The 144,179-nt window shown below is 31.8% G+C and overlaps 2 protein-coding genes across 2 annotated transcripts; both read left to right on the top strand.

Annotated features, from left to right (window-relative positions):
• Positions 1-45,341: 45,341 nt before the first annotated feature.
• Positions 45,342-93,124, top strand: Smp_142390 (putative innexin; the record flags this gene model as incomplete). The annotated part of the gene is made up of 2 exons (XM_018795404.1): positions 45,342-46,131; positions 92,481-93,124. The coding sequence occupies exons 1-2, from the start codon at positions 45,981-45,983 to the stop codon at positions 93,122-93,124; spliced, it is 795 nt and encodes a 264-aa protein (XP_018649720.1). The 5' UTR covers positions 45,342-45,980.
• A 21,961-nt stretch (positions 93,125-115,085) lies between these two features.
• Positions 115,086-115,403, top strand: Smp_037510 (putative innexin; the record flags this gene model as incomplete). Its single annotated transcript, XM_018795405.1, has 1 exon — positions 115,086-115,403. One exon carries the CDS (start codon positions 115,086-115,088, stop codon positions 115,401-115,403), a length of 318 nt encoding a protein of 105 aa, XP_018649721.1.
• Between the last annotated feature and the right edge of the window lie 28,776 nt (positions 115,404-144,179).

The raw sequence follows: 144,179 nt of genomic DNA on the forward strand, positions 1-144,179 counted from the left end.
GACTGACTATAGTTAAATAATACATTCATAAAGCTTTCATGATCATTTATGGTCACAATTCGATTGGTAAGTTTTATCTACTACATATTACACTATCTGACTCAAAGCATATTCAACACCACTGCCTAGAAGATGATAATGCTTTCTTCAACAAACAAAACACTCACATTTGCCTTTATCCATTCAAACAAGTGCACACAATCATTCAACATAATAATAACGTGAATAATGGTAATCATATTCTAATTGTTTCTGAATTATCGCATTTCTTTTTGTTACTTATACACATATATTTGTATATTTTATAATCATTATCGTCATCATTGTAGTTTATCAAATAGATAAAGATAACTATAGTAGGTCAAATCGTATTATAAACTAGACACTGATCATTGTTTCTTTCTCTTTGTGTGTATATCGTTTCTTTTCTCTTTGTTTCTTCACGTTTCACTTCATTTCAATTATAATATAATAGTAATGATAGTAATAATATTCCTACGATTATTAGTAATAAAGAATGTCCCTTTTTGATGTAGTGATAATGTATCAAACACAAATATAGGTATACATAATTTATATTGACAAGATATGAAAAGTAGTAAACAATACTTTCTTAAATTTCTGACGTGTATATATAACTTTTTGTTGAAACTTATGCCTCTATTTTGAGTGTGTGCATGGGAAAGAGAGAGACTACTTTCACTAGGTAATATGAACATCTTTAGGTCAAGCATAAAAAGGTTGTATCATTTTCATTCCAGTGGATACATACATACTACTGATACCAACAATCATTTTAATAGTAAAAGTGAAAGTAATAATAATAATAACAATAATAGTAATGATTATCATTATACATTAGAAAATATGTATTTAGTCCAAGTGTGTATATATTTATTTCGATGTGACCTGACGCGAACATTTCTTACAGTTTTTACACACTACTTGTCCTCAAACCCATTAGTAAATAGCATAAGTCGAGACGAACAAACAAATAAATAAGTAAACCAGAAAAGAAAGAATATCAATGTTAGATAAATAAAAAAAGTAGAAACTTTATCAAAAATGAAAGTGATTTCTTCATGACATTTATCCCTCTTTCCCCTTCATTTTCAATGTTGTCATTGTTGTTTGTTTATTTATTTTGTTCTCATTATTTTGTTTCTATTTTCATTTGTTTAGTTGTTTATTTTTTTCTGAAAAAAAAGTTGGTTTTCGGTGTTAATAGTGACCCGATGTTGAAGATTTCATGACAATGTTGTGGTATTTGTACTCACTAATGATTCCTTTGTACTTGATTGTGCACCTATCAAAAATTGTAAACGTAATACGCATCACGAGGCAACTGTTAATTTGGAATGCTGAAGGGAAACAGAAAAGAGGAAGACCAAAGAACACACTGCGTTGTGGATTGCATGCAGACATCAAAAGGGTGAGTAGCAACTGGAAAGGATTTCACAGGACAGAGTTCTATGGAGAATGCTGGTAGGTAGCCTATGCTCCTCGATGAGGGGTAACAGGCGTAAGCAAGTAAGTAACATGCCTATTATTTATTGAATCTCTAATAAATGCACTTGTCCAGAAGATACTAAACTAACAGCTAGAAGAGATTTGTGTGTTACATACAAACCATATTGTGAAGATTAAAATTTTACTGTATTATCTTCATATAGTCAGTTAATCTGTGCAATATGTGGCGGACCAAAAAGTATGTTAACCAAAAATAGGGGAAAAAATTATTACGTCTAAAAGTTAATGTAACGATAAACAGCTTATAAGTTATTATGGAAGGTTAATGATTCCAATATGGATGATATGACTCCAGTAAGTTTACCAAGCGTAGAATGTAATAAGAGCGTCACAATAGTTGATATTCAATTAATGATTCATTTAACACATTTGTAGAACGATGCAGGTGTGTGTTGGAGTGTATTTATTGAGGAGCAGTTACAACACCGTGATATGTTGTATTTGAAACGGAAAAAAGTCAGTTAACGTGTGTTCAAGGTCATAAACTTCAACAACTAGTACAACTGTTTAGTGCTAAATGTACAGAATATGAAAATACGCAAATTAAATGCAAAATCTATGAAAAATTGTTTACAAAATAGGTTTAATAGTGTTATCTCCACAAATATCTTTTAATTTTCGTGCGAAAATCCAAAGTCAATATCTCGATTAGTATTTCCTTAGCTCCACAATACATTGATACAGAGAGGAGTAGACAAAAACCTCCACAATTATGTGTTATTATTTCCTATTTGAATTGTAACTAGCTTCAAGATATCCCGACTTTAATAACATAACTTGTAAACATTTTGTTTATGTCTTAGATTAAAACTGGAATCTATGTTAGAAGATTTTCATTGATCACTCCACTACTAGACTTATAGCATATTCAACATCATTAATAAATTCACTCAGTATTGTTTGTTGAATCTTCCCATTGATGCAGGTACATCCAGCTGATGAGTCCCAAATAGGACGAAACGCGCGTCCTGGATTCCACTGCTAGCCACTATCGATCTTTGCTTACAATGCTTGTGAATTAAAGCTATATCGAGGCAATACGTAAAATATGCACATATGCCAATCACAGACTGACCAGTTGCAGTCCTAAAAATCAATGGGAAGATTTAAACAAACAATACTAAGTGAATTTAAAAAATGATTTACTTAATTGCTTACACATGTTACGCCTTGTGGATAATAGGCCACCGACCAGGATTCTCAAACCAACTGAGTCCTGGACACTCCTTCCCGGTTGTTTGCAAGTGCTATTTATTATTTCTATGCTAGCTTCCAATTTCTGACTCACATGTGTTCTTGGATTTTCTTCTTTCCTTTTATTTTCAGGACTTCAAGTTGGGGAGTTTTTCTTGATTCAGAATGTGCCTTAGCCTTCTCTGTTAATGTCCGAGTATTGTTAATTGCTATCTTCTTTCTTTTTCCCTCTCTGAATCCTGTACAGCGTTTCAAAATAGGTCCATTTTGCGACCGATTATTCTTGATCCATCCCCATTGCACAAGCAAGTGGCTATCAGGACTCAGTGTCTGAGTGAATAACGAGATGGTGTTTGAAGCGAAAGGTACTGGGTTCGAGTCCCAGAGTGAACATCAACTCTGATATGCAGGTATATTCAGCTGACAAGTCCCAAATAGGACGAAATGCGCATCAAACTCGATTCCACTGCTAGCCATTATCCATCGTTGTTTACAATCATTATTAAAATTCTTATTCACCATTATAATGTACAATGAATAGAAAAATATAGCTTCTCATTAAAAAACTGTATACACATAATTTATTGTTTAACAATATTTTTCAAATTGAAAAATGAACATAATGAGTCATTCTCTTTTAGCTTAAAATATTTATACAATAGTAGATTTTCCCTCATTTTGTTTTCGTTATTGTTGAATACCTCTTTTGTATTTTGTTGTGTTTTTCTTTTACAAAAATTATCAAGTGGCAATTATTTGTCTAATCCTCTCTGTTTCTCTTTTCCTCTTTCCCTATTTTTATTTCCCTTATCAACAGAACAAAGACAAAGATACTCAAACAATCATTTTTCTCCTTCATTGATGTAGTCTTATCATGGTTATTGTTATTTTGAATATGAGTTTTCTTATCTCATTATTAGGTTTATTAATTTCAAATCAATTAGGACTAACCATTGAAGAATAAACAGAATATAATAAATATGAGACATTGTCCAATAGGTTAATAAGCCCTATATTATTTCATTTAAATTGTTGCTGTTTTTCTTTTTAACCTTTTTCTTCTTGTTATAATGTGACCTCATTTCAATTTTTTTTTTAATCATGAGAAGTTATACTACTCAATTGAAAATGTGAAGAAGAATGATAATGAGTAATATGTTGTAATTGTTTTATTTTTTTCGTTCAAAATATTTTTTTATATTTTTCATTGTGAGATTTAAAAATAAAAAACACACAATAACTTGGTACAAACTATTAGATGAAAATTATTTTATCAACAGTAGAATATCAGTTATTATCAGAGAACAATATAAATAACATTTTAAAGGAAAAAAGGGACAATATGGTGTTAAAAAAGAGGTTGGTTACCATTTAATAACATAAAATAAACATATTTATATACAGAAGGGGTTTGGTGGAGAATTTAGTAATTCAGTAATTTCGGATCTCGCGAGTGCAGAATCGTGGATGCGCACTGCTGAGGAGTCCCACAATAGAACGAAACGGCCGTCCAGTGCTTCCAGGTTTTCGATGGTGGTCTAGCTTCAATCGATTCATGATCTCAACTCTATAGCATTTATATACAATTCAATATTTCAGTCTTATAAGAAGTTAATTGTGGCCTAAAGAGCCTAATTTCTGAGGCTGTGAAGCTGTGTAACAATGGTTCAACGTTATTGGAAGCATCACTTTGTTTAAGATTACAGATACGTTTTTTTGACAAGTCCTAACCAGTAAGAAGGTTAGGTTTGGAGTTTCCTACCAACTGATTTCTGTAGTGTGGTCTACTTATATCCATATAAGTAGTATATGATATTGGTCAAACATAGAATGTATTTTGGCAGAAGACCGATAAGGTAAGAACTGAAATGAAGCGCAATCGGTAGGAGAATGCATGAACAATGAAATTAAAGAAGATGAACTGATATTTACAGAAGGGACAGTGAAGATTGAGACGATTGGTTGTTATTTTGCAAATTAACTGTTTGCTGTATGATTATCAGAATTTAGTGAGATAGTCTTTAATTTGTGCGTAAAGACATTCGATTGTCCCCACTCGTGTTCTCATTAACTACAATTTCAACTACCTAACACATAATTATTTTAGTACTGTGTATGACAGTACAAGTTTAAGGTAATCTCTGTCGTATATTAATAAAGTATTATGGATGTATGACTAACTATATATAGTACAGACTGCTCAACAAGATATCATTTGAAGCAAAACAGAAAAAAAGCTATCAGTAAGTAAAAAATGTATCATCATTGTCACTTAAACAATGATAAAGCTTTTCTATAAACTGACTAAAGTAAAGAACAAAAGCTAATCAATGTGGAATTAATGATCTGAATACTTTTGTTCTAGTTACGAGAATTCAAGATTCAAGTTTTGAACTCACGAACTATATAGTGATGAAACACTCCATATAACGATAAAATGTTTTTTCGAAGCTTCCATAATTTGAGCGGAACATCTTAGATTGATAGGTGAAACCTAGCTTATGCTGATATGTGGCCGTTTGTGAGATATCCTTAACTTCGAAGAAACATTCATTCGGGGTTTCTCCGAACGTTTTCTCTAGAGGAATAATTTTATATATTTCGGTCAACTGCCGAACAATAACACGAATTCACTCAGAAAAGAAATGAACTATGGTTAACGCTGAAAACCTTGTCTTGCTTGTGACTCGTCAGCAAAAAACGCCTTACAAATTAAAATAAATTAATTCAGCTGTATATACTTGTATCAAATGTTGTAAACATACGAGAAATTCACAGATAATATGACATACCCTAATCAAAATAAAGGCGAAACCGCAGTATTTGGGAAATTCACATTTAACGATCGAGTAAAATTTGTTTTGACGGTAACTTGGATGAATAATATTCGTTTATGGTTGAAATGATTTGAGTTCATCTTGCTGTACAATTATGTAATTTATTCATATCTAATTAGAGTACTCTTCATTTCTCATTATCTATTTCAAGTATCAGACCAGTTATTCTACTTTTAATTCTGTATTTCTATTAAAGATTTGCCGAAGTTGTGGACTCGATAACATTTTTAAAGTTACATATTATTATAAATTCTTAAGTCTACAATCACAACATCATTCTATATGACTAATCGTCAACTACCTAATTCTGACATTGCTGAACTCCATCAGTCACAACTTATATGAATTTTATGAATTCATGCTGAAGTCAGTACCTGAACTAATCAAACCACAAGTGAATGAATTAAAGATATGAACTTCTGTCCATCATTCAGCGCAATATTTCAGTGTTCAATATTTACCATGATATGTTGCGTAAGAAAGATAAAGATTTCCCTATTAAAACCATAAAATAACCATAGATATGGTTATCCCTAACGTTCTCAATGTTTATTGATTGTGTTAGATCCATCGCTTTTTGCCATTTTCCGATCATTCCGTGGACGAGTTTTGTATGTTGCAATTATATTTTTATCAACAATTTCATTTCATATGTTTAAAGGTATTTTCTATAAACATGTCTGTATAGAGCTGTTGAACATCCTGGATAAAAAATATAAATATAATGAAAATCAAAAGTTGAAATAGAATCTCCTATGAAATGTACATCCCAATATGATGCAGTCACCCACTCAGTTAACAGAAAATTGACCTGAAGCACTGAGTAAAACGTACTTCTTAGACATTGAAAACGTGAAAAACCTTTGGCCACAACCACCAACTTCAATTATGAGCTACATAAATGATCCATTAATTATGTTGGTTTTTCAAATATTTATGTCATGCTGTATCAACAACTGTTAATCATATAGTAATATCACCTTATAAAAAGGTATTATTTATTCATGAAAGTTTGTAATATTCAGTTGTTGATAGAGTGGACTGAATTCTGAAAAATATCTGTCAACATACACCAAAACGTATAACATGTAGATAATATCAAGACATCCATTAAAGATACACGTTGATACGATTCGCACTTGAACGACTGAATGTCGCCCCTCTGACCAAATCCTAGTCTCCAAAAGTCTTAAAATCTAGAATCCTGAACAGAAAGCAAAAAGGTGAAAAGTGAAGCGAGACCTTTGCTTTGAAGATTAATTAATGTAGAAAAAACGAGGATAGTTTTAGGAATCTAGGTAACTTGGAGATCCTGAAAACTTCCGGAAGCATTTAAATCGGTAATCTCTTAACTGTCCAACCAGAATAACGAATATATATATATATATATATATATATATATATATATATATACATTCTATCTAGTTTGTTGTATCACTTATTCAGGTCAAAACCAACTGAAACACTTAAACCAATCAATCGGTCAATCAAAATTTATTGTCTCCCTTTTTTGGTTGATTAACTTATTTAGAAAATTAGCATAACCATAATACAGTTATGACAAGACTTTCAATCATTCTTTGTTTACAAATAAAATGTCTATCTATAATTACTAAAGAGAAGGTATGCCAAATTAAATTAAATGATATTGATCGGTTAATTAGTTGGATTTATAGACTGATATATTCCTTTCTATATCCATTTGTGTCGTCAACTACATGCTGATTAAGAAAAACGAGTTAATATTAAACAATGACCACGTCGATAAATAATTTATTGATATATTTCAGAAGAAGCCAACAATAATATAAATGCAGAGTTGATGACAAACATTCCAAACGTAAAAGGACAGTGAGAACACTAGAATTATACAATACTCAATTCGTACAGTGTGTAGTAGCAATAAATAGCACTATGCTGATAATAATATTGAGTTGTTACCATTTTCCAATATGATAAATACAGGTCAGTGATATAAAAAAAGAACAAAGTTTATTTTTTTAACTGAAAAATGTCCAGGAGAATTGATGGAAAAGTTTCATCATTATCAACCCCATTAGTACCATTATCTTTATTATCAGAAAGTTAATATTTAATTATACAAAGTCATTCATGTTTTTTTCTCATGTTCATATAAGGAAGTGATTTCATATTAATTTTTCAGTATGTGGGACAAAAGTTCATTCACTGATGTTATCTCTGTTTTTCTTTTCTATCATACATAATACTTATAATAAGTAGTATATATGAATGTATACATAGATACATTAAGTGGTAAACTAACACTTAAAAATATTCTATTGGCACCTTCAGGTAGTTTCAAAATGTTTTATCTTTAAAAGATGACACTCACCCTATTCAATAACATATGTTTGATTACAATCAACAATTCTCAGCACAAAATATGTCCAACATTGCAATAACACTTCCTGTTTGATAAACATTTAAACTGTGAATAATAGTGAGAAAAAATACATGTGTATACAATTTCTAAACAGTCGTTTTCTGTTAGTCATATTCACCTATGAATATTTGCAATCAGGCTTGCTTTTATAATCTTTCTATTGTAAATGCACTTAATTTACGAATTCATTATTAGTCACTTACTGTTGTTCAAAGTGATAGAGGAAGCTAGAACTATTCACACCATTTGGATATTACTTTTTAAGTTTCGTTACAATTCGATCAATGATATGCTGTAAAATATGGAGTAGGCATGTAGACATACACCCTTAGTGTATATATATATATATATATCCGTATGGAGCTTTTGTTGTCATTCTGTACAACATCTAATGAATTTATAAGCAAAGATGGATAGTGGCCAGTAGTGGAATTCAGGACGCGCGTTTCGTCCTATTTAGGACTTGTCAGCTGGATGTACCTGCATATCAGAGTTGATGTTCACTCTAGGACTCGAACCCAGTACCTTTCGCTTCAAACACCATCGCGTTATCCACTCAGACACTGAGTCCTGATAGTCACTTGCTTGCGCAATGGATTTAGTGCAATGAATGCAACGAATTCAGTTTATTGAGAAGTGATTTTTCAGTTAATCTACAAGTGTTTTATCAATTTGTGTTGATGGCCTTGTTTGTGACTAACTACTTGATTTAATCCTCGTTTAATAACTGAAAATCTCGCTTATATACGGCAGATGCTAAATCTATTGCCTAGAATGACTAGTGATTTGCAATAAAATCACCTAACTTCGAGAATACAATGCAATCAAAATCATCTGACTGACCTTCACCATAGCACCACTCTATTTAGTTATATATTTTGACATTATATCTTTTACAGATCTGCAAAACAGAATATTGTATCAATCTTAGTAAAAAATGTCATAAATAATTTATAAAAAAAATTGTACTCCGGGGAAATGATGTGTGTTTATCGGGCTTGGTTGTTGGCTAAAAACGTCTAGTTATAAATATAAAATTACCAGTGTAAGGTTTTAGCGATTGTTTAGCTTATATTGATATCATGGATGGAACGATATTAGACCACCATTGAAAACCTGGAAGAACTGGACGGCCGTTTAGTCCTGGTATGAGACTCCTCGTTAGCACGCATCCACGATCCCGTACACGGGAATTGAACCCAGGGCCTTTGGTAACTTTTGGTAGTCTATTTTTCTACCCTAATGCCCAGTTTGGTTATAATTGTATTTACAAATTGTTTATGTGTTGTGGTCATGTTAGTCATCTATTTATTCATGTATCTTTTTACACTAATCTGAATTGGAATCGGGAATAAATCGAGTAGTACTGCAGTTGACTCATCTTCTCTCTCTTTCTCTTGTCAACCTGTCAAATATTTTTCTCTCTCTGCTCAAAGTCGTTAGTCTCAAATAGTACTCACACATTTCTAGCCACAAGCTAAAACCAGTTAGCCTGTCGTATCAAGGCCTTAATATATCACAAGACAAGTTGTCTCCTGTATATTATTGGATAGACAGATCAAAGATGTAACATAACTGTTCTTCAATTCGGCAGCTTTCATTTGATTCACAGGTATAGCTCGTCAGAAATTGATCCTACCGGGGGTACCATTAAAAATAAGAGAGTAACGGACAGCTATTGAGTCTAGGTTTAAGACTCCTCAGCTGTGGGCATTTATGGGAACAACAGATATTGAATTTGTGATCTTTGAGCCTCTCATATATTTGAATATTAAAATATCTGAATGAGTTGAACTTATTAATAACTGTTACACCAATTCTTTTCTTTAACAAATTATAAAAAAGTGAGAAAAGGATATTATTGCATACATTTCACTGTGTTTTTTGCATGGCGCAGTTTACTTGAATCTGTTAATGGCTGGAATAAAATGTTATTTACTAAAAACGACGGTTGACTGGTACAATAAGGATAAGTTGATCGCAAATATAAAAAGGTATTTTCTGACATATAAGCCATTTTTTTATATCTACACTTATCAGTTAATAAGCCAAATTAGTTAATGAATTTCTGTGTTCATCGTAATCTAATATTTACAAACTAACTTTCTTCACTTTTGAATGGTGTTTGAATCAATATTTCGTACCAGAATATTATTATTACTAACTTTCTAATTATAGTTATTTTCCTTGTTTTATTTAAATTGTTTGTACACAATGGGCTAATATGTTCGATTGTGTATGTGTATGTGCTACTTATATCGAAAGATATAAGTAGAATGTAACACCAATCAGGAGTTGAATGCCTGTCAATAGAAGGTTGAGAAGATTGTACTGAAGTGAATAGGAAGGGTAATATGAAGAAATTGAGACATAGAAGAATAACGAAGGATGTGAAGGGCGATTGATGGACGGTTTTCAGTTGGAGTTTTGAATGTATGGTTTTCACCTGAGTACTCGATCACTACATTTAGTGTCGCTGCCGAGCAGGAGGCGAAGAGGGTCATGTTCCTCGGACGTCTTTGCTGAGCTTGGGAAGGAGACCTTATTTGGAGTGACCTGGTGCGGGAAAGTGATGTCAGATGGAGTGTCCTGATGGGGTAGGGTTGGCTACAGCAGTTGCTGTCGAATGAGAAGAGCAGTAGGACGTGTGGCCGTTGGTCAAACAATAGATTTAGATGGCCCGGTGGACCGACATTTCCACGGAGGTCAGTGTGTCGGCAGACTCGATATTTTGGCGTGTTGCATGGCACAGACTACGGCATGGGAGGAGGTGGCTCGGCAAGCAGAACAACCGCAAGAGCGGCCGTTTACGAGAAGGATGAGTGTGATGTATTTTACTGATGTCGACAGACATAAAGTTGTATTGGGAATAAATCATGTTGACTATCTTAAATAACCTATCATCCAGTCAGAGAACAGTGAATAATTATCGGGCAATTTATAGTTCATAAGTAAATATTTTCAATGGTTGAGCAATTTTAAAATGATTAATGAATTATTTGTTGTGGTAAATCAAAATAATGTTAGGAGTAAGGTTTAAATGTTGTAAAATGCTTTGTAACCATAATGATGAATACATAAGCTAATAATTTGACTTGCATTAGTTTGAATCATCTCTCTTTTGATATTTGGATTGATCAATTTTCACTCAAAATGTTAATAGCAGGATAACCCAGATCACCGAAGATCAAAATAAAATTGATACTCTCCGCACAAGTGAATGGTTATTTGAACTCAACAGCTAAGTGGATAATGAGTTGGCGTTATCAATTCTTAGTTCGACTCGTGTAGTGGACATCAACTCAGATAAAGATACCCCCAACAGACGAACAACAACCAGGACGAGCCTCACTAGTCACATCCTATCTATTCTATATAAACATAAGGTAATAGTTCCCTAGTTCCGAATATTAAAAATATTAAGGTACTTTGAGAAATTCATAAATTATGTTAAACTTTTATGTACATCTTAATTTTATCTAGTTTCTATTATTTCTTGATATAAAACTAATCACTTCTGTATTGACTTCTTAAGAAGTGCTCAAGTTTATTCACAATCTTAAGCCTCACCATGTATATCCATTGTAGGCATCATAGTTTCCAGATACCAGTAGGTTTCATTTAGTTCTAAGTTGGTTCTTAATAAATCAAAAGCTACCAGTCATCTAACTTTGCACAAAAACCCATGAGTAACTATTTGAAACCTAAGTTAGCAGTTTAGTTTACTTCTACCACAGTTGCTCTACGAGAAATCAACCCTTAAATTTATTGATCTACAAAGTAGAAGTCTATATTTCAGTGGTCTAAAGGTTAGGCGTTCGCGCGAGCCCGTTGGTCTTGAGTTTGAGTTGCGCTTGTTGAATTGTGGATGCGCGCTGCTGTGGTGTCCTATAATAGGACGAAACACCTGTCCGGTACTTCAACATTTTCAATGGTTGTTTAATATTAATTAGTTCATGTTCTCAACAATCTCCACAACTCTATATTGAAAATGTAAGTTTGTCAAGTCCCACGTCTAATGCTGTCTTATGATCTTCTTGTGACTCAATAAAACATAAAACGTTTGTGGGGACTGAAATCTTCTTTTTCATTGTTTCCAAAATTCTTTATATAATTATGTTCCTTTTACTGCATGAATTCACTTGGTCAATATTAACCATGGTGCAAGTGATGTATAATTTTAGGTTATTTTGATCTATAATTGATGAATTGTAATTGTAACTAGTAAAAAAGTTCCTAGGAAGTTATCTTCTGATATTCAATGAAAATTAGTTAAAGTTGAGATATTAGTTAAAGGGATAATCATACATTTGTTATGGTTAGTTCTTGTTACTTCTTATTTAGTTCATTATATTACCATTTTATTTGCACGTTTATTCCTACTTAGTGACAATGTATTTCAGTCATTAGACAAAAATTAATGTAGGCGAAAACAGATCTGTCATATTCATCTTTCAATTATAATGGAGTATATGTTCAAATTTCAGCTGAACTCATTCAGTAGAAAAATTAATGATATATGTGTACTTGAATATCTTTAGAAAGTTTTTATTTTGTACTTAAATTAGATGACAATAGAATATAGTTGACTTACCATTCGTAAACTATATGTTATGTGAAACTATTTACACAAAGTATCTCTAATTTATTATTAACTGTATACTCAAAAGTGATTAGCAATGAAAAGCTGAAGATGGATAATGATTCATCAACAACTTCAGCTTATAGTCCTTTAATGTATTGAAAATTGATTAAATTCTAAATTGTAAACCGTTGGATTCGAGGCTAATAGTATTGAAGTATTTTAGTCACAGACATTTTCACAGTATCCATATTTTTAATGCACACTTCTGATCACCCTAGTTACTTGGTTTCCAAGGTTAGTAAAAACATACTTTGCTGACGAACCAATCTAACTTTGTGTTGAAACAAGCGATGTCCAAAAATTGATTGTTAATCCACGGTGTTCTACACGCTAACTCCTCAAGGGACTTCGTGAGAGAGAACACAAGAGTGAGCGAGAAAGTGTATTGGGCTACAGAATAAAATGCACAAATTCTTATTTATATATACAATTCAATTCCCTAGGAAATTAATCCGTTTCATAGACAATTAAATGCACTTTTCCTTCAGGTCGACTCTGATTGCCATCGATTGAACTGCTCGTTAGGCTACTTCCGATTGTCTCACATTATTACTTAAGACAGCGGTTATTGGTCTTTTCGGTGGAATTTAAAGCATGACGAATAATAACTTTCATTTCAATAAACTTTAAATAAAACCCTATTAACATTTATTGAACATGAGCAAACTAAAGAACACGAGCAATGACTCACTAACTTTTGAAGGTTCTTTGAAATTTCTTGATAGCTCATATTAAATAGTTAACTGAATAAGTATTTATCCATGTGACCATAAAACATTCTTCCGCTTGATTACTAACCAGAACTCATAATTCCATGTTTTAATTTTAACTCTTAGCTTTAAATAACATGTAACCCAAAATATTATTCCAGCTTCAAGTTCCATTTTTAAACCATAGCCCTAAATCCATATATTAACTCCAAAATTTTATCTTTAACTGTTTTTGGGTTTTTAGATGATGAATTATTTGTCTGTATTGAGTGAGCCTTGATTGCTTACAAATAAGCTATATTTTCCCAGGGACACTAGAAGAGTTTCTGAAAATCTTGAGTAAAGTAAACTTTTAGCTCAATGGTTATCCAGCTGAATTCAGTCAAACAATATTATCTTCCAGTGCAACCAACAAACTTAATAATACTCTTTTTTATTTCAGTAATATACGCCTGTACAAAAGTAGCTAAAATGAGCTCAAAATATAGTATTAGCTTTTCTCTGTAAATTACTTTGTTTAACTTACTTACTTACTTACACCTGTTATCCATCATGGGGGAGCATAAGCGGTCTACTAGCATTCTCCATTCTACCCTGTCCTAGGAAATCCTTCTCAGTTCTTTCCAGTTGTCATTCATCCTTTTCATATTTGCTTTCAATCTTCAACGCAGTGTGTTCTTTGGTCTTGCTCTTTTTCGTTTTCCTTCAGGATTTCAAGTTAGCGCTTGCCTCGTGATACAATTTGATGATTTCCTCATTGTGTGTCCTATTTATCTCCAGTGTTTATTGTGTTCAAACATGTATGTATAAAATAATGCGTTTTCATGAACTAAGAATGTAAAATATTGAAGCATACAAAAGTATGTGTATTTATCTTTTCTAGTTAGTATATAATAGAATCTTTTAGAGATTTTCATTGATTATTTAATAGGAGAACTTAAACTTTGATTGTCCTTTCAAATAGATAGTAGGATATGAATTTCAATTCATTTGGTTAGTATAAAAAGGGTTTTCTTTTTTAGTGAGTTTATCATTGCAACAGACTTAGGGAAAGAGAGAAATAGAAATAGAGAGTTAGTTTGTCACATTACGTTTTTGAATAAAAAAAAACGTTATTCATGCATAAAATATGATTATTCATTTTGGAGAAAACTTTCATTCTGATGTTGTATTTGTTCTAAGAGATTCATTTAAAATTATGACAAATATCTAAAACCAGAGATTTTAATAATTACGCTAAAAGAAACGATGTTTAAGCGGTATTGATTCCATTGACATACATATATATGTTAAGTACAAACTTTTACATTTAAAAAATATGTATCTGTGGTTTTAAGCGGATAGGTGTTTTTTGTGACGTTCAAAACCTAATTTACTAGATGTTACTGTTATAACTTGTGTGCCTGAATGCCCTGTTTATATATGACGTGACGATGCTGCCAATTAGAGTATTGTGAATTATCGATCGGACCAGTAACACACAAAACCCGTACGAGCAGTCTAGAGTATTTGTCGATCTTGCTTCCTGCCTAGCTCAGCCAGTTAAGTCCAGAACACCAATAATAACCTCTGCAATATGAATCATTATTCTCAAACATCCTGGGTTTATATACCAAACAAACAGACTACATCGTACCATAAAATAAAAAATAATATTTGTACAAGATTCAGCTCAAAGTGGCTGTGAATGTGTGAGGCAGTAATCAATAGACTGGGGATAACTTAAGAATGGTAAATCGTATAGTAATAGTTCATAGGTCAAAACAAAGCTTATAACAAGAGGAACATGAATATGGGTAGTTTAGTTGTTTGACAGTTATACAATAAAAATAAATGCATCATATTGGTCTATAAAAAGTTCTCAAAAGTTACCATTCATAATTCTCTTCGGGATATAAGAGTTACAGTGAAGGATATCAAAAATGATTTATTTGACTTGGGAGTGATCTTTCATAAAACTGAGGATTATTTTCATCATCACTGTAGAGACATACATAATCTGAAGAGTCTCGGTTGCATCTAGTGACCAAATGTAGACCTTATTTCTCGTGAAACGATGAATATGATGAAATGTGCTTTTAAAGTAGAGAGAATTTCACAAAATAATCAGTAGTAGTCATTATTCAAATTTTCTTGTAAGTTCCTTATCAATTCAAGACTTTTCTTGATCACATTTAATTTTTCATTAGTGGAACGATTATTATAAGTTCATGTGGATAATGTTGAAGCAAGTAAAAATTAATTTATTGAACTAATTTACTGAGTGATATGATTGGTAGGTAAATCCAAGCCGTCAACATCAAACCCATGGAATCTAGGAGTCTGTGAGGTGTTATTTATGAAAACAAATACAATTTGGTTTTTAACTTATGTTTCTGAAACAAAATCATTATGATTAGTACAGAAATAACAAGTGTTTTTAGTTACTTAAAATACTTAAGTACATAAACAGAACAGTAATGAGATATAAGTTGATAACAATAACACCTACAGACTACAGTATTTGTCCGTTACTAAATAGACAAACATATGCTGTATCGCTATTAACTTGAGTTAGACTGACAGGCATTTGAAGCAAAATATGACTGGACAGTCGTTTTATCACAGGTGTAATTAAATGAAGCAAATTAATTTATTTGTCGATTCTATACACCACATATTTCGTTCTGTCGGGGTAAGTTCAAAGACTGATGAATGATAGATAGCTGCTTTGTAATAGTGTAGGAATCTTTAGAACTTTCCAAGCAAAATCTCACCTGGGATAAAACCCCTTGAGTTCAGATCATGCTAGGAACGTTCAAACGTTGGAGCCAGTTGGCCAACGTTTAATATTAATATCGTCCAACTATAATTGGACGATAATCAAATGTCCTGTGAGTCATGAATTTCATTTGTAACTCAACGCAGATCAATCTGTGACAAATAAAAGTTATAAATTGAACCAGTACTCTCTCAAAATAAGCCACAATTCGTTTAATTCTTATAAATCATAACATCTTTTGTACATTAAAGTTGATAATATTGAAGCATTTTATGTAATTAATAAAATGCATATTTATCGACTTCTACTTTGCCTATGTGCGTTTATACAATGCGAAGAAAGGAACTTATCTTAGGTAATTAGTAGTAAGCTTTTCAAAGTGTCTATTTATCACTGTCTCACAATAGACAGTTTTTTAAAAATTTTATACAAGTGAATGTCAAATATAAAATGAATTTCTTAATTTAAACAAGATATTGTATAAATGAACCTTTATTAAGTAAAGTTTTTATTACAAAAAAAGAAATTAAACTGGCTTATCTGATTTTGTGAAGGAGAACTTTAATGGATCCATGTAAGCTAGAAGTTGGATAGATAATTCATAGTTAAGTCTTATCTATCTAGGTCTATATGTATTGTCTCTAATGTTGTGATCGAGATGCAGTACATTAAATGCAAGTGATTGGTTCATCACAAAAGCCTTATAATTATCAGGTGACGGGTGATAGTTGTTAGAGAAACATTTTGACCCAGGTTAGTTGACTTTCAACAGCTTGCTGTGTCTATAAACTTGAGGGCTCTGATGCTAACTATGAAATTCGGAGCTGCGTCATTCAGTTTCACAATCTGAGATATTAAAACTAGCCTTATACGTCACAAGCTACCTCATGTGGAAGTGAAATATTTGCAATTAGCTCGATCAGCATTAAAAGACTAGACAAACAGGCTACTGGCCACCACTGAGTTATCTAGCAGTTATGTGTCTTTAGAATTTGGATAGTTTGTAAACCTATTAGAGTTGTTGCGCTCTCCCAGCTGGGTCAACTGGTTGTGAAGCTTTCATTTTCCTTCTGAACAACATTATCAGCATAGACTTCAAAAAGAAGTCAGCTATTGGGATTTTTCTACAAATGACTAACAGCTTGTTCGGTTGACCTGTGATTTGGTTGGTCACTACTCATAACTTTGTGATCATTTTTTGTGTGTTTGTTTTTGCTTGTTTTCTCTCCCTACCTGAACACTGATCATCCATTTGTTAGTTCTTTTTTTATTGGTTGATAGATTTGGTCTATTTCGATGTGCATAATGTGAATAATAACTGAAGCTTGACTGGAGAGCTAGGATCTTAGAAATCCTTTGGCTCTCTTTGTTTCCCTGTAAAATATTTCGATGTTTGCCCAATCGAACTCATGTCCATAGCTGCCTACGTGGATTGATACGAACGAATCTACTTTGTGTTGTTTGGTAGCTAACTGGTGTTCATTTGACGTAAATGAAGAGGCTGACCACTTTTTCCCCATGTAGTGTTTTGTTGCAATTATTAAAGTTTATCTTGTAGATGATATTTAGCTTGTCTTCATTTGTCGTTTTTTCCTTTGGTTGGCACAATATTGTTTGTAACGACTTTGCCAGCTTATGGGTTACACCTATCTGTGATATTCTCAATATTCATCTTGTGGTTTCAAAGATGTACTTCATGTAGAGTAAGACTGCACGTTCGCTAATTTTTACCGTTGATTTTGCATTTGATCGTCTGTTTGACAAGCATTTCTTGATGAAATTTTGTGGGTGGCCACTTTTTTGAAATAAACCCACTAGACATTTCGTCAGAATTTTCTGTGTAACAGTCGTGCTGCAACGTGTCATCACTCTTTTGGATGGTAACTATATGCAGCTTATCTTGTGATCCATAAGGTTGTCGTTGCGACTGGATATTTGATTGATATGCATTGATCACCAACACACTTGGGTCTCTAGTTTTCCCAAATCGATTCTGGTAAACAATATGTTCCGAAACGGTAGATAATTGTCTGATTCTGCTTCTAATGTGAAATTTATGTCGTTACAGAAAGTGTTGATCAAATTGAATGTATTTTCCAGCTGATTCCTCCTGATGATGACGATTGTGTCGTCTACACAGCGTATCAAAATTCATGGTTTGATTAATGGCAAGACTGCAGTTTTCAGCCTCTGTATAACTCTGTAAAGTTATTACTCATTTTGAAGAGAACAAGAACAAAGAATCGAGCAGAATAACATGAATTCATTTTATTTCATTAGGTTCCCATCGATTGTTTACAACCTAAAATACTTTAAAAATCAGAACTATCGTAATGTTTACATACTTGTGACAGTAAAATTGGATATGTATCATAATGGTCGAGCAATGAGATTGAAGATAATATAAATAGTGTTTTAAATAAATATAATATGTGAGGGAAGATTCTGGATCATCAGACATAGTAACAAGAGATCATAGAGATAAAAAATTAATTGCATACCAAAGTATTTGAACGTAATAGCAATTAAGAATTACATGAGTTAAGATCAGTCAGTTAAAAATAAAATAATGAATTTAAAAGGATTGGGATAATTTATAGAAGAGAAAGAGAGAGAGAATATAGCAAGAATGATGTAATAAACTGAAGATTAAGTCACAGATTGCATGTTGCCCATGACAAAGATTCCCAACTAGCTTAAAATCAAAATTGAAGAGAATTTCCTATCAACTTTTTCCAAGTATATAAAATCAAAGCATAGTACAGGAGATGTTGAGTGACTTAGAATTGAACTCGGCCATCAAAGAACTAGACAAATGTGATATTCGTCAATCCATTGTAAAACATCAATATCACTAAGGCAATATGTGGTTTGTTTGACATTTAAGCAACATATGACATTTTTGAAATTGTTATCCTATCTAGTTTCTGCTTGGAATTCACAGTCTTCATCGTGGCAATAGATAGTTATGAAAACATTTATGTAGCTCAAAATGAACTGCTATTTAGTTAATGATTTAATTTATGGTACTCCTCAGCAGTGCGCATCCACGATCCCGCACTCGTGAGATTCGAAACGGCCGTCCAGTGCTTCCAGGTTTTCGATGGTGGTCTAGCTTTGATCGACTCATGATTTCAACTAAATTCTCCACAAAACCCCCTCTGATTTAATTTATATCAAATAAATCTTGATTATAGATATTATGAATAATTAGACTTTAATTCTCACTTTATTGTTATCGTCATGGTGAAAAAAAATTAAATCTTCTTTTGAAAGCACAGCCATAAATCTTTATTGTCTATATACCTATTGACTTATTTAAGATACAGTTTACTCAAAGAGTCCATCATTCATTCATTCATTTGTTTAAGTTCTAGTATTTTATGTTTCTCTTAGATTAAATTTTCAAATCTTTTAAGAGATAAATTCAGAAAACTGTTTATTCAATTACAAGGATTTATATTCATTTAATCTTTATTTGATTCTGTTATAGAAAATACTAACTTTAGTTCATAACAGTATTATTTCGCTTGAATATGTGGCTTTTGTCTAACAGTAGAATTCGAAATGGGCGTTTATTTCTATTTGGGACTTATGAGATGGATATATATACGCTATATAACAATAATGATATTTATATTGAGACTTAAGTCAAATTCCTTCTGAATGAAACTCCGAGGTATTATACAATAAACTGCTGAGCCCAGACAGTCATTGGGTTGTTCAGTGGGTATATATTACTTCATCCTATTTGGAAACAAATAGGCACCCTGATTACGAATGCTAAGTATAATCCATATATTTAGAAATGTGTTGTAAAATGGCTCTTTTGAATTAATTTATGTACATATACCATCGAATGTTAAACAAATTTCAGTCCAGGATGACAACAGCCGGATAATATAAGCTCTTATTGTCAGCTAAAAACTGAGGAGTATATTGGTATACATATAATCATTTGCCATTGAACACTTAGAGTATTTTAAGCGCATTCATTTAAGAATGTCTCTAATTTTTAAAAAGTGGAGTTCAACCATATCAGGTGTGAGAAAGTTATCCACCTTAGGAAATGGAAGATAATCGCATAATACTGCGAATCAACTGAAGTTAGATATGTACATCACTGAATCTATACTCGGTGTTCCAGAGTTTAAGGGACCGCGTGTGTGATCCGAATTCTTCGGTTCTGTTCTTTTTGATAGAGTCGTGGATGTTCACTGTTGAGAAGTCCCATACTAGGACGAAACAACCGTATTGTTCTCTCGGGTTTTCAGTGGTAGTCTAGCTAAGATTTAATCGTCATTTAGACCAAGAGAATGAATATTACTTGATCGGTTTAAAGATGATCTCAGATTCAAGAATACACCTTTCAAAAATATACATTCATTGGAAAAATATACCTTTCGAACTTTTTGATTATTTTCGTAATTTAGTAAACTGCCTACAATTTATCTACCAGTAAAGTCAAATAAAACAATACCAATTGATTCATTGTTATTAGTTGAGTTTTTGGCGATTTAAAAGTGCGCATTCCTCATTTAATGACACCAGTTAAGTTTCATTTGAAAATTAAAGGAGCATTAGACAAGTTTTATCGTCCTAGTATGCTTGTGACCGACCGCATTAATTTTTCAACAAGGTAAACTGTTAATTGGAAAAATGAAGTTTGCCGAGGACACAGAAAGTCGGATTAAAGAAACTATTCAGACTGAAGAATGGGTGAATAATATAATATAGTTGATCTTATCATAGATTACGAATCACACTTTTGTGTTGTAGTGAATATAATATACAGAATGTTACTAAGTTCTATTCTGTGGACAGTAACAGCTCAGAATGCATTAGTCTTTAGAAGAAAAACTTATTATTGATAAGCTTTAAAAGTAAAAGTTCAGGTAACTAAGAATAAAACTAATATAATTACTACTGAGAGGGTATGACTAGTGCATGTCAAAGATAAGAGGAGTGAAGCATATGTAATCGATTTCAGTGGATGGTTATCACTCACGGTTATATGAAATCTTGACCGAATTTGTTAGCAGACATCATGGGATTTTAACCTAATAATCTGAAAGTTTCATGTCAGGAAGTTGTAGATTCAATTTCGTTTAGTGTTTATTGGAATCAACTTTAAGGTTGGTTGAAATAGACACACAGGCCTTTTCGGTTTTCATTGGTTCATCAAAGAATGTCCTTCTCTCAAGATGAAATTTTCGAAAGCAAATGAATGGTTCTGACAAAAAATATATTTTATTGGTAACCTCGAAGAAATGATAGTTTAGACGATGCTGATGTCATGCTTTATAAATGTTATGCAGAAAATTCATACAAATTAGAAAACGTTATTGGGTGAGAGGAACTAATTGCAGGCAGATGGAGAGTAATGTGAAGCTCTTAAGTTAGCTGTTTAAAGCATTAAAGAGGCTCCACTTTTTTCTGACTGTACCAGAGTATGACAAAATTGCTTGACCATCCACCTTCAGCTAGTAGTGCGCCTCAAAAAATATCAAGTTCAGTATTAATATGGAATGCTTATTAGGCCAATTAATTTGAAGAGGTCATTCGCCATTATAACCTCGAAAAGTAAATCCATAATTTGATTGTTAGAATCATATTGTACAAATACGTTTCAATTGTTTAGATCAACTGGTAAGCTCCATCACCACGGTAGCCTAAGTTTTCTCAGAACTGCAAGCAATATTGTCCATCCAATCGATAAAAAACAATATATGATTGATGCAGAACATATTGACATGAATTGGAGATTACGAGTCTCGACCGTATAAATACAGTTTAGTAGAATACTAATACGATTACTGTTATGTAATTACGTAATTATAGTGAAAGCCCAGATCGATATTTAAGTATGAGTGTCTCAGATGAAGTGTTGATTTATTGTCGAGAAATCCGATCTGAATAAAGTCATTTTGTGAGAGTATTTATTATTATTCAGAAATATCTTCGACTAGAAAAAAGTTTTATGTATGGATAACTGGTAGGTATACAAGCGTATTTTGGAATCATGGTTACATTCATGAAATAATAGACCTCATTTTATCGACTTTATACAAACCACGTTGGGCCATTTAAATAACTATTCATTAACCTATAAAGTCTACCATTTATATCATATAAGCGGGTGACTTGATTGAATCTTTTGAAACTTCATGATAGAAAAGTCAATGAATAACCTGTAGAATTTATTAGTCATGTATACATCAACTCTGAGGTGTAGTTACATCCAGCTGAAGAGCCCCGAATGAGACGAAATGCGTGTCATGTATTCCACTTTCAGCCACATTTTGCCTATACAACATTTTCTTGTTCCATCAAGACAATATGGGGGCAATCTTCATTGGAATCAAATGTGATATCGAAGATTGATTAGATTTCAGTTAAAACATCAACAACGGTATAATCCAAACTTTGTCAAATTCAAGTATATACTTTATAATTACCTTCTGTGTGTTCGAAATTAATACCAACTCAGTTTCTGGTTGGCTGAAAAAAGTCGCTTTAGGTCATTTCGGTGGTTGCTCAGGGTAATCGCTTCAATGTAATTAAACGATTCGACAAATCCGTCTTCATTGATATGGGGTTATTTGCTGATTTAAAATGGTTTTCTCATTATCTGTTAAATTAATTTACTCAATAAATTTCATTTATTGTTCGTTGGATTCAGTATACTAGTTATATAGAAAAAAACCCAATTAATGTTATCAACTCGTTTCCTGCTCATCTATCATTTCATTTTTTCAAACTTTCTTGCCTCGTATAATATTCAGATAAAGATTTCGGATATATTGATTTGACCCACATTCATGTTGATGACCCAACACTTTTGTAAGGGATGATAAAACAACTAAAAGTTAATTCTCTTCAGGTTCTACAATTATATATCCAAAATAATAATTTATCAACGAAAACTTTACTACAACACTTTTGAATGATGTCAGTAAATTATCAGTCCTTAAATGCAATTGATATGACGAGACAAGAATGGCAAAATTACATCCAATTACTCATTGTGGATTTTGTTAAACAATTACTTGCCTTTTTAATTCAATGTGATGATTATTCATTGTAGGAATTGTTTCTGTTTTTCAGTGTGATATTGTATTCGATATAACATACGATATTCTTGTATTCAATCAACATGGTCTCTGCTGAACATGATATGCAACATGTGATTTATTCATAACCCGAAGTATTTCTCACTGATGTGATTTCATTTTAATTATTAATCAAAATGGGTGTACAATCAATATATAAATGAGTGTATTTTCGACTAGGGTTGTCGTCACGTTTTGAGGTTAATAAATCTTTACTTGTGTCAGTCTTGGTGTTCTGACTTTGCCGAACGGGAATTTCAGTGGAATCTCGTTTTACAAGTATAAGTAATAAGTAATTTCAATATAACAATTAGCGACGACTAGTCATAACAAACTCATGACTAGATATAACAGTAAGAAATAGTTATGAAAATAATCATATGTATTTTAATTGGCTTTAGATAAGTCATTTAAACGATTTACATCCTTGTAATGCTACTGAAAACTTTCATCTAAAACCTGAAACAATTTAATCAAGACAGACTGAATCCATCAATTTTGTCATTATCAAATGAACGATAGGGTACAAATTTTAAAAGTTTTATAAGATAAGAGATTAATAACTTAAAATGATTTTATCTAATCATTGAAACAGTGTCACTAAAAAAAGATATTATTCAATGTGTACTTTAGTAACATATCTTTGTGTTAATATTCATAATGAAACTGTAAACTCAATAACTATCACTTCAAATCTCAACATGTTATCTACAAAGCTATTTCCTGATCATAGTCACTAAACATGTTCAATGAGAATGGTATTTATTATTATTTATTTGAGTTTCCATTATTCTGATATCTTTTTACAGGATTGAGTTGGATCACTCTTTTTATATTGTACATCTTAATCAATAAAACTTTCCAATTGACTATAGCTACAAAGTTTTTGTTGTTAGTATCTTACTTTAGAAATACAAAATGCATATTTCCAACTACCTTTAAAACAAAGTATCATTAACAAATAATCAACATTGATTTAACAAACGACTCCTTTCTATCCCATATTCTTATTTAATAATTCATAAACCAAATGAGTTGTGTTTTCCTTAAAACTTTGAATAAACATTTTTTTCAATTATTGATATAAGAGAAGAAACACTATTACAGTCTGGTTTAAGGGGAACAAAAATTTACATTTTAAACTAGACATATTACAATGTACTTATATATTCTTTAGTTTAAAGGAGATATTAAACTAATCAACTAACTAACTTACCTTCTTCTCATTTTTCTTTTACAACAAAAGTATATGAATAAAGTTATGAATAATTCGTCTGTTGTGTAATACACTTTTTTTCATGGTATAATTACTTCTATATTACCATTTCATTATTATTACTATTACATATACGTTTTCTAGAAATCAGTCAAATGGAACAACCTGTCACAAAAAGAGAATAAAAAAAAATAGGGAGAAACAAAGAGAGTGAGTGAGTAGATGAATTTGGTAAAGTGGAAAGAAGTTATTGATAGAAAGAGGGAGAAAGAAAGTTCGTTATGTAAGTTCTTTTTTTGACTGAGAATACAAATGACTTGAAAACAGGATTAATTTTGTGCATTCTTGAAAGAGTGTACATTTCAATTTCTGAATGATCTGATTGAAAATCTTTTTCTGGTGTTTACAAACTTAAATTTTTCTACATGGTTAATTGTGAATGTTTCCCGTTTTCCCTTTGTTGATACTCAGGATGTCTTTATTATCGAATAGGTTTCAAAAAATGAATGCCATGCATTAAAAACTTTACTATTACATACTTACGCCTGTTACTTTCCATGGAGCATAGGCCGCCGACCAGCATTCTCCAACCCAATCTATCCTGGGCCCTCCTTTCTACCTCTATCCAGTTGTTGTTCATTCTTCTCATGTCTGTCTCCATTTCTCGGTGTAATGTGTTCTTCGGTCTTCCTCTTTACCTTTGGCCTTCAGGATTCCATGTGAGGGCTTGCTTTGTGACGCAGTTGGTTGCTTTCCTCAATGTGTGTAGTACCCACTTCCAGCGCTTCTTCCTGATTTCTTCCTCCACTGAAACGTGGCTTGTTCTCTCTCACAGTAGAATGGTGCTGATAGTATCTGGCCAACGGCTGCGAAGTACATTACGTAGACAACTGTTAATAAACACCTGTATCTTCTGCATGATGGCTTTCGTGTTTCTCCACGTCTCCGTCCCATACAGTAGAACTGTCTTCACATTTGTATTGAAAATTCTGATGTTGGTGTCGGTTGACTATTGTTCTGAGTTCCAGATGTTCTTCAGTTGTAAATATGCTGCTCTTGCTTTGCCGATCTGCATCTTCACATCTGCATCAGATCCACCGTGTTCATTGATGGCGCCGCCCAGATAAGTAAAGGTTTTCACATCCTCCAAAGCTTCTTCGTCAAGTGTTATTTGATGGGTGCATGTTGTGTTGCATCTGAGAATCTTGAACAAAACGTAAGTCATGTAATGCTTCCCGCTAACTACCTCCAATCATCTAGCACCTCAATATAGTGTAGGTTAGTGACCATATCGCAACTCGGTCGATAGAATTGGATCAGTCTCAAGGAATACACGAGTATGCTATTGTTCGTTATTCAGTAATCAATTAGTTCGAATGATCATTTACTTTGAGTATGATATGATAATGTTCGAAGTGAAAAATACTGCGTTTAGGTCTCAGTGTCAGAGTCAACTTCTGGATATGGCAGGTACATTTAGTTCACGAATCTCAAATAGGAAAAATGAACGCCTTTAAATACACTGGTAGTGACTACTTGCAAATGCAATAGTCATACCGATTGTTGTGAATAAGTGTTTTCTATAGTGGTACTAAGTTAAACAGATTTTGTTCTTGGACGTTTTACTAATGATCATTAATTAGAACTATTTACAGTATTTGGCAAGTTGATATCACTCAGTCCTGTTACATTAAGAAAACTAAATCCGAACATTACACGGACTGCATCGTTTATGACAAACAAACATAAGTTGCTAATAGCTACAGTCTCGGAAATTTCCGTCTTACTGTTTTGTAAGATCATAAATGGCTTTAGAAACGATTTTTCGTAGTATTCTTAATGTACATGTGCAATCAAACTGAAAAGCTAAGGGGATAAACTTTATAAAACAATAGTTAATGAACTACTTATACATAAAAACCTGACCTTCATAAGCATTTGCGTGACACGAAAGTATCTCTTACTCAATGAATCATTAATTACGTGAGAGAATGTAAAACAGTTTAGAGGAAAACAGAATGAAATCTTATTGATCAAATATAGTTAGATGTTGAATTTGATCATGCCTTCACATGTTACTTCTGCTGCATTTTATCACAATAAGCCTTTAGTTATCAATTTTATTCCACTTATGGGCTGTATAAATTAGGTTTGTCATAAGTTGAGACCTAGCTGTTGGGGTGATCCGTCTTGTTTTTAAAGTTCCATTAAAGTGTCATATCCAGTATCTAGTGAATGAGTGCTGCATATTATTGTAATTTCTACTAAGGCTTTCATTTCAAGCTGAACTTGATATGTCATAGTATTTTCCATTGTATATATTAAGCTAGGCCCCACTGGCATTGATAGCATATAGTTACGAATAAACAAATCTACGCGATTGATATGAAATATTTTCCAAAACTCACATCATATTAAGCAGTATTTGCTCATTTGGTGAATGGGAAATGATAGAAAATATAAAAATCTTGGAATCATCAACTTGATACATATTGGTTTGCCGCGAAAAATTGGATGAATGTGATAAGTTTATTCATCAGCCTGAATTCATTTATCATTTTCCTATTTAATTTAGTCATTCTGTACATAAAACTGAATACTTTATTGCGCCTTAGATGCTGCTAATTGTGGAGTTTGTCATGTTTTTCTAAACTACCATAGTTCATTAGGCCATAAACTGACATTTTAGTATGTTTGAAACCGAACACAAACATGTATGCTTGTAAATATACCATTGGGATTGATGATAATAACTTAAAAGTTCAGTCTTAAAAAGTTATGACAATTGATTTTATAAATCAAGCAAACTGTTCCTTGTAATGCAATTAGTTATACATAAACGCTAGTAACTGACACCTGAAAGCAAATTACTATTAATCTTCCTTTGTTAGTAGGTTAATAACGTCATGGAACTGTTGATATAAAAGCTAATAAGTTCATTTTTATAATAATTTCATTGTGAATTTGACATCAGTGATTTGTTACATTGGTGAATACATTGAAAAGACCTATATTATTAGGATGTTGGGTGACAGAAACTAGTGTTTGCTCTAAAATATCATAATTTGAAAAAAAAGTGTGCCTAAAATTAATTTGTAATAAAAACTTATTGTGCATAAGATTATCTTCCAATAAGGGAGATATAAGACGAGAGGGTGAACATCAAAATGGTGCGGTTTAAAATGGATGAACATAAACTTTTCTAAATGTGTAAATTCAAGTTGTGTTCTATTCCGTTGAAAATAGTTCAGCATTATTCTGTTTCCATGATAGTCCACAACTATTTAAAAGCGTTCTGCTACCGACTTATATTTCACTTTGATATACAGCTGTTAGTTTGCTGCAATGGAATATTCAAATTCCAATCCATTCGAAATGTGTTCTCTTTTCAGAGCAACAATGAGTTCCCATATGCCTGAGTAAAGGATATCAATGGTTTACCTTAAGCCTTTAAACAACTTCTACGTCAACTTGTTTGGTTTAGGAACAGTATCCTGGACTATCCTTCCCAGTTATTTCCAATTAAAATCTTTTTTTTCTTTATCAAACCCTTGTTTCCCTTAAGAATTGCAAATTAAAGCTTGATTTGAGATACAGTCTGTTTTCCTTACAATGCTTCTTATCCACTCCTATCGTTTCTATACTGGTAACTGGTTTGTTTTTTGCCACGGTAGGTTATTCCTAATAGACTTTAACCAGTGGACCTGGGTATCTTGTGTAGGCGATTAATCATGAATACTTGTAATTTTTTAGTGATAGTGGTAGTAGCTATTGAATTATCAACCCCGTACAATAGAAATGTCTTGACATTCGCATTGAAAATTTTGGCTTTATCTTAGGTAGCGGTTCTTTGGACTTTCATATATTCTTCAATTATAGGTTCATTTTAATAAGACAGATAAAAGACTAGACCTGTAATGTAGTTTGTTGCCGTCAGCTATACTTTAATTATGATCATTCGTTGTCAATTTCAAAATTTATTTGGTAAACTAATTAATTGAATTTGTGTTTTAAATTTCCTTCATTCCACTTCATTTAGACAGACAAATGTCTGATTTCTTTCGACAAACCAGACTTGTAGAAAGTTTACCTACAGTTTAAGACTAAATTATGTTAATAAAGCAGTCAGATCTCAGTGTGCTGTTTCAAGGTTTCAGTCCATAGTTTAGAAAAATATGAATATCGATCATAAACTTTCTAATCTTGACGACAATGTAACAATAATTTTATTCCAATAGAAAGGATTGTTTCGAAAAATCATCTTTTGCAATTCTGTTGAAGACATAACTCCAATGAAATGTCGAATTAAGCATGGTCAGGTTATACTTTGATGTCATCTATGTTAATATAGAGAGATTTGTAAATATATGTGCATTCAACAAATTGGTTATAGGCGGCATAATATTCCCACACAAACGCATACACAAAGCTACATGGATCTCACTGGACCACATCACAGAGAACCAGATTTATCATATTTGTACCAATAAAAAGTTCCGAAGGACAATGGAAGATGTGAGAATCAGAAGCAGAACTGACATAGCTTCATATCACCACCTGCTTGTGGCCAAGATGGAACTGACGTTAAAAAAGTACTGGACAATTGGGGGAACAGCATTACACAGGTTCAATACAGCGTTCATTCGAGATACTTACAAGTTCAACGGATTAAAGATAACTCTCAACAACAGGTTCCAAGGTTTACAGGATCTACTGAAAGAAGAGGAGCTACGATGGAAAACAACTGGAAAGGGATCAAAGAAGCACTAACTTCAACGTGTCAGGAGGTTCTAGGTCGCAAGAATTATCTTAGTAAGGAATGGATCTCTATGAGAACCCTGGACGAGATTGAAGAAAGTAAGAACAAGAAAATAGCAATTAGCAACAGTCGAACACAAGCAGAGAAAGTCAAGGCAGAAGATAAATACACAGAAGCAAACAAGCAAGTGGAGAGGAGCATTAGGTCCGGCAAGCAGAAATATCTGAAAGAAATAGCAACGACAGCGAAAAAATCTGCAAGAGAAGGGAATATGAAACAACTATATAATACAATGAAGAAACTAGCAGGTAAATATAGTAAACTAGAGAGACCAGTCAAAGACGAAGTAGGGAACACAATCACGGAGATTCAAGGACAGAGGAAAAGATGTGCAAAATACTTCGAGGAACTGCTGAATAGACCAGTTCCATTGAGTCCACCGGAGATCGAAGCAGCACACACAGACCTTCCTATAGATGTCACTTCACCAACGATCGAAGAAATCAAGATGGCTATCAGACAAATCAAGAATAGGAAAGCGGCAGGACCTGACAATATACCAGCTAAAGCACTGAAGTCCGACACTTAAGTAACTGCAAACATGCTCCACCTCCTATTCAAGAAGATTTGGGGAGAGGAACAAGTGCCACCGACACTTTGGAAAGAAGGACATCTCATCAAGATACCAAGGAAAGGAGATCTGAGCAAATGTGAGAATTACAGGGGCATCAGTTTGTTGTCGGTACCAGGAAAAGTTTTCAACAGAGTGTTGCTGAACCGGATGAAAGACGAAGTAGACGCTCAACTTTGAGATCAACAGGCTGGATCCTGCAAGGGTCGGCTGTACACAGACCAAATTGCGACACTATGGATCATCGTGGAACAATTAGTTGAGTGCAATTCGTCTCTATACATCAACTTCATTGACTATGAGAAGGCGTTTGACAGCGTGGACAGGAGAACATTATGCAAACTTCTTCGACACTATGGAGTTCCTCAGAAGACCGTCAACATTATCCGGAACTCATACAACGGACTACAGTGCAAAGTCATGCATGGAGAACAGCTGACAGACACATTCCACGTGAGGACCAGTGTCAGACAAGACTGTCTACTCTCCTCCTTCCTCTTCCTTCTGGTGATTGATTGGATTATGAAGACCTTGACATCTGAGGGGAAGCATGGAATACAATGGACTTCTCAGAATCAATTAGACGATTTGAACTACGCAAATGAACTAACCCTCCTCTCTCACACACACGAACAAATACAGATGAAGACAACAAATGTAGCAGCAGCCTCTGCATCAATAGGCCTCAAGATACACAAAGAAAAAAGCAAGATTCTCAAATACAACACGGAGAACACCAACCAAATCACACATAATGGTGAAACTCTAGGAGAGGTGGAAACATTCACGTACCTGGGAATCATCACTGACAGACAAGGAGGATCGGATGCAGATATAAAGGCGAGGATTGGCAAAGCAAGGGCAGCATTTCTAAAATTGAAGAACATATGGGACTCAAAACAACTGTCAACTAATTTCAAAGTGAACGGAGCTGAAACGTGGAGAACTACAACATCCACCATCAAGAGGGTACAAGTATTTATGAATAGTTGTCTACGCAAAATGCTCAACATTCACTGGCCGGATACTATCAGCAACAGCGTTTTATGGGAGAGGACAAACAAGCTTCCAGCTGAACAGGAAATTAGGAAAAGACGTTGGAAGTGGATAGGACATACATTAAGGAAATCACCAATGTGCATCACAACTCAATCCCTAACTTGGAATCCGTAAGGGAAGCGGAAAAGAGGAAGGCCAAAGAACACACTACGCCGGGAAATAGAAGCAGATATGAAAAGGATGAATAGCAACTGGAAAGAACTGAAAAGGAAGGCTCAGGACAGGGTTGGATGGAGAATGCTGGTTGGTGGCCTATGCTCCTCGACGAGGGGTAACAAGCGTAAGTAAGTATGTTAATCTAAGAAATTTAAATGAGTTGAATTCCTCTTTACTCGTTATGCAGAGACTCTTAGAAAACTAGTGCTTTTATTAATGAAATAAATAGTGTAAACCATAGAATGCAGAACAGTTATCCATACTAATGTAAACGAATTCACAATAATGTAATCGTATTAATATTGCATGAACAATTGATCATTATCCATGTTGATAAAATACTCACTAAAAATACCTATATGGATATGTTCATCTGAAACATTTCGTCCCAATATGAAAAATATAATAGTCTTTAATTTGTCATTCAAGGAAAAACAGTCTATACGTTTAATTATGGTAATTTTTCCCGGTGCCTTCTATTAGATACTAATAATTTTCATTGCCTGCTTTTGGATTAGTACAAGATATATAAGCGATTAATATTGTTCCCCCCTTTTTTAACTAGATCTTCATCAGGCTTTATGTTAATACACACACACTTCTATCAGAACAGTTGTACTACTATTTCATTAATCTAAAATAATTTACCAATCTGCTCATTAAACAAATTCACTTTGACTGTTTACACAACACATTGATAATATCTTAGAAATAAATTTGTTAAATTGTTTAATTATGTGCAATATAAATCAATCATTTATAAGATACGTTTTTGTAATCATATTTAAGACTGTTATTACGTAATATTACTGATTGTTTACAATTACTTAACAAAATAAACAATGAAGTATACTTTTTATCATTAAAACATGAAGTGAAATATCATATCAGTATATCTTTTTGTATATTCATTATGTATATCGATGTGCCAAGAGAATATATATGTACATATATATACTCCCACTCTTTTTTAGTATTCAACAACAGCGGCGTTATTTAAGTATGTATGGATATATAAAGAAAACAGGTGCCTTTAACCCATAAATCACTTCTAATCGGTCGAATAAACAACTGTCTTGTTTTTTTGCTTTTATACATTGAAAAGAAAAAAATTGATTAGACTAACCTAGATCATTGTATTTTTATATATACAGAACAGAAATAAAGCTATTTAGTTTCATCAAACGATATTGAAATGGGGATATATAGAGTTAGTAGAATTTGGAGACGATTCCAACAATTACACACTGATATCAATCAGAAAGATCTATAAAATCTACGAAGGATTGAACACTTATTTCGTATAAGATTAGTATATCTTGTCAGTCTTTATCTACGTTCGTATAAAAATGGGGTCCTAAACACTTCAGTTTTCATAGAGAGCCTAATGTATTCAAACTAATCAAAGGGTTCATCATTTTCACAACTTATGATATTATTATTATACTACAGTCACTCAATGTAATCTGGGCTGATCCCTCCGTTGATAAAATCTATTTTAAAATCGTTTTCAGTGTGCATTTACATTCCTAATTCGCAATTGGTGCCAATTTTCTATGTTAGCTAACTTCGAACTGAGTAGTGATAATTACTAATAGTCTCGTTATACACTAGGGTCAATCCAGTCAGAACTGAGTGAATGTGTTCTATATTCTGTATGAAATTCATAAGTGAACGACTTTCATTTGACATCATTGTCAACACCATGTAAAAATACTTTTTTATAGTTCATAAAAAAATGTTATAAATGTTTTGATTGAGATCATGAACCGACCAATGTTGGACCATCATCAAAAACTGAAAGCACTGGGCAGCCGTTTCGTCCTAGTATGGGTCTTCTCAGCAGTGAGCATCCACGATCGCACATGCGTTATTCGAATGCAGTACAAATACCTAATATCTGTCATAGAATGAGAATGGCAATATGAAGCATGAAATGTTCTTGCTTTTTTTGTATAAGTTATATATTAAATGTAAATAAGTAGGTTTGTGTTTCCCTGTTATTATTTCATAGTATAGTTCTGAACAAATAAGTTTCAACAATTTACCGAATGATAGGATCCAATGATAGATCTCGATTTCTACACTTTACTGCCGTTTGTCATCAATTAGTTCTCGAAAAAGACTATTTATAGTCATCAAAATGTTTCAGGAATAAATCTGTTTTTGAAAAGCATATAAACTCAGTTACTTACTTACTTACTTACGCCTGTTACCCCTCGTCGAGGAGCATAGGCCACCAACCAGCATTCTCCATCCAACTCTGTCCTGAGCCTTCCTTTTCAGTTCTTTCCAGTTGCTATTCATCCTTTTCATATCTGCTTCTATTTCCCGGCGTAGTGTGTTCTTTGGCCTTCCTCTTTTCCGCTTCCCTTACGGATTCCAAGTTAGGGATTGAGTTGTGATGCACATTGGTGATTTCCTTAATGTATGTCCTATCCACTTCCAACGTCTTTTCCTAATTTCCTGTTCAGCTGGAAGCTTGTTTGTCCTCTCCCATAAAACGCTGTTGCTGATAGTATCCGGCCAGTGAATGTTGAGCATTTTGCGTAGACAACTATTTATAAATACTTGTACCTTCCTGATGATGGTCGTAGTAGTTCTCCACGTTTCAGTTCCGTACAGTAGGACTGTCTTGACGTTCATATTGTATATTGTATATTCTCACAGGTTTCATCAATTATCTTTTGAAATACTGATGAATCACAAGAGCTGTCACTTAATTCACTGGAAATTAGCTATGAAATTGACTGGCCATTGTTAACTTCATTGACTGTCAACTTTGTGGTTTAGTTACAATAGCTACTGACCAGAAAAATTGATTCCAATCAGTAGAAACATAACAGTAAAAAAGAACACAGAACGTCGAATCAGTAATCTAACTAGGGAAAGCTTTCGAAATAATTCATTAAATTTCAATTATTCATAACGATCGGCTAAAATGAACATCAATTATTCATCAATGATGGATCGCTGAATAAAATAAAGTATTTCAGTATCATCAGATTAGTTGAGGCACATTTACACATAATGTGCATTCTTCTAAAATTATTACTAGCTTTATCAGTGGAAATATAGAGCAAAATTCAGTCGAATGGTAATGTCATAGATCTGAAACGAAAATTATAAGATAACTTTATTTTATTTAAGTACATTAAAGTACCACGTTGTGTTTTCCATGTCATTTACTTTATATGAGGTGATATAAGGAAGTTGTCAGAAAGCCATACTTGACCTGGATTTCGTACCTAACAGAAACCATGAGTAGGGAGTACCTATAGTCTCTTCCACCCATCGAAGATTAAGAAATGCTGCATGGGATCGCAAATTATTTAGACTCAGCCGCTAGAATTCAATCATCTGTAGGGACTATACAGATATGATATAGTTAAATACTCAGTGATCAATTAATGCAAACATCTGTTCGATAATATCTTGTTACATCCATCGGTAATGTATAATATATTGTTTGAAGACCTCTGTTTATTCAATTTGCATCATGTTGCGCCACAATGACTGGTAGATTTCAAAATGAAGATTCGGACTCTATATAATTCAATCGTTTACGTTTCCGAATTCATTTGTTGTAGTTTCGTACATCTGAATGTTGATGTAATTTTACTTTAGAATGTTCAGTATAGTAACGTCCGGATGTAACTAAAATAATTTCGGTTATTGTCGAAGCAACCAAATCACAATACAATTAAGAACCTGTACCAAACACTTTTTTCATATCAGTTAAATTATAGTTGATTCAAAATAAAAACAATTTGTGCACTGAACACTAAATATCGGTTATCTAATCACAATCTAAATCCTTAAAAATATTTGGATCGGTTGAACTTTCTGTATCGAATCAGAACAGAAGAATAAAATCATCACAATAAATACCGAATTAGTAGAACACAAGTTGAGACAAACAGATGTATTTGAATACAAAATTACAGATTATCTTAGTAAAATCTGAGAACAATATAGTAAATACTTCATTCGCAGAATGTCAGTCAATCGTCTCAGACTTCATTTTCCCTTCGTTTCCACATCAATCGTTCTCTGTTCTCATTCTCCTCTGTTTTCTTGATCTTATGCCTCCAGGGATTTCATATTCTATTGATGATACATACTACTTTTATCTGTCGACATTAGTGGCACACACAAGAATAGTAGTAATATCAGTGATAGTGAAAAGTATAAGACGTGGAGATGATTTGATAATAAATTCGCAAAATAAATTGTATGAGATAAGTTCCAAACTCAAAATTTAAGGGGAGAAAAAGAGTGGGTGAATTTACAGCAATGCTACGCATTCTGAGCCAACAAAATTTTCACATAATTGTTCACAGTTATTGCGTGGACCGCAACGAAGCAGGCTGCATGTACTAGCATGGCTCAGAACAACAGTCAATAACTTCATGGACTGATGCCACGTTCTGTTTTTTTCCACATCTGCCTTTCTCTTAACTTAATCTAACACCAGAAACGGTTGATTGATTATAGGAAACATATGTCCCAATCACCTCAGTCGATAAAAACTCACTAACGCATCAACATCTCCCATCTTTACTGAATGCCTTTTATATTATCTAAACATTATATAGTCATAAATTCCTTCATACGTTAACAATACTACGAAGATACCTATGATCAAATAATGGTAACCTACAGATCTTCTTTATTTTCAAAAGCCATATTTCACAACCATAAAGAAGGATAGAGCAAACTACTGTGTATCATACTCTCACCTTGACATAAAATATATATTATTTACATTTTTATTAACATTAATCTTTCATCTTCTGTAATCATGTAATCAGTAGAATAACATTTCTGTTATCGTTTTCAATCATTATTCATGAGTTATCAGCTACAGTATGTTGGGATTTATGACTTATGATTTTTTTAAAATTATTATTGGCTTTTTTAATATTATATTTTTGATACAACATAGAATTATCGGTGCAAAGTATTTCAAAAAGTTTCCGTTTCTTATATCTTGATCAATCCTGAAGATAAATATTGAGTGATCGTCAATTAAATCTTAGAAGTTCAGTAATCAACATCTGAATAATGTACATTCATTTCGATGTATATTTACAGCTATCATGAAGTCGCTGATAGTACTTTTTTATAAGTTGTACAGTGAATGATTGCAAACTTTTTACGAACGTACCTGAATAGATTGTGTAATCAATTGAAATAATGATTTGTTGAAATAAACAAAAGACAGATAACTTTTTGAAATATCTAGGTGGTAGGAACAGGTAGCCCAGATATTCAAGGAGACCGCCTTTATTAAATATTAATCATTGTATGATTGTTATTTAAGTATAAATATGAAGGTAACAATAAATTAAAAACGAACATGTAAAGAAAATTCGTTCTATTTCAAATACATTTATGATCTACTTTAATGTACATAATTAATCAATTAATAATTTTATTTTAATAAAAAAAATTCACAATTCCTTACTAATAAAACTTCACATATTTTTTGATTAAAACAAAGATCGCATGAAATTTTTAAATAAACAAAGTTGATAATAATTTTTCATCTCGATTAATGGTTTTTTTAATATCAGAAGGGGTTTTGTGAATAATATAGTAATTTTATTAGTTGAGATCATGAAACAATTGAAGCTAGTCCACCATGGAAAACCTGGAACCACTGGATGGACGTTTCTTTCCATTGTGGGATTCCTCAGTAGTGCGCATCCATGGTCCCTCCTCGTGAGATTCGAATCCAGCACCCATCAGTCTCACGTGCGAGAGCTTAAACTCTAGACCACTGAGCCGGCATTCGAAAGTGTTAATGTCTATCTTCAACCAATCCACGAAATTAAGCAAACGCCTGCCAGTGTCTTCAGTGAGCTGCTATCTCAGTTTTTTAATCAGTTAATGATATGAATAATTTGTAAGTGAGGAAAACAAATCATTCTGTTATAGTCTTAACTATTTAACAAGTAGATTGAAACAAAATGAGTATCAAAATGTATTTATGTCCAAGAAGATAAGCATTCACGAATACACACAGAAGATAGATAACTATTATATTTTCAGTTTAGATATTGTATGACTAAAATAATCATTCATGGTAGAACTTTATTATTATCTATCGCGGTACATTGAACATTGAATCTATCCAAATATGAATCTATTAGCCATAAATAATATTTGTCATAGTAATAAATGGCATCATAAATACCAGAAAAACAAATATGAATAATGACTTTAGTTAAAATTCATCAGGTTATTTGCATGTTTCTATGAAACAAAAAGTTTTTTAGTATTACTAATATGACTCTGTAATAAATTGAATATTGGGCAGTCAAAATGACACTACAGAATTTTAGTGGTCAATTTTAATTTATTTACATAAAATGTTTTTTAGCTTTTATTATCATTACTATTGTGGTGTGTGCTACTGATGTCGATAGATATAAGTAGCATGTATCATCAATAGAAACTTAAATGCCTGGCGGTGGAAATAAAAGAGAATGAGAACAATGAATGATTGTTGTGGGAAAGAAAGAACAATGAAATGTGGGACGATTGATTCACATTTTGCAAATGAATTATTTACTGTATGGTTCCCAAATTTTACTAGGAAATTCTGTAATTTTGTATTCAAGTGCATTTGATTGTCCCCACTTGTGTTCTCGTTCACTACACTTTCATTATTCTTGTCATTATTATTACTACAAATAAATCATTCAGAACTTATTGTAATCGGTAAACAAGATATAATTCTTTAGAAAAGAAATAAAGTGAACTATGATATGCGAAATATATACAAAAATATATGGTAGGGAAATCAACTGACTTGTTTATCACATATTAAATACTTACCCAGGATATCAAACAGTTGTTTAGGAATGACTCATTATAATGTCTGGTAAATCAATTGTTTTCGAGTCTGCTTCAATTGTTTATGTTTACATTCAATAAAAAATACCTTCTTTGATGTACGTGTAAAATGATATTTGGTGTTTGAAAGTAGTATAAAAAACGTTTTCCAGTCAGGATATTTGTAGAAAAAGTATATCTGTAGATTTAAATTGTCGTTTGATAAGTCTTGGTTGGCATATATGGATCCTGTGAGAATTGTCTTGATATAGTCATTGTTTAACAAGCATGTGTAAGACAGATGGACTTTGGCCGACTGGAATCGGTAGCTAAGTGGATAATACGATGTCCTTTGAAGCAAAATATACTGGGATCGAATCCCCTGGTGATCATAGCTTCTAACTAGAACGCCGGATATCTCATTTCCAATCCGGTCACTAGTGATCCTAACAGCAATCTCTAAAAATATACATTGACATATAATTGATTTTTTGAATACATTTCTGGTATTTAAATATTAATTCAGTCAATAGTATACAGTCTGTTGCTAGTTGACATAAGTTTAAAATGCAAAAACCTGGATGCATACTCAGTAATCTGAAGGTTCAGTGTTCATCTGCAGGCTCTTGTTTCAATCCTTGGTGAGATTTTAGAAGCGTATTGTCTCATACTACAACTAAGCATATTTCTAGTGCTTCCTGCTTTTCACTGGTTATTTAGCCGAGATCAAACAAATATTGCAACGCCGAAACTCAATAATCTTTACTAAGTGCTCTTCACGATGCTTGCAGATCATGAGTCCGATATCTGTCGATTGATATATACGTACAGTAACTCAAGAGTCTCATATTAAGACTAATGGGCTGATAAGTGCTTATAGCTTTTATTATTTATCAAATCATTTTTCCATTAATGATGCAAATTTTCTTCCACAATATAAAATCGCAATAATGTTAATACTTCAGATATTGTTTTTCCTAAGTTATTTAATGAAACGATTATGAATAAACTTTAGGTCAACGTTGATTTTGTTTACATTGAAACGTTTTACATTCGTATATTTTTGTTACTCTACACTATTGATCTATACGAATTCACGTGAATCGATTTCTATACATAAGAAATAAACAAAATATCATAATTTTTCACTCTCAATGGTTTATGAATCATTTGTACGTTTTCATACTGTAGTTTGTGTTCTTGACCACATGTTGTACTGTTGTTGGTCTATTCATTACGGCTTTAGGGGTTCCTAAAAGTTTACTTTCGAAAGAGTATTTGTTTATTTTTTTTAACAAGGAAATATTCATATTTCCTACAAATAGATGTTTACAACAGCTGACAGTGTATGAGTGTAAACATAAATATTATTAAGATTCACTTAGTATTGTTTGTTTGAATCTTCCCATTGATGTTTTCGGACTGCAACTGGTCAGTCTCTAATTGACATATGGGCATACTGTGCGTATTGCCTCGATAGAGCCTTATTTCACAAGCACTGTAAGATATCAGAAATTGTATGATTGTATTACATTTTCAATAAAGCATATTGCTATGTGATATTGTTTAATACAAGGATAAACATATAGAAGAGGTGAAAGATCATTCCTGTTGATATGTTTTATAGAAATATTTTAACCTTGAATGTACTTTATTGCAAAGTAGATGAATATTTAACCTTAACCAAGGTATATAAATATGTGTTAATAAGGAAAAAAGCAGTTTTTTCAATGAGATTATTTTATTCAAATGATAAGAGGAAATGTTTTGTTGAATATGTGATTATTCTAATTCAACATTGAATGTATTTAACTGTCTAAAGAACACACGAATGGAGATGGTAGAAAGTTTATTTTTAAGACATTTAAGACATTTGAGTCTGCTTCATATCGAACTACACTCAGTTTGTTACAACATACTGACATATTTTATCTCTGTCCCAAATATTTAAAACATCTTTGGGAATATTAAGAGGTACGGTCCATAGAACGTCTCATTAATCAAATCGATTGATGTCAAGTACATAGCACATTCAACACAATCACTGTTATGATCAAATGAAGTAGATTTCAGAGAACTAAACTACTGGTCGATCAGGTACTTTTTTAACGTTATGTTTGATATTTATCAAATCAGTATACAGAAAAGCAGAAACAAAATATTTTACCTACTAGATAACATCAATAACAACAAAGCACAATCATTTAACAGCAAAGATGAATAAACATTATCGCATTTAACAACCTTCTATAACTTTTTTACAACGTCTTTATGGTTAGTATCATCATTCAATAATAATGATAAGTGTTTCCTGCTTTTAATATTCATTCATTTAACAAGTCAACAATTTAAACAAATCAAGAAACAATACAGGAAACAAATGTTTCAGTGGGATGATTTCACGTGTAAAGCAATTTCGTTTATATGTATAGTTCTTTATAAAGTCAATTGATTTGAATCTAGTAGACATTTTGTTGTGTATATCTATGATAAACAATGAAGTATTTGACTTCTTTTATATAAATATATTTATCGTTTTATTCCACTTACAGAATATTCAAGTTGGTTAAATCATTCAATAGTTAGCCATAAGAAAGAATAATAGTAACTCTTTTGTAGTCATCAGTGGAAATCGATGTCATGATAGTTTACTATTTTCATCCAAAAATACAGCAAAATTACCTTTCCAAAACTTTTCATAATGATTATTAAACAAACTATTATTATATATACTGAGCAATATTAAAGCACTCACCCCCCATCAAAGCAACATATTTATAAAAAGGTACTGTTGTTCATTATTTACTGACCTGTTGATTTCAGTTTATAATACTGGTGTTGCGTGATATCAAACTTCATAGAGTCAATTTTAACTCTTGTATCACTTCTTAATTAAACATTATTCCATTTTTATCCTTTTGTGAGACATTTGTTTAATTATTCTTGCATAACTTACAATAATAATTTTCAATTTCAAAGAATCTATGTTTATACAATTCATTGTTTTCTATTCTACGATATTCATACACTTATAAGAGATCAACTATACAAACGGTTCTTGAAACTTCTTCATTATTTTGTTCTTTTTGAATAATCCTTCAAATCCTTGTCATATACTAAACCAGAAGCTGGATAATCTGAGTTTGAAGTTAACAAGGAGTATTAGTTCTCTTAAGTTGGTAAGTATACAGTTCTGACCAGCGATAACAAGGATGAAGGTCAAGCAGAACTTCCTGCTAGCCCCCTTAAATCACCCAAAACACCTATTTCTAAAAGTAAAATTACATGATTCGATAGAACAACGCTACTAATATTTGAAATAATTTTGAAAGATATTAAAAATAGTGATCGTACTATTTCGCTAAAACCGAAATTATAATATAAGCAAGAAACATAATTATATATTTTGGAGCTTGAGGTTCCCTCTTGTTGATATTAAAGGCTTAATCCAGTTGTTCTTTAATGTACACCTAGTTGTTTGAATTTGTAGGTACTGGACTTAATTTCCAGTGTGAAAATCATTACTAGGATCTCACAGTAACATTCAGCTGATGAGCCTTTTAGTGGGACAAAACATGCGTCCCGAATTCCATTGTTAACCAAAATTCATATATACGGAAGTGTTATACATACAGGCAAAAAAAATAGATATCACTTTTTTATTGTTCAATCTTTGGTCACACTTGAAATTGTTAAGTATATTTCGTCTGTTAACGTAAATGTTTATCTTGAGCAAAAAGCCACTGATATTATCTGAGATACTTGAATTAATTTATTCGATTTTTTCAAATACCTAAAAATTTTGAAGATGAAATATTCTACTTCAATAGTTTTTATCTCCTTACATTTCACACACTCTTTTAATCATATACTGTAGATATGAATTCAATCAACTGGAATAGATATATAGATGGGTAGATAGAAATATTGATTGACTAGTTGACTGATTCATGTATAGTTCATTAGGTTTATTTTTATTACTTAACTACAACAGACAAAAAACTACTCACTTATTATGCTCCATACAACTAGAAGGGGAATGAAAATCGTAGTTAATAGAAAACAGCGAAAAAATATCAATATTAAGGTCGACTTAATTTATATTTGGAAAAATTATGTATAGATTCAGTAGAAATTTTATAATTCTTTTTGTATGCACTTCACTCAATAATAGATCTGAACATAAACCAACCACCATTCTTTTGAACTAATTCAGTATCTTCTTGGTTCTTCTACCATACATTGGTGATAAGCTAAAACTATAATGTTTGTTCATGTTGTTTGTTTACTTTAGATGACGGCTCAGTGGTCTAGAGGTTAAGTGGTCGCTTGTGAGGCCGAAGATACTGGGTTCGAATCTCGATAGAGGGATCGTGGATGCTCACTGCTGAGGAGTCCCATACTATGACGAAACGGTCATTCAGTGCTTCCAGGTTTCCCAAGGTAGTCTAGCTTTAAATGACTCATAAACTCAATTATTAAATTAATAAACAAGTGTTTGCGAATTGGAATACTTTTAGTATAAAGAAACTAAATCATAAGATGCCAGTTATTAAATTTATAGAATGAAAAAAATCAAACAGGATTAGATAAAATCATACATTCAATATCCGATGATAAGCAATTGTAACTGTGATCAATTTACAAGAAGTCTCATAAGAGGAAAGAAATACAATCTAGTTTTTTGTACTTGATGCCTTGATGCATATCAATTAAAAATTGTAATAATTTTCAGAGAATCAGTTTATTTTAAAATATCCAATAGTTGTTTTTCATGCCAAAATAAATGAATTCCGACAGTAATGTTCTGAGCTAAACTATTGATCTTGGATCTGAGTTTAATTTAATGGTGATGATTATTTACTTAAAATATACTCTACATATACACAAAGACATGATAAAGTGTACAGTTTCAATGTTGTTATTCATAAAAACGTAATACTTTTTCTTAGACTGTTATCTTTTCACAAATAAATAAATTCACCAACTTATTTAAGTACTACACAAATTAAGATGATTAAATAAATAACTCGTGTGATTAGTACAAGTTTAACACAACCACATAACAGATAGTAATTCTAACAATCTCGATAGATATGTAGTGAACAATAACTTAGGTCGGGACAACCAATTTACTGTGTAGTCAAAAATGATAGAGTTCTTTCGTAAAATGTGAAAACACATACATTAAAAACTTCATTTGCAAATATTCTATCAATTGTTTTAAAACTCATCGCTCCTCCATTGCTATTACTCTTTGTTTACATTCTATTTCTCTCCAGTTCAATCTTCTCAAATTTCTGCTGTCAGGCATTTTACATGCTATATTTGTCGAAAGACATGAGTAGTATAAACTAAAGCCGAATCGCAGGCAGGCTTCTGGCAAAAACAACAGTAGCACAATTAGAGCATATAAAGTACAATTTTTGAATGATCTGAATAAAATAATTATTGATGGACTCCTCAGCAGTGCGCATCCACGACCTCAGCTCGCCAAATTTGAACCCAGGACCTACCAGTCCCACAATAGGACGAAACGGCCTTTCAGTGCTTCCAGGTTTTCCCTAATGGTCTAGCTTCAATGGACTCATGCTTTCTACTATGAAAATACTAAATCTCCACAAAAAACCCCTTCTGATAAAAATAATGAGTGAAACAGGGATACATAATCAGGACTACGTATAAAAATATCATTAAACAAGGCGATAATTCAAATCTTTATTAATTCTGATCTGAATATCATACCAACTAGCTAAGTTAGTAAGTAGCTAAAATTAGTAGCTTGATGAGTGAAGTGTTGAAGTTTAAAATAAAAATTAATTGGTCCGAGTTCCGATGTGCATATCAATCATTGGCTGTAACTGGTACATCCAGCTGATGAATTCTGAATAAGAAGAAATATACGTCCAAGATTCTGCTAATAACCACAATGCGTTTATTTCACAAGATAACGAAAATCAATCATTTACAAAGAACAGTCAACTAAGTTTTGTATTCTTCACAATAAAAATCTTTAACCAAAATTTATAGAATTTACGAAAATTACTAAATGAACAGCTATAGTCGAGATAAAATTTCGTAAATGGATCAGTACAGTTTAATGATTTAATAAAAACTTAATGAAAATGGTAATTTTTTAAATGAATAACTAATGTCATTTTGTAAACTTTTGAAGGATTGAATGAGTGTTTCTGATAAGACTATAATTTATGGATTACCTTCGAGGGTTAGGAATTATATTTAAGGTTTTCATCAGGAACTGTCATCGGCTAACTTGCCAAGACACTATTTCACCGAATAAGTTAGTAAATTTCGCTCCCTAATCCATGACCTGTTATCTTATACCTGATTAATTCGTCTATAAATTATAATTTCGCCGTGTTTCTTCCTAATTGAAGATTTATCACTTAGGACATGATCCCACTGATTTCTATTTTTCAACAAACTTTACATATATGTATTAATGTGAATAGTAGAAAATCGCATAGGTTTATAAACGTTTGATGTAATTGTAACGATTCAATGAAAATAGTTTTTGATTGTTAACTTTTTAAAAAAAGTGAATTTTGATCTGTTCTTGTTGATATTTACACATCATAAGTAAACAACTTGATCTAGTTTTTAAATATCTATTTGGTAAACTTATATATTATGACAACCATTGATATTCAAGACGTACATTTTATCATATTTGAATGTACTAACATCTTATTTTATATGAAAATGGAAAAAATTCACTTTCTAATTCTTCAAATATCAAAACAGTATTCTCTATCGATGTAAATAAGTTCAACATAGTGCACGCAGTGTCGAGCCACCTAGATTAGTGGCCACATTGCAACTTGATCGATAGCATTCGATCAGCACTAAAGACGGACTTGACACGCATGACATTGATCACCACCAAGTGATCAATCAATTGTGATCAGATAGGAAGTAACTTATTAACCAAGTTTTAAATTGAATTAAGCGCTCATAATGAATTTCAATGTTTCACATTATTTCGACAAAACAAACAAACTATATTTGTCATCAGTTATGATAATTTAGTAAAATAGTCAAACTATTTATAGAAATATAATAATTATAAAAAACACAAGTGATAATGAAAGTTGAGATAACCGTTGCCAATAATGATAACAAGCAGATTGACATCAATAAACCGAAATATATGAAATATTATAGAGAAATTATTAGTTCATTCGTGAATGGTGAATAGAAAAAGATATCTGTTAAACAGTTAAAAAATAGAAGTTCAGTCCCTTTTTCATACATATATATTTGACAAGTATATATATATTTTTACAAGAGATAGCTAGACACATACGCACTAGGGGAAAATTTTTTTTCAAAGACTTTTAGCTTTAATACAACGTACAATTGGTTTGTTTCCAATGTCTTTCACGATAGAAACACACATACTCCTCTATATAGATTCATATATAATACTTACCTTTCTATAAAATAATAGATGTATGGATGTATGAATGCATAGTCATAGATGGTTATGTAGAAGAAATAAAAATCTTTATCTAGGTTAATTCATGCTGAAATAATAAAATGACTGGATTCTATTGTTTTCTTTAATTCTATTCTAGTGGCTTTTATTAATCTGTTCTCAATAAATGTTTCATCAACGCCAATGGAATTTAACGTCTAATTACAATAATAGTAAGAAGAAGAAGAAGAATCATCTTATAGATTAATAAAATCATTATCATCACCATCATCATTATTAGTTCTCAGGGTTATCAATCGGTCATTATTACAGTCATCATTAATATGCTTATCATGCAGTTGAATAAATGTCGAAAACTTATTTTATTATGTGATAATGGATAATTAATTTGTTTAGTTACAGTCAGAAATTAAACAAATTTTTTCTCACGTAAACTGTAAATCATTCCAGGATAAACAAAAAGGCTTTAACATTATTAGACTTACAGAAATTATTTCGGTCCAAGAGGAGTCTGCATGTTTATGTATTCTTCTTTGAATTAGGAATTTTGATCAGTAATTTATTAATGAACTAATGAAATAAAACAATGAACCAATTACTTTGGTAAATCATAGTCGACTAATTCATTTGACATCATTTGACACATATACATTACACAACCATTATGGATGCTAATAATGCATTGAAATTAGGAAGATTATTTCGTGTGCCTTATGGTGGAGAAGGTGTGGATTTTGTAGATCAATTAAATTATCAATTTACAAGTGGTATAATTGTATTATTTATTGTTATGATTGGATTTCGTCAATATGTTGGTAAGTCTATGATAAATTTCACTATTTTATTTTAAAGGTTTCTTTTCCTGTTCGAAACGTTTTCTGTTATTCATTCAATTATTAAGACATGGAAATGGTTATGAAATGACATCAACTATGATATCATTGAAAAGCATAAGATATTCGTTGATGATTTCAATAAATCAGTCTTATATACACATTTTTTTATATGAATTTTGAAAGATTTTTTTCTTTTCACAAAATTAAACAACCTATTATAAAAGTTGTGACTGGATTATAAATAGGAGCCGCGACCTATGATGACTGTGGTTAGCTGTAAAATCTTCTGTATTCAATAAGTCTGTTGTATCCAGCGTTTTCATTTACTTTTCAATTCATTTAACAAATGAGTATCGAATATTGTGAAGTATTTTTCATTGAAGATTTCATTTCAATCTCTAAATTTTAAAACATTTGCGCTGTTCATTAGGAACGGTTGGATAGCGCTACATTGAAATATGCTTAGCAGATATGTGCAGATAAATCCTGACGACTGAAATGAAATCTTTTATGACAATTACATTTTAATATGCAATATCCTTACACAAAAATAAAAGGAAAAATAATAGAAGTATTAGATATAGCACACATGTTGAACAGGGGAAGCGTCACAGATAATCTCAGCCACTTGTGATCTCGGATACAATTTAAAACTAGGTAGTAACAAATAGGTGATATTTTAAAAATCATTAGTTGAGCGTAAAAAGAAAGAAAATTCTACGTTACTTCAGTGTCTGAATTACTGTGATATAATCAATTAAATATATCTCATTGATATAATATGGTTAATATCTGACTATTAAATTAGTAGGTTGAATTTTCCACAGATTCATCTCAGCTGTACATAACGTAAACACTTGTTAAATATTCACAAAACCCATATGAGCTGAATTATGATATCCAGTTTATTAGTAACATCTTTATATTCTAAGAGTTCTGGTGAGAAACCGTGACATTTAAAGCTCAGAAATATCCTTAATGAAAAAAATATCATCAGTGACATTTACTGTTTGTCAACCTATGTAGAAACTTAATAAAAGATGAAGATTAATCCAATGGTTTTAAAAGTAATGGGTTCACCGCGACAACCAAAGGTTTTGAGTTTGATTCTGGATATGATCATGGATTTGCACGGCTCAATAGTCCCATACAAGGGCGAGAAATTTATTCTTCCTGTCTAGTTTCTAATGGTACTCCATTCGAATAATTCGAAATATAAACCATCATTGTAAGTGAAATCAATGTGATAATCGGTATATCAAGATACTATACTAAGTTAGTATTAGCGTTACAACAAACTTTCACCCGTTTACACGTGTTTTTGTTTTTACGTTGATTTATAAAGGTTCGTGTGGTGTTTTACGAGATAGACGTGAAATGATTCATGATATTATAAGAAACTCCATTAAATAAACAATTGTTATCAGATAAGGAAATTAGATTTTTCCTTTGTTTAAACAGAGGAACCATTCACATCAATAATCCTGCAAAAATTACATTAGTTCACTTGGGATATTTAAAAGCATGGACAACAACACCTTTTATTAGGATGACATGAATCCATTTCATTAAGTCCCATTTAAGAAGTAAATAAAAGCTTTAAAAGTAGCGCAAAATCATTTGTGACTTCAATTGATTTATAACTGCAAATATATTTTTTATCTCCCAATGAATAAAAAACTTTATTTCTGACGTTTCGCAAACTCATTTAAGCAACTTCTTCAGAGTGAATGAACAATCCAATTTAATTCATAGAACGTCAGAAATACAATTTTTCTATTCATTGGGGCAAAACAAAATGTATTTATTATTTACTTTCTAAGCAATGCTCAATTTATTTGAAACTTTATTAATAATTGCATTCGTTTACAAAATAAGGCACTGTGTTTTCCACTCAGTTAGTAAACATCAAGGGAATCGTTTAAATTTACGCCAGATTTGGATCATATCAGAATAGTGAATAGTTATACAGTGAAATCTACTTTCTTTATTCTGTACTGGTCTCAAGTTGATCTTAATTGTGTAACCATTGTAAACCAGAAAACGTGAAATAGCTGTTTTGTACTAATATAGGACTTTTCAATAACATGTTTGGGAGCATATCAGGTGTCTAACTCAGAACATGCAGGTCTTCTGATGAATGTGCACGAAAAACATTTGATGAAACATTTCATAGTTTCTTTTAGGTTGTACAAACATTTTTCCTGGACAATATAGTTAAGTTAATTAGTTTGTATTTTTTACTAGTCCCTTTCAATCGATATCAAATTTTTCATGTCTAATATGTTTTAAATACCTATATATTATGCTGCGTTTAGCGTAAATTAGGCAGAAAATCAAAATGATTAGTTTTTCAAATGTAAACCCTGATATGGGAATCAAATAGTATGTAACATTATAGTGAGTATTGATCCGATTTAAGAATATTCTCAACCAAAAAAAAGTAATCGAGTGTGAAAATATTTATCTTTTAAATAACACATCTTTATCATCATGACCATACATGATCATAGAAATGAATGTAAAGTCAGCATACGTCAAATAGTGAGATGTCTAATAAAGAAATCCAGTAAAATTTAATGATCTACAAAAACTCAATAAAATGGATGCGAAATTATTCTGTCGTTGGAGTATCTTTGCTGTTGTGTGTCATATCTAAACAGAACAGCTTTTCAGTGCTTTCTCATAGTTTTTATTAACATCTCAATTACTTCAGGATTTCTTTGTAGTTTACACGCTAATTTCTAGCTGAAAATAAATTGAGAACACTCAGGGTTCATTAAGAGCTCAACTATTAATGCAAGTGTTCCGTATTTTCTATTTTAAATAATTGCAAATATTGGATGATGTACATCCAATACTACTTCTGTACTCTAGTTGTTTCACTTTACTGGTTTTAGCATTCAGTTAGAACTTCAAGAATTCACTTGCAAGTAGGTTACACTAATGGTTTTGCGTTGACCGTTTTGTTTGAATACAGTCGATATCTACTAATGGTGAGTTCAACCTCACCACAAAGTGGTTGTTTACTATTCCTTGATTACCAACGATACTTCAGTCTAGAACTGTTAACAACAAAAACTACTTACAAACCAGTGGGTTTATTATGAACACTGACCACCTACGTACAAGGATAAAAGCAAATAACATTAACTTTTAAATCAATTCGAAAAACTAAGATAAAAAGGTGTTCGCGAAAAATACCTTCAGACACAAAAACTGTACTTATTTATTTGGATTGAATTATATATAAGTGAATAGACTTAGAAGGAAATCACTCTTGTTTGAACTTGGTAGATAGCTGTATTTTCTTAGATATTTCTCTATCAAATGGTCACTTGTATCATGTAGATTAAGGCTTTTACAATCGATCGACTGTCAATAATATAAGTAAATACGATGATAAACAGTGATACTGGGTTCATAACACACCACTGAACGTTTTAAATAACATAGTTATCTAACTTGCGATCAACTATTCGTTGATTGTATAAAATCAACAATGAATAAAAAGTTTAACTAACATAAGGCAGAATAAATATAAAACTTATTTCTTTAGTTTACAACAAATGAAAAAAAAAGAAGCACTGAGTAGGTATTTCTTCATAGTATAGAAGTCCTTAGTTTACGGGCACCATGTCTTCACCATGGATTAAACCCACAAAGTTTAGGTTTATCTGCGAAGATTCGATCTTTTGACTACTGATATTGTCATTAGTTAAACATATAAACCACTAGGTTTTATCACAGTTGTCAGAGTTTGACGATCTTTATACCAAGACAAAAGAGTTTTATTATGTTTTCTAGTTTATAACAAATTCCTAACTAAGATAAATCAGTTATGCAAACTATAATATCAACAATTCTCACAAACACCATTTATTTATAAAGATATATTTATATATAAATAAATGAATATTCGTATTAGCAAATTCTTCATTTTAGTTAGATGATACAATGGAAAAATCCATTGAAAGTTTCATGTTTCTCCTAACTTCCCTTAAACATTGGTACTGGGAATAATAAATGATAAGTGATATTAAGAAAATGATGTTTATTATCACATGATTATTGATAAAAACCAATGTAGATGAACCTTTCTAAAAAACTTCACATTCATATTATTTATATAAATTTCAAATGTAATTTTCAGGTCGATAAAGTTTAATTTTATATGCATTTAGCGATGACATTTTGACAGATAAATAGAGGTAGTGTGATGTGTTCTACGGATAGCGTGGCACAAACTTCAGAAAAAGAAGAAAATGGAATGGTTAGCAGAACCACCGTAAGAATGAGTGCTTTGAAGGGGGATGAGTGTGATGTGTGCTACTGATGTCATCAGACTTTACTAAGATGATCTTTAATTTTGTGTTCGAATACATTTGATTGTCCCCGATTGTGTTCTCGTTCACTTCAGTAAGATATTATTATTTAGTTGAACATATTATGGGAAAATAGAATAAGCTAAATGACCGAAATGTAATTCAAGAAAATGTTTTTCTCTTCTTCATTTTTTTTAAAAACAAATAAATGAACGAATTAGAAAGGAAAACTTTTTTCTCCCAATTAGTTTTAAGTTCACAGATTAAATAATGATCCCATGCATTTAAATATTTTTCAAAAAAAAAAGAAATCAAAATCAAAATTGTAATTTAGAAAAAAAAGTTTTGAAAAAAATATTTTTCGATTCTTTTCAAAATTTTTGATTGAATAAAAATCATCCTTCATATTTAATGAAAAGAATATTAAGTTTAAGGGTTTTATTCTGTATAAGCCGGTATCTACAAAGTAATGAGAAATGGTAAAGAAGATTTTTATCTGATGAAAATGATTTTGGATGGAGTTGTGTTCTTTTGACTGAGTGAATTTGAACTATGCAACTTCTATCTAAAATCTGTGTTAATGTTGTCTAAAGATACAATGTAAGCTTTATGATCATACCACTGAGGTTTAAGAACCGAACTCCAATAAAATGATTTTTTTAAAGCTGTCTAAAAAACGCTCGTCTAATAAATCTTGTTTTCAGCAATTCTACTCCAGTTAATGTTAGATTTTAGCGGGAGTTAGTAAAAACAAGCATTTTTTTAAATATTTATTAATACTGAAATACTTTATACGCTATGGTTACATGAATTAGACTGTAGGCTTAATGAAATTATACCATTTATACTTGAAATAGATATGAGTAAAATAATGTTTGCGAAAGCATTATTGTAAGTGTTTGGTAGTTTTCTTGGAGTATACAGTGGTTTTCATAAAGGACTGCGAGAGACCAATGTGTCATTTTATTGTTCAAAATTATTGATTACTCAATAGTGTCGGTGATAATTTATGCACTTATTTACTCACTTTTGATACATACTTTGATTTCATCAGCTTTCTGCAACACAAGAATCCATGTTGAGTCTGTCCAACGTCTAACTGAAGTTAGTTACAGATTATAAATATATCTGCTGACTACAATTTCGTTAATTTTCCAAATGGTCTTCTTTTTTTTAACAGTTGAATTCATGAGTCGATTTAAACTGGACTACCATTGAAAACCTGGAAGCACTGGATGGCTGTTTCGCTCTAGTATGAGACTCCTCAACAGAGGATAGCAATGACTCCGCACGCGGGACTCGAACCTAGGACCATCGGTCACGCTCACAAACGCTTGACGTCTAAACTGTTGAGCTGGCCGGCGTCCAACAGTGTTTATGTCTAACTTCAATCAGTCTATGGTCTAAAATACGAACTAGTATAATAGTTTGAAGTGCCAGTGATACGTAGTTATGAATATACATAGCAGAATAGAATGAAACAACTGTTTATTTAACATCTTTTGTAATATTAATCTGTCTTCGAAATTCAATATCAGTTCACGAAAATGTTGTGATTTGTAGAGTTCAAACATATAGTGAGCGAAACAAAAAGTCCTTAATGACCTCATTATTCTATATGACGAATCTAACAAAGTTAGCATATACACCGTTAAACGATAACCAAACAGTTTAAAAGCCAAGATATAGTCTACAAGACCTAAGTTTATTTATTTGAGGAGTTATAAGTCCACATTTTTGAAGAATTCCACAAATAAACAAAAGAACTATACAAAACTTTTTAAAATTAAATATTATTGTAACTTGTAATAAATTATGACACATATCACCTTCAAATAGAACTTCACCTATCATTATTCAATTCCTTATAGTTGTATATTGGATCGTTAAAATTAAACCTTTTTTTCTTCAGTTAGGCTATAAACAATTACTATAACCATTTGAAAATTCAATTGCATCATTGTATATATACATTTAATCATCATAAAATTAAGCTTTTATATTTCTGGGAAATAAGCATTCTGATTAACTGAGATAATTTTATTATTTACGTAATATACAATCAACCGTTCACATTCAAATATACATTTTCACGATAAATTACATACTACTTTATTTATTTTAACCTCGCAAATACATATTGATCAAATCATAGTGTCATTATTATGTTTCAATGTAAATAAAATGAAGTTCTATCATCCATGTGTATTTTGAGTTCACTGTTGATCTCCAACCTATTTGAACCGGCATCTCTCAACATTATTACACTAAATTTATTCATTCAGTGCAATAGGTATTCAAACTGTTAAACTAATTTAGAGAAACCAAATTTCGTAATCAATGAGAATGCTTATTTCTATTTCCTGAAGCTGCAATTTAATGGAGATGTAGCAGGTGAGATACTATGTGATAGGCTGACTGGACCTACGAATTCCGCTGCTCCTGTGAAAAAAGCTATATTGGGCGCACTACCAGACTACTGGACCGAATTCTTAGTTAGCACCTACCTTCATGGTTAAGAAAAGGTACTGTCAAGACAATACGCAGTTCGGTTTTATCAAACTTGATCGATAGTGGTCATATAATATATCGAAATAAGTCATTTAAAATTATTTATCATATTCCTACTAGTTTTCCTTATGGGATTCTATCTCGTCTCTTGCACATAGCAGAAGCCGTAGGGATTCGAGCCAACAATCCAAGTCTTTGTGTTCATAAGAAAATGTAACACCCTTATCTCTTCCTTGGCTCAAATAAATGATTTTATTTATTATTTTCCACACTCTTTCTTCGTTTGTTTTCTCCACCCATTCCTACCATTTTGTTTTTTTCTCAAATATACGTTTCACGGTCCAGTTATCTGAAGACTTCTTATTGAGTAATCTTATAACTTTTATGAATAATATTTCACGTATTCTGTAATCTATTCCACTGTTTTCGTTGACTCATAAACTGCCTTGATTGGTTTATTAATTTCGTATATGCATATAAATATTACTGTATATTAGCAAAAATTCTGATGAAGATCTAATCGAGAACAATATTATTCGCCTATGTATGTTGTTCTAAATCATAATATGGGAATTTTCATATATTTTGCTCTCGTTTAACATTGTTATCTATGTATCTGATTAAACAGAAGTATTAACGACTCAACGCACTTTTACAATAGGGTGTTGAATTTAAAGTCTTACATCAGAGACAAATCAAGTACTGAGAAACATTAGACATATGTGTTTTGAGAGTGAAAATCAACCAACTCCAAAGAAAGTCAGATATCAGAGATCGTAATGGATAATAGTCGCATAAAATCATTAATACACTGCAGTTAAAAACGTGAATCACTTGATGCTACCTCAATGGTCTGAAATTTAACTGCTTGCTCAGATGTCTGAAGTTCCTGGGCTTGATTCCTGGTAAAGTGATAAATATGAACTATTAAATAAACCCATACTATACCGAACCATTAGTACAGTTCTCCATGATTCTCAATGGATATCCATTTTATTTGACTTATTAGGATTTCGGTTGTTGTGACAACTGATGTCTTACCATCTGCACACAATATAAACAAAACTAATCACGAAACAAGTAAACCATTTTTCGGAACAATGTGAGCACAATAAGAATTCAGAAAATGATATGAATTCACCACTCTTTTACATGGCCTCTCATTCTCTTCTTTTTTTAATAAATAATTAGATTTTCAAACAAATGGATGAGTATCCATTTTAAGTACTCGCTTTAATTTCTCGATTTGTGCATTTTTCATATTTTTATTCAAAATATGAATTATCATCTCTTACATAAAACTGTCCTATACCATTTGAAAGATTTCCAACTACATCACAATTAATCACCCATTAACCGTTATTTCCAAACAAACTAATGATCAAAATGTAATAACCTTCTGAAGTAACTAACAAGAACTTTCCTACAAATTAATGAAACTACTAAGCTGAAAACAAAAGCTATTGAGACAATGTATTGTCAACGGTTAGATAGTTATCACATTACTTAGAATATATAGAAACTAAACTATATTTGTCACATTCATATTAGAAGTATTAATGGTTCTAGGGAATTGTTTTTCTCATGAATGAATAATAAGAATTCATAAATAGGGTTTTTAAACGTTAAAAGATGTGAAATTTAACTCTAAATGTTAACGACAATGGATCGACTATATTTAAAATTATTAGTTACATAAGGCTTCGTTTCAGTGATTTCACTTTTGTCACTAAATCATACTTAAACTTACGTTAAGATGTATGAGTAAAGCGAATGATACTTGTTTTTAATTGTGGTCAGCTTGATGGTTTGTAATTTCTACATATTAAGTACAAGGGGAGGTGACTCATTGATGATCTTGATTTTACTGTTAATGCAAAAACATATAAGCTCAACAACCAATGAAAGTCTGGAAGCATTAGACGACCTTTCAGTCCTAAAATACAGCTCCTTAGCAATGAAGTAGGAACCCACCGAAGACAATAGGAGATGATCCCTCAGTATTATAGATTGATTGAAGCTAGATTTATACACCATTGAATTCCAGCTCTGTGTTCATTAGATTAAGCGTCCGCTTGCGGTATTTAATATCCTGCAATAGACTCGTTTCTGGGTAGTGGATGTGCATTGTTGAGGGGTTTCATACTGGAATGAAATAGTTGTAAAGGGCATCCAGGTTTCTTTATTTTTAATCGATTTGTGATCTTGACAAAGTTCAAAAATCTTTACAAATCTATGCTGATATAATTTAATGTTGATTGTATATCATTGATCTTTCGAGATAGTATTTACTGACGAAACAGTGATTACAGCTAACTGGACTAACGTTAAGTCAGTGAAGTAAAATATTTATGCAAATTTATGTGGTTGAATAATCATGCTAAGAAGTTACATACATCATAGGATATAATAATATCCGACACTCAATAAATGTTATATTCATTTGATGTCTATTGTATTTGATATTTTCGAATAATTATTGAATAATGTACATAATACAAACTGTTTTGGGAGTAATTTATTGCTTTTACTTATGATGTTCACATAATTTCTCGGTTGAAAATTATATTATTAAATTACTTGGTTGTTGAAATGTGTTACTTTTGCTAATTAGTCCCGATGTGTCTTTCATTGCGTGTGCGAAATCCTATCAAGGTGATCTAGTCAAATTAGTTTATTTATCTACTTACCTATTCACTTGACTACCTACTTACCTGTTTACTTACTTATTATTGTACACCTGTTACCTTTCATGAAGATTTGGGCGTAAATTAACAAACTGATTTGACTAGATCAACTCGATAGGATATTTTGTGCCCAATTATGGACATGTTGGAGTTGTTTTCAAAAAATATGACATTATTTTTCAAGTGTTTGATGATTTATTTTCTCCTTCAGTTAGGAAAACTATAGGTTTGATTTGTAAGTTGTATACACCATTTAATGACAACGGTTTGTAGGTTATTATGAATCATAAATATTTACAAACCTATATCTTTCGATTATGCTGATTTTCATTTGATTATACCTTCGAATCCATCTCACAACAAGTTTGGGATCATCATTTCACCCAGCAAGTGTGTAAACTTTAGATGTATCAGACAAAACCAAAATTTCCATGGTGAATTGGTTAGCAATACTGTTAGGTGACTGTCAGTGATGTCTAATATCTGATCTCCACTATCTCTGACATCTCATTAGGATTTCAAGAATCTATTAGCTGGGAGTTAATGGTGACAATGTGATAAAATTGCAGTCATGAGATTTGAGTAGAAGAGATTGCACTTTTCTATAAACCTAAAAAAATAAATCTGTTGTTATTAATATGGTAAAACTGATTTAGGCGAATTAGCTTTTCAGCTATCTTGAATTTGTCAACGCTAGGACGCGCGTTTCATTCTATTTTGGGACTCGTCAGCTGGATGTACCTGAATCTCAGAGTTGATTACCTTTTAACAAGACATACGTAAATCTACAAATATATATGATGTCTCGTTTCTCCGAAAACTATGATATATATATCGCAAGGTTATCTATAGAACACAATGTTTTTTCTTAATACACATTTTGTATTCTTCAAGTAAAACTGAGGATATATACATATATACGTGGTTGTTTGTTTCTCTAAGCTAGATGGTTTACTTACCAGGTTTTCATCGCTTTTCTTGACCACATCATCAACCTCCACTTCATAAATATCCACATGAAATAGTTTTCAGTGATGTACAGAATGTCAACGAAAACCCTGCAATAAAACCATTTAGTTTGGAGAACTCAGGGGCATCCAAAATCACCATCTGAGTTGCGAATCGCCACCATTTCGCTATACACAAAAACATTTAAATATTAATGAAAAAAAGGGTATTATTTCTTTGTTCATTGTGTAAAATATTTTGTGTATTAATTAAATGGCATCTGTTGTATAAAAGCAATTATTAAGTATAATTCAAAACTGCATACATATCAGTTTCAATGGCTTAACTGTCTATTTAATTGATTATCGTATTTTACAACTCATACTATTGATATAAGTAGTATTGTACATTTTTCTCAAAAAGTGCATTCATTTCACTTTATTCTGATTATAGTTATTTCTATCTTTTGTCTTATACCCCAAATAATTGAAATCTACTTAAAAAGTAATTGACCATTGTCTTGTAGAGAAACATACGCTTTTATGTGATTGTGGATGGAAAATTTTACACTCTAATTCATTTTCTTTTTAGTTTAGCTGAATTTAAAAATAAACTTAATTTCTAATGTAACTTTATATTTTTAATGCCCATTTGTTCTTGTGTGTAAATAACCATGGTAGCTAAAGTTAGAAAGGAAATTTTGATGGTGATAATAAAAACGTTTAGATATATATAGTAACCACGTGAATTTACTAAGTTTGATATTACATTAAAAAAACAAAGACATATAATGTAATTTTGTGAGTTTCCAAAACATTGGTAGAAAACGGTAAGAAAAATTGTTGAAATGAACAAAAAATGCTTGAATCTAATTAATTAAAATATAGTTGTAATGTAAAGTTAGGTGAAAGTTGACTGTTAGGTTATCTGACTCGTCAAATATTACGTGGTATAATCGTCAATCAGTATACGACTTACATGACCTTGTCACTGTACTAAACCAATGAAATATTAACCAGAACTAGCAGCCATAAGTCAAATCGTAATCCTTATTGGTCTCCTGTATAGTAGCTCAGCGCGTTCAGTTCAGAACACATATATCAGCCTCCATTGTATGAATCACATATTTCAAACATACGCGGTTTATAAACAAGTAGACCAGACTGCATCACATCGTAAAATAAAGAATAATAATTAGGCAAGATCAAACCAAAAGTGATCGCTACTATAGGAGATTGTAACTGAAAGATTGGAAAATGATATAAAAGTAGCCAACAGATCAAATGAAAGCTTATGATAGGATGAATATCAAAAAATATATAATCTAGTTACTGATTAATTGCTCAATATGAAATAATGTAGAAACAGTCCATAAATAATACTAAGCATTGACGACTAATTTATGAATCGTCCCGATGTAACATTATTAAGCACATTGGTTTAAAATCTTGCTGTAACATAACACGAAGCTACGATAATGTTAAACCTCGTTAAAAGCTCATAATTATATCTTAATTCTACAAAATCTCCAAAAAATTCGAGCTAAAAATGGAGTTAGGAATTTTTAAATGTGTCCGTTATCTCCGTTCAACGAAACAAACTATAAAACTATTCAGTGATTAGGTATTCGAATAACAGAAGGTATCAGGCATTCTCTTCAATAACAACTGACAAAAAAACAATTCAACATCTACAATTCACAGAAAACAGACACGGTTCAAATAACAAATTCATAATCACAACACTTCACAAATTCTAATTCACTACAACTCCAGCCATACTCATAACAGACAAAAATTATATCAAACCGTTCACAGTGACAATATGGAAATGACTAACGTGATACAAGTCACACTTCCAATCAATATCAATCGGCATTGCTCCAATAACACAACAGACATCACCCACATATATTCATTGTGTCTAATCTCATCACCACCGTCATCCAGACAAATAAAACCATCACTTCTCTGCATTACACTTTGAAAAAATATTATTGAGCAACGAATCCATCACAAGGTCACTTCACAATTATTTGTAGAAGAATCCAACAATTATCCTTCAACCTTCATAACACTGTCGCCACACTAAACCGAATAGTTTCTCATTGTTTCACAAGATAAAAGAGTACATATGGTAGAACACTCTCAAAGTAGAAGCATCTAGTTGGTCAATGAACAATTCGTATTCAATATGTGCTCACTTGCACGTCAGTGAATGAGGAAAATCAGTTTACGCTACATTGTTGAGAGTTCCTATTGTGCATGTATGATAATTGTGTACACCCAAATGATCAGATTCACATGCATATTTGAGAACTGGTACAGTTGAATGTCTACTCACTGATGACCCGTGGTGTTTCCAACATATCATGAGTTCAGTGAGATTTGAAATGTGGCTAATCGTATAGTGATGAATTGTTATGTGTCATTCTTTACTGATTGTGTCAAGTGATTGCAATTGCAAACTGTTAGGAATCGGAACAAACTGTGTGAATATGTGTAAATTGAGTTCACGATTACATGATGTGATTCGTGGTGTATTCGTCAACTACTTACAGATGTAATTGAAAAGTTTTCCTGTTACTATCTGATATTGATTGTTCTCATGATTGTCAGCAAATCACATGAAAATGAAATTCTGAAAGTAATTCAACATTTAAATTCACTTAGTATTGTTTGTTTGAATCTTCCCATTGATGTGTTAGGACTGCAACTGGTCAGTCTCTAATTGGAATATGTGCATACTGTGAGTAGTGCCTCAATATAGCCTTAATTCACAAGCATGGTAAGCAGAGATGGATAGTGGCTAGCAGTGGAATCCAGTTTGACGCGCGTTTCGTCCTATTTGGGACTCGTCAGCTGGATGTACCTGCATCTCAGAGTTGATGTTTACTCTGGGACTCGAACCCAGTACCCTCGCTTCAAACGCCATTGCGTTATCCACTTAGTTACTGAGTTCTGATACCCGATACGTGCAGTATGCATATATTCCAATAACAGACTGATCAATTGCATTCTTTAAAATCAATGGGAAGATTCACGTAAACAATATGAAGTGAACTGTAGTGTAATTTAAGAAATTAATTGATTGCAGAATCTATGGACAATTAACACGCAATTAGTTGAGATTTTGTAATGAATAAAAAAGAAATAAAGTTTTTTTTTGAATGATCAATAACTGTTCTTTTCTTTTTAATTTCCACATCAATTGTAGATAAATATTTAACATTTGATCAGTCCTTATCGTAGTACATTCATTGTGAATATATATCCGGATATATTACCTACAACTAAAACATCATATTATGTTATTTTTGTTTGTAAAGGGCTTTTCTGGATCCTTCAGTTATTGATATTATTGACTAATTTTAGTCAGTCACTTATCGCATAAATGCATCCTAGATGAGTCGACTCAATAATGTCAGTAACAAACAGGTGGAACTATAATGAAACTTATAGAAGCTAAGGTCGTACTGCGTTTTGTAGAAATGTTTTATTAAGTTTGTAGAATTATTTACTACTGTCTATAAGTGGAACAAATTTACCAACAAAAATTAGAGGCTACAGATTAAAATAAATCACAGTAAAAGATGAAATCAGATAAATTGAAACTTTGACTTACATCAGATAAGGTTTGAGTGAAAATCATGTTGTTTAGAACGGACGTTTGTATCATAATATAGGATTCCTTCTTATTTATTTTCATCTGTATATAAGATATGATATTCGAACATTAGGGCATTGAGGTTTAATAGTAAGTGAATCATATTTCAAACCACTAGCGTGATATCTAATAATTCATATTCAGTGATAAAACAATCATTCAGTGTCATCTATGTGTAATTCACTCAATATAATTCATTTTCACTACAGGAATCCATTTGAGAGTTCAATAAGTGTAGACACGTGATGAATCTAAAAATGAAATTTGAAATAACAAATATCCGCCTACTGTTAAAGATACGGCAAACATCCAGTGAGTCAGTAGAAAGACTGTCTAACACTAAACTAGTATTTATTGTTAAATAAAACAAATGTTGAATGGTAAGCAGAGATGAATAGTGGCTAGCATTGGAATCCAGGACGCGCGTTTCGTCCTATTTGGGACTCGTCAGCTGGATGTACCTGCGCGTCCTGGATTCCACTGCTAGCCACTATCCATCTCTGCTTACCATGCTTGTGAATTAAGGCTATATTGAGGCACTACTCACAGTATGCACATATTCCAATTAGAGACTGACCAGTTGCAGTCCTAACACATCAATGGGAAGATTCAAACAAACAATACTAAGTGAATTTAAATGTTGAATTACTTTCAGAATTTCATTTTCATGTGATTTGCTGACAATCATGAGAACAATCAATATCAGATAGTAACAGGAAAACTTTTCAATTACATCTGTAAGTAGTTGACGAATACACCACGAATCACATCATGTAATCGTGAACTCAATTTACACATATTCACACAGCAGTCGTTCAGGGCTGCTAAGTGGATAACGTGATTGCGTTTGTTTCAAATAGCACTGATGTCGAGTACCATAATGAAGCATAACTCTGAAATGCAGGTACATATGGCTGACGTTTTCCAAACACGACGAAACGCGCGTTCTGGATTTCTTTGCTAGTCACCATTCATCTTTGCTTATGTGACTATGATTGTTACTTTTTTTTAAAACAAATGCACATCATAAAAATGTCTAATATATAGTTCATTTATTGTGACAGGATTTAAACTGGTGAGTTAACTTTCGTATAAACAAAAATAGTTCTTAGTGATCTATGTATTAGTTATATTTTACTTCCAGTTTATTAAACATTTTACTTTTTCTTACATTTGAACCAAATAATTTCTGCTGAATGCAGACACAAGCGAAATTTTCGTATCAATCTGAACTAAATCACTTACACAGCAACTTTATCATCTTTATAGTAACTGATTAGTTAAATGATATTTGATAGTGAGTTTGACATTTCGATGTAAGAAATTAAATAGTGCTGTCTTAATTCTGATCAGTTTGAACAGTCGGTTAATATTCATTAATCAATATCTTATCATACAGTTTTTAGTACTAAATGTTTTCCTTTAATCACATTTACAATTTAGTTACAAAATTATAAAAATATTGAAAAATGATTCTTTATTGTCAGTATGGGTTTGTGATTATTGTTAAATTTTATTTTGATCACGAACTGGTCCCGTACTGAGTGTTTTCATGTACTCACTACTGACTAGCTTTCTGAGGACGTTTCAAGGGTTCTAACAACAAGCCATGACCAGTGGAACTTTCTCGTGTCGGGAGTGAGGAAGTTGCCCTTCGAAAACAATCAATGATTATCTCTCAAAAATACATATTGGTTGAAACTAGACTTTCCACTAATAAATCCCGGCTCAGTGGTCAAGAACTTTAGTCTCCGTTCAAAATATCGAAGATCTTGCATTTGAGTCGCGATATCCAGTTCGTGAATGTGCGTTGCCAAGGATTCGAACACTAGGACGAAATAGCCTTTCAGGGCATCCAGGTTTTTAAGGGTTGTCGTTGATCGGCTCGTGAGTTCAGTTGTATCCTTTATTGTTTGATGTCGATGAACATAATCAATACAAAGGTTTGGACTTGGATTTCGTTGTAATTAATACTCGTCATGTACTCAGAACATGTGTGACTAAATATCATATCTGTGTAGTTTAAATATAAGGGAAGTAACCATTATCCGATTGGCCATAAACATCAAATTTTCTTCTGTGTCTGGTTCTCTTGTGGGGCGGGATTGAGCTGTACTGCCCGGGTTATGCATGGGTAGTGTCTGGCTCTTCTGCGAAACAGGATCAAGCTGTACTGCTCTGGTCAAGCCAGAGGGTGCTGTATGGCTCTGCTGTTAAACGGGATTAAGCTGTACTGTTTGGGTTGTCACGTGAAAGTCCGGATGGTGTCTGGTTCTTTTGAAAACCAATGCAAAATTACCCTGGCCCACAAGGGTATATTATATATATATAACACTAGTAACTAATGAAAACTCTGAACAATTTAGTTTTTCTTGTGGACTTAACCACTGTTGATATTCATGATTGAAATTCAACCGTCCTTTCCTGGGATATAGGTGAATACCTAGTCTCTAAACATTTTGACCAGAACTGTACTTGTCACATTCTAGCGGCACTTAGACTGGAAACCATAACGTATTGTCTCCAATTGGTTACTGTGTTAAGATAACTATTAATATGTTCAGAAAATATCATATATGTTTCTCGAATTGTAACTGTGACCCAATTTTATTCACATATGAAGTTAGGAGACAGTAGATGACCAGGCAATATTGTGTGAAAATCACTGAAGTCACGAGAGTATATATATATATAACTCCGTGAGATCGCATTGCTTACTTCTGGCGTCATTGATTATTATCTCATCAATTTCTATAACACCATTTTGGTACCTCAGTTATTCCATTTGATATTATCTAAAACTATCAGCTCTAATTCTCGTTTTTTTTCACACATTTAATAAAATGTGATTGAATGATATAATATTTCAAAATAATTTCCCTAACATGATTATAATCAGATTTGTAAATCCCGCTAAAAATATATTTCTCTTTCGCTCACTCTCAGAAAAAACAAAACAACCACAACAACAAAGCAAATTGAATCTTGAACAACTTGTCATGTAAAGCAAGACTTAATGAAAGTATAAAAAAAACTTATCCATGTGATCTAATTTTCTCAGTATTTAAAAATTAAATCTTATTTTAAATCATGTTCCAAAAAAATTTTTTTTTCCGTTGATCGATTTAAGGGTTGTTTGAAAATGGAATAAGATTAAATTTCCACTGTTCGGTAATAGGTTACATATAGATTTAAGAACATGCAAGGAGTTAAATAGAAATACCTACTTCAGTATACAACATATTGTTTCCTTTAGTTAATTGATATTATATTCAGAGTGTATTGAACCCATTAATTAAACTTGATTAATATTGTTTACCCTTTTTATGTTAAAATTATGGATCATTCAATAGCAACTCAGTGGTTTTCTTGTAAGATTAGAAAGTTTTCGTTTAATTTTTCTCATGAATATTGATGTTTACTATTGAAGAATTTCAAGATAAGATAAAAATTTATCTTTTGTCCTATTTATCTTAGTGGTGACTTAGTTAATGTCAACCAGTGTTATTTGAGTTTCTGTAAGCCTATAGTACATAGTAAGATTATTGTGTCAACTGTATGATTATAAATTTCGTCCAATTATTATACTGAAATAGATTAAATCAGCTTTTTATAAATGTAGATATTTTCATCGAAATTTTTGATTATCAATTTAATGACTAACAACGTTTCATTAATCAGTGTGAAACAAATAACAACTCAAAACACCTCATATCTGTATATATTGAAAATATATAATCCTGTCAGACATGAAGTATTGGTTAAATAATAACACCACTGACAAATAAATGTTCCGCTTAGTCATCAAACAATTTTCATTACATCGATAGATATATATCATCCGGTTTCCAAGTTTATCTAAATTAATTTACATCGACAAGAAACTATTTGAATTAAAGTTAACCAGTCATATGATAACCATGTTGTTTACAGTCCACAAACTATTCCAAAAAATATTTTGACTTTGTATTGTGTATTTCTGATGTAGATGAAAATTAAAGAACGTGTTAAACAGAATACGATATTGGTATATATATACATATATTTCAGACATATTTTTGCTAATCCAACACATTGATTTTCTCGCTTCAATGCCCAAGATAGAGAGTATCTAAACTGAACTGATGAACAATGATTTGGCTAATGAAATTCTGTTTTCCTTTTAGTGTTCTGGTTGATATTAAGTATGCAGAATAAAAACGGCATGAATTTGTTTATTACAGTTAAGTTGGGTGAATAGTCGGTGATTTGTTTTGGATATATATAAATATATTCTTTTTTAGGTGAATGTATTCAATGGAAATAGTAAAAGTGTCAGTTTACTGTTATCACTCACGTTATATCGATTTTACGTGAAATAGAAGAGTATTTAGGACAACTGTTTTTCCTCTTGCGGAAATTCTTATCGCAGTGTTTGCCCGCGATCCATACTAGAGATCTAATATTGGACGTTTCAGCCTAATTAATAACTCCTAGTAGGAGTTAACAACATCATGAGTAAACAGGAATTATTGATAAATGACCATTTTACAATATCACTGATTAACTTCAACTGGAATTCTGTATTATTAGATGGTAATTTTTTGGGTTAGAAGATCAGGTGAAGATCGAATAACCTGGAAGATCTTCGATTCACATCGATATCCTCATTACCGCTCACTGTTAGTAATGTATATACTAGAACAAAACAATTGTCAAGTTTTTATTTATTATCCTACTGAAGTTTATTCTTGATACCGACCGTGTCAGAATATATTTAGGCTGTATCATTCAGTAATAAAAAATAATTCAAGTATGGCTGTTTTAACAAGCGATTATCTATAATTTACTTGTTTTGAGTTTTCAAACTGTAACGCTTGAATTTTCTCAAGTATATCTATATTGAAATTGTGAATATATATCCTCATTTAATGTAAGGTCGCCGAAGGTATTCTCTATGTCTATGTATATGTAATCATGAGGGACCAGGTTTATTTAACTAGGTTTGAAACACTGTCTCCTCATGAACAAACCGTTCAGACTAGCCGGAACAGTGCAACCTAATCGATTGAATTCAGTCACAAATAAATACTAGATAAAAACGACATCTGTAGATAATCGGTGCTCGATCATTGTAAAATTTGATCACTCAAACGCATTCTTAAAATAGACCAAGCAATACTTTTACTGAAAAGGATTTAAGTGATAACTGAGTGACCTTCTAAAAGATTAAATTAGTAACAGATTGACAAGTACCAAGAGACAAATTACTGAAGGCTATCATTTCACTTACCATAATCTTCAAGTCAATGTAGTTTATTTTCAAACTTCAACACAAATATTTCATCACAAATCCTTAATCATAAACTATTTTTCAAGTATTTGGAATATCGAAAAAAAATTCTCTTTTCGTAAACATTTTCAATGTTCTATCCCTTTAAAACGAAATCCATACAAAATTGTCCATTAGTCTAAGCTTAGACAATATTTTATGGTATACCAACGTTCATTATAGATGTTGATTTTTCTTTTTTTTTTTCTTTTTCATTTTCTGGTAACTTTTGAGAGTGAACGGAAATTCGATTCTTTTATACTTAATTATAATAAACAAACTTTCAATTTAATGTTCAATATTTTATCGTTGTTGACAAAAAAATAAATTTTTTTTTTCAATGTACAATGTCAATTAAACTATTGATTTTTCAAAAAAAAAAATCGATTCCTATAGCGTTTATTCCATTTATTAATCCAGTGTATATTGAGTAAAAAAATAAATTTTTTTCTACTTTGGTAAATTTTTCACAATAAATAACAGTGATTTTTTCTCCTCTCTTCAAATTTATGCATAGCCCTATTCAATTTATTACATAGATGAACTACAAGTTTATCTACAAATTCATTCATTATTTGTAAATATTCTATACGTACAGTATTCATAAATAGGAATACTTTTGGGAAAAATAAATATCAGAAAGGGTTATTGTGGATATTATAGTAATTTTTAATAGTTGAGATCATGAGTCAATTGAAGGTAGACCACCATGACAAACTTGGAAGCACTGGACGACTATTACGTCCTATTGTGGGACTCCTCAGCAGTGTGCATCTACAAACGCCTTTCTGAGACTCATGATCTCAACTATTAAAAACAAATATCTGACAGATTATTTATTAGTTGAATGATCAATTTATCGATTTGGTACTTATTACCTTTCATTCAATTAGAAATTATATGATATTTTGTTGAATTGTTTTATTTAGGAAAATTTAACATCATATTTAAGTTGATTTTGATATAATTTCAATAAGACGACTTTAAATGTAACACTTACAAATCTTCATTATAAATGTTGATCAAAATAGGAATTTGTGGAGATTGTAGTAATTTTAACAGTTTAATTCATGAGTCGATGTAAACTAAATAAACATTGAAAACTTGGAAGCCCTGGACGACCATTTCGTCATAGTATAGAATCGCTCATTAGTGCGCATCCACGATCCTTCACGCAGGACTCGAAACCAAGACATTCGGTTTTGAGCGCGAACTCAAAGCCTCTAGACCGTTGCACCAGGCATCCAGCGGTGTTATTTTTCACCTCCAATCGATCCCTAATTTTGCGCAAACCTTCATACATTGTCAAGAGGCTAAGTGTTCGCGCACAAGACAGAGTGTCCTGAGTTTGAGTCCTGTATGCAGGTCCGTTGATACACATTGCTGCGCAGTTCCATACAAGGATCGATCTATGAATTCAGCTATTGAAATAAATAATAATCTTACGAACCGATCTTAGTTAAATACCGTGTCGAATGAGAGGCAATTACACACCATTAACGTTGGAAGATAGTTGATCGATATTATGAAGTGACTGAAGTTAAAGATATAAATCACTGGGATATGACTCAATATTTAGGAGTTAAAGCGTTTGCGTGCAAGATTGAAGTATTGTGTTTTACCTCTGGTCGAGAGACACACTAACGGAGAGACTTATAATAGGATGAAAAAGATATCCTGTGCATCCTGGTTTCAATTTTTGTGTAAGATAGATCACTCAGTGATGTTAGCCAGGGCATTTGAAATATTTCCACAAACACTGTACTGTCAGTTACAAACATAACCATCATGCACTCACTAGGTACTGAGTTCAAATGACAGGATTCCTGAATTTCTGATGAAAACAGACAAATTGGAGGGGTTTAATAATGTCAGAACTAAGGTAGTCAATACTTGTATAGTGGTGTGGTGCATGCTACTTATGTCTGCCGATATAAATAGTATGCAACACCAGACAGATATTGAATGTCTGTCAAAAGAAGGTTGAGAAGATTTCACTAATGAAAACGGAAAGAGGAACGTAAAGAAATTGGGAAATAGAAGAATCTTAAAGGATGTAAAAGACAGTTGATGGAAGATTTGCAAATAAAGTATTTAATGTATACTTTTCTCATTTTATAAAGAAACTCTGTAATTCCTCATTAAGCAGTAAATTGGTTATTCTCACCTGAGCTCTTGTTCACTACAGTAGGATTGTCAATTGATAGGAGTGGAAAATATGAAATATTGAAATCCAAATTTTTACTCTAACTGTTTCTTATTTGTGTTTGCGAAATTCTATGAACATTTCATTAAAGAATCATAAGTGAGTATTACATAAAGGTAATAAACATAAACAAAGCGATTTTTCAGTGTACTTTGATCCTAGTTATCGCAATTACTCCAGGATATACAATTCGAATAAAATTTTATCGTGTACACCATGAACTACTTTTAGTTAAACAACTATTGAAGAATGAGAATCACTGGACTGCTGTTTTGCTGAATTTCAGGGGCTGCTTAACGTTGTAAATCCATCACCATGATGTCCAGGTCTAACACAGATTGCTAAACATTCAGACCACTTGGTTGATAAACCAATCGTTTCAAAATCCAACTTCAACAGATTCAATATGTCAAACTACCATCTTTCAATAGCTTTCAGGAATATCTGTTTCAAACCCAACATGGTTGAACTTCACTAGTCATAGTTTCGAACTAGTAATGAAAGACGTACTAGACCAGTTTTAGTGGTTGTTTAACAAAGATTAGTTCGGAAAGTAAACTATAAAATATGACAATCATCACAAGCCCGTATGGGAACATTAATTGTTTAACCTGAAAATAGCTGAATTATTTACTGAACAAAAATATTCAAAAAATGATTAGCCACAATTAAAGTTGGACGTGTTGTATATCCATTGGTGTACACTAGTTTTCAAATGTTCACCAGCCAACACCAGTTTGTGATATAAACTACAGCCATAGCTTAACTGATTGTTTGTGTTTATTATAAAGTAAGCAAGTGACGTGTTCCTAAAATGTAACCAATAAGTGAGGATAATAGTCTTATTTTTGGGAGATCAATATCTATAATTTACTATTTACTAAACGATTATTTAAATGAGATTTTTATGTTTTCCAGATTATCATTAATAGCACTAAAACTTACGTGAAATCATTTGAATTTATATATGTGGTTTAACTGTGTCTGGTTGACTACTAACACTCTTAGCTTTCAGTACAAGATTATAGAGAAAAAACATGCAAAGAAACCTTGATGAATTAAAATTTATATAAAAAAACATTTACAAGTTATTAAAAGTAGTTCACGATTTAACTTCTTTTTAGATAAACATTAAACTCTGTTGTAAGATTTGTGGATGTGATCAATAAGAAACACAGCGGAACAAAGTGATACTCTTAACGGGATTTGATTTATCACTATGTTATTGAGCATATATGAAGATTACTACTAAACTTTTCAGATTTTGACTAACCGCTTGTAAAACTGAAATATTTACAGTGACTAATGACTAACACTATGTTAATAAATATTGTAAGTACGCTATCCTGACGAAAGCTAACTAGTACGAAACTTAAATTTTATAATGATTCCACTCGGTCGCCTGTAATCAACTAACATACAAATATATTTCAAATAATCTCTAATCATTTGAACTAACGATCAAATGGCAACTTGATCGATAGAATTCTATTTATACTAAGGAATGAATACACACATCATTGATTACCATTAAATGAAGTTATCATGCAAACTGTGAATTAATCACAATGCTAATCTTTGATCTCATAACTAGGTGATACATTTTATGAAATCATAATACCTTTAACACGTATAACAGAACTAGAACTCAGGCGGGGAAAATCAGATGTAATTGAACACAAAATTACAGAACATCTTAGTAAAATCTAAGAACTATGCAGTAAATACTTCATTTGTAAAATATCAGTCAATTGTCTCAGACTTCATTTTTCCTTCGTTTCTACACTAATCAGTCTATGTTATCATTCTTTTCTTCTATCTTCCTAACCCTCTACAGCCAGACATTTCACTTTATATTGATGGTATATACTACTTATATCAGTTGACAGCAGTAGCACACACCGCAGTACTACCTGGGTCTCGTCTTTTTAGTAATCAAATTTAGTATCGGCTACGTTTGTGGTTAAGGTATCAAGTAAGGTAGATAGATTTCTGGATTCTAACTAGTAAAACCTTTGATTATTTCAAATCTTTCATTAATGTATATGTCGTAAGTGTTTAGTTATTAATCATTTAGACCTATAAATATTATAATTTTTCATATCAACACTAGTCTTCATACTTTTTGCCAGTGAAAACACCAATAACCCACAATAAATCCCATGATGTGATGCTTTTATTCTAATGGATTTTTAATGCGGTGAAAAATATATACATATGTAATTAGCTGTTTCATAGTTTTTTATGAAGTATTCGTCCTGTCATTTGTGTTGATCAGATGCTTCTAGTCAAATTTGTATTATGAACACTAATTACATGTACCCTTTAGATTAGCGTTGGTTGAATGTAAACGACATGAGCCCCTGGTCTTAGTTCTAATGCATGTTTCACCTTCGTGTAACTCAGCCTCTAGTTGGGACCAGATTATAAATCCATCATGCTGACAATTGCCAAATAGAGGAAAAAGCCTAAGTCAATACTAAATTCTTGTTAACTTATCCCAATTACTTAAGATTCAAGTATAATCTAATTAGTGATCTAAAAGACACAGGTTATGGACATAGTCTATTATCATGAACATTAGTGACAAAAAGAAATCAAACTGAAATCAATATACCAACGATTACAAGTAAAGCCGAACTATACTACCGAACAACATTGAAAGCCTAATCACTTCACTCAGTTAAGAAATGGCAAGGATACACGAATAACTCATTATATTAAGAATAGGGAGCAGAATACTGACTGCATTACTTGTTGACATTACAGTTAGTGTTAGTTCGTGATGAGAACTGTAGACCAAACTATCAATAAATAACATCATTTCCAAACTGAATCTTAAAAAGTGTTTCGTGACTTTTGATTAATTTCAGCATTCACCATTAGCTTGGCAGCTATAGTTCAGCTTTATCAACTTTCTAGATTAATATTGATGAGTTCAAGTATGATGAACTTTTAACAAAATTATTTAATTCAATTAGACAAATAGATTTTATACTTTAATCAATCGATCTATTCACTTGTCGAATTCAACCTTTATATCCATGGATTATGAATAAATAAATAAAAAAAAAGAAAGATAAATATACATTTTATAAAAAACGGATTAATTCAAATATGACCTTAAATGATAATAAGATTGTAGTATACTCAGTTGTTGTTTTAATCTATCTCGTGTATCACTTATATTTTATGATAGAAACTTTCATTTAAATCGAAAACAATTCATCTTATTGATATAATGCCTTTAGGTTAGATTTCTTCAAGTAGCTGTTATATTATCTTTATTGAAATACTGGGTTATATTTTATTATATAATCTAAATATTAGATTACATCAGTTTAATAATGATATATTGAGTTACATTGCTGTTCAAATGGTAAAAACAAGCAACCGACTAGGGGTAAAACACAATACTTCAATCTTGCACGCAAACGCTTTAACTCCTAAATATTGAGTCCTATCCCAGTGATTTGTATGTTTAACTTCAGTCACTTCGTAATATCGATCAACTATCTTCCAATGTAATTGGTGTGTATCAATTATCTACATTATGAACATAATTTACAACAAATTAACATCGTAAGTCAACAACTAGTATGTTCATGTGAGAGATTGAGTTATATATAAGCTTCTTCCTGACAATGGAATTACATCTGGAAAACTGATGATTATATTATAACCTCCTTTTTTGACTAAGGCTATGGATAGTTATATATATATGCGTAATTAATTAATTTATCCAATATCTCACTTTTCTGTATGATCCATGACCTCATCAAAAGTAAACACATATGAATTTAATGACACATATTTATTGAACATTGAACACATTGGCGGAAAGATTTGAAATTATATTTTGTTCTAGTTGACACTTGCCTGGGATAATGTGAAGACAGATATTTACATGTTATGTGAAATATATATATATCAAATAATTTAGAATATTAGACACAATAATTCAATCGATGTGATTAAAGTAATCTAAAGAATTAGACAGTAGGATATCAATTAACAAAATAGATGAATTGTGTGTTTTTTTTTATACAAAATCAACCAATGCTTTAAATAATTCAATGATAATTTTTATTGATTACTATAGTGATTGATACAGATATCAGTCATGTAAAATGTAATAGTTACCTGAAAATTACAGATATGACTCGTTGACAATTTTCGACGGTTACATACAAGATATCTTGATGAATGATTTCGATTACTTTATATGATAGAACTATAGAATTTGATATGAAAATAGTATGGTAAAATATCAGGTTGAATATAAAAACTTTTAGTGAAAACCGCTTGACAATTTTAGTGTTCTTTAGTAAAATTTGTCTACAACTATGTGATTAAAAGTATTCTATTGAAAGTAATGGATAGCTGTTTCGTTCTTGTATAGAAACTTTTACTGATGTGTGCAAAAGATGTAGTCAGCAGTATAACTCAGGACTTTCTAGTTAGAATCATCTTGTCGTCCTTCAACTGGGCAATTACTACTCTAATTAATCAGCGATGCTGCACAGACGTCTTTTGAATGCTTTCGGTAATAACTGTTCCAACGCCTACAAGTCTAAACTTCATCAGTTTGAGCTTTACACGGGGATTTCACTGAAGCTTCACACTAATTAGGGCGCGAGATAATGGGGAACTATCAAAATAATGAGTTAATAAGGGTGACGTTAGAAGTGTTACAATAATAACGGCGAACATTAAAAAGGCGAATAATGATGAAGGTGAGCATTGAAAGAGGAATAGCATTTTTGATGGCGTGAAATATATTCAATTCTCCCTTTGTTGTGGAAAACCTTCCTAAAGCGAACAATGTGGTGGACTTGTGGCGAAGAGGCTTTAGTCAACTTATTGGTGGCGCTCATCCAAGTATATAAAAGAAATATTTCATTTCAGTTAATTAAAAAAACAACCAATTGACAATTGAATGTTCCATTTTTATTTGTGATTTATAGTGAATCACATTTCTCCATGTCATTTTATCTAAACGTTTAAAAACTGTTTGATCTAACTTCAACAGAAGAGTTTTTCTTAAATCAATAGTAATGTGAACTGATAAAATACAGATACGGCTGTAGTGAACAAGAACACAAGTGAGTAGAATCGAATGTATTTAAATACAAAATTACAGAACACCTTAGTGAAATCTGAGAACCATACGGTGAATACTTCACTTGCAAAATGTCAATCAGTCGTCTCAGACTTCATTTTTCCTTCGTTTCCACACTAATCATTCCTCATTCTCGTTCTCTTTTCTTCAGTCTTCTTAACATTCTGCCTCCAGGCATTTCGCTTTTGATTGAAGATATATACTACTTATATCTGTTGACATCATTAGCAAACACCACATATGTATTCGCTATATTCTGATGAAACAAGTGGCCACTAGTTTTTGAACACTTAGTCAATTATTGTAACGGTTTAATGTAAAGACTGTAGATGAAGATTTACTTACGAACCAATAATATGATGTTACCTAAATCGTTAGTCAATAAATCTCAAATATCAAACTGACAGAAGTTGAGAATAATTATTCAGTTATTAAATGTATGTATACAATTTATAATATCAAAAAATTAACTCCTTTAACTAACAAAATCAAGTTACTGAAATACATTTCTGCTTTCCATGACAACATTATCAGGATTTTCAGTTGGCCAGTTTTAACTTTTGAGATTCGAAAGTTTCTTCAGATGCCGGTAATCAACGTTTTTTGAAAATTTTTTAGAAAAATTTGGAAAATTAGCGATTATACTCATCATAATCTGATTAGACAGTACTCTTATTTGTTTTGGAGTTCAACATCCTTTTCTAAAAAATCTAGAAACTCAAAGTCTTCAGTATTTCTGTACGATAATCTGGTCTATGAAACGTATACTCCTGTATATTTCTCACTCTATTTTCCATTTCAGCTCTCTACAAGAAGACTTTGGGAATAGTTAGGGTTTATGTAGTTCGGAGTGATAGACTTATTATTAACTATTGTTGATATATCACGAATAAACTAATTCATGTTTCTAACTGTATATTTCAAGTTCTACACAATAATAATGTCATTGAATCGTTCTCACTACTAACGATAACGTGAGGCAGAATTTGTACTTATTGCTTTCAACTTGTATCCACCAACATGTAACATGTATTGCATAGTTTTTTTTACGTAAAATCAATTAACAAGAAATAAGTTTGAACATGAACTATTAACAAGTACAATGTTTGACTACTGAATTGGTTGAAATGAGCTCAAAATTAAAAAAAAATTATCAATATTGAGGTTTCATATTGAATTTAGTTAATGAGTGATTTACAAAGAAATAGTAACCTATGATTATTCCTTTTTTCATATAGAATATTTAATTCTATTTATTTATTAACTAGAAGTACAGTTCGATGAATATTTCAAAAACGTTTTTATAAAATACGACTGTTTTTTTTAATAGTCAGTCACTCTGTTAATTGAAGAATTTTAGTTATCATTCAATTATTTATGGAAAATCGTTAATTGATTATACTGTTCACAATAGATCAAGTGATTGACTACATTCTGTAATGTTTTTCAAAATCATACAGTCGTCCTCAACATCTTCAAAATATTGTTGATTTTTAAAAAATCTCAAAGGATATAAAAAAAATGATGCACAATACATAGGTATTTTCTAAACGGAATTTATAATATTTTATCCAGTTTTCCCTAACGTTAATAACAATAATGGTTTAGGTGTCATCTACTTATCCTTAGGTGACTCCATAGATGAAGATAACACGTCTGTATATTCTATGAACTTAATAGTGAGAATTTATCGTCTGAAACAGATTAGACGTCATACATAATCACACTAAGTCATATGGAAGAAAGAATAATATGTCTATAAACTAATCATTTGACGAATAATGATCGAATCCTAAAGATTGAATAACAGTAATTTATTCAAAACGTCGAAAACTCAAAATAAATTACTCCATCACATCATTGTTTAACTTGATAGTCTATGACAAAACAGTTGGATAGATCAACCTAGTATTTTTGTAAAGAAATCTTCCACAAGAAGACATATATATCACATAATCATCGATGATGTATTAATTTCTCTGGTGTTCATATTCAAAATCCCGTTCTGTTTAGACACCACCAACTGACTACACCTCCATTACAATGTTTGTATTGACAATAATTCAATAATCATGAAAATGTAAATGTATGTGGCGTATGAACATACACACCATGTACGTTGCAGAATCGGTAGGCTAGTGAGTAACGTTTCCCGAACCCAAGATGCAGGTGCCTTATGTAGAGATTTCAGTACAATAAACAAGATGGTGATGCAAGAACATTTGTCGTAGATCCCAACGTTAGCCACTCAATCAAAATATCACAATAATAATAGTCAGAAGTTCAACAATTATATCCAAGATCTAATTCATAAGATAATGAATTATATTAAATATGAAAATCATAATAACAGTATAACAGTACTCTATTGAGAGTTACACTCGATTGATTATCTGTCAGATTTATAATTGATAATAATAGTAATGCGAAGTGATATCATTCAATATAGTGAGATGGAATAAACAATATGAGAGGAAAATGTAGAATAATTGATAATACATTGAACATCGAATGGACCATATATATGATTGTTTTGTTACTTTTATATATACTACATTTTGCTCCTTTCTTTGTTAGTTATTCCAACGAAAAATGATATTTTGTGTAAAAGATAAAACAAAAGCAGGGAACAAAAAATGCAGTCATTCGAAAATAATAGAAAGTAACTAAATAATGATTTTGATGTAGAGAAAGGTTATTTTTTAATTAGTGAAATGTATATGTTACTAAACCTCTTCACATTGGTAATCATGATGACAATCAGTCCTTTACAAGAAAACATCCGTGTACTCAATATAATTCCCAGCTACGATATAAAATAATAATGTGTGATATATGTGGGCAAGACTATTGCATCATGTAAAGTTATCTATGTATCAGATGAAAATAAGGAATGCAGTTTTAGGTAAAAATTTATTGATGGATGTGTTTTCGGTGTGAGACAGTTATCCACCTCAGACAATGGATGAAGGGTTGTGTAAGATCGTGAATCGATCGAAGTTAGACATTACCAACGTTTGATGCCATTTCAGTGGTCTAAAGTTTGAGAGTTTGCGCGCTTGACCACAGATCCTGGGTTCGCATGCCACGTGAGGGATCGTCGATGCGTACTGCTATGGTGTCCAGTGCTTCCAAGTTTTCAATGTTGATCTGGCTTAGAATGACTGATGAATTCAACTATTAGATTGTGTAGAGGTTAAATCAACAACTGATTACAATAATAGTATATTAATCTGTTTATAAAACTTATTATTGATTTCTAGGTTAAACAATAATTAGACGTGAAAAAGTCAGTTTCAAGAACATTAGTTCATGCAACAGGCTTTATATGAGTAATTTCTGAATCAAATATACACTGACTGTTAGTTAAGGCTTGCACAAAAACGCCAGAACAGTTATTGAATGTTCTAAATATATTTACCATAGTTTGACAGCGTACGTTCTCTTTATACGCAGCTATTGAATATAATTTGTTTAACTTATAGAAACTGATGAGAAAATAGTTGAAAAATTATTTTTCATGAATTTTTGATGACATTCAAAATTTTAAAAAGTTTGAAATCCTGTTTTCCTAACTTCTATTACGTAAACACTAATTGCCTGAATAATGCATTTTGTATTATTTATTTGAATCTTCCGATTGATGTTTAGAACTGTAATTGATTAGTCTCTTATTGAAATATGTGCATCTTGTACGGAAACACCTCGATATAGCCTTACGTCACAAGGATTATTAGCAGGCGCATCCGGCTAACGAGTCCTGAATGGGATGAAATACACGTCCTAGTTTTCACTGCCAGCCACCATCCATCTTTACTTATTATGCTTGAATAGTTATCATTATTTGTAAGGGCCTGTAATATATTATTAATATTAAGGATTATATTTGATCAATCTTTGTAAAGAATCATGTTCACCTGACTGACGAGTCTTATGAGATTATATCTGATTATTGGATTTCATTAATACCTATTACCTTGAAAAACTTAAATCGTTAGTTGATTCATTTTATTAAATATCTTGTTTGATTACAAATTTAAAGGTACATGCGAAGAAACAATTTTAAATACGTAATCAATATGGTTAAATTTATTTTTATCCAAAATTACTACTTGAACATAATCCACTCACTCAGTCGTTTAAGGTCAGGAATTTAATGAGACATTTTACAACATGGTCGACTTATTCGGTCAGTAATATTTTTTGTCAGAAAAAGACATATTGTTAAGTAATAAGACAAGCTTTGTTTATCTTAACAAAAAGAATATGTATGAAACGCCAACAGAAAAATATCATCCAGTTTATTGAATTTACAACATATGCTTCTTAAATATTCAGCTATGTAAGTGACTAAATTCAACAATACGACTTAAGAAAAGTCTAGATAAGTTCAGGATTTTCTTCACGAAAAAAATACATGCATGTTACAAACAATTTAAATAATTATGTGTCATTAAATTCATATGTGTTTACTTTTGATGAGGTCATGGATCATACAGAAAAGTGAGATATTGGATAAATTAATTAATTACGCATATATATATAACTATCCATAGCCTTAGTCAAAAAAGGAGGTTATAATATAATCATCAGTTTTCCAGATGTAATTCCATTGTCAGGAAGAAGCTTATATATAACTCAATCTCTCACATGAACATACTAGTTGTTGACTTACGATGTTAATTTGTTGTAAATTATGTTCATAATGTAGATAATTGATATAGCAGTGAGAACTGCTGAGAAGTTGAATATGTTCAACAAATGACTATTAATTGTTGTAACTAAAACTTTTCAAGTAAAGTGTCACAGGACATAATTTTCATATATATTTTAGTGACAAATCAATCTTCATCTGTCTGTATATTGTTTCATTTCTCTGTGACCAAACAAACCAATTTTTCTAGGTCTTAACATATATCTTATAAGTGAACATTCGTTTCTCATGTAGTGAACGAAAACTCAGGTGGGGTGACTTAGTTTTTCAATGTACAATTACACAATGGAGTCAGTAAAATGTGAAACGTTTACATTAATTACGTTATTTGCACATCTTTTTTGCGTTATTCCTTACATACTTCCCTGTTCCCCTAATTCTGTTGTTACTTTGAATGCTCTTCGATTTCCTTTCTATTCTCTTCATTTCAATTTTCTGTTAGTAGGCATTCCACTTCTGATTGATGCCAAATACTACTTATATCTGCCAGCATAAGTAGCATACACCTTACTCATAAAATATTATTTATTTAGATTATCTTAAATTAATTAGCAATGTTGTGCTCTTCTATTAGACTCATTAGTGTAGCGTATCCACAACTTCACTTGAAATCAAACCCAGAACCTTCTTGATATATTGTAAATATGATAATTTTAGATCTTCTAGTTGAGTATTCAATGAAGTATATTTTAAATCTTCAGTACAATAAACTTATAGTCATCAAGCGCTTATTACACAATGTTAATCTGTTTGTAATACGGTCAAATTCATCCCCCTAATACATTTTAATAGGTCAATAGAAAGACTTTAAGCTTCAAACCATTGAGCTTGTTATCCTGGCGTTTATATTTCTTAAGTTCAGTTCATTTGACAATTTGGTGCATAAATTATTGAAGTTTACATACAGTACGCATATACTTCTTCAGTGATATTTTCCTTGTGAATCAATATAGTAGAAACAAATTCGACTTAAACCATTTTTTTGAAAGTTCAAAATGTACTTTCATAAGTTTTGTTAATTTTAAGTTATTTTATTTTTCAATTAAGTGAAGATTAATGTTATTAATTAGAGGTGATGAACCCTGATTCTTGCTGATTGAAGGTCAATTACTTTAACCATTAAGTCACTTCCCCATTAAAATATGAATTCTAACTTCAGGTATTCACCTATCCAATCATATTTACACTGAAATACCTTTTGAATGTCCTTGTATTCATGTAGATGTAGATAAAATGCATTAAATCTCGTAGTGAACATTTTTAATCGTAGACATTGAAAACCTTGTGGTTCTAAATTACAGGTTGTGAATATTATAACATAATAATCGTAAGATTATAGTAATAAAGAAGAATTCAAGCAATTCATAAACTGATTTTGAGTTCATATTCAGTAAGTCAACCAATAGTCGGTGTGCACCAAAATTATTTCCCAACCGAAATAATAAAATCCATTACAGTTCAATAATTGTAAATCTATGGTTTTTCCCAGACTTTTTATCAGTTTTTCAATAATATCATTACACAACCTCAGTAACTTGAGACACCGAGACAGAGATATAGTGACTTTTCAAAAGTTTATTATCAACAAAATGAATTTAAACACAAACTTATTGATTCATGTGTTATTCAAAATCTGTTTACATAGAATATAAAGCATTATATGCTTTAAACATTGTAATCTTTATGTTAACAAAACAGAAAATTCCCCAAAAAAATTATAGCGACTTAAACATTATGCAAAAGTATTTCAAAGGAACATTCTGTGTAATGAAAGATAAAATGTCATTTATTTTAGAATCTATCGAAAACATCTCGGAAGTAATTTCATTGATTCTGATTAGCTTTTTCTAATCCCTAAAAAACACATAATACTTTTATACGTATAGGGATTTGGAAATTGTTGAGTTAGGTTGTAATTATGAACCAGATAATGCCAAATCATAATTGAGAACCTGAAAGCTCTGGACGGCTGTTTCTTCCTAGTACGGGAATCCTTATCAGTGTGCATCCATTCATTACCATGTGGGATCTAACTCAGAACTTTCGGTCTCAAACATGAACAAGAACACGTCTTGTAAATGACCTAGTTGACGTTGGCCTTTTGCGACAATACATAAGGAGAATGAGTGAAATTCAGTGCAACAGAGAACCGTTTATATTATTATCTGCTTCATATGTGACATTTCTACAATCAAACTGACGGAATTAACACTAGATACATATGGGTATAACACTAAAGTAATCTCACCAATAAAAGACTATAGACCTCACCATAGTTCGGTACGATTACAGTTCTCGAAGACTTCCTAGTCGGTCCCAACTCATGATGAAATAATTATTATGCAAGAAAATTGTAATAATAAGCTGCTATTTGAATCTATGACCAAGAAAAAGTCGAAAAACACATATTTTTATGTTAACTGATGATTTTTGCTCTAGAATTGCTCTTGAGTCGCCAGTGAGAAGCCATGATCAATAACGTTTTAGCTGTGTCATCATCAACAGCAGCGAATATAGTCTCGATGAACTATGAATTGATTGAAGCTGGAAGTATACATTTTTGTGACACAACTTAGTAGTGTAAATCTTAATTACTCTCTGTGATAAGTTTACGAGAACACATTTGTGATAGGTCCCATAGTGAAAGAAACCAATTATCCATTGTACGCCAATTGAAGTCAACCTGTGATGAATATCACCAGCGAATATTTTAAGTATTACAAAATCGTTAACACATGAAACCAAGTGGAAATTTTATTTTAAACACTGGATGTCAAATAAAAACACTCACTAAATAATACTTGTTACTCATATATGTTTCTGTTATTCAAAATATCTCTGGGAGCCTTTAGAAAACCAACGTATTTCACATTTCATTGCCTCTATATTATTCTTTTGGCGCACCATATTGCCATTTTGAACTTTAGGAATGGCGGAATCTAAGTGAGAATAAGCTGTTTAAAATAATGGAAGGTGATCTGTGGTTGTAATTAAATTAAAAAAACTAGGAATTCCAAATTTTCTACAATTCACTACAATTTACTATGACTGAAAAAAAGACTTCAAAAATATTTTTGGAAGCACGAAACATAAAATGTTATCACAATGCTCTAATGATCTAGTGGTCAGCCAGAAACCTTCAGGTCCTAAGTTTGATCTGTAGTATGTTCGTTCATATACAATACAAAGGTCTCTAAATCTGTTCAATCCATCCGAGCTATCATCGATTTCTGGTGTAAATTACAAAATACTTTACCTAAGATATTGAAGTATGTGTTTCAACAATGAAAATAACCCCTAGTTATTTCACTGTCACCTCATTAATGAAATCACAAATGATTTATAATCCTAAAATATTTTGCTTCCCTTAATGTATAACAATGACTATGGACTTATGTCAATCAATTACTATCCTAATATACATTCAATAATATAACTACACATATGTTTTAATCAACCAAGAGTGTGAAACGTATTCTGCCAAGCATGAATAAAATTCAGCTAATATAAAATCTTCGAAATGTTTACTCATGTTATTAAAATATTGATGGTGTAACACTTTGATATGGAGATCATGATTGGCTTCCTCAATATCAAATAAAAAACAAAGAGTCAAGAAATTGAACTCTGGTCCAAAATCGTCATAACCTCTTGAGCTCTGAAATCTAGATACTATATTCCCGGAAGAATCTCGACTGAATCGTTTGTGTGCTTCATACTGGATAATAATTGTCAAGTTAATCTCTTCGATTTGCTTAGACAACAGATTAATTCATATTTCAAGTTCCATTTTTGGTGATTTTATACACTAGGTTACTGTAGTTGTTTCACCTCTGGTATAGATAAGTTATTGGTCTCAGACCTATATACGGTTAAAAAACTACTTCCCTATAACATGAATTGAACCAGTTTTATCCCAACTTCAATTATAATCAAATGAAAATTGAACAATTTGTAATTGACTTCCCGCCAGTATAACCGAAACGGTAAATAAATGACCAATCAACTTTATTTTTGCTAAATGATTAAGTTGTCCAAAAATATGATTCACATAATTTGTAAAACAACATTTTTACATTTAATGCTCTTATAGTTGACTATTATAAAAACGAACTGAATGATGGTTAAACCAATAACATTCTTTTCCCGATTGTTGTACACTTAAATTAACCTAGCAATTTTGTTAAATCAATTAGTTTTAAACGAATCAAAACATCACTTTGTTATTGTAAACATGGTCATCATAAATAAATTGACAGTAAATAAAAAAATTCTCATAGGATTTATTGCCGTGACCAGTGGGGTCCAACCAGTGTTGAGTGTGAGACAATTATTCACCTCACACAATGGATGAAGGGTTGCGCAAAAATATGGAACGATTAAAGCTAGACACTAAGAACCACCGCATGCCCGCACAGTGGTCTAGGGTTCTAGTGTTTACACGCAAGACCAAGTGTACTGGTTCTGAGTCCCACGTGCGGGATCATGGATGGGCACTGATGAGTAGTCCCATATTGTGATGAGACGATCTCACAGTTCTTCCAGGTTTTCAATGATGGTTTAGCTTAGATTGACTCATGAATTCAGCTGTTAAGATTTATTGTTCGTTGGATAATTTCGCGGTAAGTTGAAAAAATGGATCGAGAATTCATTGTAACTCATCCGTTTTCTAATGTTAAAAATATGTGAGTTATCAAACGTTTTCAGGCATTTTTTCCTTCGTTTGTTTGGTGATTGTTGTGCATAATAACATAATTTCACTGAGAATTTCATTTAAAGCATTTAATTTCATTATATATGCTTTTCATATCGGTTTTTTAAGTCATGAAAAAACTTCACCTCCTTCTTTAGTGTGCGTTTTCGAAAAAATATGTGTACAAATGTGTTTTGTAGATGATTTTCTTTGGAAACTTTACTTCAATATTAATAATTAAGAAAGGACAGTTTCGTCGTAATATTAAAATTTGGGTTTATTCGTGAAGCTTTCATTGTCTTTCTTGATAACATCATCAATACATAATCCACCAAGAAGCGAGCCATTTAAATTTCTATACAAGTTAATAACAACTTGTTCTATTGATCTGGAATTTGATTGATCACTTTTAACTGTGTACCTATTACCTACACACTTTTTGATTGTTTCCTCCGCTGAGCTGAATTTATTAATGTTTTGACCAAAGTGCATGATTTCTCAAAATAACCTGTCTTTTCCTAAGTTAACTTCAGTTTACATAGCTTTATGTTGATAAATGTTAATTCTTTTGTGAAAGGATAACTACAATAATTCATGTTATCCTAATGAACTTATCTCCTATTTTGTTTGTAATCTCCTGCTTAATTAGCAAACTTTACTGTGCCCAAAGATCATGTTTAATAGCTATACATACAGAGTTGTTCTTTCTTAAATCTCACTTCTTGAATATGAAGCCTTTTCTGAGCACTTGTCTTCCCTCTGTGCTTAATTAAATTATAGATAATTTTGAAGTGTTTTATGTATCCGGGTAGATTCAGTTTTGTACTAGAAAGATATCTCATTTGTTTCTAATCGAAAACGTCCTTAAGCCAGTTAGAAAACATAACACTTTTGTCCAATAATTCAGTGTTTTCTTAGTTGTACTCCACATGGATTGATATAAGCAATGTTGTGCAATGAAATTTAATAGCTCATCAGTATTTACATAAAAGAAGATGAAGTGGATGGCCGCTTTGTCCATTTTAAGGCTTACTTCATTTTTAAGTATTTCTTGAAGACGTTACCCAGATAGACAATTAGAGCTTTACTACTAAACTATGCAGCTTGAAGAAAAAAGCACCTCCGTAAGCCTCATCCTCAGCAACTGGTATTTTTTACCATAGCTTTAAGATACTTAGAGGTTTACACACACACTTCCATTATGATTCAACAATAAGTTCATTAAATCTCACGGTGAACGACAGTAAACACTTGAAAGCCAGATTTTTCTCTTCACTGAACCTCTCAACTCAACAAAATTTGTATAGCACTGTGCATAGTTCTAATAAAAGTGTCTTTTCATTGCGCTATATAAACATTATTTTTATAATGTATCTCCAATATTAAGCAAATATAATCTCAATCAATAGACTAGGCTTACAGGTTTATGAACATATATATAAATTAAAAATCTAATTAATGATATTGTCTTAATTGTCTATCACATTGACTTGAAAATATAAACCGCCCATAATTAACTATTCATTACTCAATTCCTTTACAAAGAAAAAAAAGGAAAGGGAGTAGATCACTTTTTTCATTTTTGATAATTAACAATTAAGTAAAAGAAAAGAAATTAGAATAATTCAATGTTCAACTTTTTTTTAATATGGTTTTTTTTTGAAAAAAAAGATGGCGGCAAAATCTTGTTAGTGAAAAAATCCATTAACAAATAAGTAATAGAATATATTTTCAACATTGAGGAAGGGGAATATATTGATTACATTCCTAAGTGAAATAAACAAAACATCAAAGATAAATACAAACTCGCTTGTTTGAATTTTAATTCACTATGTCAAACTTGACAGTTTAATGTTTTATTGTTCAAGTTAAAAATGATGTTTTGATGTATAGTCAAAGCATGTACATTTAGGTATATTAGGTTACTATTTAAGATGTTTATATGAGAAGATAGAGTATAGATTCGAGTGTTTATCTGTTTAGTATTTTCTTTTCTGTTTGTTTACTTGTTTATAGCAAATTATCAACAACAACAAAAAAGGCAAATTGATGCCTACTTCGTTTGGTAATTGTAAAATGTTAAATAAAATTAGTTTATTTATTATTTGTTGTTTTTTAAATGATACATTCCTAAGTCTAATCTTTATTTCATTCTTTAAATTTAATATACACTTTAGGTAAATGTCACTTGTCAGTTATTAAGATAATAACAGGATCATGATATTAACTACTCTGTATTCAATAGTGTGGAGAATTATGGTAGTGAGTCGTGGTAGTATTAGTAGTAATAGTAATAGTAGTAGTGGTGGTGACGGCATTACAAGTTGGTTAAGAATGAATTCCCTCAATCGATTGTTTTTTTAACTCTTCTAATTGAGAAACACAATCAAAGTGTTTATTAGAACAACTGACAAAGTTAGAAAAACATTCACTATCCGAATATGAGTAAACAAACAAGAAGGGAATTGATAAACAGTGAACAACGCTTGTGAATTAGGACTATATCGAGGCAATACGCACAGCATGCCAGTTAGAGACTGACCAGTTGCAGTCCTAAACATCAGTGGGAAGATTCAAACAAACAATACGAAGTGAATTTAAACAGTGAACTGTTATGGAATATAAATGGCAATAAATGGATTTATCAATTATTAATCCAAATCATAGGGATATTGTAATTATGGTGATATTTAAACGGATAAATTTGAAATAAATGATCAACTTTATAAACTATTTCAGTAAACTGAACGCCTAAAAATAATTCGTGCAATTTTTTTTTATTTCAAATAGAATATCTAGATATTTCCATGATTGTAAAAGATTTAAAGATACTTACATATATCTATTACTTCCGTCGTGTCTTTCATGAAAGCTATAAACACATTTTGCTTAAGTTTTGGTATGTCTTTCATCGCAGATAAAAACCATTGAAGACTATGAAGTATTAGGTAATTGTTCTATTCTAGTATCAGTTTGTCTTTAGCAGTTTGAAACTGTAACCTCATTAACTATCATATCTAGGACAATGAGCTCTTAGAACTAGCGCCTAATTATTAGACTATTAAATTAGCTCCATATTTTCACTGTCATTCGATTCGTCAAATTACTCAATTGTTAACCAGAGATATACAGGATATCTGCATCAGTCCTACTCCAAATAACTTAGTATTAATAACTCAAAGTGTGAAGCTAAATGGCTTGGGTTCGAATTCATAAACTCTCTAAAGATGCCAGGTGAGTTTTGTTGACGAATGTCAAATCACACAAAATTTAGTTCGGGCAGTTTCCCTGTCAATTACCTTCAATCACTTAACGCCTCATTTCGTGAACAGATAAATTCCACCTGTCATGACTTATAAATAAAAATCCTGAATTTCTTCTTTCACTTATTCGCTAACGTGTACGTTATTATTACTATTATTATTATTATCATTATTACTATTATTAAAAAAGAAAATCTATGAACATTTTATTTTGTAAGGTTATCTATTTTGGTCAAATTTTGTGTACATAGGTGAAACAAGTACTCATTCCAAGAAACAATGCATATGGGGATTTTAATCAGTAAGATAAAGACAAGCAAAGAAAATTTTCTTTATGACAATGTCACTGACTAAAGATATACATTCTTACAACTAATTTTCCATCCATCTATGATAGAATAGAATATTATTGAGTCATTAAGACAGGGATCAAGAGTTAATTAAATATATTTAAAGTCCCATAATAGATTGATGAAAATGGGGATAATATAAACTAACGAGATGTGTAAAATTGTTCCCTCGACAATTGTAAGATGAAAGAAAGAGAATAACACTTGTTAAAAAGCAATGTACAAAATAAGAAATGTTTTGAAACCATAGTAAAATAAAGAATTGTATGCACCACTTATAGTTAGGCTTGAATTGCGAAAGAGTCCACGTTGAACGAGTTTCTTATCCATTTCTTCTCACTTACTTTACTTACGCCTGTTAGTCCTCATGGAGGAGCATAGGCCGCCCACTAGCACCCTCCATTCAACTCTGTCCTAGACAATCCTTTTCAGTCGCTATTCATTCTTTCGACGTCTACTTCCGATTACCAACGGAATATGTTTCTTGGTCTGATTCATTTTCTTTTCCATTCAAGATTCCAATTTAGTGCTTCTCTCGTGATGCAGTTTGATGAATTCCTCAATGTATATCTTAGCCACCTCCATGATCCTTTCCCAATTTTCTCTTCAGATGGAAGCTGATTTGTTCTCTCGCACAGAAGGCTGTTGTTGATGGTATCCTTTCAACGGACAATTATTTGTAAATACTTGCACATGTTTGATGATGGTTGTGGTAGTTCTCCAAGTTCTAGCTCCATAGAGTAGAACTGTATTGAAGATTCACACTTAAACATTGGTTGGCAGTTGTTTTGAGTTCCATATGTTCTTCAACTATAGGAATGCTTTTCTTACTTTACCAACCCTTGCCTTTACATCTGTATCAGATCCTCCTTGCTCATCGATGATGCTACTCAGATACGTGAAAAATTCCACCTCTTCCAGAGCTTCTCCATTTAGTGTGATTGGTTTGGTGCTCGCTGTGTTGTATTTGAGGATCTTACTTTTTCCTTGTGCATATTGAGGCTAAATGATGCATAGGCTGCTAGTAAACTGTTGGTCTGGACCTACATTTGTTAGTATCTGTGGGATAGATGAGCTAAGTCATCTGCGAAGTCTCAATCCATCTCTCTTTAGAACCAATTAGAATTATTGTGAATGTAAATTTTGTTGGAGATAGATGACCGAACTTGATCAAACGTTCAGCAATTTAACTATTGCTTAGTTCACAGTCACGTTTCGATAACGATATAGAATATTGTTTGAAAATGTGTGTGTTTAAGTGAATTCATTATGCAATTAATATAACATGCTGTACAAGAGCGAGCAAACAAAGGAACAACCATCTATCTTACCATAGACTACAATAATTATAAATACAAGTGTATATCTTTATTAAATGACATAATGGAAAAAACATTTTCTCCAATAAAATATCTTTATATGACGTAATGAACTTATTAGGCTGAATTAAAATTGACAAGAAACTATAATGAATGTCTACATTTACTAGACTAATATTTTGGTACAATTTTAAATGACATAACTACTGGTATAGCTGAGTAAACAGCATAATCAAAAGTTAAATTCACTTGTGTTACCATGATTGTTATGATAAATTACTATGGGGTTTCAGAGAACAAAAATACAATTAAGTAAAATCATTTTTTTAGTTGATTATTGTTTAGTGAAATACAAAAACCAATTTGAGCATTTTATAAAGAAAAAAAATTAGACTAATTTCTTCCTAGTTTATTTGGATATTGAAAGCCTGGATGCAATTTTTTAAAATCATCAATGTACTTATGTGATAGTAAGATTATTCATGGTAAGAGTGGAATACTGTAACTTCCCATTAATAGTCATAGTTTATGCAGGCGAAAAGTTATTTTTAAAATGTATACTTTTAGGATCTACGTATAACAACAGAAACTGATCAACTGCAGTTCTGAGTATGAATAACGGAAAATTGCAAACACATACTCATAATCTATAATAAACCGTAACTCTTAGAATTCTTTTTTAAGTGGTTATGGGGTTTTATCATATTTCACTGACATTTAACTATCTATAGTTTATCAAGATTTTGTCAGGAAAATATTATTTTCGAACTGATTCAAAGAAGATCTCTTCTTATCCAGTATATGTGATTCAATAACCTAACTCTTAGAATAATGTCATTAATATTAACTTTATTCAATACTACATAAATCATTATTGTAGATTCCTTTCGTATTGTTTTTTTGAATCTTCCTATTGATGCTTAGGACTGCAACTGATCAGTCTCATATTGGCATTTGTGTATTCTGTGAGGATCGCCTCAATATTGCCTTAAGTCACTAGCATTATAAGCAAAGATATATGGTGAGTTGGAGTGGAGTCCAGGACCCGCATTTCGTCCTACTTGTGACTCGTTAGCTGAATGTACCTGCGTCTCAGAGTTTAAAGTTCACTCCTGAACTCGAACCCAGAACCATTCGCATCAAACGCCGTCGCGTTATCCTCATAGCAGTCCTAAACATCAATGCGAAGATTCAAACAAACAATATAAAATGAATTAAAACTTCGTCCCATTACAAAAGCTAGTGGCTATCTGGACTCAGTATCTAAGTGGATAACGCGATAGCGTTTGAAGAGAACGGTACTAGGTTCGAGTCCTAGAGTGAAGAATAACCCTGAGATGCAGGCACATGTAGCTGACGAGTCCCGAATAGAACGAAACGCGCGTCCTAGATTCCACTGCTAGCCACCACCCATCTTTGCTTATAATTATTCTAAAGAATCCTCACAACGTAACACGTGTTTGTGTTATGTCCATTGGATTTGTAAACAATTTGTACAAAATAGTTTATAGTAGCAAATAACTAATAAGTATAGTCATCCTCACAGGTTTTAGACCAGTTTTATTCCTATGATATATACATATACGACGTATCAATATTAAAATAATCACTTAACGTTCCTCCGAATGTCACACGATAACGTAAATAACACTATTTACTATCACGGTTTCGGTTGAATCTTCTAACAATCAACTTCATAATAAGAAATGAACTTTTTATAAAGTACTATGAGTGCACTATATGGTTAATACAGACATAATTAATAAGTTTGAGTAAATCTGAATAACGGAAAACATGTTGCATCATGTGTATCAATAAAAAGTAGATATCATAAAGAGTAAATTGAAGCATATTTTTATATGCAATCGTCCTTGCATGATACTCCATGTTGTTCACTTTTAAATATTTATAGAACAATATGAATACACAATATTATATATAATAATAGTCTGGTGTTTCAGTATATTAACATTTCATAAATCACTCTATTTAATTCCCTAAGTTTACTTCAGATCCGACCTATTCTGTCAATCTTTTTCTAAATGGTATTTTGATGCCCTCTTAAACAGTATTAGATCTAGCTGTCTATTATTGAAACATTTGGTATTAAAAATTTCACTTGGGCATTATTTATCAAAACTGGTTAGTTAAAAATTATTAAACTTAGTCAATGATAAGTGTATCATTTCGCTCAGATACTTTAAAAAACATTAAAATTGATTTGCCTGTGAAAGTTTAAAATGAATGAAATGTATAATAACAGAAAAGGGTTTTCTGGATATTTTAGTAAATTAATAGTTGAATTCATGATTCAATTAAAGCTAGATCACTATGGAAAACCTGGAAGTATTGGACAGCCATTTCGTCCTAGTATGGGTCTCCTGGGCTCGAATCTTGCAGGCGGGGTCGTGGATACGCGCTGCACAGTTATCTTATACTAGGACGAAATGGCCGTCCAGTGCTTCCAGATTTTCCATGGTGGTCTGGCTTTAATTGGCTTATGAATTCAACTATTAAATATACAATAACTACTTTTTTTTTTAAAAAAAGCGATATTATCCGCTACACTCCAAACTAGTATCTATTTTTTTAACAATAATTAATCAGCTATACAAATTATACAAAATGATTCAATTGACTAATCAATGTATATGTTATTAAAACTGTTTGTCGGATCCGCTTCTCTTAATCTTTTCTTGGTAGTTTTCAACCAAAACGTTGATTAGTTGCAATATGTTACCTATCTAGACTGTTTTTTTAACAAACATATCAATTTCCCTTGCATTCCTTAACTAACTGTATTTTTGAAGATTTAATTTTGATTTATAAATTTATTGTTTAAAAAATCACTTCATTAAAATAAAATAAAATTAACATCTGAAACAGAGTCAATGTTCCGACACGATCTGTCCAATAAATAAACAAACTGATCTAATATAGGTTGTTAACTATACAATAATATTGACTTAATTTGTTGATGAAAAAATTGTTTGTTTGTGTGTGGGATCGTTTATGCTTTCCGATAGCTGATTTCCTGTTATGATGCAAGCTAATGAAATGAATTTGAAAAAATCATCTACTGACATGGTTATTACATATGGTATTGAAAGAATTCTATGCGAATTTTTTTTTCCGAAATTGCATACTCCTGACAAGAAAGTGAGAGGAACTCAGTACTTCATTAGTTAGTCAGGCATACTCAACATAGAGCCTGAAACAAATGTTTATTATCCTAAAATTCCATACTGAATGCTTCGAGTAGACAGAATAAAATGATAAGCATGAAGGATTGAACGCTAAAATTTCAGGTCGAAGGCAAGATAAAGATTGGGTGACTTTGGCTCACGTCACTTAATGCATCCAACCACTAATCGTGTTAATCACATTAATCCTAACTAGATAGTCCAAATCTATCGACGTGACAGTTAAGCATGCAGTGATCTCATGGACTGATGTTACTCATTCTTTTGGCCTTCTCAATTTTTTTCCGAATTACGCTTACATGTAATATAGCACTTCGAGATGGAAGGTAGGTGGACATACATAACACATGTTCAAGATACCTTAGTTGATAAAAATTCAGAACGACGCCAACCAGTATGCCATCTTCACTGGTTATTCTGTCTAACTTCAGCATTCTCAACTCGTTTAATTCACGATGACCGATAAATGCTTGGAGGACACCTGTTGTCAAAACCTGCAACTTATATATCCCCTAAACATAGTCACATACATTAGTCTCAATAAATAGCTAGACTTGTATTTCAAATCTATTTATGTAATCCAGATTACTCTATAGGTAACTGACTTTCGAATTAGTGATTCGTAGATAACTAACGCTTCATCAGAATTTTATATTCTCGCTCAGTGCAGTGTAAGATGTCGTCTGTGTGCATCTAATTATCATTTGTCTTAAATTAAAACCAAGCAGAGACTTTTGGTTTTAGCGATTCTGTGAATACTTTTGTCATAAATTATGAACTCTAAAAATATCATAAAAAAGAGTTTGTTGTAGTTCTTGTTATACTCCTGTTCAATCTAATTGTATTTGAGCGAGTCTATCCATCAAACTCATCATTCTAATTTGTTCAGGTATTTTGTGGGTTTTCATGTGTATCCATCTTATCTAAGAACTTATGAATTATATTGATATACATTTTGATGTGTGTACGGCTAATGTTTGTTACCTACACTCTAATTTTTCTACCTGTAGTTTATACATTATTTGCCTTGTATAAAGACTGAGTCATCCTGTATTCCCTGGTTCAAGCTAAAGCACTGATTTCCGTATCTACTTTTTTTTCTCTACCTGTCTGCAGTGTATTCTCAAGTATGAAATGAATGTATAGCTTCGATAGGTATTTTTTTATAAAAAACACAATATTTATGTGTCCGTATTGTTGAACTTCTTGCCTCCGTATTGTTATTTTCATAATAACCATCTTAATATTGGTTTACATTCATTCAATTATGTTAACTATTTTTCATTGAGATTCTCAGTGGTTTAATGTATTCTACTCAGTCGATATTCCTTCCGAAAATACCATACCACGAATTGAAATCAGACCATTACTTTAAGTACAAGGAATTATTTTATAGTCACTTAATCTATTGAAATAGAACGAAATTGGATCAAGATTTACTCTTAAAATAGCATTAGATGAGTGATGTCAGTGATGTAAGTGAATAACATATGATATAAAAGCCTAACAAGCGTAAGGCTGTAATTTAGTATTCAAATACATTCGGTTGTCCACACTTTTGTTCCCGTTCACTATATTATGATTTAAATTAAGAATTTAGGATTAAGATTTGGGCAAGGAGTTAGGGTTGAGATTAAAAGAAATGATTCGGAATTGAGTGAAAGAATGTTTTGTATTGATATGGATGAATATTTGCTCATTGAAATTCAAGAATATGAAAGTTGAAGTTACACTAAAATTCTCAAATGAGGGTCCCTATTCCTTAATGTTCCCATGTTTGCCAATTTTAAAAGTCTTGGTAATGGTAGGTTTACTTCAACTTTTTAATATGATACAAACTCTTTGTCATTGTGTTTTTAATTACGAGCCCAAATCCGATAGTCTCTAACTTATATCTGACTGGTTCGTCAATAATATATTCATTTCTACCTATCTTTTGAGATTGTACTTTATCATTGTTGTTAATTTATATATTATTACTAGCATTAGTACTTTTTTTATATTTCCTAGGTAAACCACTACATTGTTGGGTACCACAAGAATTCACAAGTTCATGGGAAGACTATGCTGAAAATATTTGTTGGGTACAAAATACTTATTTTCTTTTACCAAATGAAGCTATACCAGAAGATGATTTTGAAATGCTTAGAGTACGACATATATCATATTATCAATGGGTAGCAATTATATTAGCCGGACAAGCTATGATGGCATGGGTACCGCATGTATTATGGCGTGTCTGGTCAAAACGTGTACCTGTTTTGTTAAAAAACGCACGTGAAGCCGCTGTACCAGATAAAGAAGTACGGCATAAAGCTATTAGTTGTCTTGTAGCTGCATTAGAAGAAATTTCTGAAGCATCAAAACGTTATCGACGTACTCGGGGAATATTTCAACGTTGTTTAGGTGGTCCACCACCGACTACACGTATTACATTATTATTTCTAATTGTACGTATATTTTTTATTGCAAATAATATTGGACAAATTTATGTTATGAAACATTTTATTGGAACAAATGATACATTATTTGGTTTACATGTATTTCAAGAATTATTAATCGGTAGTGAATGGGAAGTTAGCGGTTTATTTCCACGTGTAACGTATTGTGATGTAAAAGTTAGAAAATTGGGACAATTAAAACCTGCATCGTAAGTTCAATTAAATTACTTTTAATTTGATTTCATTTATGTTTATTTCCAATTCATTTTTCTGAAGTTCAAATACGACTTGAAGTGAAATTCAAGCAATACTTTTCGTCATCTCTTATCATTTTGTTGTACATACATTTCATTGTAGATATTCTTAATCCTACTTAAACACAGAATGTTTCCGATACTATCAATAATTCAGCCATACTTGAATTTGTGGTTTAATGATAATATCGAAGATATCCGCTCAGAAAGCACGTATCCTGACAAAGACCAATTAATTATATCCCTTTACTTTTATAAAGTGGGAAGTTAAACCGCTAGAAATCGAATTGCTATGGGTAATATGTTATGTTCTTAGCTTACATGATTATCACGAAATACGATTGGTGAATTTAGATACGCTGGCTTTTTTACAGTTTAATATAATTAGTGACAGTGGATATAATTTATTTACACTATGGAACGATTTTAGGTGGATAAACATTATAAACAAGGAAGCATTAGAAAGCGTATTAGTGTGATAAGACTCTGATAATTCCTACAAATAGTAAACAGAAAGTCGAAAAAATATTGAAAATACTCCGGCTAATCAACATTCTTCAGAGAGTTTCATTAGAATGCATTAGCTTTGTCTCACGCCAATTCCGTAGCTAACAGTTTGTTATACTTTCCAGAAGCTTCTACATTACCTAATTTTCACAGATTCCTAAAATTAGTCTCATTTTCTTTACATAAGCTTACTTTCAAAATACGTTACCATCAAAATTTCATGATTTCAGTTTCCTATTTAGAGACATGTACGGGGTCGGAAATTCAATGCATAATCGTTCAAATACAAGACATAACACCTAGTCTCATAAGTCGAATTTGATTTGACGTTTATTCAAAATACACATTCACTTAAATACTTCAGACTAACTATCGTTTACTCTCTGTCTAACATGCAAAAATACACACTACGTCATATTTCAATATCTTACATTGGAGAAATGTTTACAACCGACCAGTTGTATTGTTCATGATGAAATAACAACTATTTACCTATCATTAACATTGTTGGTTGAAATATAATGAAATATTGTAATGTTGCTTCGTGGTGATATGGATTTTTGTGTGTTTTGTTGATCAGAGTATGTTTATAATTTACAAAAATCTAATTATGAAAATGTTTTTTTCAGATGACGTCTGTAAACATTGTAAGCAAAGAATAATTATTATTAGTACTCACTGGTGAACTACATTGTTATTATCATAGGAACCGTAATCATAAGAATATTTGTAAACTTTTTTATTTTTGAAAAATACATGGGTCTGTTCATGGACAATATTTGAGCTTACGAAACGAAATATATTTGATTTTTCCATGTAAAATATTTATCGTTTTTGGTACACCAAAATTGTGATTTATAGTGAAATATGGGATGCACGGTTCATTCTTGTTAGTTGTATGTGTCTGGATCATAATGTTGATTTTCAGATTAAAAATGGAATCTAATGACTTCAATTTTTATTACGAATGCGTTGTTCTCTTGAGGCATTTAGTCCATATAATGTATTCAGTATCTTTTTTAATATGTTTATGTAACGGTTTTATACACTTGTTGTGTAGACAACGCTTTAACGCATGAAATGGTTGATGTTGGATTTGAGTTGCCTTTGCTAGTCGCCATCACAACACTACGAGTTTCAAATTCATTCTGAATCATATTTTTACATCCACTTCGATTACAGACTGGCAGAAGAATAGTGTTAAATATCTTGTTCTTTGCTGTTAATTTATAAATGTATAACTGTAAAAGTGCCTTCTCCATAAAGAATACACTTTCTACTTACCTTGGTACTGATTTCTGTTTTACTTATGAGTAGAAATAAATACTTAACGTAGTTTCTTTATGTTTTCTATTGACTATTACATTACATGCAGTTTGTTTCTTCTCAATTATCCTACCCGTAACATCGCATTTGGTTAGAAATTAGTCAAATCTAAGGTCTCGTTTATTCTTCTACCTAAATATAACAATGATTACTAATCAGTGTAAAAATTTACTCATACAGATAAGCAGTCACAGTCGGCGTGGCTAAACGGTAATATCACTGAATGTTGCACTATGTGGCATTGAGTTGGCATCTAACAAAGAATATTCGTTCTTTGCACTCTTACAAATATGTCTTCAAGTGTTCACTTGGTATTATTAATTGACTACAATAATAGACATTTGTTAACTTACTGGCCAAGTTAGACATCAGCATCTTTCAGAGCCCTGTCAGTGGTCTAGAGGTTAAGCGTTTGTGAGCGCAACCGAAGGTCCTGGGTTCGATTCTCGCATGCAGATTCGTGAATGAGCACTGCTTAACAGTTCCTTGCAAGAACGAAGCGGCCATTAAGAGCTTCAATGGTGGTCTGAACTAGATCAGTTCATGATTTTCATGAAAGTTAATTTGTAACTGATTGATCTATGAGTAGTGACCCATCTAATACTTGTCTAAACTGCCAGTATTTTAATTCTATCCGTCAATTATTTTTCAACTTTATGTATTTCTTTGAAGTTGGAGATATGCCATGGTAAAAAAACTCTAACTACCATCAAAACTAGATCCTTTGTTTCCGTTCTACTACGTCTGACCATGTAACATGTTACCACGCGTTAATCTATGAATAAATCAGTCAATGCATCTTTAATAAAAGAAAAAAAACGTTCAGGACTTTATTATTGTCATTTTTAGTTATTTCAGTCCTCATTTCATCAATCTTTAATAATAAAAATTATGATAGTAGTAGTAATAATAATTACAGTAATCATATTCGTTTAATCTTACTATCAAAGCTGATAGCAACGTAAAAAACAACAATTGAGGTCATATCGATTTGTATTTAATAAGAGAAAATGATAACTAACAAAGAAAATAATTTGTCAAACCACTTCTTACTTATATAAAAATGTACAAACAAAATTATTTTCGAATATTTTACTAACCATCAACGTTTGTGTCATGGATGTATATTACAATATGCTTACTCTTTTTCTCTCTCTTTTCATTTGTTATATCATTCAATCTATGTGATATTTATCTGTTCAGTCAACTTTTGACCTATTTACTATTCCATCTTGGGTTGTATCTAACCAAATAATAATTGGTCCATTGTATAGTACTGAAAAAGATATGTTTAAATAAGAAGAAAAAGTTTTCTTTTTTGATTGAAATAAAAATAATGACAGTAGACAAAGTAAGAAAATAAATTACTTTCCAAGGTCAATAATAATTGGTGAAATTCTTTTGAACTTCATGAAATGGAATAAAACCAATTTCCATAGCGCTTTTTTTTCTTTTTCCTCATGAGTTGTACTTTTTTATGAAAGTAAAAATGTGTTTATACTGTCATTTATTTAAAGTTGGTTATCACCACATATTAATAATATTCATGAAAGATTTCTAGAAATAATGATGTAATCAAACAGCTAGTTAGTTTCTTGGTAGTTTACATCTTAGACTGGTCTTAGAGAATCACTGAAATTATGGACCACTGGACAGTTATTTCATTCTTAATACGGAACTATTTAGTACCGCTCAACCGATACCCTACTCGTGACGAAACTGAAGAAAATTACGCCTTTTGACGAACATTTAACTTTCAAACCACTGAAATCCCATCTGGTGGTTTACATCTATAACCCTAGTAAATCGGGTAATTATCATCCAACATCAGTTTAGACGCCTGTCTCATCACCGACTAAAGAATTTTTAGTTATATAGGAATGGATAACGTAGGGTTAACATCAAAACGTTCGAATCCAGTACGATAGTAGGTAGGTTCTACTTGAGTATCCGAAGTAGGATCTGAACACTCATATAATTATTCGATGGATTACATCCTTCATAGACTATGATCAACTGAAAATGTGGTTCAATTAACTTTAACTCAATAGTGTAAAAGTATCATGTTAGTTGCAAACTTTAAACGTTTTACAGGTCAATTCTTCAGTGTAGGGTCACGCTGGTAAACTAATGGAGTATTCCTAAACTGTTGTCTGGTAAATCAGATGATTTTCAACTATTCACCTGAAGTTGTCAATCCATGATTAAACTCACTTTGGAAATAGAACAAGGATAATAATGACACAAAATCTTAATTCTGTATTCGATTAAAGTAGTAGTAGAGTGATAACCAAAAATTTTCAAAAGTAACGATTTCTTCAAGTTTCTCTTAGCACTATATTTTCAAAATGATCTATGTCAATATTTAAGGTTTACTTATTTAAGAGAGATTAATTGCGATATAGATGTAACAAAAATGCATTAAACTGTAAATCACTAAAAAATTAATAGCTGGTGTACGCCGTAAATCACATTATGATACTTTGATCTGTTCTTTACATGCTGTTTAACAATTAAACGTTCTAATTTTATGTTACGTTTGTTTTACCAGTGGTAATTAATACAAATTATTAAACTAACATGAAACACCTGTGTGAATAGGGTTATATCAGTTAAATCATTGCTAAATAATACAGGATGTAGGTACATTCATCTGACGATTTCCAAATTAGGACAAAACGCGTGCCCTGGATTTCACTGCCAGCCACCATCCATCTCTGCCTATAATGCTTGTCATCCAAAGCAATATCGATGCAATCTGTACAGAATGCACTCATGCCAATAAGAGTTGGATCAATCGCAGTCCTAAACATCGATTGGGAATTTTTAAACACCTAATAGAAAAATTAATTGTTACATAATAGTTTTTACAAAATCTTTTTAAATAATAAATGATTGTTATTTAATATAATGACTTTTACAAATTATTAAACTTCAGTTCTTTTTCTAATCATGAATTAACTTTAGTTAGATAAACTCTAATTGACTGATGTTCAGAAATGCTAATCAATGGATGACAACTGAGTAGTTTGAAAGACCTGAAAGCCATGTGATCGGTCGTCAATGATGTTATGGATAAAGAGTTGTTATAACAGAAGGAAACAATTTTCCAATACTCATTGGCATTCACTGTTACCTTCGTTAATATTATTCCATAATGAGTATCACTTATAGATCAAAGTAACTACTACAAATTATCTTACCATTTATATAATCAGTTAAATCTATACAAAGTTCAGCTGACTTATAAAGTAAAAACTTTAATATATTCGTTATGATAAACTAATTCAATTGATCTTTTGTCATTTCTAATAATTAATGAATGGCAGTCGTTAGGAATCACTTATAGACTAATATTATACGTATATTCTTATTGTATGACTACCAAGTAACTATAATATATGCATATTCATATTCTTTTGATTATATGCTTTTATTTCACTATTATCATATTATTTACTATTCTTGAGATATTTCCAATATACTAATAACGGTCTCTCACAATCACAAACATTTCTTGGCTTGATCTTGTGTAATTGTTATTTTCTAGTTGTGGTATGATGCAATCTGGTTTATTTGTATATAAACCCAGTATGTTTGAAATATATGATTGGTATCGCGGAGGCTGAGATTGGTGTTCGTGACTAAATCGTCTTGGTTAGGAGAGAAGCTATTATTCTCGGTATACCAATTGGAAATCTAAGCTGCCCGTACAGGTTTATGAATCATTGGTCTGGTCGTATAAGTCGGTGTCACTAACGGGCTGTCATATCTTGTGATATAATTAATCAGACATAAAGACATAACATTGTTCACTTGTTAAATAATTACTAAATATTCTTTGTTATAAAATCTATACATCGTATGAACATGAATTTATACCAGTAGAAAATACTTTGCTGATACTAACTGGGAAAAACCAACCGTGGATCATTTAACCGTTATTTTTTTCTAATTTAGTAGTTCTTGATAATGTGCACTTATTTCCAAAAATTGGATCGAGCTTTGAATCTTGAAAGCCCTCAGATGAAAGCAATACTCTAAGATTAAATAAATTGGAATGCCTTGTGTCTTCAACTTAAGTGAAATTACGATGTGACATAATCTTTTTCAACATTTTGACATTCGATTCACATTTCACTATTTTTAGCGCTTGTTAAACTAACAGTAAGATGATGAAGAGTGAGTGAGGATCTTTCATTGCCAAAAAACAAAGTATTGATATAGACAAAAGAAGAGTACATAAATATGATACTGAAGTGATTTAAACAGAAATATATGGGCAATGACTTAGTACAGCGCTATTTAGCCAAATGTATGGCTGAATTTCTCTCCAAAAATCCAAGAGCTATTATCTTGTACCTGATTGGTCCGTCCATAAATTATGGTCTCGCCTTTAAATGCCTTTTTTTTTAATATTCTGATCACAGTTTTGTATAGTTTATTTCATTTAAATTCTGCTATCAAATTCATACTAATACATTAAACGAATCACTGACCAATTTTACTTTTTCTGTTATTGTTATTATTGAACTGTAAAAAGTAAATCTGGTGAATAGGATGAAGTTTTACGTGATTTTTTGTTGTTTAAAACAAACAGATGAATTTTAAAAATATTCTTTCATTTCCGGATAGAAACTTTTTTAATTGATAATAGTAATACATAATAGTAATAAATGGATAAAATTGTTTTGACTCAAATAGTTACTTACTTACTTACTTACTTGCTCCTTTTACTCCTCGTCGATGTACATAGGCCGCCCACCAGCACTCGCCATCCAACTCTGTCATGGACAATCCTTTCCAGATTTTTCCAGTTGCTATTCGCCCTTTTCATATCTGCTTCTATTTCGCAATTTAATGTGTTCTTTGGTCTTCCTCTTTTCCGTCTCCCTTCAGGATTCCAAGTTAGTCCTTGTCTCGTGATGCAGTTTGGTGATTTCCGTAATGCACGTCCTATCCACTTCCAACGTCCTTTCCTAATTTCCTATTTATCTGGAAGCTGGTTCGTTTTCTCACACAGAAGACTGTTGCTGATGGTATCCGGTCAATGGATATCGAGTATTTTGCGTAGACAACTGTTTATAAATACCTGTACCATTTTGATGATGGTTGTAATAGTTCTGCACGTTTCAGCTCCGTACAGTAGGACTGCCTTGATGTTCATCACTTAGTTACGTATATATTACTCAATGTATAACTTATTACCATCTTCTGTCAACGAAATTGGTTTGATTAAGATAAGGTAAATGAAGATTAGTAGCGCATAAATTACACAATAATATTCCAGAGACCTGTTGGTACGTTATTACGTCGTTGTTTATTATATTCCAAAAGTGTAATTCTACAACTCTTCTCAGAGCCGAAACAAAAATCTTTAGATTTATTGTGACGTAAACTTTATCAATAAGAATGACTGTACTGAAGTTTAATAGACTACATCAGTATTTTTACTCACTGTACAGTAAAGTAGAAACATTTTAGGGACGGCATGTGTTCATGAATAGAATCTCTATTTTACGTGACTCGTAATTGATCAATAATGATTAAATAAATGGTTGTAAATACTTTTGAGTCATACGGAAGGTCGGTAATGATCTGAATAGCTCAGTGGCTACGTCTCTGACTATAAATCTAGATGACACAGGATGGAGTCAACCAAAAAGAGTCAGTTCCCTTCAGATTACAAACATATCTCGCTAACGAGTACTCAACAGTACGAAATCTAGGTCCAGGGTTACTGCGAAAAATTCTCAACCATCTTACATTAATTATTTTTGCAAGCAGTATATTTCATTGGACGATACTTGTATACAAACGATAAAAGTCATGAATTATGTATATATATTACCCACTTAATTATTTTCGTTTTTCCTCGGGTACGCTATGAAATAGAAATGCAACATCCATATTGCAACACTAAAGACAAAAGAATAAAAATTGGCAACAAGTAATTTGGCCTTAGCAATCTCTATGCTTTTCTGAAAGCTTTACGGTTCTACCAGAGCGCATAACTTTCGTCCGTGTGGTACAGTTTGATGAAGTCTTCTTGTAATACCTAATCACTGAATATCGTATGTCAATTTCCACAATATCGTTGTTGGATGGTATACTGGGAATATCACCTGGGAAAGATTTGCCTCTCAACTAAGCAGCTTTCCGCCGATTGATTCTGACTTTTTGTTCTTTATCACTTTTGTAGACAGCATAGTATTTTGACTCACTCTTCAGAATTGGTCTTTCATGAAAGTGCTCAAGAGATCTGCTTCTTAAACATGATTTTAAACAATGTGTGCACTATACCGCAGGACGTGCTGGATAAAAACATATTCTGACTAAAATCATGTTGGAGCAGACATACCTGAACTCACAGCACTCGTAAGTTAGTTCAATCTTGCACCCCCGTTTCGTATGGGGATAAATTTATTGGTTTGGTAAAATAAATTAAATCCAGAAGAACGTGATTAACAAGTTCAATCAGTTTAGACTTCAAGAAATTATGACTAGATATTCTTAAATAAACCTGACTACTTCTTAACACATCCGTTTGTGTATTATATATCTGTATGGAAAATAAACTCCGAAGACTTGACTTTGGAATTTTAGCCCCAATAGGTTCGAAGTATATGACTTTTGATATTATTATATTTTCTAGGATTTGAACCAGGCGTCCTACTTACTTACGTCCGTTACTCCTGATGGAGGAGAATAAGCCGCTTATCATCATTCTCCATCTAACTCTGTCCTGGGAAACCCTTTCATCCTTTTGATGTCTGTCTCCGATTCCCGACGCAATATGTTTGTTAGCCTGTTTTATATCGTTTTCCCATCAGCATTCCAGCTCAGCGCTTGCTTTGTAATGATATCAAGTGTCTATTTCTCTAAAATTCATATTGTAATAAATAAGGCTACTAAGTTATGAAGCTTAGTGTTTATTCAAAAGGTTCGAGTCCAACTAGTTCTATAATAGGATGTTGGATGATCTCTTTGAATGGAAACGTGATATGTCATAAACAAATAAAGTGAACTGTTAGTTTTCGATTCAGATATTTAATGACATTTCAATTACTGTAAAATTTAAACATTGACTAGATTCAATACTATGACCTCTTTTAAGTACCTATTGTTAAGAACTAATAAATTGTAAAATTAATAAATATTCGGCTTTATCTCGTTTTCCTTTAAATTGCCTTAGAATGTTGTAATTATACATGACTTCTGGGTGAGATTAATTATTTAGTAAGGATGGTTATTTAGTAAAGGTTGTAAACATCTTACATTCTGTCTAAAAAAGTAACAGAACTCCATAGATTCCTCTAAAATATCATGATATTCATAGTATGCTTTATAAATTGTCGATGAAATTTATCTAACAAATGATATCAAAGTTTATACAAAAGCCATTTCTTCATCACATCTGAAAGCATCTACCAGGATTATTTAACAAGGAACAACGCAAATCAACTATAGCATCCGTTTTACCACATATAGTACATTCATAACATTCCACTTCATGTTAATTCTTCGATTTTATTCATAAAATCTTGTTGAATGATTTCTAGATGTAAAGTTCTCATTGCCGAAGCTTCATCTGTTCGGAATTTAAACCCCAGTTGTGTGTACAAATATCCGTTTTCTGGATTTCTCTTTCCACTGTAATTTTAACTTTCGAATTTCGTTTATCCGTTCGAAAGCATATAATACGGTTTCATCGTTCGACTGAGAATTCGTGCTTATTGTTCATATATAAATAAAATTTAATGTCATTCACATCTTCTCTGTTCTACGTATTGATTTCTAGTGATGAATATTTCCCTAAAAAAATAGTTCTGTAAACAATTAGTACTGATGGAGACTATGTCAGTACTAATGGAGAGTGCTATCTACAAGTAAACACCTCAGTCCTACAGGTCAGTTGTTGCTTAACTAGCTCTGAAGTAATCTCTTAGACTTTAAAGTTGGGGTGACACAGGTGTAAATTAAACTGGATATATCATTTCCGTTAAGATTGCAAGTGTGACTAGCTAATTGTGGCAATCCATTTTTCATCAGACAAATATTGGAGTTACATCAGTCAATCATATGAAGATTTGCTCTAACTTTCGAAATGACCTCTTTAGAGGTTATTTCATTATATCGTCAGCAATATATCCCTGCCCCTGAAAATTCAAAAATAGCTTTCTTCTTTGGAGCAATGTGTTTATTTTATGAAGGCTGATAATTTACTCAATAAATCTCGTCAGGTAGTTATTTTCTAGGACAATGAATTTCAAATTGAAAGCGCTGAAAACGACTGAATGAACAGTTTTTTAGTAACTTAGAATAGATGACATTTTTTCATCTTGTTAGAACTCAGTAGTGAAAACTTATCAGTAAACTGTTTCACACGGGTTTTCTATACATATACAATATTGATTTCTCATATACATCATTATTCAGTGCATAAGCTTAAAAAAATTAGTTACCATGGTTATAGATAAAATTAAAACATAGGATTGTTAAGTATTTGAGACGACTGTACAATTACTGTACCTTAGTTTGTAGCTGTGATTTATCCCAATTTTTTCAATGTTCAATAATTCTGTTGTGTCCAACACTCATTTATTTTTCCATTCATTTGTTGAATGTAATTTTCATTAAAAATTTTATTTTCACTACCGATTTTTTTCGCATATGTATTTTTCATCTGTCATTTTGGGCTGCGCTACACTGACACTTTCATAGCAAACGATTGTGGATAAATCCTGATGTTTAAAAATGAAATATTTAATCAAAATCATACTTTAATCTGCGACAATCATCAACTAAACGTATAGAAAAAAAAGACAGAAAATGATTGTTATAACAAAATTATTGAACGTTAGAAACATAGAAGATAATCTCAACCCTGATTCATTCCTTCCTAACAACTTTCACATTTATCCACATAAAAGATTAAACATATCGTATTCGAATTTCGTTAATAGTAAAATACTATTTAGTCACTTAGTTTAAACTGGTTACATCTTAACTTCCAAAGTTAATCACTGAAGAGTTGAATGTAGAATATTTTTTTAAAAAAAATAATATCATTTTACATCTATTTTCATTGTCTAAACTGTTTTGATTTAAAACTAGAAACCTACTACTTATCTAATCAATATCGTCTAACTAATGTAAATGAAAATGGCAGAAGTATTTTAAAAGTTACCGAAACAATGCAAAACTTTATATTTACTAGTTACTGATAAAATTGACATATGTCAATTGTCAAATTACCGATGTCAATAAGTCATACTTACATGAACCACTTCCTAGCACTCTGAAAATCTTTTTTTGTTTTTTTTTGTTGGAAACTATGGTTGACGATAGTTGAATAAATGTTGGACAATTGTTTTATTCTACATTTTTCTTGTATACGCATAAACTGGTTAAGTCTTATTATTTGATTATATGATAGTGGAGACTTGTAGCTCAGGTGGATTATTTTGATGGAGTTTCGTTCTCTGAGCTGGAAAGGTTCGGTCTTGAACCTTCCATCGTTATTCTGAACGATATCATCAGCACAAAATTCAGAGAACAAAACTCAATCAAAATATTTGATTACCTTTTATGGATTAATTTTCTATCAATGTTATTATTATTAGTTTCATAAGATAGAACGGAGAAAATCGGAGAACTAGTGATTAGCACTGTTGATTTTGTTAAAATGTATGTAAGCGTGTAAGTGATGTAAACATTGAATATCTCTTTACTTAAGTATGAATTATTATAATCATTTTTGTAATATAAACACCATTAATTTTAAACCATGTAAAGTGTATTATGAACTATATGGTGACTATGTTACTTGTTTGTCGTTATTCAGATAGGTCTCAATAAGATGATATTTTTAATTTGAACTTTGATTGTGCGGAGTAAAAACTTTTAATTGATAAAGAATGTTTTATCCTTGGAAAAAATGACTGAGAGATCACAGTAAATCTGAAAGTGCTTGCTTTGATCGCATGTGTTTTGGGGGTTCCATTTTTTTTGGAATAGTCTTATGCTACAGTAAAATAACTGTCGAGTACATTTCGGTTTACAGTACAATATTGTTTCTTCTTTTTTTAAACCTGTTCAGTAGTACTAAACTGAAACTTGTTTCAAGATAACCGACTATAGTGGATGCCATCAACTAAGTATGCCGTCCTGTTGTTGATCTACATTTCTAACTATTATTAGTTCATGATACAGATCAACAATTTAATCAGTGTACTGGGATTAACCCTCTTTAAAGCACTTTCTCAATGTACAGTTCTGTTATTTAGACATCACATTAGGATACCCATTCACGACAAGAAACACTAATCAAACGTTTGACATTGTGTAAGTCATTGTTATTGATCATTGCAATGGGTCAACTCAGAAATCCTCTATCAACATTCGTTAAACCCAATAAAGAATTATTCCGATTGTCATATAACTGATCTTAAGAACCCGTCACTTCATGATTAGCTGCCATAAATTGTGCAGATTATCATCAGTTCTCCTAATATTGTGCATTTTCTCAGTAAAATTTGGAATTAAAAGGTAGACTAAGGTTTAAGATTCATCTGCTTTATTTATGAGAGATGTGAGATTGTAACTCACTGAAGATAATGGTGGATGTGTCGCTCAATTTCGTGGATCGGTTGAAGTTAGACATTAACATCTTTGGATGCCGGCTCAGTGGTCTATGGGTTAAGCGCTCATGTGCGAGACTGATAGGTCCTGTGATCGAATCTCGTGAGACGGGAAAGTGGATGCGCACTGTTGAGAAGTCCCACAATAGGATGAAACGGCCGTCTAGTGCTTCCAGGTTTTTCATGATGATCTAGCTTCAATTGATTCATGATCTCAACTATCAAAATTACTATACTATCCACAAAACCCCTCCTGTTTTATTTATGTTTACACAAATTCACACATAAACATCGGTCAACATATTGGCTTTAACTAAATTATCGTATACAGAATACATATTGTTCATTGCCTCGAAGAAGGTTTTAAATGTTGAGTGAATTCAACAAGAAAACCGTTAGTTGATTGCTTCATCGTGGTCTTGGATTTCTGGATAGAATGCACTTAAAATGTAATAGGGGAAAAACTTAAGTTTTACTGTTCCTTGCAGCAAACACACTACTGATTTGTTATTCTCTTGTTCCTATTTCCAATTTTATCAAGATTGGCACACTAATGGTTGGTGATATCTCTATCATTACCAACGTTAAATCTCAAAGCTAATCAACAGTAATACCTGATAATCAGTTACACATGGATCTTTTAAATCCATTGGTACCTGGTTATATTTCACAAGTTTAATAGAAAGTAGTAAATCTGTAAAAAAGGACTGAATTCACTTTATACATTTAAGCGACAAGAAGTGACTTAAACAACTACAATTAAATTGATTTATAAATAATACTTGAATGTTGAAACATCAAAAGTAAACTAGATTGTATTTCTCTGCACCAACTTTGTATTTTATTTTAAGTGTTTGATGGTGTTGATAAAACATCTTTTTGGATCTAGGTTTCGTGTAAATTTCCAATTGGTAAAAAGAGGCATCTGAAATTTCAATGGGGACGGACATGTCTCGTAACATGTAAACGAGAATCACTATGTATTATTAACACAGACGGTATTACTAAGCCATTGCTATGGTGACTATAGGCGTACACAACTGAGATGTTAATATTAATCGACCAATCAGCAAAAATTATTCAAAGGAGGCGAAATCTTAGAAAAGTAATATATTTACTAATGCAACTTTTACTACAGTTGATGGTACTACTATTAATACAACAATTAATCCTACTATTAGGGCTAATGTAGAATTTAGGAGAGGGCATTTCATAATATGATTTTTCATTTATAATCAATACAGGGATTTGTGGGGATTGTAGTATTTTCACTGAAAATAATCATGTGCCCACTAGTGACCAGCTACAAAATGAATTTGTTGGAGTTCTAGTGAGAATCATTGACCAGTACAGTTCAACCCGTATCGGATATCAGACAGTTATTCATCTCAGATAATCGATGAAGGGTTGTGCACGATCATGAATCAATTGAAGTTAGATATTAACACCGTTAGATGCCTACTCAGTGCTCGACACAATAAGTGTCCAAGCACGAGATCGAAGATGCTGGGTTCACATCCCGCGTCCAGATTCGTGGATGCTGACTGATCACCAGTCTCATACTATGACGAAACGACCGTCCAGTGCTTCCAAGTTTTCAATGGCGGTCTAGCTTAGATTGACTCATGAATTCAACCGTGAGGTTCTTTCATTTATCTCAACAATTGACTAAATCACATTAAATCGGATTTTATGCCAAATTTTAAAAATCAAGTGAAGAATATCCGTTTTCGGGCTGTAAACTACAATATAATCATTTTCGTAAAATATTTCATCACTGATAAGCCGTCTACATTGTTATCTTTTTAGTGACTGTTTTGTTTGTTTGTCGTTATTCAGGTCAGTATGAATAGGATTATATTTCGTAATTTTGGATTATATATATATATATATATACATATATATATATATATATCATGATGAATATTAGTTGAATGATAGCTATACTTAAGAACAAAACTGTTCAGGATCGATGGTTTTAGCAATCCAACACAAATAAAAGTTTAATATAGGATGAATCAATAACTAATTTTCTTTTCCTTTGAATATGAGATCATCATTGGAACTTAGTATTCGTTGAAATGTTGTTCACTATTATATCTTCGCATGTTTTTTTACACTAAACTCTAATATATTATTTATATTTATGGTATATATGTATTATATAGTTTGCATCAAGGATTAAAATTAGTCACATCAATATTGAAAAAATAGGGAAATAAGCAAAAGCTGTTTTATCCCAGTTCAGAACGTCTCATTAGTGTTCTCTAGTTGGAGTCAAACCCAAGATTTCCTTGTCAACAAATCTTAAGATCTCTAAGTCATCATTCAGCAGTATACATTCATAACTTCAATAAATTTATAATATTGTAAAGTGAACATCCGATGTCACTGGTGAGTAATCATCCCACTCCCTACAGTGTAAAGCTCCACTAATTACTTCTTCGTACTAAAACTTCAGAAATTATCTCGTGAAGTTAATGATTAGTAAATACATGATTATTATAAGTGAAAGGTGTTTTATAAAGAACTTTGGATTTCGTAGCTTACTTGAACAATCTCAACAAATCCTCCGATACTATTTGTAAATCGCTAAATATCCAAACTAAGGTTACATAAATTCTATTTTATCAAGTTTATGATACATCAATCCTATTTATCCTCTTAATAATGCTTTCTGTGTCCAAAGCTATATATATTTCTAATTAATAATTCGATTGTGCAAAATATGACTAGAGTTTGGAACAAGAAACGTCCCACAGTTTCATCGTTATTTTATGACTTGTTGTCTACAAAGTATCCTATTACCGCCCCCCATATCATCTACTCTGCGTTTTAGAACAAAAATATTTCAGGAGAATATATATTGTGAGTAAAGATGAAGCATTATCCTGATGACCAAAACAGAAGATTCCTGCTGAATTCAAGATCCATTATCATAACGTAGGAATTATTCGTCAACACTTCACACACTTTGACTTACACGTCACAAATGATTATTCAAAACGTTTTCTTTATAAAAAGGACAACACTAAGGATATTCCTAATATTTATACTACAATTTTACTAAAACGTAGTAGCTGATAACTTGTCTCAATCATTGACACAACCAAACCACAAAACTTAGGAGGTCTTCAGAACTTTATCTGTTTCTATATAATATACAGGCTGACAATAAGTGCAGTCAATCCAATGAAATGTTATCTACATTAGTTACAACTTATTCAACAGAATTCAACCAAAGTTAAAAAGAACACTTATGACATGAAATTCATTACTAGTCGGTCGTCACTCAATGTGAATTGTTCAGATTTACTTACAAACTCTGATACAAAATTTATGTTTTATTCATTTTAGACAAACATAAAAATCACACTGTAGAAAATATATCTTATTTTCATTGTAAAGTAAACGAGTGTTAATGTGTATTCAAAAGAATAGTTCGCGTGCTAATATATATATCTCGACAATATACCATAATAAACTAATGCATATGTAGCAATTTGGATAAATACAAGCTCACATGAAAAAAATTTATCCCAACATTTCCAGGTATTCTGTCACACACATATTTATCAGTATGAGGTTGTGGAGATTGTTAATTATTTGATTGAGATCATGAATCGTTCAATGTTAGACCAGCATTGAAAACGTGGAAGCACTGGACGGTCGTTTCGTCATAGTATGAGACTGGTGATCAGTCAGCATCCACGAATCCGGACGCGGGATGTGAACCCAGCATCTTCGATCTCGTGCTTGGACACTTATCTTCTCGACCACTGAGCCGGTATTGAACGGTGTTAATAACTAACTTCAATTGATTCATGATCGTGCACAACCCTCCATCGATTATCTGAGGTGAATAGCTGTCTCACATCCGATACGGGTTGAACTGTACTGGTCAATGATTCTCACTAGAACTCCGACAAATTCATCCTGTGGCTAGTCACCTGAGAGCAAATGGTAATTATCAGTATGTGGTTGTGTAATCCCATACTAGGATCAAACAGCCGTCCAGTGCTTCCTGGTTTTCAATGGTGGTCTAACATTGATCGATCCAAGATATCAATCAGAAAAAGAGTATTTTGAGATAACTATTCATGTTTGCAAAGAATACATGACTTTCATTAAATTTAAACCTGAATAAAGTTAGACTGCTAAAGACAGAATGATTATAGACTATGGTGTTTTAATTGCAATCTCATTGGTTATTTCTTTCGCTATCCATCTAATATTAACCAAAGTTAGCGTAATTTTTGAATAGAGTGCGTATACATTGACAAGTATAAACAAAAGTTAGGAAGCCTACATTAAAAACACCTTTTTACCAAGCATTTGTCAATAAATTTAAATTACTGTCACTGGGCATGATTATAAATATTACTGATTTTCAAAAGATTAGTAATAGTTTGTATATTTATTTTGACAACTGTGACCATGATTACGTAATGAATAAATTAATGTTTTAACAAACTTATAACCCAAATTCCAATTTAAATTTCACCCGAAAATAACAGTTAAATTTCTACATATTTTGCGCTTTGATGATTTTGAACAGAGGAAAAAAAATCAATTTTCATAAATACCCCTTTATGTTTTTATGAAATTTCTTAGGGATTATTCTTAATTTTCACCATAATTTGATGTATACTAGTTCGCGCATATGTCGGATAAACAATGAATGTACCAAGTGAATGGTTCATAAATATAAATCCAATAATAAGGAATTGAGGTAAAGAAGAACACATGTGAAAATTAATGAATTATTGGTTGATTCACAGAACTTCGCCAAGAAAATTTTGTGACTTGGAAGTTTCTGCGATGACAAATATTTGATAGATAATAGCTGTAGTAAAATTTTAAAGTGTTCCCGTCGTTGATATTCTGGACTAACTTTTGACCAGTCTTTGTTGATATAATCATTTTATCGTCTCGTAGTGAAATTCGTGGTGAATGTTTCATTTTATTTAGGATGCGTAAACTGGATTTACGTACATCCCGGGAATAATGTTCACATTGTTGATTGAACTCACGATCTTACGCTTCAAGCCCCAATGGATTATCAACTGAGTTGGTGGTTCCACTGATAGTCACAGTTAATGAATTTTGTAAAGAAAAGTTCTTGTTTCTAATTTGGGATTCTTCTACAGTGGACAAGTGTTGTATAACTTCAGAAATCGAAAAACGTAACGTCTTAGAAGAATAAACCTCAAACTTAATCATTCTAATGTATGCCACCGCCCTTACGTTTAATCCAGTCCAGGAAAATAACTATCCAAGCTAGAAAGAATCAGCAATTATTTCATAAATATTATGATTTAACTTTCTATAAATCACGCCTAAACTCTCAATGAAGGCGTCTATCTTTCTGGTGTACATATTGATATCTAACTATTACATGTATAAGTCGATTTAAAAAGTGTGTAACTTAAATTATCAACGGATAAATAATTAAAACGTAAAGTTCATTTGAAAACTTATTGTCCATGTATAATAATTCTTGTAATTCTTACTAACAGAACATGAATAAGTCACTACTTGCATTTTATTGTTCCAGAATTTAGATTTCGAATTAAGTAAGATTTTTATTTGAAACTTTATATTGAATTTCAATGGTACTTATTAGGTCATTTCATAAATAGTATAAAGATTTGTGTAATTTATTTATACAATGCTTGATACTTGGTGCGAAATTGAATTAAAAACTAACTAAAATAAGCAATAAAAATTGGAAACGATGAACAATTGTGTACCAACAAATTCCACCATCGATTGAATCCCAAACTTTCTTGTTTAGTAACTTACGAGAGTTCCCTAAACCACTGTACTGAAATTCAGTTATCCAAATGTCTTACGTTTTTGTTGTTTGGCTGTAAAATGTTGGTTCATCAACATGGATTGAATCAGTCAGCTAAAACATGGGACCAGACACATACATGCATCCTTCCAAGTTGCCACATCTCATTAGCACAATAAAATGAACACCAAATCCATAGAAGTAGTTACTTCAATGGTAGTAATATATAAAAGAAAGATTGTGTATAAATCTATAATACAGGAAGAAAGAATTAGTTCGTAGACAGTATGGATATAAAGCAATTTCGAATGACCAAGTTCGAATTGTTTCGGGTATATTATACCATTGTTTGGAAGAAACATTAGTAAACGGTTGGAATTACAAAGTTTACCGGAATATATATCTTCTCTAATGCTTATAATTCGTCTTACATATAGTTTTAGGAAAGATTTATTGATTTTTTGGGAAATAACCAACCAATATCATCATACATTATTACCAAGATTGAGCTCAAAGTAATCCAACTATTGAACCACACATCTGAATCATAACCACTGCTGTTTCTCGAATACACAGAATTATATTAGGGTTTATTGTTTAAATGTATATGAACAAACTGAATCCACTGTGCTTTGTAAATTGAAAAGTAACAGTAGAAACCAACATGTACGACAATAACTAGCTAATACCTTACAGATAGAAAATGAGGATTTCATTCCATTCTTTAGTTGATTGGATGAAACGATTAGAACCACGATTCTGTGAACGCTACTTTGTATTTTATTGGTGATTTAATGAGCATTAATTTTATTACATCATGGTAAGTTAATGGATTTCTTGTGGGAATCCCTCTATGTTGTACATTATTGTTATCTTTATTTTATGTTTTATGGACTTACTAAGAGTAGAATTGAGGATAAGTATTTAATCCTATTTGGAGTTAGAATCTTTAGTATTCTATTTGGAATTCTCAGCTAGATAAAATTGCAGCTTAGTATCAATGTCCACGGTACGAATTAAAAGTATCACCTATTAATTCAAACGTCAGTGTATTGACATTTCAGTTACTAAGTCCAGATAGTCACTGATTCGTTCATCATGTATGCACTTCACAACTGTTCGTAGGGGTTCTAATAGAACGAAACACTTGTAGTGAATTCCAGCGCTAGCCATTATTTCAAAATTTGCCATCAATTGAATCCAACAGTAATATTGAGACATTCACTTGATAAACCAACATAGATGGTCAAAATTCAGTTTTATTCATGAACAACGGGTTACTACACGTTTTCATGGATAAACATTATACACATTGAATGAATTTGAGGCTATTTAAACTCAGTAGCTTGATAGATAAGATGTTAATGTTTGATGCGATAGATGTTATATTCTAGTCTCCGTGTAAACATCAACACTTAAATGTGTCATTTATATCCGGCTGACTAGTCTTATAATATCAACAAAACGCACATTCTGAGTCCTATTCCAATTCATTTTCCTTGTAAAAATTGTTTTTAGTAAGATGCTATTGATGTAGGTAATACATTATTAGCAAAATACCATAAATGTCACGTTTTTTCTTGTTTAGTTCAACAAAATCTCTTCAGTACATAATACGATAAAATACATTATGAATTACATAAATCACAATAAGATCATATTTGTCCAAAATGTGTATAAGAACTCATTATGCCATAGTGTATAATCTTATGTAATACAATATATTCCATAAATATAGTATTACGTTTGATATTACTATTACTAAATACCTACGTATGTATTTTTCTGAACGGTAGAATAATGGAAAATGTGTAGAAAATACTGGAAAACTGGGGAACTAAAGAAACAAACAAGTATTTCTAACTAGGCTATGAATAAGTGGATAAATATGTAGGTAATAGTTAAATTTAACATGATTTCCATGATGGATTAGATCTCAAGTAGGATTATCACAGTCTATTTAGTTCTATTATTATTTTCTGCAGTTAATGTTTGTTAAGGATTAACCTTACATCTGTATATACTTCGTTTTTGATTCTTTCGAGAATATTTTCTCTACTAAATCTTATATTACAATTTGTCCATGTTATACTTAAAATATATTTCAGTAAATGCTATCCGTTTATTTACCAAACACATCTTTGTACTAATTAAACATATTTTCATCCAGGAGTTTTTTTGATCACTGACATTTTGTAACAAATTTAATTATTCTGCTACTTGGATGCTTGATACAGACGTTTTAAAGAACTTTTTAGATTCCTTAAAGATTCCTATACTTGATCCCTACTTGGTGTATAAGAGTTGCTAAATAAAAATGAGATTTATGTATGAGAAGCAAGGTTATTTATTTATGGGCAACCTTGATTTTATACAGCAGTTCTGAAAAACACATTAACTTTGGTAACATCGTAAGTGATTATCCAGGAGCGACAAAAAATGTTTCACTCCTTTAGATTTTTCTGCGGAGTTTCTATTCAATCTCTTTCCCAAGCTTCTGAAGGCTTTCTGGAGCAATTCTTGAAGGTTCACAAAAAAAACTGATTTTCTTAATGTTTATGCACCCTCTGCATATTTTATTGCTCTACATTACTAATTACTTTTGTCAGAAATGTTTGTGTTGATGCAACTTGGAAATTACATTATTTTGGAGAGTCTAAGTTTAAATTTATTATTATTACTGTTTCCTAGCAGTTTGTACCAAACCAAAGATACTATTATTAATACTATTGTTTGAATATGATCTGAACTGTGGATTATTTCCAGATACATAGTCGTTGAAAATTTTGAAATATTAGACATTTTTCTCAACCGAACATGAGATTTATCACTGGTATACACTCACTGCCATTACACCCCCTCGAATTAAAATCAAACTTAGAATTTAAACACTTTGCATGAGGAATGGTGTATTTACTAGTGAGTTATCATCCAATGGTCCACCTAAACTTTATATATATATCATGTTTTTATCAAATAACATTGGACCTTCTTTCAATGAAGTTAATTGTAATAGAGTGGAATATGCACTTTGATAATACAAGTCATACTGTGCAATTTCACTTCGACTAGTGACCAACCACATGGCAATTCAATGCATATGGATTCCACTAACACTTGAAGGTTCAGACAAAAACATGGTATTGATAAATATTACTCAGCAGTACATCGTGAACTAATCATGATTAGATTACCACTAAACACCAGGAAGCACTAAACAGCTGTTTTGTGACGCTATAATTACCATCAGAAATGCGCAGCTACGACTTTACCAAAGATCAAACCCAGGTCGTTTTACATCTCGAGTTGAGCGCTTAACCTTTAAACTACTGAGCTACACATACAAATTCACTCAAGTTCTGATACTGCTCAGTCATTCTCCGATACTGTTGATGAGCAACTCTCTCATATGGTTGAATTCCAGTGATTTGGGCTTCTCATTAGAATTCCAAAACTTATTTCACTTATTTAGTCATAAATAAGAATCGACAATAATCATCTATTTATTGAAATTTTGTTAATTTTCCAAATTATTTTCATTATTGTATCTCTTTTCTATTCATTACAGATATACACTTCAATGTGTTCTTCCAGTAAATTATTTTATTGAAAAAGTTTATATATTTTTATGGTTCTGGTATATATTAATGGCTAGTTTAACAATATTAAATACATTTATATGGATAACAAAATTATGTTTACCATATCGTCGTGTACAATTTATACGTCAATATTTAAAAGCATTAAAACAATTATCACATACAGAAGAAACAGAATGTGCACGATTTGTTAATAATAATTTAGGATGGGATGGTATTTTCTTATTACAAGCAGTAAGTAAAATTTCAAGTGATTTAATTGTACTCGATGTAACTGGTATGTTATGGAGTAATTATCAAAGGGCAAAAATTACTGGGACTGAAGAGAATATTGGTCGATTTATTGAAAGTATTAATCGAGTTTAAAATTAAAAAAATTGTATCAAAACTAATTTCTTCTTCTTTTTTTGGTAATATAATGTAAGCATATCAAGATGATTCTTTCTGTGAAAATGATATCATTATCCTGTGATTTATTTATACAGATAACTAATGAGTCTATATTCACACAGAAATATAAATATATATATACCTAATGAACAATTAATAAGTAGTATATATGTACATATATAAAAAAAAACGATGACATTTCTAGCTATATCTTTTATAAACGCAGCAAATTCTTATGAAATACTTGATCATTTTGTTCTACCAACACTGATTGCTCAGCTCTTCAATGTATCTGAATATTCGTCTTTAGTTAAAATGATTATTAATATTATGATTGTAACAATTATTATTTATTTATTGTTTACTCTTTACATGATATCACTGGTAAATAATACTGCAAAATGAATACTACGCATGGGTATCAAATTTCCTAGACGTGTAACTCTTTTGTGAATTATACAAAATGAAAATTCAACATTGTAAACTTCCTATATTTTTCAGTTATTTATCAATTATTTTATCCTATCCGTCTAACTTTAAACAATCAGTTTCTATATAATTATACTGAATATTGTATAGGATATTTGTGTACACATGAATATTTATCAAGATGAATTCATTTATATTGGTGTGTATTTATATCTACCTATCCATGAATAAAAGGAACTATACACTGTAATTTCTTAATTTCCTATATAGATCGAGAAATTCTCCTCTTGGTCAGATTTTTATTTAACACATAAATGCAAAATGTATTTATATAAACGCAAGTGACTTTTTTTTGATATTCTTTGTCATGGTTAACAGTTGTTAATCAGTAGGTAAGATATAAAACTCATAAACACTGTTAATTATCTGTATGTATATGAATAATAAATAGAATTAGAGTCTTCTTGTAATTCAGTCGATGTTGTATATGTCGAATCATCAGTTTGATGAGTGTTAGAATGAGAGCTGAAGTATGATAATCTGTAATTTGAATAGCTATATTCTGTTAATTCCATTAGCAAATTTGTTGAGACTGTAATTTATGGACGACATTTGAGCGATGCTAAAGTATCCTTGACAATGTCCACCTTATAACTAGGACTAAGTGAAAGTTATAAACCATTCTGTGGAATTGGAATTCTGATTAACAGTTGATGGTTAGGATAATGAAATAGATTTAAGGTTTTGATCATGAAATGACATCACTGACAATGCTAAAACGGTATTTTGTTAAATGGATTACTAAATTTTGCGCCAAAATCCAAGACTTATTGTCTTGTACCTGATTGGTTTGCCCATAAATTGCAGTCTCTTTATAGGCCTTCACAATAGCCTTCATAAAACTATTAGTCATTTAACTATAATTCAATTCCACAGCATTGCATTAAAAATATCCAATTTGTGTGTCTATTAATTTCTAGGAATTATGATCCGTTGTAGTCTGATATTCTAATAATACAGTCAAGTAAATTATATTTCAGAGTAAAAGACCGTTTATTATATTAACAGGAGGTTGGAGGTGTTAATATGATTGATATATTGATTGCGTAACGGATATACCAGACAAGTTGACAGGTTTGTTGTTTTAAGAGGAAGAAAATTAAAATTTCACAAATGCAATGATTCATTCTCTTTTTTTACGCACTTTAACCACTGAACTTTTTCTTCCTTTAACCTATTTTGAATGGCTACCGTCTGCACGTCATTTACCATATCATATCTTTATGCTTCACATATAGACTTAATGACATATTGAACAATCCTGTAAACATCGAATGAAATCGTATGGCCAATTGGTAAGTGAGACATCCAAATCTGAGTGAATGTATTAAGTAGATCGTGTACGTAGTCGGGGTTACTGCACCATGTTCACATCAGGATCACTCGATTAACCGAAATATGTTGACAAGCATTTGAATATATAGCTTCTTACGGACTTTATGCCTTCCTATTATGAATGGCTGGTTGGGTAAGCGTATCCAATTGTTCAATAGGATTGGATCCGACTGTTGACGGTAAAACCTAATGAACAATCTCGTTGGTATAGTATCCCATGATTTATGAGGATCAGTAAATTTAGAAAAAATAAGCTCATGTGCTTATTTCGTTATGTGAGAGAGCTTTATAGCAGATTTAGTTCGAAACTTAAATGATACCTATTTTCTAATTAATTTATTTTGCCTCATCCTTATGCCAGACTTAAGAATAATGTACAACTATGAACCTTACTAGAGAATCAAAATCAAATACCATTAATTTTGACGGCGAACCTTAAAGCTTCAGATCCCTATTTTAGAATCCATCTTCATTTGTATTTTATAATAAAAGGATTATTTAAGATCCTAATTCATTTTTGAATATGATAATTATACACAGACAGTTCCAAAAAAGAGTCCGGGCTACTAGAAATATATGAATCACTCATTCAACGAAGATCACACCTCACACGTTCTTGTCTGATTCAATCCACAAACCCCTATGTTTAATTTGGGTACATCATTATTAAGCTTTAGTCAATAAAGTTCCCCATACAATCTTCGCCTTAAATATGTGTTATAGTGACAAAACAAACTAGGGGACAGAATATGTTTAGAAATGCTTTCCATTAAACTCTGTTTAAACAAGAAGAAAACGGTAAACTGGGTCAAAGGAGACCTTAAGTGCTTGGTTTCGAACTGCGTGTGGGGTCGTGAATGTGTGTTTTGCATGAGTTCCATACCAAGATGAAACAACTATCTAATCACTTCTGCTTTGAATGGTTATCTAATTGCATAAATTATGAAAATCCGCAAATACTTGTTACGTTTCAATAATTCATACCATATAATTCGAAATTTACGGTAGATATCTTTTGGAAGGTTGTGATACTACTCAAGAAAAAATACGATGATGAGAAGATGATTCGATTATGATCAATTCAATTAAGCGTTATCTTTATTTTACTTGAAAAACCCTATGTGAAACGCAAAAGTTTGTAAATTAATTTCTTTTAGTAACAAAATTCCAATTATTTCGATATTTTGTTAACAACATTAAGTAAGTGAAACAAAAATGAGGAAAAGGGAACTGGAAATAATAGATTTATGGACGTTGAAGAAGAAAATACTGATGGCGAGAAGGCAGTGGAGATTTGGGAATTAACTATGTCTAGAAATAAGAGAAAATTTAATTTAGCCTAGAAATTGAGGCAAAGATAAAGGTAGAAAAAAATGAATCAGTTGTCTAGTTTGTATTCATCCAAATTGTTGTAATATTATTATATAAAAGTTTCGAGTTGTTTTTCTGGAGGGTAAAAAAGTAAAAAAAGTACTTACAGTGGTAACATATCAAAAAAAATGTTCATGAAGGGAAACTATGAATAGTAGAAATAATAGGGAATAGAATTTTAAAGATACTTGAAAATTTGGTGAAACGCCTGAAGCAAATAATCTTTATCGTTCATAAAGGAGTGATGTAGACATCACTAAATTTGTATTTATATCACAGGCTGTTTTCAGTTAGATCACCACTGGAAATCAGAAAGCACAAAACAATAATTTCGTCCTAGTATACGACTCTTCAGTAGTACTTATCTACCGAACATTAAGCATTAAAACCAGGCTGACAATAAGTGCAGTCAATCCAATGAAATGTTATCTACATTAGTTACAACTTATTCAACAGAATTCAACCAAAGTTAAAAAGAACACTTATGACATGAAATTCATTACTAGTCGGTCGTCACTCAATGTGAATTGTTCAGATTTACTTACAAACTCTGATACAAAATTTATGTTTTATTCATTTTAGACAAACATAAAAATCACACTGTAGAAAATATATCTTATTTTCATTGTAAAGTAAACGAGTGTTAATGTGTATTCAAAAGAATAGTTCGCGTGCTAATATATATATCTCGACAATATACCATAATAAACTAATGCATATGTAGCAATTTGGATAAATACAAGCTCAAATGAAAAAAAATTATCCCAACATTTCCAGGTATTCTGTCACACACATATTTATCAGTATGAGGTTGTGGAGATTGTTAATTATTTGATTGAGATCATGAATCGTTCAATGTTAGACCAGCATTGAAAACGTGGAAGCACTGGACGGTCGTTTCGTCATAGTATGAGACTGGTGATCAGTCAGCATCCACGAATCCGGACGCGGGATGTGAACCCAGGATCTTCGATCTCGTGCTTGGACACTTATCTTCTCGACCACTGAGCCGGTATTGAACGGTGTTAATATCTAACTTCAACCAATCCAGGATGTAGTCCAATACTAGGATGAAACGGCCGTCCAGTGCTTCCTGGTTTTCAATGGTGGTCTAACATCGATCGATTCATGATCTCCATCAAAAACACATATTTGCCTTTGTTAATTACTCGCGTGTCACCTTGATCATTTTTTATACATGTGTGCGTGATAATATGTAGTCGTTCATCCACTTCCTTTGTTTTTTTAAATGATTGATAAAAACTTTTTCACCTTAATAATCATTGTGTTTGTCCTAATGGATATCAAGTTTTATACAATCCCTGCATCTTCTCTATGCCTGTCTATTCTTCATTACTAGTATGTCTAAACTATACTTATCCGAAATACAATTCGCGTTCGACTATTATGATCTATGTTTTACCAAAGTGATTTTTTAATAGAACATATACGAAGTAAATAGGTTAAACATTATCGTTCAATCAGATGAGTGAAAAACATCAAGGGTACAAAAGAAAATTCAATTTCAGTTTTTGTTATGCTTCAGGATTTAACAGTACTCAAATAAACACAAAGTTTACAGTGGAATGCAAATTTGATTTCTACTCAGGGTTTTCCGACAAAGAAAATCATAAACATGAAAGAGGCATTAAGGATACAGTGTTTAACATGTGACAGTTTTTTAATTCCACCAATTTTAAACGATGTTTAGTCAAAACGTTGTAAAATATAACTGGAATTTTGTGCTTAAAAGACAAAATAAATCAGCTTTTAACATGTAGCCTAGATTCATTACTTTTCTGTTTGAGAAAAGTGAGGTTTCAAGTAAACGAAATGGAAGAACTTAACTGCTTTGATATCTGTTGAAAATCAGAAAGAATTGGATAGTTGTTTCATCTTAGTGTGGAATTCATTATCTGCGTGCATGCACTGCCTCTATAAAGATTTCTAGCAAAAGTCAGTAAGTTTGGTAAAACTTCATACGCAGTAATCTCCATAACACGTCATAGTAGTAACAATCTTATGAATATTAGTGACTAACTTCGAAAAGTAATTTTTGAATTGTTTAGCTATGACAAATATGAGACGGATATCACCAACCGAAATAAATGGTGGTCGTTTAATATCACCAACTGACTAAAATGAAAATATAAGCCATTGGATATCAATTCAAAAGTCTCAAGAGTAACCTCTCTCTGTTTAGTCCGAATGTCTTATGTTTCATCCATGATGTAGTGGTGAATATACACATCCCTGAGAAGTGTCATATTAGAACTGATCAGCTGTTTAATCCATCCTGCTTTGTAATGCTTATCTGATCAATGGTAATTGGAAATGCAAGTCATAAAACTCAAAACTCCTTACAAACGCTCCATACCTATGTTTGGCTGACGAGATGATATTCTGTTGTAATCAGCCGATTGTCATCCTTCTAACCAAAGATTCAACTACTGGGTAGATAAACATACATTCACGATTTCGATAGAGATAACTAATCATTCGACTTGTTTGATCTTTAACATCATAAATTAGTCAGTTTGTAAATGATATATATATATATATATATAACATTCTTCCAGTTGAAATATTTACCGTAATCATGTAGCCGTTTTTTAATTACACCATTGAAAGTACATTGTACTATGCATAAATTAATACAATCTGTATCAGTTATATCTTATTCTTAACTAATCTATTACATAAATATATTCACAGTCACGTTATAACCCAGAAGATTTAAAGGTATACCTATATGATAATAATTATCTCATACAAATAATCAAAATTGCACGTTTTTTTTTATAGATTAAATGAACAATTTACATTCCATGACCTTGAAAAAAGCAACGGTTTATGATTATTATTATTATTATTATTAATATAAACGGATTTCCTAAATTCAAAAATTATGTAATAGTTAATGATAATCTATACTGAAAAAAAAAGCAAAAAAAAAGTGCAAATAACATAACAAGTCATGTTCATGAACAAGATTTTCAATGGGGACAAAATTCAAGTTCAAAATAATTAATTCTCATAGGTGTGTGTGTGTGTGCCTTTTTGAAAAATAAAGTCTTTTTTCTCTAATATCAGGTTACATATCAAGTTGCATATTATCCAATGTATTTTTCTATGTTAATCACAGGATATAATAATAACAATAATAATAATAATTAAAATGTTGTCTGTTATAAACGTTCAATGTTGTTCAGTTTTTTTTGTTTTTTTTAAAAGTACATACATTATTTATTCTTTTAGGTGAAAGGATAAATTTATTCCCCCCCCCCCCAAAGAAAAACATAACACAACTTTCTCATTAATAAAATTTAGTAACATCATGAAATAGGTCACTAGTGAATTCAGTTCATTATAGTTTAGTTGAATAGATGTTTTATTTTTTATATAGATTGATTGAGCATGAAACAATTGTCATTTGGGAATATTCGGTTTAGATTGCAAATTGAAATTAAAATTAGATACGAAAAAAAAAATTGTTAAAAGATAAACTTAATGATTCTTGGTTTGATTAATGATTAAGATCTGACGTTTTTAAAACGTAAAACTGAGATTTTTCCCCCGTTGTAAGTATCTTTTAGTATTATAAGTCTTTATATACTCTTTTCATGACTGTAAAATAACCCTTATTTGTTATCCGCATATGTTATTGATTTCTGTAACACTCAGCTGTTAAAAAGTTTTCATACATAACCTGGAACCACATTTTTTTTATGAGGGACAATGTGAAGAAACTTTTGTGTGTGGAAATTCATAAACAATGAGGAGAACAAGATAGAATTTTTACCACTGACCATTTAACAAACATATAGAAGCATTTTATTGTTCATTATTAAAGGCAATCGAAAATAATTAAAAATAAATAAATAATTAAAGTAACTAACCTGCATCTCAGAGTTGATGTTCACTCTGGGACTCGAACCCAGTACCCTCGCCTCAAACGCCATCGTGTTGTCCACTCGGCCACTGAGTCCTGATAGCCACTTGCTTGTGCGATGGGGTGAATTTTACACTCAAAACAGTATATCACTTTAAATTTCACCCCATCGCGCAAGCAAGTGGCTATCAGGACTCAGTGGCCGAGTGGATAACACGATGGCGTTTGAAGCGAGGGTACTGGGTCGGAACCCCAGGGTGAACATCAGCTCTGAGATGCAGGTACATCCAGCTGACGAGTCCCAAATAGGACGAAACGCGCGTCCTTGATTCCACTGCTAGCCACTATCCATCTTTGCTTATCAAGTAGTAAGAATAGTAAATTACGATAACAAAATTCTTATCAATAATTAAACATAAGAATTAAGAGGTCAAACGTGGGTAAATAGACTAGAATAGTAATCACAAAATATTAAAATCATTACGTAATAAGAAGTATGTAAGTAAATAGATAGTGGAGAATACAAACGGAAAGAGGTAGAAAATTACAAAAAATGATAACCAAATTAAGATAATAAAAATAAATTTTACAAATAATAATAATGTCATTTATTAAGTTATGTCTGGCCATGGAAGGGATAGGGGGGTTACGAATTTCTTCTGTACACATAAATTGGGATGGAATATACGAATTCCTATGGCTTCTGCTATATGAAGTAGACGGGAGCGAACTCCGTTGGGAAATGATGGAGGTATACGATAGATCACTTGAAATGATTTCAATTTATCAACAATATGACCACTATCAATTAGATGTGCCAAGATAGAACTGCGTATTGTTTTTACTTGGCCCTTTCCAAACCATGCTGGTAGATGTTCACTCATTCGTTGGTTAAGTTGCCTAGTAGTACGCCCGATATAGCTATCTCCACAGGAGCAGCTGAACTTATAAATGCACATAGAGGAGGCCAACTCAGGTAACTTATCCTTCGTTTGAGTAGACATCACTGGTCGACTCGAGAAAGTCAATGCGAGATAGGCTGCGTAGAAAGTTCTACTAATTACTTTTGTTAACCTATCTTTCAGAGTATCACTAGCCAAATCCCCGTTGAATGGTAATTTCATGTATAGAGGCTTCTTACGAACAGTTGAAATCTCCGACTTCTTCCTTGTATCATACATGTACTTTTTAATGAACGCAGCAGGGTAGCCGATCTCAGTCAGTGAGTTATAGATAAATTGCAGTTCTTGACTTAAAGTATCAACAGAACAGATCTTATTTGCTCTACTAGTGAGGCATCTAACCAAGTTTCTCTTATATTGGATAGGTGTAAAGCTATAGAAGTGAGTGTATTGGCAGGTTGAGGATCTTTTTCTATACACGCTTCTACTTAACGAGCCATCAGTTCGCCTGCTTAGTGTAATGTCAAGGAAATTCAGCTTCATGTCACACTCGCCTTCACCAGTGAAGCTAATCGCTGGATGTACACTGTTGAACTGTTCTAGTAGTTCATCCTTACTGGTGTTCTGATCCACGACAATGAATGTGTCGTCGATGTAGCGGCAGTATAGATCGAGCTTCTTAATAGCCTCCTTAAGTGGGCCATTTTCTAGCTTAGCTAAGAAGAGATCAGCGAGAATCGGGCCTAGAGGTGAGCCCATGGCTATTCCGTCTATTTGTCTATAATAGGAATTGTTGAAGACACAATGAACATTCATTGCACATCTTTAAAGCAGTTCTTCCAGACAATCTTCCGGCAAGCCAATGTTGATTTGTTTTTCTGTTATTTGCACGCATATGAACTCAATAGTCTCCATAAGTGGTACGTCAGTAAACAAGGATACTACATCTAGTGAGAACATATTTTTCATACTAACATTCATATTTTCCTCTTTGGAAGTGAAGTCGAATACATCTTTTACACTCATACTAACAATTGATTTGTGCAAGGGTTCTAAGATACGTACTAGCCACTTTGCAATTTTGTGATAAGGAGAATTGAACATATCTAGGACTGGGCGCAGTGGAAGACCTGGTTTATGAACTTTGGGTAAACCATATAGTCGTGGCGTATAAGATCCAGTCGGTTTAATAGAATCATGAATCTCTTGTGTAATTATTCCCTTATTCTTTAAATCCTTAAGAGAATTAGTCAATTGGTTTTCCACTTTTTTATTGATATCGTAATGACTGGTGACTTTTTGAAATTTGCTGGGATCATTAAGCATTGTTTCCATCTTTTCAACGTAGTCCTTTTTGTTCATCAGCACTATGCCTCCTCCTTTATCAGGTTTGCTTATAATCAAGGTTTCAGAATATTAAAGATTCCCATTGTGAAAATTAGAACAACATATGTAAGCGAACAATTGTTCTAATTGAAAACAATTGTTCGCTTACATATGTTGTTCTAATCAAGGTTTCCTCATTTCTTAGTTTAGTTAAAGAGTCTCGGTGCTGCTTGGTAAGTAGGCGGTTTTGTTATCGTAATTTACTATTCTTATTACTATTAGTACACCTATCTTCCCACTATCAACTTGTACTATTACGCTTGGTTACGTATTCTATTTCATTGTGATTATTGACTCAAATAGCCTTGATTGGTCTAACATTTTCATATAAATATTCATGTATATTAGAGTAAAGCCTGATGACGATCTAATTGAAAACAATTGTTCACTTACATATGTTGTTCTAAGAACATTATTATCACAAAAATTTTATTGACGTTTTCTGTAAGTTTTACCGCCAGTGGATTGGAAAAACCAACGATGCAAATTCATCCAAATTATTGTGGTAAATCTATCTTCTTAAAATCTTATAATGACGTCAATTAACATTTTAAAGATCCTCATATTGTTCTTGGTTCGGGTTGATTTGCAAGTTACATACAATATACATAGAGAAAATTGAGTATTCCGTATGTTTAACACCATTTTTACTCTAAGATTAAAGAAAATAATTTTCGAATTTGTTTCTAAATATTTTATTTGTTATACAAAGTTATTTCTGGTTCTTGTTTTGTTCACGTTATGAGATGAAAGCAAATCTTTTTTTAAACTTCACGCAAATATTCAGAAGTCATTTTCTCGACTTCAATTGGCTTTTCTCTATATTGTACTTTACTGAGTTGGATTTTATCAATTGCTTGGTTTATTTGAAGAACTGGAATCTTGTTCACTTTTGATAAGTTAATTCTGTCATGATAGAATATCGGGATGTGTTACTAATAATTCATTTATAGTTCGTTTAATGTAAATATGTTATATTCTGACAGTTTAAAGCCTCAAACATAAAACCTATTATCTAAAATGAAAGATGTTCACGGTTACTAGAATACTAACCACTGTAGTTTGCGTGGCAAGCTCAGCTAAACTCATAAATACTACAAAGTAGTATCTAGTCTATAAACATTATCTTTCAACCATTGCAAACAAGGTAAAAAATGTCAGTTTGTAATTTTTGAATTTATATTCAGTGCTCTTCAAACCGTTATGTTAACGAAAAGATAAATGGTGGCTAACAGTGGAATCCAGGACGTGCGTTTCATCCTGTTTGGGCTTCATCAGCCGAATGCATCTACATCCCAGATTTGACGTTCACTCCGCGACTCAAACGTTTCACTTCTTAAACCAACTATAAATGCCTAGATACATCTAAACAATTACTCAACAAAAGCATTACTATACAATAATTTAATAATAATGATGATAATAACCCATTAAAACGAACATTTATATCAGTTTTCCAAAACAAATGATGAGTTATCACTATGATGAAAAAACAAATTTATTGATCATTTAAGTAAAAAAACTTTCTACTTTCTATTTCCTACATGGACAACTAATCTCACATTTAATATTACAACATATAATTTAGAGAGAAACAATCTTTCCCTTTCTTTAAATAAATATAAATTGTCACTATATTTGATTGTTTGATGACAATTTAATTGATTACCTAGTGAAGTTTCTTTCTCTTTTTTACTGCTGAATGAGAAGACTACTTCACAAAGTTATCTTTATTGAAGTAGATAAATGGTTAGAAACACTAGTAAAAGGTTATTCAGTAATCGAAACAGTAATCATAATTGTACGATCTAATTCCAAACATTAAAAAGATAAGTAATAAACAGAGAGGAGTTTTGTAGATATTTAATAGTGGAATTCGTGAGTCAATTGAAGCTAGACCACCACAGAAAACTCGGAGGCACTGGACAATCGTTTCGTTCTAGTATGGGACTCCTCAGCAATGCGCATCCACGAACCCACCTCACGAGATTCGAACCCAGGACTCATCGGTTGGTGTATTAAATCTATTCAAAATAATTAACGAATACAGATTTCAACTTGTAATCTATGTTACAAAGTTCATTACTATCAGCCACCTAGAAATTAACTAATATACAGATAAAGAAATCATGTGAACCTTTATTTCCCACGAACAAGATAAATATCATGATGTAATCATGTTTACTACAAATTCATTCTCTTTTCAAACTGTCCACAGACGTTTGATCTAATTAGGTAAATTTTATGTAGACAACTATGGATATGAATTCCACTGAATCGTTGGAATTCTAATAATCGAACTAGTTAGTAGACACATCAATTTGAACCAGACAGATGAAGACAATGAAACTAATGAGAATGAATTATTGCAATCATGGCTTCCTCAACAAACTGATTGAAAACTTGTGGAAACATTAAAAACCTCACCTATATGTGAAGTAATAGTTAACGATATTGTCCGGCCCAACAATAAAAGTTCTCCAATTAAATCATCTAACACTCAGAATTCAATATCACTAAAAGGATGCACCTGAACTGCAAATCTCCATTATATAACTCCCTTTTAACATGTCAACATTCGAAAATCTCAAGTACTTTGTTCGATATTAATTTCCATGGTTTCTCACTTCTCTTATGATTTTGTATCAAGGATTAATTTTAGTTGCATATTTAAGACCAAGAGGCACTAGATAGTTGTTTCATCATAGAATAGAAGTCCTCAAATGTGTGCACCCACGGTCCAACCACAGATGACCTTTAGATCTCACTGCAAACGTTTAAACATTAAGACTACTGAGTCGGCATCCAGTGGCTAACACTTTTACCTACAATGAATCCACAATAACACTGAACCATCCTTGATTGAAACTGTCGATATTTTTCCCAGACACGATAGTGTTAAAGTGAAATGGTCTTGGTTTTCTACTAGGACTTCTAGTATTATCTCTCAAAGTTAGTTACTAGTGTGAACATGATCATTATTAGAATTGGTATTTGAAGTGATCAATTAAATTTCCCATTATATATTACATATACCAAGACTTTATTTATCACGATATTACAATGTACAAATTTAGACTGTATTGCTGCTGATGAGAAGAAATGTCCAAAATAGTATGACAAATTCATTTTAATTAACAAAATATATTTGCTTAAATATATCAACAGAACCAATTGCATAAATAATCTTATTTCATTTAGAGACTATGATTGGGTATGACAACTACCCTCAACCGTGTTCCAACAAACCAATGATTGTTACCTCAGAAGCTTTAGTGGACATGTCTAATATATGCTGACTAATGTCCCACTGTAGTAAACAAGATCATGGATACGGACAATCGAATGTGTTTGACGCGAACATTACAGACCATCTCACTAAAATCTGACAACCATACAGTAAATAGTTAATTTGCAAACTATCAACCAATTGTCTTAATCTTGACCATTCCTTCTGCACCTATCATATCATAGTCTCCGATTGTTATCGCTCATGTATTTTCATACCAATTTCGTTACGTCTCTGTTCTTTCCTTATCGATCTTCTAGTGAAATACATTCTCTGCCTGACCATTGTCACATACTACTTCTATGGATATAAGCAAACCATACCACACCACAGCTCACTTATCTGAGATCCTTTAATTTTGAGACATATGTAAACGACTTTATTTAAACCAACCACGTATGTGCTAAAATTCGTATATTTATCAATGACGAATTTGTAAACTATCTAAACAGTTATGTTGACTGTGATATTTTGTTTATTTGACATCTACCAAGGAGCAGTTTAACTACACAAAAAGACCTCCAAATAATCCTGTAGAGTTGGAAAATCTACAAATTAAATCCAAATAGCAGTACACGCTATTTTCAATAATCATCAAATCGATATTAAAAATATCGAAATGATTCAGAAAGGTTTTTTCAACTATAAAGAGAGGTGAGAAGCCAAAGTGTATCATATAATGCTAAATCCTTTTGCCCTCAACAGGAATAGACGTCCCGGTATTGATACCTACAGTCTCTCTAAATGTTTGAATAAAGTTAATCTGATTCTAAAATACTTTCTTTTTCGAGTTTTAATCTTACTAAAACTACATTAATAACGATAAGCTAATCAAAATGCTGGAGAACGATATTTGTTTAGTTCTTCCGTGCCAAATTCAAAAAGGTCATTTCAGCTATCGTCCATCATATAAAAAACACTATTTGGTTAGAATTTACCTCCATACATTGTTCGAAACACATTTCTATATTTTTATAGTGGGAATGCATGATGAGTATTAACAGTGGAATTTGGTATACTAACTAATAACTTCAAGTATTGTTCGACTCATACTCTATTTGACACGAATAGACTAGTAATCAATTTAGAGAGAAATCAATGAACTCACTCGAAAGTATTATAATATTGAAAGTTGAATTAGGTGCCTAAAACATTTTAAAGAGTCACTATATACAAACACCACAGAATGACAGAGAAAACGAAAAGGAATAGTAAATGATTCTCATTTCTGACATAATTTGTATGTAGCATATTAATCAATTGAAATTTCTTTGATATCTTCGTTTAATTTAAAGTCACTAAGATGATTTTATGAGTAATATATTAAGCAATAAATAGTTGCTTTGGTATAATAGAATACTTAATTTAGATTCATAATTTCTATGAATTAGGTTCTTTTTATTTATTATTGTCTTATAACTCTATATTTGCTAAATTTTCAATCAAATTTTGTTATTACAAACTGAAGACAATGAAAAATTCGGTCATAAAACTCTTTTTTTTATGGCTCTATAAATAATTTAAAAAAAAAAAATTAGTTGTACCCGGATGAATTAATTTTTCGTAGATATATTTCTGAAGTAATAAAATCTAAAAATTGACTATAAATTTTTCAAACATTAAAGTTCAACATTACAAAAATCATAAACCTATCTAAGTTTTGTAAGCAACGATGGATAGTGGCTAGCAGTGGAATCCAGGTCACGCATTTCGTCCTATTCGGGACTCGTCAGCTGGATTTACCTGCATCTAAGTGTTGATGTTCACTCTGGGACTCGAACCCAGTACCCAGAATCTTTGAGTTTCATAACAAACACTAAACTATTAAAACTGCTTGGTCGGCATTTAATGGTACAAGTCAAATCCTAATCATTTCGTGACACATAGTGATGATCATTTAATTTCATTAGTGACACGTTTTTCACTTACGATGTGACTAAATCCAATCTCTACAAAATCCATTCACTATATTGTTAGTCATTGCATATGGATTGTTTGTTGATCGGTTAAAAGAGAATCATTTAAAATATCACTTAAAGTTTTCGTTAGTATATACTTTTACATTGTATTAGATATAAATAAGTGGAAAAGATAAAATTCCAAAGACGAAACGCGCGTCCTGTATTCTTCTGCTAGCCACTATTCATCTTTGCTTATAATGCTTTTATACGATGGTTTATTACATATATATCCTTAATATATACCTACCCAACATTTGTTTCGTGATATTTTTATATCCCCCCAACTATAGGCTTTCAGTTAACTCAATAACTATTGCAATATTATTTTTCGCTAAGAAATCGTAATCATTTAATTACAATACTTTCTAGTCAGTAATATTTCACAAATGACCAAGTTATGAATAGATTGTAATTTCCTAATTATGATGCGTTTTTATCTTTTGATTGTTGCATATTATCAACTAGATTTTAAGTAATAAAATCAACAGAGTAAATTACCTGCCTTTTATTGTGTTCTGGTTAGGAAAACTGAATATAAAAATAAGTTGTACGAACTAATCACCATCAGTATGGTTAGTGGTCACGATGCGTAAAATAAACGTCAGTAATGTTATTTGGTGTTATTTAAACTCATAATTAATGAATGGAATAAACTATTGATCCTCTTAAGTAAATAAATGTGAACGAAGACATCGCTGACTTCTTTTGACTAACCTAAATGTAAAGACTAAACTACGATACTAATAAATGCTGTAAAAATCGAACAGTTGAGACAATGCAGTAATTAAGATATTTCTCATCTTATTTATCCCTTGACGAAATATTGACACAAATAAAATTTATGGATAGACTGTAAAATAACAATGTTATTCAATTTCTAAATTTAAGTAAATACAAAATGAAGATTACGAGTGATGATAAGCAGTTAACTGGTTAGTTTGTATCTACAAATTTATTTGTCAACATTTATACTTTTGATAGACTTAAAATACAGATTAAAATCTACTATATTCAGTTAGAGTCATAAGTTTATGATAGCTGAACAAGGCAACATCATCTGACTGTGTATAGCTGAGATAAAATTTCATGTTGCCAAATTTAACAATAGTCTATCATTGTTTTCGTAGTATTCTATTTTTAGTACTGTAATTGATATAAGAATAAATAAAAATACTTTCATTTGATAAGATATACTACTAAAATACAATAATTTGATCTATGCTTAAGATTATACTATCACTAAACTGAATACTCTATCGATACGCTATATAAGGACTAGGATAGCGTTACATCAGATGCATGATTAACAACCAAATATAGAAAATCAGATCAGAGGCCAAACAATAGCATTTTCTAACAAAAATACTAGCTATTCACATACATAGTGATTCTAGAATTGAAGTCAGTGGTAGCAAAGGACTCAAATATTAAATTGTTAGTATGCTGTATCTGTCTATCCATGCTCAGTGACTAATCATATCCTACTTCCACTGGTCACAAATCAGTAATGTTTAATGTTATTTCCCTATGAAGAACTCATCCCTTTGAATAGCATAAACATGTTCCTTTCATAACTGTTCTTTATCGTAAATCACTAACCAAAGATATATACGATTTGATGTTCTAGTGTATACAGATCAGTCACAACAATTATGATCATATATTAGCGCCATTCATATTAATAGATTATCAGAGGAAAATTGTAGAGTTCTTTCTGTTTATTTTGAAACAAAATTGCTAAACATTACTTCAGTATTTTCAAAATAATTTGAAATAGTATTTCTGATAAGAAATGGTTAAGTTAGAAATTGAAATTTCAAGCTTTTGGCCAACAAAGTAGAGTTTTCTCTACTGATCTGTGGTTTGAATAATTCTCTTGGATGATTTATTCTGTTGTTCAATCAATCAACATTATTTAACAAATCATCTTTCCGGGAAAAATTTTGTGGAGATTTTAGTAGCTTAATTGTTGAATTCGTGAGTCAATTAAAGCTATATCACCGTTCTAGTATGGGACTCCCCAGCACTTTTCTTCGTGGATGCGCACGAAACGTCCGTCCAGTACTTCCAGGTTCTTCATAGTGACCTAGCTTTAATTAAATCATATTTTGAATTAAATGATCTCAACTTTAACTGAAAACTTAAATAGAAAAATTTCATTCTTTTTCTACTAAGTATAGACGATTCGCGGTTACATACCAGGTTTCTAGGCGAATTATTAATATATGAAGTACTAATGAGATTAACGCAATTCAACATCGGATTTCTTCGTTATTATCTCATCGGTTCATTCAATCACATCATTTATCTGTATTATAGGACTGAAATTATCAGTCAATAAGGATATTTAATAACTATTAGTTCAATTTTGTGCATTTAAATCCAGGAACATGAAAAAACAAAAATTGAATTCCAAATGGCGCCTAAATTAAATACGGTAGGAAATCGTTAAACGATGGAATTCAAAACGCAGCAAATAAATCATATCTGATTTTAAAAAATATATCTCGTTTATTTTTTTCTCTTTTTTTTAAATTCACTTGACTTTTTTGAAACTATTTTAATTATTTTAGACAAAAAAATTCTTTTTCTCTCATCCTATTTCCCTTTTAGTTTAGCTTATCTCATCTAAGTTTTTATCATTTTTTTAGAAGAAAAAATCACTGAAAAAAAAATTAATCTTTTCAATATTCGAATAAAACCGAATGAGATGAAATCTTTCCTCGGTTTATTTTTATTTTAAAAATTTAAGGTCAAATGTTTCAATGTCTTAGAGAAGGAGAAAAAAAGAACTAAAAGTACTTTCATAACTTTCACTCTTCTTATTTATAGCTACTAGGGAACAAATTATTTTCAATGTACAATATTCTTTAAATAATTTTTTTTAATTTTAATATTCAAGGGTTTTATTATTATTATTATTATTGATAAACCATGTTGGAAAGGTATATATGTATACAAAAGGAAAACATTTACTATGTAAATATATAAAATCTTTCGTCTAAATTAGAGAGAATCATTTCACAGTATTTGGGCGCTGAGTCGGTGTAAGATATTGAATAGGAATAATATATTTTTAAAATCTCAGCGAATGAATTTGAAGTCAATCCAACGTTTCGCCTGGCAATCCGGTCCAAGCTTTTTCAAGGAAATATCAAGGCAAATAAGGCAAATAAATAAGTCATCCAGTCGGTATACAAAGTCTGTTTAGTAAATACATCATTCGCAATATGAAAATATGGGAACATAGGAATTTTTGATACAGTTTAGTAAATTCATAAAACATTGAGACATATTAATTATAAAGTTAGAATGTTCATGAAAATAGAGTTTTTCAAGTGAATCATATCTTTCAGTAAAGGTTGTAAAGATTAAGAAATAAGATATAAATTCACTTGATATTGTTTAATTGAATCTTTCCATTGATGTTTAGGACTGTAATTGATCAGTTTCTCATTGGCATATGTACATTCTGTACAGATTGCCTCGATTTTGCTTTAATTCACAAGTATTATAAGCAAAGATAGATGATGACTAGCAGTGGAATCCATATTTGCTTATAAGGCTTGTAAATTAAGGTTATATCGAGGCAATCTGTACAGGATGTACATATGCCAATGAGAAACTGATCAATTGCAGTCCTAAATATCAATAGGAAGATTCAAATAAACAATACAAAATGAACAATGATAAATATTGATATATCAAATTAAAACTCCTTATAATGTAAGAGATATTAGTGTTGGTTCATAAAGTCATTAACTAATGAGCTAATCTAAATCAAGAGATACATAATTCTAGTTTTTGATCTGCATCCATAATCATAATTAACGATCAGAGAACTTACGATATATGATTTAGAAGGATTAGCTGTTACTAATCATTAATTGATTGTTTACTATATACTGTCAAATTTCATGTTTGTCTACCCTCCTTTTAAGTTTTAATTCAAATTTATCTTTACCGTTCTAAATGATTTAATTTCGCGTACACCACGTTGAAATGTTAGGGAGTATCAAACCCTTGAATACTCCAAGTACACATTGCTGATAGGTGCCAACTAGCATGAAATCTAAGTCAAGCAAAGTATTCTTCCAACTTCTTTCATCCAACTAACATTATTTATCTTCGTGAAGATCTTTTGTCCTTTAATTCTACTTATTCTCTCTGGAAGCATACTCACTTTTATTTTGTTATCTCATGTAATTTTGAATTATTTTACCCTTGACTTACAAATTTTTCGTTTTCTTAAATTTGTTCAATGTATCACGCTGGATCGATTCATTCTTGCTCCTTTGCATTCTACCTTATTTATAGCTCACAAAATAGCTAATCATAGATGCTTTCAAATGTGATCAATTTGGGCAAATACTTAAATCATTCTTCAACGTCTACATTCAGATCTTTAAGAACATGTAACCAGGTAGAGTGTTTTTTCAGCTCTCAAACTGTCATTTTACTATCAGAAGGAGTTTCGTGGAGATTTTGTAATTTTATGGTTGAACTCATTACTCGATTGAAGCTAGATCACCATGGTAAACCTAGAAGCAATGGACGGCCGTTTCGTCCTATTGCGGGGCTCCTCAGCAGTGCGCGAGACTCGAACCCAGGACCTATCAGTCCCGCGCGCGAGCGCTTAACCTCTAAATCACTTAGCCAGAATCCAACGGTGTTAATAACCTGCGTTCAAATCTCGCGAGGCCATATCGTGGATGCGCACTGCTGAGGAGTTCCACAATAGGACGGAATGGCCGTCCATTGCTTCTAGGTTTTCCATGGTGATCTAGCTTCAACTGACTCATGAATTCAACTATGTCATTTTATTGACAGACAGATTACATTCTTTATTTGTTTTCTTAAATAGTTTTACCTTGATAATGAACATTCTCTAATGGATTATTAAAAATCTAAAAAGGGAATTAAATCATGATTTTATCACAAGACCAGAAAGATCTTTAAGTTCAATTCTCTATTTGATCGATGATTTACACCACTGATGAATTCTAAATTAAATTTTTCTGATGATCTCAATTTATGACGAAAGTTATCCTAATTATTGTTGAATCATATGACTTAATTGTTTTCAAAATAACTTCTCAGTAATATAATTCTTTCATTGACAACATAAATACAGATAGTGTACCACCTGTATATTCATATTATTAGTAAATAAAGTCACTTCCGGAATGAATATCCAACAAACCTTAATCTCTTTAACAAAACTTTCTGTTGTGTATTTAACTAAAGAGATTTTTCTATTATTAATTATTCCAATGATTGACAACTTTTCATTTATTCAATGGAATAGTATATATAAATAGAAATTTAAATTGTATTTTCATTTGTTGTGATTGTATTCATTTAAACAACTAGCATTCATTTTGTTTGTATAAATCAAGGTCATTTAAAGTTAGTTCACTTATTTATTTACTTTACTTGTTATTCGGAGTTAATCTTTTAATCTATCAACATTTTTGCTATTTGTTTCAAATTATTAAGATATTACTGTACAAACGAGATTATATTGTTGTGTGATTGTATGCCCTCACTCTGCCTGCAGTGTTTGTATATAGGGTTTTCAAGATGGTAATAGAATTCTCAGACACACCCTTTCTCAATAAGCAATCCCAGAGAACAATCCGATCCAACGAGTCGAAGGCGGCCCTGATGTCAGAAAACTGCGATTGTTGGCCTGTGATAAGTATAACGGTGTTCTAATATTTAGTGGAGAACGAAGTTATGAACAATGCATCCTCAACCAGACCAGAAACAAGCCTTGGTACAGCCGAGGGTGTGGAGAGACTGCTCTCTTTCTACAAATGCTCTCACGTGGCCTCGTGTATACAGACAACATCAGGGAAGTCCTACACACTACCTTCTCACAGGAGGGGAGTTATTTACTAAATTGAGTGGATGAATGTCCGGTGCTTTACCCAGGTTTGTGAATATGGATTATCTACCTAAGGCAGTTCGAAAGCCCTGATTCCAAACCAATGGTGTTCATGGACTCCAGGATCCTGATGATACAAATGGCGTATGTACCTATTGTAGATCACTGGTTATCTTGAGACTACATCTCCTTACGTTGCTCTTCTGCCTTGTGGATTAGATTTTTAGGTTAAAAGCTCGGGTTGTATCCCTCTAAGAAACCAACTAGTTCGGTTTGGGCGCTCGCGTGGTATCACAGAATTCACATAAACTAAATGGTGATTACTACTGAAAAAATGTTTCCTGCTTCAATTCTCATGCTTTTTTTTGACTTTGAGAATGTTAAAGATAACCCTACTTACTTACTTACTTACGCCTGTTACTCGTGGATGAGCATAGGCCCCCCACCAGCATCCCTCACTCAACGCTGTCCTGGGCGATCTTTTCCAGTTCTTTCTAGTTGCTACTCATCCTTTTCATGTCCGCTTCTATTTCCCGGCGTTATGTGTTCTTTAGCCTTCCTCTTTTCCGATTCCCTTCCGGATTCCAAGTTAAGGCTTGCCTCGTGATTCAGTTTGGTGGTTTCCTCAATGTATATTCTATCCACTTTCAATGTCTTTTCCTAATTTACTTCTTAGCTGGAAGCTGGTTTGTCCTCTCCCACGTTAGGCTGTTGCTGATGGTATCCGACCAACGAACATTCGGTATGTTACGTAGACAACTGTTTATAAGTACTTGTACCTCTTTGATGGTCGTTGTGGTAGTTCTCCAAGTTTTAGTTCCGTACAGTAGAACTGTCCAGATGCTTGTATTGAAGATCCTCACTTTGACATTGGTTGACAGTCGTTTTGAGTTCAATATGTACTTCAACTGTAGGAATGCTGTTTTTACTTTGCCAATCCTCGCCTTTACGTCTGCATCAGATCCTCTACGTTCATCGATGATGCTGTCCAGGTACGTGAGAGATTCCACATCTTCCATAGTTTCTACATTAAGAGTGATCGGGTTGATGTTCTCCGTGTTGTATTTGAGGATCATGCTTTTTCCTTTGTGTATGTTGAGGCCTATTGATGCAGAGGCTGCTGCTACACTAACTGTCTTCATCTACATTTGTTGGTGTGTATTTGATAGAAGGGCCAGGCCATCTGTGAAGTTCAAATCTTCTGATTGATTTCGAGCTCTCTATCGCATTTCGTGTTTCCTCTCAGATGTCGAGGTCTTCATAATCCATTCGACCATCAGAAGAAAGAGGAAGAGGGAGAGTAAGTAGTCTTTTCTTACTCCGATCCTTACTTGGAATGCGTCTTTCAGCTATCCTCCATGCACCACTTTGCAGTGTAGTCCATCATATGAATTCTGTATGATGTTGACGATTTTCTTGTCCACACCATGGTGTCAGATAGGTTTCCATAGTGTTCTCCTGTCCATAATGACAAATGCCTTCTCGTAGTTAATGAGTTTAAGGATAGTGACGAGTTCCACACAACTGACTGTTCAACGATGATCCGTAGTGTTGCAATTTGGTCTGTGCACGATCCTCTGTAGTTCTCAATTTTGCTGAGATCTCCTTTCCCTGGTATCTTGATTAGGTAATCTTCTTTTCAGTCCGTCGGTACTTGTTCGTCCTCCCAAATCTTCTTGAATAGAAGGTGAAGCATGTTTGCTGAAACTTCAATGTCTGATTTCAGTGATTCAGCTGGTATATTGTCAGGTCCTGCTGCTTTCCCATTCTTGATTTTTGTGATGGTCATCTTGATTTTTTCCGTCGTTGGTGGAGTGACATCTTTAGGAAGGTCTGTGTGTGCTGCTTCGATGTAGAGTGGATTCAATGGGGCTGGTCTATTCAGCAGTTCCTCGAAGTATTCTGCCCATCTTTTTATCTATTCTTGAATCTCCGTGATTGTCATGCTTTCTTTGTCCTTGACCGGTCTCTCTGGTTTACGATATCTCCCTGCTAGTTTTTTCGTCGTGTCATATAGTTGTTGCATATTCCCTTCCGCCCTCATTGCTAGTTCGCCCATGTATTTCTGCTTGTCGGCCGTAATGCTCTTCTTCACTTGTTCGTTTGCTTCAGTGTATTCATTTTGTGCCTTGACTTTCTCCGTTCTTATCCGGCTGTTGATAATTGCTGCCTTCTTGTTTTTTCTCTCTTCAATCTTGTCCAGGGTTCTCATAGAGATCCATTCCTTATTATGATACTTCTTGCGACGCAGAACCTCCTGACACGTTGAAGTTAGTGCTTCTCTGATCCCTTTCCAGTTGTCCTCCATCGTAGTTTCTTGTTCTTTCAGTAGATCCTGTAAAGCTTGGAACCTGTTGTTGAGAGTTATCTTGAATTGGTTGAGTTTGTTAGTATCTCAAAGGAAGGCTGTATGGAACCTTCGTAATGCTGTTTTCCCAGTTGTCCAGTGTTTCCTTAGCTTCAGTTTCATCTTGGCCAAAGGCAGGTGGTGACATGAAGCTATGTCTGTTCTACTTCTGATTGTCACATCTTCCATTGTCCTTCGGAGTTTTTTATTGGTACAAATATGATCTATCTGGTTCTCTGTGGTGTGGTTCAGTGAAATCCATATAGCTTTGTGTATGCGTTTGTGTGGGAATACTGTGCCGCCTATAAACAACTTGTTGAATGCACACAGATTTGCAAATCTCTCCCCATTTTCATTTCTCTCTCCTAGTCCATGTCGTCCCATTATATCTTCATATCCTGTGTTGTCCACTCCGACTTTGGAGTTTAGATATCCCATCAGGATGCTGAGGTCTTTTCTTGGGCACTTCGCTATAATTGATTGAAGCCTCGAGTAGAACTGATCTTTACCGTCTTCGTTGCTATCATTGGTGGGTGCATAGCACTGGATCACATTCATTGTGATCCCCTCCTTCTTTGTTTTGAATGATGCTTTGATTATCCTGGGTCCGTGAGATTCCCATCCTAAAAGTGCATTTCGTGCTCCTCTGGACAGCACCAGAGCAACTCCCTGAGTGTGTGGAGCTTTTTCATTTTCTTGACCGGAGTACAGTAGCATCTCTCCCGTATCTAGCCTTTAGTGTTCAGCTTGGGTTCAATGGGTTTCACTGATTTCGAGTACTTCCAATTTGTATCTCCTCATTTCCGTTGTTATTTGACTAGTCCTTGTGGTCTCCCACATTTTCCGGACATTCCATGTACCTATAAAGATTTTTGCTATGGTTGTTAGAAGAGACATCGGTCTCGTGACTTTCTAAGAATCTCGGCTTTCACTATGAGGCGTCATAGTTCTTCCTTCAACTCCCAGGTTAGAGTTTAAATGTTTCAGATTGTTTAATCTGGTTCGCGATTTTAGCAAGATTTTTTTCTACGGGATGGGGTTGCCAGCCCCACGCCCAACCTTCCTCCTTTACCCGGGTTCGGGACCAGCAGTAACTCTAGAAGAGCTACAAGTGAAGTTGGAGATAATCTTAGCCATCTCAAATTGTTGAAACAGATAAAATCTGATATTTTTTTGATTTCAGGCCTACAAACAACTATTTGTCACTTTATTCAGAGAGCTTTACATAAATCAGTTTACATAAACGAATTTTTTTATTGTTGGGTGATTAGTAACAAGATCTAGCACTGAAATCAAATATTATCAGATTTGTAAAGTAAAATGCTCATATTGATCAGAAGAGACTGTTAAACTCATGGTTCTGCTCGGTTGTTATTTAGTATTCGCCACCTGTTGTTTATACATATGTTTAAAGTGGACTCCAACAAAATACATAGCAAGAATGTAAATCCTTGGAGTTGTGTTTTCCATTGCTTTAAATTTCTTCGCCAAGTTTATATGTAACCATGTAGGTAAGTATAAATATTACAACCCATTATGTTCTGTCATAATTTGTTAATATTATGTGAACAGGAACATGGACATAATGTGAATGGATTGAAAGTATTTTCATACAAATCACACAATAAATCATTCATTAATGTATATTTGATCAATGTTTAAATTCAAGATCAGTGGAATGACAATTAGCTGATCCAATAAAATTAGTCTGAAATACCAGAATTATATAGAAACTATTAATCTTTTTTTAACTAAAATATTTTTCCGACTTAGGTATTGCAAAAATGTCACAGCAAATATTCTAAAATATCACATCGGTCAAAAAATATCAACCATCGGGAAACAAATTATTGATCATAAGTAACAAAGAAATCTATGAGATTTGATATATTGAAGTTTTACAAAATAAAATAAACTGTCGATTATGGTTGACTATTTCGAAGCATGACATTCTCGCATTTGGATGACTTCTATATTGAACTTTAAGAAATCTTGACTAATAGGAATGAAGTAGTTGCAATGAATACGTTAGATTTACATGATTAACAAACTTTGATTATGTGCTTTTAAACATTAGATTATAAAGTTAAGATCTAGGTTCAAGGTTAGGATTTATAGTTAATTTAGAATTACTTCAGAGGCAAACCGGAACTAACTTAATCCCTATTCTAACTTTAAGCTCTACTTCCAAACATAGTTTTAATACTAGTTTTACTTACAATCTTGACCTTAACAAACATTGGAAAGAAATGCCACTCGATATAGTATTTCTCTAAATTCATTCACAATAATTTTTATTCGTGTATTTACTGGGTAGTGTTCTTACTAGTGATACAACGCCTTGAAGTTTCTACTGAGTAAGATTAACCATCTTACTATCTACAGTCAATATCTTGGTTCGCTATTTGCACAATAATCTTGAAAGCACTTTCTTAATCTTGATTGTTTCATCATTAAATCTAAGCTTAACAATACGTACTATTATGCATTTAAATATCAACTAGTCGAATGCATATTTAAGTCGCTTTATGTAGTGGATAACTTGACAATATTTTCTAAAAATTTGGTCCTATGTATCAAAATACTGGAAAATAATCATTTAAATCAAATTCAATAAGATATCCAAACAATTTGAGAAGTCTTGCCTCCCTCGTTTTCTATCATGAATGATTTGAACAGTTTTTTTCAGGAATCTGTCCAGGAATGCGGCAAACAGATTTTAGCACTAAACATTTTAAATAATTCAGAGTAATTTAACTACAACTCAATATATTGATTATTTTATTTAGTTTTAACAATGAGCTAGTTAATCATGATTTTCAGATGAAACTAATAGATTTCCATGATAAGTATCAAACCTTAACACTTTAAAGTCAATGGAAAGTGCAGAAAATTGTTTTGATCATCAAAATAACCAATAAAAACCATTTTGTATAATTTGTCTTCTGCAAAAATATAACTTTAATTTGCAAATTCTTACTTCGCTACCAGTAGTTTACGTAGGCTATGCTTTCATTGTAAACAGATAAACTATAAAATAGTCATTCACTTGTCAACTTTAACCGTTTGTTGTTGTCATTACACCAGAAATCACAAACCAAGTTTTAATAATAAGAAAGTACTATTCAGTCATAAATCACTTTTATTATGAAGAGTTTGTGGACATTGTTTAATTGGATAGTATATATGGAAGACTGTCGCTGATAATCAGGAATCAGTAGACAGTCGTTTCTTCCTTGAATGGAACTCCTCAGAATTAGGCAGTCATAATATCGTGAGGTATTGGACCCGAAACTTTCAGTCCTTTCGGTCAGCGTTTAAATTTCAAACTATTATGTTTACGTGCCCTCAAACGCCCTCGAAACGCTATTGCATGGCCACGCGTACAAAGCCTCTGACAGGGAAGTCCTACTCACTGCCTTGTCGCAACATTGCTGTTGTTCACGAAATTGAGAGAACGAAAAGTGAATGTGCAGTGCTTTAACCGGGTTGGTGGACACGGAGAGTCAACCTAGGGGAGTTGGGATACCCTGATTCCAAACAGATGGTGCACATGGGCTCCAGTATCCTGAGGGAACAAGTGGCGTATGAACCAATCGTTGGTCACCGGTTACCAGGGGCAACACCATGTTAGTAACTCAGAGGTTCGGCATCGTGTGTTCGAGCTCAGTGACGATAATCCAATTAGTGTCACTATCTTGAAACATCGACTTTGGTAGCTTGGACATGTTCTACGAATGTCGTTCCAGTAAAATTCCTCGTCGTGCATTTTTTGCCAACTCTGGGACTGGTTGGAAGAAGAGGAGAGGTGGTCAGCGTTTGACATGGTGTCGTAGTATGAAAGAAAGCTGCACAGGACTGGCTTCTGTCGATTCTTCACGTCTCCCTGGTTGGAATCCTAGAGATGGTGCAACACGTTATCAGATACGGCTCAAAATAGAAGCCACCGGCGATCCTGCTGTAACCTTCTTTTACCTTCCTCACTAAAGTGGCTGTAACTCCATTGGCTGAAAGTATTCTTTCTGGTTGTACCTTTCTGTTTCTCTTATTACTATTATTTTTTCATTACTATGCACCAATTTGTGGTCGTTATTGTTCTTTTTTCTTTTATACATACCTTACACCCTTCATATCCCCCCATTCTCATTGTTATTGTTTGGCGCATATGTATCTGATGCCCCCTTGTACTAATATTTACGTGTTAAGATAAATAAATTAATAAAAACAAATATTTGTCTACGTACAATGGTTTATATATTTGCCTTTAATCTCCGATGGTCATTGCTAAGGAGTCTCACAAAGATCTAACAAAGATCAGCTCATGATGTAAACTATCAAATCTATTTATTCTATCAAAGGGATATTAAACAAATTATTTAATTAGTTTTTAATTTTCAAATTGTTTATTTATAATAATCATAAAACATTATTTTCATTTCGAGCTGAAATCAACTGAAGATCCATTGAGTATCAGTTAATATCAACTATTCAGTATAAACTAATTTTCATAAATCATTTAATGAAATTATATATCATCTGAATAAATTCGAACATAACTGGAAGAGATAAGGAGGAAAGAAGGAGAGAATAAAAGAGGAAGAAAGGGATAATAGATTTAATTAATTGAAACAAGTGGACTTGATTATTTAAAAACTAACTTGAATAAACAAATTAAATTTATTAGTTAATTTAAAGTAAAATGTCATTAATTTTTGTTTGCACACTGACCGTCATTAAGAAAAACATAACACAATGACTACATTGATATTTTAAATAAATTTAGCTTTATGATAATAAGGAAATCTAGTATATGCATTTTGTCAAGATAGTTCTATTGTACAAAACTGGGACTTGAAGAACTTCTACATTGATCATCAAAAATATACAGTTATTCATAAACAGTTGTCTATGCAAGATATTCTAGAACCACTGGCTGGATAACATCATCAGATAACAAACCAGCTTTCAGCCAAAGGTAGAATCAGGAAAAGATGCTGGGACAGGATATGATGCACAGTTCAAAAATTATCAAACTGAATCCCGAAGTGCGCCCTAATCCTTGAGGTAAACAGACAAGAGGTATACAAAAGAACAGATTAAATCGGGAATTAAAGGCAGACATCAAAAATTGAATAATACTTGGTATCGACCGAAAAGTAGAGCCAAGGGAAGAGTAGATTTGAGATTCCTGATCAAGGGCCTACGCTCCACAAGAGGTAATAGTATAAGTAAATAAGTATGTGCACTTTACCCTATCTACGACTTACCAGTCTAACGTACAACAAGATAAAAATATTTCAACAGAAACTAGTCAACTATGGTCCTGAACATAGAAAACGGAAAAATACAAACTCATACCAATTACTGGTATGAAAGTTAAAAGCCTCTATTGAATAATTTTAATTTGACTTGTTATTTCGTTACATTCAGATTTGACCAAGAAGACTGTAACCAGTTGTAAAGAATATACACAGTAGAAAACTCTCTTACATTAAACAATGTAATAGATACCGTTTTTTCTGTTTTTTTTCAACTGAGAACATTTTGTTTAGAAAGACGTCTCCAAATATTGATTTTCATACTGAATAGCGTTTAGATTAACTATTTCCTTCAAATTATTCTCATGTAGTTCAATATTTATACTTCCATCCACTTAGGTATCTTCTCACTGGATGTACATAATGGAAGTTCAGTTGTTAAATTAGATCAGTTAAACGAAGTAGTTCAATCAATGGAGTTGAGAAAAACTACAAACTCTAAAATCAGTGATTTACGTAGATTACATAATTTTAAGGAATTATGGTAATATCAAATGAAAAACAATTTATCTCAAAGTGTGATTATAGTACTGTAAATAGTTTAATCATTTCCATTTTAATATACATGTGGT

Source organism: Schistosoma mansoni, chromosome 2 (genome assembly GCF_000237925.1).
Source record: "Schistosoma mansoni strain Puerto Rico chromosome 2, complete genome".
Lineage (NCBI taxonomy): Eukaryota > Metazoa > Platyhelminthes > Trematoda > Strigeidida > Schistosomatidae > Schistosoma > Schistosoma mansoni.